The 144179-nt window shown below is 41.1% G+C and overlaps 3 protein-coding genes across 6 annotated transcripts; 1 reads left to right on the top strand and 2 right to left on the bottom strand.

The window, feature by feature from the left end:
• The first annotated feature begins 16109 nt into the window (after positions 1 to 16109).
• Positions 16110 to 48085, top strand: NUDT9 (nudix hydrolase 9). 4 transcript variants are annotated; one of them, XM_040966578.1, is made up of 8 exons: positions 16110 to 16712; positions 23367 to 23606; positions 25433 to 25528; positions 28030 to 28116; positions 36246 to 36357; positions 42181 to 42327; positions 42760 to 42844; positions 45164 to 48085. In XM_040966578.1, the coding sequence occupies exons 1-8, from the start codon at positions 16603 to 16605 to the stop codon at positions 45340 to 45342; spliced, it is 1056 nt and encodes a 351-aa protein (XP_040822512.1). In that variant the 5' UTR covers positions 16110 to 16602; the 3' UTR covers positions 45343 to 48085. The 4 variants fall into 4 exon arrangements, with proteins under 4 accessions (XP_040822512.1, XP_040822514.1, XP_040822515.1 ...); XM_040966580.1 differs by having other exon boundaries at positions 16110 to 16415; XM_040966581.1 differs by having other exon boundaries at positions 16110 to 16378.
• A 9880-nt stretch (positions 48086 to 57965) lies between these two features.
• SPARCL1 (SPARC like 1) lies at positions 57966 to 99253 on the bottom strand. The gene is made up of 11 exons (XM_040966837.1): positions 98881 to 99253; positions 77528 to 77592; positions 74527 to 74676; positions 71986 to 72969; positions 70739 to 70811; positions 68861 to 68979; positions 68300 to 68420; positions 66310 to 66446; positions 64326 to 64474; positions 63631 to 63779; positions 57966 to 58397 (listed from the first exon to the last, which is right to left on the bottom strand). Exons 2-11 carry the CDS (start codon positions 77579 to 77581, stop codon positions 58369 to 58371), a joined length of 1965 nt encoding a protein of 654 aa, XP_040822771.1. The 5' UTR covers positions 77582 to 77592; positions 98881 to 99253; the 3' UTR covers positions 57966 to 58368.
• Positions 99254 to 116235: 16982 nt separating this feature from the next.
• LOC121147405 (NADH dehydrogenase [ubiquinone] flavoprotein 2, mitochondrial-like) lies at positions 116236 to 116670 on the bottom strand. Its single transcript, XM_040967256.1, has one exon. The coding sequence runs from the start codon at positions 116668 to 116670 to the stop codon at positions 116236 to 116238; it is 435 nt and encodes a 144-aa protein (XP_040823190.1).
• Positions 116671 to 144179: the final 27509 nt, after the last annotated feature.

Genomic DNA, 144179 nt, shown 5'->3' on the forward strand with positions numbered 1-144179 from the left:
TTTACAAATGTATTCTTCCATTCTATTTGTTGAATGTCAGTAGTGACCTTTGAAACACAAGCTTGCAATTTTGACCACGTCCAATTTATAGAAATTATCTTTTGATACCATGCTTTTTTATATCACAGTTGCCTGTGTCAACATAGGCACAAAGCTACCTCTGCGTGTATGTGTTTTATAACATACTTACTTTTCTGATATTTATTCATTTGAAAGGCAGGCTAGCAATGAGTGAAACACACACACACACACACACACACACACACACACATACCCTTTCTTCCATTGGTTCACTGCCTAGATGACTGCAATAGCCACCTGGACTGGGCGAAGCCAGGCACTCGGAATTCCAGCCTGGTTGCTCATCGGTGGCAAGGCAGCAAGCACTTGGGCTTTTTTCTGTTGCTTTCCCAGGCACATTAGTAGGAAGCTAGAATGGAAGCTGAGTAGTCAGGACTTGAACTGACTACTGTCCAGTTAATATTGGACACAGCGTGGCCAACAGTGGCTTAATCCATGAGTCAGCGCCAATCCTTAGTTTTGTACTTAGTTTTAGATTTATTCCGCTGTCCTTTGGCACTAAATTAACATATCTTTTAATTCTATTTTCTGTGAACTTTTGGAAGTTCTCTCACATGTCAATATCTCTTCAGATATTTTAACTAAGCCTGTAGCTTCAGTTTCTATCTTGCTAAGAGCAAGTCACAGCTGTATTGCCCTGGTCTTGCCCTTTGGCTTGAACCTGATAATTTTTATCCAGCATTCCAATGCACATTTATTCCTTAAATTTTCTTACAAGCATAGACTGAGTATATCTAATCATTCATTTATCTCTTACCCCAAACCAGCCCTTTGGCCAAGATATCTCCGTTTCTGTTCTAGCTTTTATTACTATGTGGCTTTGGCGAGTTTCTCGACTACACAATGATTCAGCTGTTTGAACTCTGAGATGAGATAATCACTTCATAAATATCACTGATTCTCACAACAACCTCTTAAAACAGCAAGGTTTTACTAGCATTAAATAGAATTTTTAGGAGGTTATTGGTTTGGTCCAAGCTCTTGGACTAAGTTCATTGTTTCAAACCAAAAAATGCTCACAATAAAATTCCACACCATTGAGTGAGTTTAAAGTTAATTGCTTAGCTTTGTTTCTCTTTCCTACTATCAAGTCTACTTCATCGTAAAATGAAACCATCTAATACTTTTTGCTAAATTCATTTCAGGCTTCCATGCCATAAAAGGGTTTAAATCCTTGATTGCCCTAGAGCATTACAAGGCTGCCAGGACGCTTTATTTTATAATCTCTTTTTGTGCATTACAGTTTTATTTATTGTGTGTTTAACCTATGGGAGTTCACTTCTTTTTCATAAATGTTGAAGCTAAATCCCCTGACAATTGCCCAATCAATTGCTGTTGTGCAATGGTAAAAACAATTACTTGTTGGACAGTATGCAGAGACAGAAGGAGACTAGAATGGTTAATGAGTGATAGACCTGCCTTTTTCTCAGTTCATTTTATTACCTGTTCCTGATTGTATCACAACCGTGATATCCCTAGTTGGTGCACTGCGTCCTAGTCTCAATGTAGAGCCTCTCTGCTTTCACTTCCGGCCTACCAACTTGAGTGAACCTAGTGCCTTTGCTTGATTGGTGTCCTCCAATTAGCTACTAGTCACTTGACTCGGTTCCTTCTTCCTCTGCTTAGTTATTTCAGATCCCATGACTCTTCATTGCAATCATTCTTCGGATTAGCATCAGGGCTGGCACAATGACTCATTTGGCTAATCCACCCTCTGCAAGTGCAGGATCCCATATGGACACAGGTTCATCTCTCGGCTACTTCACTTTCCATCCAGCTCCCTCTTTATGGCCTGGGAAGGCAGTGGAGGATGGCCCAAGTGCTTGAGACCCTGCACCCACCTTGGAGACCCAGAAAAAACTCCTGGCTTCTGGCTTCGGATCAGCTCGGTTTCAGCTGTTGCGGCCACATGGGGAGTGAAGCAGCGGATGGAAGATCTGCCTTTCCTTCTCTCTTTAAATCTGTCTTTGCAATAACAATGAATAAATCTTAAAAAAATTAGCATCAGCTCTCTAGCTAAACTCCATTGCCTTTTACTTTGTGCCTGCAGTAAAACAGTTGAAAATCCCTGAATCAAATAACCTCAACCACACTGATAAAATTTAAATGCACACACACACACACACATATATATAAATATATTTAGCATATACATACATGCTTTTTAGATATATTTATTTTATTTGAAAGACAGAGATAGGTTGGTACAAAGTGAGGAGTCAGGAGCTTCTTTCAGGTCTCCCACTTGGATGCAAGTGCCCAATCACTTTGGCTGTTCTCTGCTGCTTTCCCAGTTCGTTAGTAGGCAACTGAATAGGAAGTGAAGCACTTGGTCTCAAACATGTATCCATATGTGATGTCAGTGCCATTGGTGGCAACTGTGCCTGCTTTGCAACAGTACCAGCCCCAGAGCTGTTAATCTTATCCATAGGACAATTCAGGTGATGTACATGTAGTGTCTGCTTCCCCTTAGCATGTGGAGCAACCTGTACAATCCTTGGTTCTTTTTTTTTTTTGATATATATATATATATCAAATATATATATATATATATCAAATATATATATATTTTTATTGGACAGTCAGATGTTACATAAGAAGGCGAGACAAAGATCTTCTATCCTTTGATTCACTCCCCAAGTGGCCACAATGGCCAGAGCTGAGCTGATTCAAAGCCAGGAGCCAGAAGCTTCTTCCAAGTCCCAAGGTACAGGGTTCCAAGGCTTTGGACTGTCTTCGCAGGTCACAGGCATGGAGCTGGAGGTGAAGGGGAGCAGCTGGAATACGAACCGGCGCTCATATGGGATCCTGGCACATGCAAGGCAAGGACTTTAGTCACTAGGCTACAATGCCAAACACAGAATCCTTTGTTCTTGAACTATACATTTTTTTAAAATCATTTACAGAAATTATGCAGTGAGACTTCTCGGCATGCAATATTTTTATGGAGCTGTGACTAATAATTTCCTTTATTTATTTTTTTTTTAAAAGATTTATTTTTATTATTTTTTCATTGGAAAGGCGGATATACAGAGAGGAGAGACAGAGAGGAAGATCTTCCGTCCGATGATTCACTCCCCAAGTGAGCGCAACGGGCCGATACTATGCCGATCCGAAGCCAGGAGCCTCTTCCGGGTCTCCCACGCGGGTGCAGGGTCCCAAAGCTTTGGGCCGTCCTCGACTGCTTTCCCAGGCCACAGGCAGGGAGCTGGAAGGGAAGCGGGGCTGCCGGGATTAGAACCGGCGCCCATATGGGATCCCGGGCGTGCTAGGCGAGGACTTAGCCACTTGCGCCACCGCGCCGGGCCCAATTTCCTTTATTTTTTAAACTTTTTTTTCTTAAAAACATGTTTTTATTTAACTAAAAAGCAGCGTGACAGGAGTGGGGCAGGGGAAAGATATAGAGAAAAATAACTCTATCCACTGATTCACTCTTCAAATGGCCTCCATGATTGGAACTGAGCCAGACTGAAGCCAGGAACCAGGAGCTTCTTCTGAGTTCCCCAGCTAGGTGACAGGGGCCCAAACACTTAGGTCATTTCTCATTGCTTTCCCAGGTGCATTAGCAGGGAGCTGGATAGGCAATGGAGCAGCCAGAGCTAGAATCAGGGCCCATATGAGAAACTGGTGTTGTAGGCAAAGGCTTAGCACATTGTGCCACAATGCTGACCCCAGTCAATTTTTTTAAGAATGTGTACTCCTGCCTGTGAGAAATCCTGCTTCCCCTGACCCCCAAGACTGCTTCTTTGGGCTAAGCCAATTTGTGCTTAGTGAGTGATGCTAAATGAAAAATCTCTCTTGTGGGAGTCGCTATCTTCAGAATACAATCTGACCACTTGAAGCACTCCCAAGACTCACTGACCTCTTGTCTCCTTGGTCCAGGTCACTTGCGTTCTGCCCCGAGTAAAGCTCACATTAGCCTTTTTACGGTACCCACATATTTCCTTCAACATTCGGTAAAGCACATGATCCTGGCTAGCCCAGGATCCGGAACTGTTAGAAATGTTTCTTTATAAATGACGCAGCTTGTGGCCTTCTGTTGTAGCAGCAGGGCAAGGAAGAAGATACAAGTGGTTCTGGCTTCCCTCCAGGAGCTGATCTTTTTGGTTGCAAAGCACCCTGGAATGAGGGTTTATGACATTGGAGTTATATGGGTAGCTTCTGCTTTTAAGCAGCTAGTAGGCAGAAAAAACATTGTTCTCAAATGCTTTCAGCTCAAAATTGCTTTTGTTCCACAATGACTATTCTGAACTTCTTCATAAAGTTATTAGACTTCCCTTTCACTGGGTTTCCCCTTGGTGCTGTAAACATGAAAACCACCTGTTATGTCTTTCCAAATTTGCTACCTTTACTATTCCTATCTTTTAGGACATGACCATACTTGGATAGAAAATACAATCATCTTTTCCTTTGATTAAATCACTCCAGACTTCTTACAATCCTTACGTTACTGAAGACAGCTGGAACAGAGATGCTTGTCTTCCCATAAGAAAATAATCTCAGACATGAGACAGAGATTGACAGTAAGCAAGCTAGCAAAGATAAATGAAAAGAATATACCTGGTAGGCCAGGCAGGCCTCTCAGGAAAGAATCAAAACCCAGATGTACAACTACACTGTGATTTTTTTTTTGCATATGGGTCCATTGCTTCTCTTCTGGAATACTGTTGGGATATTGCTACCTCTGGAATATTGCTGGGCAAAGGGATTTCCACACATAGCATTTGTAACATTTCTCTTGGGTTTTCATCAGCATGTTGTTATTGGAACCAATAGTCTGCTGCTGCACGTTTCCCCTAGGGAAAGCTGGGGCCCATCTACAGGTTTATGGGATGTGGGCAAGGTGTCAAATGTGGAAACATTGAGCTGAGGTTTTTACATTTCTTCCTTCCTCTAACTGCACTGAACTTTCCATTTTTGTTCTTTGGCCTCCCTTGCACACATACGTTCATACCAAACATTGTCCCCTCAAGAGAAGTAACTCAGTCCCAGTGGCATAGCTCATTTTTCAAATCCTCCCCTTGTAAGTGCTGGGATCCAATATGAGTGCTGGTTTGTGTCCCTGTTGCTCCACTTCCCATCCAACTCCCTGCTTGTGGCCTGGAAAAGTAGTAGAGGATGGCTCAAAGTCTTGAGACCTTGCAGTCATATGGGAGACTTGGAAGAGGCTCCTGGCTCCTGACCTCAGATTTGCTGAGCTCCAACCATTGGTGCCACTTGGGTGTGTAAATCAGCAGATGGAAGAGCTTTCTCTCTTTGTCTCTCCTTCTCTCTGTAAATTTGTCTTTGAAATGCAGATAAATAAATATTTTTTTAAAAGAGGTAACTTATGAGCCTTATGGGGATAACATTAGGTTCTTATAGCTGGTTTGATGTATTCTTTTCTGTTTGTTCTCTGGTATTTGGAGGTGGCCTGGGAAAAGATTTTGCTCCATCATCCAGAATATTGGCCATATTGTACAGTAGCGTAGAGGGGAAGCCCTATCTCCTGCTCTCCTGGAACTTAGTGTGTTGCCTTCTGTTACAGACAGATAGGACATTAAAGATACAGGACCCAAAGAGAAGCAGTAGGAGCTACAGGACTGAGAAAGAGCGACAACCAGGATTTCCATGATCAGATATTATGGTTCAAATCCTAACTATATTCAACCTGATCCTAGAATTTTCTGGCCTTAGCCAGTAAACATTAAATAGAGTTTTTTTTTTTTTTACATGCCCAATTTGACTGATCCCAAAACCAACACCCTTCATAGAAAATTACACAGACACCCCTTGGGTAACAGAATGTCAGAAGCCCGTCTGTTTTGAAGGACTGAGTGTGATAACTTTAGTATGGGGAACTTAGTCATGTAATCTTTAATGGTGTGAAGCTGTGTGTTGTTCTTTCCCAAAGGAAAGTATCCTATTCTGGCTTGTTCTTGAAGGCCTGCTATGGGGCTTCATTATTTCCTAATGTCTAGGAATTCATAACTGTAATATCCTATTAGTCTGAGAAGAACTAGAGTGGTCTTGGCTTTATGGGAGCAGAAATTTGACACATAGTCTGTGTCCTCTTTGGAGCCACTCCTTGTTCCCTGGAAGTGAAGAATAGGCCCGCAGTAGTTTACTTCCTGGTAGACCATTTGTTCTATCTCCTTTGCCACTCAATAACCTCATTCTGTTAAATGCTCCTAGGTTGAAGTCTTAGGTGGAAGAATAAATGAACAATTCATTTACATCTTAGATTATCTCTCCACTCCGCCATTAAGAGATTGGTTCTTTAGGTTCTCTGCAAGAGGCTGTCCAAATAGGTGAGGGCTGGGTCAAGGTTAGTTGTTGCTTTACACCTTACTTGCTAAATCATGTAAAGGCAACTAGGGACTGAGGAGATGGAATTGGTGCCTAATTAATCTTCCCCATTCCAATCTCAGTTTAGCCTACCACAGGATTCTTCCTGTAAGGAGTACTCTAATAGCATTTCCTCACTGGAGCTGTGCCTGTGTGAGTGTGATGAAAGAACCTGTGGTTGCCTGGCCTAGGTCCTTGAACTTGCCTGCAAGAATATGCCCTCATCAGTGAAAAAGGTGGAGCAGTGGGCACAGACCCTCATGCACATGGAGAATATGGCAGCCCATTTGGTACCATAGCAGAAGAAGGAGAACAGAGCAAATTGGGCAACTACCCCAGACAAACAATGGCAGCAAAAACCTGGATTAATGGAGACTTGAGGTTGACCATATTAGCCAAAAAACACTGGGAGAGTTGCATTATCCTTGGATCAGTGAAATTGGCAGCATCTCAGAACTATCCAAATCACTTGGTCAGAACCCTTGGAACACGCACACACCAGGACCTTTGGTGGATATCAGGTGGTGGTTCCCCATCTCTGGGTACTGGGACATTTGTGAAGTTGAGTGTGGCTTCCCCGACTATCTCTCTTCTTCTCCAGAAACAAGAAGAAATAGCAAATTTGGGAATAATGATTTCACCCATTTATCCCTAACCCTCGATCCTTTCCATCCTGATCAACTGTGTAATTACCGTGAAAAATAAAAATTAAAAGAAAAAAAAAGAACCTGTGGCTGCAATTGAGCAAGAAAGACAAAGCAGGAGAAAAGGACAGAAGTAGACTAGAGGCAGAGAATTCTGCTCGGACTTATTACCATTCTTGATCTCTTCTGGCTTCTTCACCAAAAATATATTTCTGGAGACAACCAAAACACAGGTCCCAATATTCACATATGAACCTCAGATGTGAGACAGAGGTTGGCAGTAAGAATGCCAGCCAAGATTGAGGAACAGAATATACCTGGTAACCCAGGTGATCGATAGTCTCTGCAAAGCACTGCAAGGCCAATTTCCATACAGAGGGGGTGTTTTTATTAGTGGGAGCCCACTGATTCCTTCTCCCAGTTCCCTTTGGGATAATGCTGTACAGAGGGCTCCCAGACAAAATGCATGGCATTAACTCTGACCAGCATGGCGTGAACTGGCTTGGAGAGGGAGTAACACAGCATTGAGAAAAACAAGAAATAAGACAGACACAAGTTGGAGACTATGAGAGCAAGCGGCCAAAAGGATGCCCCTTTCTTTGAGGGAGGTCGACCTGGAAGGCTGGTTGCCTTAACCTTTTATTGAACTGCTTAGGGAGTCAAATTACAGCAGTTGATGGGGCATGTTGATAGCCACCTCTCATATTGATGCTAACCAGCCAATGCCTGATGATTAGAAAGCAACAGGGTAACCCATGTACAGAAGTCAGCACATGTCATTTTTTTAATTTTATTTTTTATTTTATGATATAATTCCATAGGCTCTGGGACTTCCGGTACCACTTTCCCAAGTTCCTTCTCCACCCCCATTGATTTCCCATATATTTTTTACAATAGTATAGTCCTTCATAAACAATCATAAGTTTATCATTCTGCTGTCTAAGTGTATCTTGACATTATGGGTATGGACAATGGGAAACAATCCAGCATCCTATTGCCAAGATATATTTAACAGTTTCATTGGGAGTCCATCTTTGCTTTGGAAGTAGAAATGCATACTGCATTGTATCCTTATATCTGGATATGACAGTCTCCATTACACAGTTACTATACATCCCCTTAAATGAAAAGCCATAATACAAAAATCAACAACAGGGAGAAAAACAGAAATTTACAACATGAAGAAGTTAAAGATTAGCTACTAATCAGTAATACATTCTTCCTACTGCATTTCTATTTCTATAATTTATATATCACTTAATGGGAAAATATGTTACAAGGGGAAACATAAAAGATCCAATACAAAAGTTTCAAATATTAAATCCCCCTACAACTACAGGCTCTATAACCCCATAAGCAATCAAATAACAGTTAAAAGTGTATCTATTAATAAAAGCATCCTTAAATTCCTATAGGCCAAAAATCACGAAAGTGGCTGAAACAGATATATTTTCTATGCTTCAAAGAATTGCAAGGACAGGTTAGCCTTTAAGATCACAATAACTGTGTTTGTTGTCATAGCAGTTCAGCTCATACTCTTATCACTTTCACTAATATTTAGGATGCTTATCAAGCCCTTTCCCAGATAGCACACTACATGTCTGGACCAAATTCTGAGGCAATGGTTAGGTACACAATGAGGTGTCCAGAAATGGCATGGGCTTAATTGTGCTCTTGTGTATAACTGATAAAGACATTAACAGCAATATTAACTTCCAAGCTCACCTCGGTTACAAAACCCATCTCACAAGTGCAAACAATAATGTTTCAGTGAGTTACAGAATTGTTAATGGGGTGGTTGAGTGCCCATGCGAAATGGGTGAAGCTGCATCGAGGTGGTTAGAGAGACATCTGCCAGGCCTTGCCATACAGCTGGGAGCTCCTTGTAGCCTTGCCAACAGGGGAGCTGTTCTCTTTACACCTTTGTGTCATCCACACCCACTGCATATTACCATACATTCCCTTAAATTAATAGCCATAAAACAAAATCAACAATAGGAATAAAGTAAAAAAATTACAATGCCATGAATTTAAATAACATGTTACTGAATGACCAATGCGTCGTTGAAGAAATGAAAAACAAAATAAAAAATCTTCCTGGAGAAAACAATACTACTGTATGATTTATGAGTCACTGAAAAATTTAATAATAGACAAGAAACTATTTTGAAGAAATGAAAATAAGAACAAAAATATCAAAAAACATGAGTTGTAGCAAAAACAATAGTGAAAGGGCAGTCGATCTTGTATTTTGCATGAAGGTTGACTAATATCAGATAGAACATATGATATTTGTCCTTTTGGGATTGAATTATTTCATTGAGCGTAACAGTTCCTAGTTGGAACCATTTGGTTGTAAATGATAGAATTTCATTCTTTTTGATGGCTGAGTATTATTCCATGAAGTAGATACACCAGTTTCTTTACCCACTCCTTTTTGGATGGGTATCTGAGCTATTTCCACATCTCTGTTATTGTAGATTTTGTTACTGTGAATATAGGTTTACAGATCCCTTTCTCATATGTAAATGTCATTTCCTTTGGATATATTCCCAGCAGTGGGATGGCTGAATCATGTGGCAGGTTTCTTTTTAGTTCTCTTAGCACTTTCCATACTGATTTCCATTGTGGTTGTACTAGTAAACAGAGTAGGAAAGTACCTTTCTCTCCACATCCAACGCACCAGGGCGTTGTTAGAATTCTGAATGTAGACCAATATCAATAGAGTAAGATGGAACCTCAATGTGGTTTTCATTTGTATCTTCCTGATGGTTAGGGAGCCTGAGAATTTTTTTTTTAATATATCTATTAGCCATTTGAATTTGTTCTTCTGAAAAATGTTTGTTCTTTTGCTTCACCCATTTCTTCACAACGTTGTTTGTTTTGCTGTCACTGAGTTTCTGAAGCTCTTTGTAAATCCTGGATATTTGTCCCCTACTAGCTATGTAGTTTGCAATGATTTTCTCCCATTCCATTGGTTGCTCCTTCACTTTGTTGATCATTTCCTTTGCTGTACAAAAGCTTTTCTAGTTTGATGTAGTTCCAATGGTTTATTTTGGCTTTGACTACCTGGGCTTTTGATGTCCTTCTCAAGAAGTCTTTCCCTACTCTATATCTTGCATAGTGTTTCCTATGTTTTTCTCTAACAGTCTGATGGTTTCTGGATGCAGATTTAGATCCAGTTAGAGCTGATTTTTGTGTAACATGGCAGGTGGGGTTCTTGCTTCTTATCTCTGCATGTTGCTATCCAATTGTTTGCCAGCACATAACTTAAAGCACATACCCTTTGGCCTTGGAGCATTGCCCAACTGCAGACCCTCGCCTGCAGGCCTTGATCTTGACCTTGTGGACCATTGTCCATGGATTTGACCTTGGTTTCCAGTACCAGCATTCTGTGAACCCAAAGTTTCCAGGCACAGTCTGCCCTGCTCTTCCTTATCATGTAATTGTTGCTGCTTACAAACTACGCGTGGCAAATGCTGTCTGAATTCAATCAGCTCAGCGTTGTGGAATTAATATTCCCTCAAGTGCAGATTAGAAAGGTTCTGCTGAGATTACTCCTGAAAGGACTCAGACATTCCTGTAAGATTAGGTGGTAAGAGTAATGTACAACCATGTAAATGCTAGGCTGCTTCCAAGGTGTGTGTCTGCATTTCTTTCCTCCATCAACTGACCAAGGTGCCCATTTTTGTTCTGTGGCTCCTCTCACACAATAAAGAGAAAACATACCTTGCTACCAAGGCTCTTAGAATATGATCCAGACTCCTCATCATTTTTCACAATATTGTATCTGATGTAAATTTGAAAGCTGGTATAGTGAATAATGATTCCAAAACCTATCGGCCCCTAATCCCCAGCGCCTGTAACTATGACTGATTGTGCAACAGGCTATTTGGAAATGTAATAGGATTCTTATATGTGTGATATTATACTGAATCATCTAGGCAGGCACTAAATGGAATCGTAAGAGATGACATATGAGATGCAAGGTGGGATTTGACACAAAGGGGAAGGTAATGTATCCATAGAAGCAGAGAATGGAGTGATGTGACCACAAGCCCTGGAATGCTGGCAACCACCAGGAGCTGGAAGAGGCAAATGATGAATTGTCTTTGGAGGGAGCACAGTCCCCATACGCCTTGTTTTTGGCCTATTATAATTGATTCCAGACTTCTGGTCCTAAAACTGGGAGAAAATACCTTTCTATTGTTTTAAACAATTGGTTGTGGTAATTTGTATAGCAGCCAAAAAAGACCAACACACACAGTTCTAATAAGTCTTAGGTAATGTGTGCCACCCTGAGCAAATTATTTAAGTTTTATGAGTCTGTACTCTCCTAAGAACAGCACAAACATACTACCCTCCTAACGGCATCAGAAAATGTTGTGAAGTGTGTAATGCGCATAGCAAGTAATAGGTGCCTTATTGCAAATGATAATGTAAAGGTTGTAAAGGATAATGACTCCCATGTTGTTACATTTTACAAAAGCTACCACCTTTAATCCTAATCATCCTGTGATGTGGAGCCCCCGTCCCTCATTTTATAGATGAAGAAATAGATATGGGGAGGCTAATAGTTTGCCCAGATTACATGGTCAAGATAAAAAATATTCTGAGGACATTGCTTCTGAAAAATTGCAGATGTATGTATATGTTTTTAAATTCTGAGTTATCTTACTTCCCTAGGGAAGGAAAACCAATGAAATAATAGTTTCAGTGTTTTGTGGAGAAGGACAGATATGAATTAGAACAAAGAGGCAATTGTTAAATTGGATTTTTAAATTAATCTTGAAAGCCAGGCTTTGTTATGTGAGAAAGGATTTGAAAGATTGCCTCAGCGAGCATTAACTCATCAAGAAGCAAGAGTAGTTATGAAGGTTTCCTTGGCTGAAAGAACATAGACGACATGAAGAAAATCTTTACTATGAGGGAAGAGAGTCGGGGTGGGGAGAGCCCCCTTCAGATCCAGGTGATGACAGGGGACAAGAGGGAGGTGACGATGCTTGCGGGTGGGTATGGGTAATTAGAAACATGACTTCCGGGCAACAGCCTAGTGGCTAAAGTCCTTGCCTGGCATGCGCTGGGATCCCATATGGGTGCCAGGTTGCTGTTGTAGCTTCTTTGGGAGTGAACCACTGGATGGAAGATCTTTCTCTCTGTCTCTCCTTCCCTCTAAATCTTCTTTTTAAAACAGTCCTTTAAAAAAAAGAAAAAGAAACCTGACTTCCACTCAACTCCACTCTGAGGCTCCTCCTTATCTAGTTCCAATTTCTTTCCTTCTTTTTTTTTTTTTTAAGATTTATTTATTTTTTATTTTGAAAGGCAGATTTATATAGAGAAGGAGAGACAGAGAGTAGGTCTTCCATCTGCTTGCTCACTCCCCAAATGGCTTCAATGGTCAGAGCTGAGCCAATCCGAAGCCAGGAGCCCCCCCCGAGCTTCTGGCTCTCCCATGCAGGTGCAGGGTCTCAAGGCCTTGGGACATCTTCTACTGCTTTCCCAGACCACAAGTAGCTGGATGGGAAATGGGTAAGCCAGGACCTAAGCTCGCACCCATATGGGATTCCACCACTTGCAAGTGAGCTACTGAGCCATAGTGTCGGGCCTGAAAGAACTTTAATTGCTTTTCTTTGAAAGGAACAGAGACAAGTCTAGAAGCAGTAAGAGTGAGAGTGTGTGTCTCCCATTCTCGTCTGCTGTTCACTCCCCAAAAGTAAGTAAGTCAGAGCTGGGCCAGGAGCCAGAAACTGAGTCTCCCACATGGGTGGGTCCCATGTGAGTCATCGCCTGCTGACTCCTAGGTCAGGCATTAGCAAGATGTCGACATCGGAGAAGGACTGGGGACTGCCAGGACCTTAGACTGTGAACTCGGCACCTCCGCCACCAGTTACAGGTGTCCCAACTAGCATTTCAAAAAACCATTTATTTTCTCTTTGAAAACTGGAGTTACAGAGAGAGACAGAAAGATCTTCCATCTGCTAATTTATTCCCCACATGCCCATGCTTAGACCAGACAGAAGCTGGGAAACCAGGAGCTTCACTTTGGTCTTCCACGTATGTACAGGGGCCCAAGTAACTGGGTTTTCTTCTGCTGCTTTTTCAGATGTATTAGCATGAAACTGAACTGCAAGTGGATATGGGGTGCCTGAATCACAGGCAGAGGCTTAATGTGCTGTTGCACAATGCTATCTTCTCCTCCCCCCAGAAGAAATCACAGTGACTTAGCAAACAGCAGTTCATTTTCCTCAATGCTTCAGAAATGCTCTGTGCATGGCTAGTGCAACTCCATAAAGAGGTCAGGTTCCTTCTTGCACACTGAGTCATTCACTGTGTGGTTTTAGTCATTAATGTTCTCAAGAAAACTGTTCCTGATCCGGGAATGTGCCCTCCTTTCTAGCAGGAGTAAAGGAGGTTGGCAAAATGATCAAGGTAAATTGTGCCTATGAAATGAAATTGTCCCGTTTCATTAGAAAAAAAAATACCCTTTTTAGAAGACCCATTCTAGGTCCTGCATTGTGATGTAGCAGGTAAAGCTGCTCTCTGTTCTGGAGCACACCGCCATCCTCCCCAAGGATTGTGAAGGCTCTGGTTGACCAGCGTGCTTTGGTACACTGGCCTTTCTATTGCTTATCATGGTCGTGCTCTTTTCTGTATCAGAGATCACTATGTCTTGCAGGTCAGTTAGACTGTTGCTCCTATGTCTCTGTGCCACATGCTTGGTGTCAGAATGGAGCATCTGCACTGTCATAAAGTCGGAATTGAAAGCAGAGCAGAAACCTCAACCCAGACACTCTGATGTGTGATGGATGCGGCATCCCAACCAGACAACCCAGATGTGTGATGGATGTGGCATCCCAACCAGCCTCCTAATTTTCAGACCAAATGCCCAGCCCCCAATGGGGCTTTTTGATGGTGGCAAAGTAGGCTTTTATTTAGTGGTTATTACCTTTGCTTAGGGACTGAGGTTCCTGAAAGGACCTTCAAAACAAGATCAAACATCAAAATAAACATCTGTATCTAGTGAGGAGATAAATAAGCTCATGCATCTTAGATCAGGAACCTTGTGGACTGGCTATATCCTTCGGTCAACTTACTGAATTGATTTTATCAAGAGGCTGATTTGCAAAGAAACTTGAGGTTCCATCTTTCTTTGACCAAAGGGTTTGTAACTCACTGCCTCACTTCCCTTTTCCTTGGTGAACCAATGTGTGGGCAGACTCTGGAGGAGCTTAACTCTGCAAACAAAGCCTACCTAAGTCATTTCTGGTTTTAGAAGGATAAATGGCAGTCAAGAACATTGAGCACAAACTTTATCTGGTCAGAGGAAGCCAAGTATTTTAAAAACGCATTTTATCAGGACAACTCCCACGTCCCTATCCCAAAATATGAAACCTGAAGAACTCGAAAATATGAAACTCCGGATGTTGACATGGCCAATTATCCAAATGGAAAATTCCAGGTTTGACCTTGACAGTTGGGCTGCAAAGTGCAGGCACATTGTAACGTCATGCAGTTACCTTCAGATACACGTAGACAGTGTTACGAAACGGAAATACAACTCATGTTTAGAGCTGGGTCCCATTCTTACACTATCTCATCAGATCTTGAAAGTATTAGTAAAAATAATAATAAAACCTTAGCAACTGTGAGCATCTCTGTTCCTAAATATTTCAGACAAGGGGATTCTCAGCTGGGTTACTTCCTTACCTAAAAGAGGTATCAGAAACAAAGCCAACCCCGAAGGGAAACAGTAGATTTTGTCCAGTAATTCTACCACCATGAGCGTCCTGCCACCTCAGTGCCTTTTTGTCTGAACCAAAGGGCTGGTGTGAGCTGAGAGAAGCAGGGAAGAACGTTAGAGAAAGGGGTTTGAAGAATGCACCTAAGCGTTCTGAGGATTCATGACTACTTACTCAGGAGGGAATGGCTTCCTATGTTTCTATTCTAAAATGCAATGAGATAAGATACAGCGAAGCACCCAGCTCGGAGAGGCTGAAAGCTGCTTTACCTCCCTGAAACGACCCCATGGCAAAGAGATGGCTCCTGCGTCAGGGCAGTGTTGGCTGGGGGATACACCTCAAAGTGTAGAGAAAGCATTTTATTTATTTTCAAAGGTTTATTATTTTTATTGGGAAGATATACAGAGAAGATATAAAGAAAGGTCTTCTATCTGATGATTTACCCCCCAGTTGGGTGCAAGTGCTGGAGCTGAGCTGATCCAAAGTCAGGAGTCAGGAGCTCTTCCAGGTCTCCCACACGGGTGCAGGGTCCCAAAGGTCCTGCTTTCCCAGGCCACAGGCAGGGAGCTGGATGGGAAGTAGAGTAGCAGGGATATGAACTGGCACCCATATGGGATCCTGGGCGGATGCAAGGCAAAGACTTTAGACACGAAGGTATTGTGCCAGGCCCAAAAGCATTTTATTTACTTTTTAAAATTTAAAATTAAAGCATTTGTAATTGCGAGCTTTCTGAAGATGCTGCACTAAGAGGTTCTTCTGCCTGTCAGGGGATGGGGGTGATTGGGGGATGACGAGGACAAACAGGACATTCTGGCACTGAGCTTGTTTGGAAGCCTCCGTTTTAAAGCGCCCGTTGGAAGCCCACCAGCACACAGTCAAATCTTGCAGAATTTGGTTTTCAAAAAAACGGTCGTTCAACTTTGATTCACCTGGCACTTCAGATGATTTTATGTCGATGTCTGTGTCACACCATTAAAACAAGGTATCACGGCCTTAAAAAAATGGAATTTCCGTTCTGTTAACAGGATATTGAATATGTAAGGTGAAGGATTACAAGCTCCATTGGCCCATCTGGCTCCCCAACTTGGCTCCTGCAGCGTTACTGCTGGGAGCTGCCTGTGCTTCTGTCCAAGGCTGCACGTCCTTGTTTCATCCCTGGCGTGTTTACTCCTCCACAGGCTCCCAAGGGCCAACCCCCGCGAAACCCTCGTGCAAACTGGCAACTGCAGCGAACTGGGTTAAAAAAAGAGGAAAGAGCCCCAAAGCGACGGTTTCACTTCTCTTCTGCCTCTTCTTTCCGGGGTCCACAGTTGCAGACAGACGCAAGGCTGAGTTAGGACAGGCAGGACAGCCCCGGGCTTTGCCACCCAGGCTCCTGCACCCCACCCCCGGCAGCCCCCGGCGCCATCGCGGTTCCGGGTCCCTGGTGGTGGGAACCTCCCCTCGCCGCGGCCAGCCCGGCGTGGCGGTGGGCACCGGGAAGTCGGCGCAGCGCGGCGCTCGCTTTGCGGCGCGACCGTAAAGCGCCGTCTTTCTCCGGGGACGTCGCCGAGCCCGAGTCGCCGTCGCGGTTGTCGTCCGCCCCGGGTAGCTGCCGCCTGGTGGCTTTCCGCTTCTCCTGTGGGTCTGGATTTCGTGGTGGCCCTTGGGGAAGGCGCGGGGCTGTGACTTGGGGAGGGCCGTTGGGGAACGGCAGGGCGGCCCGATCCTTAGCGCCCTCCAGCCTCGGCGCTGTCCGGGCCTGCGCGGCGGGCGCCAGTGGCGGGTCCCCCCGCTGTCACCAGCCCGACGAGGCCGCCTGCCCGGCGCCCATGGCCGGCCGCTCGCTGGGGAAGGCCGTGGCCGCCGTGTCTGTGTCTGTGGCCCTGGCCTGGGTGGCTGTGCGCGCTGCCGCGGGCTGCCGCCGCATCCCGGCCTACAGGTGACTCCCCAGCTTCTGCCGTGAGCCCTGGGCGGGTGGGGAGGGATGGCGGGTTCCAGTTGATGACAACGTGCTTCCAGAATGTCTTAGTTTCCTTTTGCGGAAGCTAGGGCCAGGTTTAAAATGGGGTGTCAACCATCAGCCCCCCAACAGGACCACCGCAGTTTTAATAACACTTATTGAGGGCGGGAAGGGGGTGTTACCCCACGCTGCTCTTGCTGGTTAGTAACGAAAACTTTATTAAAATGCACACAGGCACGTAATTTAAAAAGAATTGAACAGCTTAAATGGTGCAGAGCAAAATAAAATAGCCCTTCTCGCTCCTGTCTACTTTCCAAGGGTAGGTGATAGGTTGTGATATGATGTTTGCCTTTCCCCCCATATTTGCTCTCACACTATTGAGGGATTATGACTCAGCTGCTCTGTACTCATCATCTCTCCACCTCAAGTGTTTATTCTTTGGGTCTGTAAACACAGCGCTGGCGGTGTTAACCTTCCGTGTGTGTGTGTGTGTGTGTGTGTGTGTAATCCTTTTGAGCATATTAAGTGATAATCAAAGCAAAACTTGTATTCTGTTTCCAGAATTATTCTGTTTGCTTTTGGTGTCTTAGGCATCTGCTCCCCCCCCCCCCATGTGATTGAATGTGATGATCTATTTCCTTATGCGTTAATTCATGTAAGGAATAAGTATTGCTTATGGAATAGTGCCTCTTAGCCTTAGCCTGTCACTAGGTTTGAGTGGAGAGTGTGTGAACAGGTACCAGATGGAGGAGCCAGGGACCTCCCTTTTGTCACCTGCATTACCAAGCAGCGAATGGAGCAGCTCTTCCCAACTTGGTTTTCCTTAGTGCGAGTTGTGACATCACTCAGCACCAACTTTCTGCTGTGTTTGCCCCAGCTGCCCTAGCCTAACTCCTGACCGCATTCTGGAGAGGTGAAGCCTGAGGTTTCTGTGGATGTTGTCTCCTGAGCCCCCTGGGAACTTCTGGTCCTCTCACTTCCAGCTTGCAGCTGCTCCGCTTCTCTTGTAGGAAGGGTGTCTCTAGTCCTGCCCTGTTGGTCAGTTAGCATGATTCCACTGACGTCCCTAAGCTGATGAGAGTCTTCTTCCACTAGCAGGGTTCTAGTCCTTTCCTTGCTATGGATTTTGTTTCCCCTTTGTCCGTGTTCTCTTTCAGTGGCGTTTGTGAGGGAAGGACTAAATGGCTCTGTTCTTTGGAAATCAGTAAACTCTTTGTTAGAAGCCATCACAGAAATGTCAAGTTGCTTGATAGTTACTCTTTATTTTTAATGCTGGAACCCTAGGTGCAGTGAATTTAGTGAGAATTGGATAGTGTGTGTACTTAGCCTGTAAGAAGAAGCCAAAAGTTAAAGCATCCGATTTGGACTGAGTCCCTGCTCTCTACCATTGCACATTTTGAGAAAGACACAAAAAACTGTATCAAGAATTTTACCTGTGTTAAAGAATTCTAATTATTTTAAATGATTAAATAATTATTAAAGTGATTATTTTTTAGTGTTTGTGATTTGACCAGAAAGTTTCAAGTGTCTGTGTTTTAGAAAAGTGGCAGCATGTGGAGTGAGTGCTTCCAAATTCCCCAGCAGCATCTCCATGGGAATTGTGGGAAATGTGTATGTTTTATTCCTGAGAATGCATATAAACGTGTATGAGCTAAAAGCAAAGTAGAGCTGTTATGAGGAAAAAGTAGAAATATCAATTTATTTGGGTGAAAAATAATCTATTAATATCTATGTGCAATTCTTTCATAATTGCCTTCCCCAAATGAGCTTGAAGATCCTTCCATAGAGCATTGTGTTTAGGGCCTGGAATTCTGAATGATTTTTGTGTGTGTGTATGACTTTGGTAACTTCACTTAGCTTCTGTTGGTTTTAAAGTTTCTAGAATAAATCAATGTGATAGTACTTAAACACAGAGTTTTGAGGATCAAATGAGTTAATACATTACAGTTTTTCGAACAATATGTTTCATGTAGCAAGAACTATGCTTTTTTTTAAAGATTTATTTATTTTTATTGGAAAGGCAGATATACAGAGAGGAGGAGAGACAGAGAGGAAGATCTTCCGTCTGATGGTTCACTCCCCAAGTGAGTGCAATGGTCGGTACTGAGGTGATCTGAAGCCAGGAGCCTCTTCTGGGTCTCCCACATGGGTGCAGGGTCCTAAAGCTTTGGGCTGTCCTCGACTGCTTTGCTAGGCCACAAGCAGGGAGCTGGATGGGAAGTGGAGCTGCTGGGATTGGAACCGGTGCCCATATGTGATCCTGAAGCGTTCAAGGCGAGGACTTTAACTGCTATGCTATCACACCGGGCCCAGAACTATGCTTTTAGACATTTTGTGGCTATTATGATTATTGTATTATACCAATATTGTATTTCTTTTAAATTTGCCAGTTTAAGGAACTTGATCAGCTACATAATTCCCATTTGTAAGGTCAGAGAGTTTCTTGTATCTATTTGAAATATAAGGAAGAAATCTAGGTTATGCAATTATGATAAGTATTCTTATTCTGAAACTTTTTCTGTGTTTCACATTAAATGACAAATATCGATAGTATTAGCACTTCTTTATGTTGTTAGATGTGTAGTCTGGCTTTTGCTAGTTTTCTTGCAAAAATGAATCTGTTTTGGGAAAATAAACCTTCAGGCATAGAATTTCTTATGTCCAGTTGGATAACAGATATACTTGTTATTGCTTGATCATTGACCAAAGAAGTTACTTAAAAGATTTTGGTGCTTGGTAAAAATAGAAAGAGATAAGATCCATGCCTGCTGTTGGACACTTACTTGTTTAATTTTATTTACTTTTTGCCTTATTTCCAAACCATGAGACATAATTCTCATTTTATAATAGTGTTGTTAGAAATTAGGATTCTGAATGAAAAGTTTTGATCGTTTAAGCACAAACCTGAAATTTGTTTACTAGTCTCTGTAGCAATAGGTTTCATGTTATTTTTTTAATTCATATTTTTCATGATATATTTGCATTGTTTACTGAATACTAGTTTAGGACCAGATCAATTTTTTAAAAGTTTTATTTGTTTATTTGAAAGAGTTACTTGTACACAAATGTAACACACACACACACACACATTCTTCCACTCACTGGTTCACTCCTTAAATGGCTATACCAGCCGGATCCTGGCCAGTCTGAAACAAGGAGCCAGAAACCTCCTTTGGGTCTCACTTGTGGGTACAGAGTATTTGGGCCATCTTCTGCTGCTTTCCTAGGTGCATTAGCAGGTAAATGGATCAGAAGAGGAACAGCCAGAGCTTGGACCAGCACCCAAATGGGATGCTAGCACTGCATTTTTGTTTTTAAAGATTTTATGTATTTTTATTGGAAAATCAGATCTACAGAGAGAAGGAGAGACAGAAAGAAAGATCTTCCGTCTGCTTGTTCACCCCTCAATTGGCCTCAATGGCTGGAGCTGAGCTGATCAGAAGCCAGAATCCAGGGGCCCCATGCCATGGCCTAGAGGTTAAAGTCTTCACCTTGATTGCGCTGGGATCCCATATGAGCACCGGTTCTTATCCCAGCAGCTCCACTTCCCATCCAGCTCCCTGCCTGTGGCCTGGAAAAGCAGTCTAGGATGGCCCAAGAACTTTGGGACCCTGCACCCATGTGGAAGACCTGGAGGAAGTTCCTGGCTCCCGGCTTCGGATCAGCACAGCACCAGCTGTTGTGGTCACTTGGGGAGTGAATCATCAGATGGAAGATCTTCCTCTCTGTCTCTCCTCCTCTCTGTATGTCTGATTTTGTAATAACAATAAATAAATCTTAAAAAAAAAAAAAGAAGCCAGAATCCAGGAGCTTCTTCCAGGTCTCTTGTGGAGGTACAGGGTCCCACAGCATTGGGCCATCTTTTACTGCTTTCCCAGGCCACAAGCAGGGAGCTGGAAGGGAAGTGGAGCAGCTGGGTCATGAATGAGTGCCATACAGGATCCTGACATATGCAAGGCGAGGATTTATCCACTTGACTGTTGTGCCAGGCCCATGCAGGTGACAGCTTTATTTACTGTCACACGACTGGCCCCAGGATCAAGTACATCATGTTTTCAGGGAGTTTGTTTGGATTTTTAAAGCTGTGGTAGCTGAGGCAAGCAACTCACAATATCAAAACAATGAACCTTACTACTTTTAATAAAGGTTAATCAAGTCAGATGTTCTACCATACATTAGTGTTTTGTCCATCTGGGGTATTAACTGCTTTCTTGGTTAGTTTCTCCCTGATTTTGAACAATACTTGGATTGTCAGTCAATGGATCTCATTTTTTAACACCAAAATAAGCTTATATTTTAACTGCATTTTTCTGTACAGATGCACAGAGCATCTTGTGAAAAGCAAAATGAAAGAGCAGTTGTTTTAGATTTTACATGTGATAAAATAGCTTGATTTGTGCATCAAAGCTGGAGGCAGAATAGGAAAGAACTAGACACACTGGAAAGCAGAGAAGCCAGTTTGATAGGTTAAATCTTTTTTTTTAAAGATTTATTTTTATTATTTTTTTATTGGAAAGGCGGATATACAGAGAGGAGAGACAGGAAGATCTTCCGTCTGATGATTCACTCCCCAAGTGAGCGCAACGGCTGACGCTATGCTGATCCGAAGCCAGGAGCCTCTTCCGGGTCTCCCACGCGGGTGCAGGGTCCCAAAGCCTTGGGCCGTTCTGGACTGCTTTCCCGGGCCACAGGCAGGGAGCTGGAAGGGAAGTGGAGCTGCCGGGACAGAACCAGCGCCCATATGGGATCCCGGGCGTGCAAGGCAAGGACCCCAACCACTTGCACCACCGCGCCGGGCCCAGGTTAAATCTTTTATGATCCAACTACCACATTCTTTTGTGTTCACCCAAATGAGTTGAAAATTTATATCCACGCAAAGACCTGCTGACAGATTTTTGGAAGCAGTTTTATGTATAATTTACAAAGCTTAGGAGCCATGATATCCTTCAATAGGTGAATGGTTGAATAACTTGGTGCATCCAATTTAGTAGACTAAGGAGTATCATGTAGTGCTAAAAAGACATGCATTACTAGGCCTTGAAAAAACAGGGAGGAAAGTTAAATGATATTACATAATTGAAAGAGGTTAGGGTTAGGATTAGGGTTTAGGGTTAGGTTTTAGGGTTAGGGTTAGGGTTAGGGCTGGGGCTAGGACTCTGAGTGAGTCCTGTGGCTTACATTAGGATTCGCTCGTTGTGTGAAATTTGTGGGTTTGTAATGGCATCTGTTTATCATTATTCTGTCAGACACCTGCCATTCATGCCTTGATGGCAGTGAAACTATTTTCTGTAATACCCAGAAGCTGGTTACATTATATGTGATGTTACATTCAGGAGAGATAGGAAGAATCTTAGGTTAATTCTTGTAAATTCCATGAAGAATTTTATTTTATTTTACTGCCAGTAAAAGTTTTTCTATGCAAATGTAATTTTTGAGTTTGAACTAAATAGATCAAAATTTTTTAAAAAAAGATTTATTTTTATTGGAATGTCAGATATATAGAGAGGAGAACAGAGAAAAATGCATCCACTGACTCACTCCCCTCCCCAGGTGACCCCCAACAGCCAGAGCTGAGCCAATCTGAAGCAGAAGGCAGGAGCTTCTTCCAGGTCTCCCACACGCGTACAGGGTCCCAAGGCTTGGGCTGTATTCTATTGCGTTGCCAGGCCGCAAACAGGGAGATGGGTGAGAAGTGGAGCATCTGGGATATGAACTGGTGCTCTTGTGGAATCCTGGCGCATGCAAGGCCAGGATTTAGCTACTAGGCTAGCACGCTGGGCCCTAAATGGATACATTTATTCATTTCATACCTCCTTTTATTTTGTGTGTTTCTCATTTTCTTCCCTTTTTTCTGGTTTTGTTTTCTCCTGCATTGTCTCTGCGAACCCTCTGCTGACCTCCTGCCTCTTTTCTCTCTGTCTCCTCGTTGTCATCGACCCCATCTATTCCCCCTCACCTGCCATTTTCTTTCCCTTTTCCTTCCTTTTTCCTCCCCTCATCTTCCACCTATCTTTTATCTTCATTCAGTTCACCTGACTGGCTAACTCATGTTAAGAATCTGCTGACAGCACCTCTGATGTTCCTGTAGTGAGCAGGGCACACATCTGTGGCAGGCGACATAAAAATGGCCCTCCAATATATCCACTTCTAATTCCTTGTCCCTGTCATTCCATTTCCTTAGACAGCAAAAATATTTTGAAGATGTGCTTGAGGTTAAGCGTTTTTTTTTTTTTAATTGTAAAGTCACATGTACAGAGAAGAGGAGAGACAGAGAGGAAGGTCTTTTGTCCGTTGATCCACTCCCCAGTGGCTGTAATGGCAAGAGCTGAGCTGAGCTGAAGCCAACAGCCAGGAACTTCTTCCGGGTCTCCCACACGGGTGCAGGGTCCCAAGGCTTTGGGCTGTCCTCTACTGGTTTTTCAGGCCACAAGCAGGGAGCTGGATGGGATGTGGGACCACCGGGACACAAACTGGTGCCCATATGGGATCCCAGCTTGTACAAGGCAAGGACTTTAGCCCCTAGGCTGTCACACTGGGCCCTCAGAAGTTTTTGAAATTCAGAAATATGCTTTTAAGTTTTACATTAATATCTTTTCAGTATTTACTTAAAACTTTTTCTCCCTCTGCCCACAGAGACTCATTTTCGTCTTGTTGGATTCATCATAATTACAACAATATGTCTAAGTCTATTAGTGCCAAAAACAATTTCCACAAGAAAGCACGGACATCTCCGTACCCAGGCTCAAAAGTGCAGCGTAGCAAGGTTCCTGATGACAAGGTGGGCTGGCTGGTGGAGTGGCAGGACTACAACCCTGTGGAGTACACGGCAGTGTCTGTCCTGGCTGGACCCGAGTGGGCGGATCCTCAGATCAGGTGAGCAGGTGAACTGGCGTTAGCCAGGTGAAGTCTCTTAGGGAAAGTAGGGGCGAATTTGACTTTGTTAAAATTTAGCTTCCTTATTTATTTGAATTCTTACCAAAGCTAAAGCTTTGCATATATTTGTTCATTTTTATTTGTTTATTCTTTTGGAGGTTTTGTGAAGGTCCTCTCAAATATGTAAAGCTGTCTAGATTTGAGATAACAGTTATTTGCTGTGAAGTAATAGCAGGTTCTACCTGCTTTCATATGTCTTATTTGGGTTTACTGATAGACTACCTTATATTTTACGCAGTTAAAATATTTTTCAGAAAATTTTCCAGATTACTCAAGCAGGTTGCTGATGAAATTAGGACATGTTAAAGCAAGACAAAGGATAGATAAAGGGGAGAGAGAGAGAGAGAGAGAGAGGAAGAATAAACAAGAGAGTGGAAAGAGAAGCTCAAGCTAGAATGCTTTGACTAAAGTCATAGAAATCCTGACTGGAATGACACGTTACATTATTACTTTTCCTTGCTTTATTGATGCATAATTAACAATAATAAAAAATCCCCTATATATTTAAGGCATTATTTTGTCTGTTTACTAAGAAAAATTGCTGATTGGATAGATACAGGGGTCATTTATTAAACTGCTGAACTTCACATTGAACTTGATTTGACCCATGATTTCCTTATTCTATCAAAATCTATGCCTATCATTTTATGATGACACTTGGATTATTAAATAATCATAATGATAACCTGTAGATAAATATTTGACTTAAAGGAGTTCTGTTTTTCACATTTAGGATGTGCATATGCATCTGTTGTATATAAACATTGTGCAAAGTTAAAATTGATGTTGATTTTAAATGGTGTAAATAGAAGACTGAACATGTTTTCCTTAGATTTATTTAAAAAATATTTAAAGATTCTTTTATTTATTTTTATTTGAAAGGCAGCTTTTTACAGAGGGAGGAGAGATAGAGAGGTCTTTTATCTGCTGGTTTATTTTCTGAGTGGCACAATGGTTATAGTTAAGCCAATCCGAGGGAGCCACGTGGGTTTCGCATGCAGGTGCAGGGGCCCAAACTCGTTCTATCCCTTATTGCCTTCTCAGGTCATAAGTAGGGAGCTGGATTGGAAGCAAAGTAGCCGGGATTTGAACTGGTGCCCATGTGGGATGCTGGCACTGCAGGCACAGAATGCGCCTGTTTTGCCGCTGTGCTGACCACTAAGTTTAATTTTTAGGAACTGGATTTCTTTCGCTGTCCAAGGCAGGTGTTATTATTAACATTGATGCATCATTTACAAAGATCTAAAACATTTCCAGTGTTTAATGTCTATTTAATCTATGCAGTCATTATGCATGTCTTGGAAAGAATCCTCTGTTTAACTTTTTAAAAACATAAGTCAGTGTATATTTGAAGAAATTCAAGTTACTTTGAGATAGTAAAAATGTCAAGATATCAGAAGGAATATATTTTTGAAACCATGAGGAAACCAATAACTGTTGTGCACACAGACAGTTCGTTGTTACTAATGATAAAGTAGACATTTTCTATAGTATGAGGGAGGAGGTCCAGCTGGGTAGCCAGTAATCTTTCTGAGAGGCACTCGTAAGGTTAATGAAACACGTCTTTGTTGTTAGGTGTTTAGGTTAAAAGGTTTCTTCTTCCCTTAGAATCTGCTTTGAAGGGATAGAATGGATTTGTAAGTGAAAACTAACAGATTTTACTATTTCAGGGATGTTATTTATTATGAACAATAGATTGAGTTGCAATATTTAAGTATTTATAGTATTTAATGATTTTTTATTTTGCATTGCTATTCTCATTACAGTGAAACTAACTTTTCCCCCAAATTTAATGAAAAGGATGGGCATGTTGAGAGAAAGAGCCAGAACGGCCTGTATGAGGTTCAAAATGGAAGACCTAGGTAAGTACTGGGAATGGAACAGCTCCGTAATGGGTCTTCAAGTAGAAAGGAAGAATTCATGTTTTCCAGCGTTTGTGAGTGTCAGACGTTGTCCAAGAGAATTTATATGTGGCTCTAATTAAGTCTACACAACAACCCTGTGGGTGGTTTTGATTCCATTTTACAAGCAATGAAAGAGAAAATAAGCAGTTTAGCTAGTGAAGTGGCTGAGGCAAGCTTTAATGGATCTTTTGGTAACTGTTTTAGAGGTAGAAATAACTGAATAAACTAACAGGGTTGAGAATTGTATGTTCCATGGGTAGTTATTAAACAGAATAATTTATTAAAATAGAATATGTACAAGTAAAAATGATCTATTATTTAACTTCAAGATTCTTCCTGTACTTAAAAAAATTATCCACTTTTCTTAGGATGGCATTATGAGAGGTAGAGAGAAATATAAAAATCAGCATGTCCCCTCCAAAAGAAAGATGACGGGTTTGTCATCTGGTTATCACCTTGTTACAAGGCTGTGATTTATAGTTTTGGTTCTCAAGGAATTATGAATGGCAGTGTTGTTCCAACTCCAGCTTGGTCCTTCAGTTTTACTAAGAACTTATTCGCATCTCTGTGTGTCTTAATTCTCCTGGCATTTGACTTATTCCCTAGGTTCCTTTCTGTGTAAAATATATACAAAGGTATACATATGCACACACACTCACACACACACAGTATTGCTTTAGTCAGCACGCTTTAACAGACACCAGCACCAACTTGCTTGAGGGAAAAGTGAAGTTTATGTTAAGGCTGTAGGATTACTGCAAAGGACTCAAATCATAAATACAGTGGAACTGGACAACTATCAGAATTTGATCTCTGCTTTTCTCGGTTTTTCTCTGTTGCCTTCATTTGTCTCTGCAAACAGCTCTGTCTCAGGTAAAGTGGTCAGCTTTTCAAGCACTACAACAAAATACCTGTGAGAAACTGATGTCATGAAGAGAAGAGGTTTATTTAGCTCACAGTGTAGGGAGTTCAAGTTGCCCCTGGTGTCTTAAGGATCTCCCATTGGGTTAAACTCTTAAACATTGTAATTGGATTTGAAAAGAATTGTCAGCTGTCCCAGGTGTCTCATTGTTCTTTGTGTACAAATCTTGTGGAAATATTTTTGTTCCGTATAAAACAATATAAAAAGTTATTTGTTTTAGTAATAGGCTGGAGGGATGAACACTATTACAAAGAGATGGCTAAGGGGATACTTCTGACCAACTTTTTATTGACTTAAATATTCTAGAATAAAAGGTACAGCATTAAATAGACAAAATCACAGACAAGATTATAATGAAAAGCTGAACATTTAAAAAAGTTTGGGTGAAAATAAAATTACTCAGATCTGGATGTTGAAGTTTGATAGACTTTTTTTTTTAAAGATTTATTTTTATTGGAAAGGTGGATATACAAAGGAGAGACAGAGAGGAAGATCTTCCGTCCGATGGTTTACTCCCCAGGCGGCCGCAATGGCTGGAGCTGAGCCATTCCGAAGCCATGGGCCGTCCTCGACTGCTTTCCCAGGGCACAGGCAGGGAGCTGGATGGGAATTGGGGCTGCCTGGATTAGAACTGGCGCCCATATGGGATCCCGGGTGTGCAAGGCGAGGACCTTAACCACTGTGCCATTGTGCCGGGCCCCTTGATAGACTTTTTAATGCTGGGTTGTGGCATAAGTTTAAGTTGATATTTTTTTTATTTTATAGTGCTCACAACCTGTGAAAGTGTTAAGTAATACTAATGCCTCATATGCTATAGCATTTATGTATTACTGATAAAAATAGACTTAAAGGAAAAGTAGAGTAGAAGAGAGTGAGGAGAAAGTAAAGTGTGGCTATTCTGAACGATGGAGAGAGATGATTAGGTACAGAGCATTCTAAGTATCCAGTAAGGTTCTAGTTGGAACTGGGGAGGATAGATGAAAATGGAAACAAATTCCTTGGTTGTGGGACCATTTGGAAATGAGATTTTTGCTTTTGAATCATGCTCGTAGCTCAGAATATTCTCAGAAGACTAGAGTAATAGTGAAATGAACTAGGAGTTTCAGTGGCAGGTGTGTGGTGGTCCACTAGATCTATGAGGACATATTATTTTCCTCTTATTGTTTGTGCTACTTTCTTTAAACTATGTTAAAGAAGATGAGCAGGGCCAATAATGCAGTGCAGTAGGTTAAGCCAGTGTCTCCGGCAGCTTATGAGCACTGAGTCCTAGCTGCTCTTCTGATTGAGCTTCCTGCAGATGTACAAGGAAAGCAGCAGCAGATGGCCCAAGTATTGTATCCCTGTGATTCAAGTGGGAGACCCCGATGAAGTTCCAGACCCCTGACTTTGACTGGTCCCATCCCTGGCTGCTGTGGCTATTTGGGAAGTGAACCAGCAGATGGAAGATCCGTCTCTTGTCTTTCCTTGTTCCTGTTACCCTGGCATTCAAATAAAATAGCAACACATGCAATTGATTTTTGAATTTATTTTTCTCTAGAAATCCTGTAGGTCGGACAGGACTGGTTGGCCGCGGGCTTTTGGGACGGTGGGGCCCAAATCATGCTGCAGATCCCATCATAACCAGGTAATGTATTTTTGCAGCAGAGTGGAGTGACTGGAAAAGCAGATTGCAGCTCTGTACTTGTGTTTATATGCTTATGTGTCTGTATTTACACATTTGTATGTATATTTATGTATATCTATAGAGATATACATACACATGTGTCCTTGGATGTATATATAGATATGTAATGTATATTTTGAAATTACTTTCTATAACATGATAATAATGTGTTGCTAGTGTAAAGCTATAGTTTTCTCTTATATGAATAGATTAAGCATGATCTAACCAATGTTCATTCACCAGATGTTTATTGGACCTGTATTGGTTAATATCAGCATTGAGTAGGCACTTTAGAGGCTATAAGTAAGTATAAGAATCCAAAGTTTTGGTTCCTTGTCCTTAAGAGCTGTGTTTTCATTTGCAAGATAAAGTATGTGAAACGTTGGAATAAGAAAATTTTTTTAGTATGATCAAGTAATAGGAGTGATGCAGAATACTAGATAAGGTTGGATGTGGGTCATAGTGATGGTGAACTGGAACATGCAAGGATGGTATTATGAAGGAGGTAGATTTGAAACCAACTTGTGTGGGTAGTGGGACTGGACGAGGCCTAAGAAAATGGCCTGTAGTATTGTCTGTCTGAATATTGAGAGGCAATGAAAGACTTCACAGCCTTGAACACACACTGCTGTAGGGAATAGGGAGTGATGATTGTGGGGAGGTTAAATGTCCAAGGAGTGGCATCCTCTTCCAGAGGCAGACCTATCTGACAATCCAGATCCCGCTCAGGAGATCTTTTGTTATGCATGAATCAGAATAAAAAAAGTACTGGAATCTAATGTTTAGATGTACCTAGGAATCTCCACAGGAATGATTTCTCCAGTGCAACTGGAGTCTTCTGTAGTATCTACTGTGCTTTTTCTTTTAATTTATTTGGAGTTAGGATTTTATCACTGACCAATTGCCTCCTTACATGAAATTGCTTTTTTGATTCTTAATTTCCATTATACAGTTTTGTAGGTGTAGGGTTTCCTCCATCCCCCCCTTTTCCTTCCTTTCCCCATTGTCTCCTGTAGTCTCAACCCCCATGTATTTGCTCTTTTTATGTATCATAATATTGTGGGTATAAGCAGTGGTAGAGAGCCTTGTATCTTGTTGTCAAGGTATATTAAGCAGTTTTATTGGAGGACTTGTTTTATTCAGGAGTATAGATGCATATTGCAGTTCTTTGTTTCTGGTACTCTAGTCTCCATTACACTGTTTGTTTATGAGATTATATAGGTGTTTACTTGTTTACTTACTTTTTTGTTGTTTTATACCTACAAGAAATTAACACTTTGTTTTCTAAATTATGCAATATCCTTCAATATTGTTATTTCTTCAGTTTTGATATTATGTAGGCCTTCCTTTCTTCAAGGAGATTTCCCCCCTTTCAGATCTGGGATATAACAAGGATTTTATACTTTAAGGCTAGGTAGAAAGCTGATTTTGTTACTTTTGAGTTTCTGGAAGAGGCACTAATACTTGTCTTTTTCTTTGAGACGTTCTCTCAGTTCCCATGTCAATAGGGATCTTTACTCCTTTACACATCCATCCTTCTCTCCTCCCTCCCTTCTTTCCTTCCTTTCTGCTTCCATCCATCCATTTACTTAACCTACCAATCTGCTTACTTAACTGCCTATCATTCTACCTATCTCTCCACCTGTAACTCCTTTTGAGCCTTTATGATTTAAATAAGATAGGAAGGATTATTTTGTGAAAGACCTTAATAAAAAAAAAAAACCTTGATAGACAGGAATGGATATTTCACCTAGTGGCTAAGGCACGTGTGTCCCACATCGTAGAGCTGGGTTTGATTCCCAGTTCAGGCTCCTGACTTCACCTTCATGCCAATACAGACCATGGGAGGCAGTGATGATGGCCCAGGTAATAGGGTTCTTGCCACTCACCCGTGATACCAGCTCTTGGCTTTGGTTTTGGTTCATTCCCTGCTCGGTTCTGGTTGTTGAGGGTGCTTGGGAGTGGATGAACAAGTGGAAACTCTATGTCTCTAACTCTGAAAGAAATACAAAAATTAAGGCAGTATCAATTTTTTCCAATTTTGGCGAGGTTGGCCAAAAATAAGGTGCTTTTAAAATTACATTTAATGGAAAAAATATGTCAGTTCAGAGGCAAGAAGCAGAAAAGGGAAGCCAGAGACTTGACATTTAGCTTATCCTTATCCATGGTGGACCAGGTAGTAGAAGGTGATGTAGAATGTATAGAAGGTGATATAGAATGTGTAGAGTTGTTTTGAAATGCTAGGTTTTGAGCCTGGCACGGTAGTTTAGTGGCTAAATCCTCGTCTTGTAAGTACTGGGATCCTATGTGGATGCTGGTTCATATTCTGGCTGCTCCACTTCCCTTCCAACTTTCTGCTTGTGGCCTAGGAAAGCAGTAAAGGATGGCCCAAAGCCTTGGGACCCTGCACCCACATGGGGGTACCTGGGTGAAGAAGCTCCAGGCTCCAGGCTTCTGATTAGTTTGGCTTCAGCTGTTGTGGCCATTTGGGGGAGTGAACCAGTGGACAAAAGTTCTTCCTCTGTGTCTCTCCTCTCTGTAAATCTGACTTTCCAGTAAATAAATAAATAAATAAATAAATAAACAAACAAATGCTAGGTTTTTTGAGTTTTGTCATACAGGTAAGAGAACTGAAGGCTTACAGAAGGTCCTAGTATATAAAAAAGCCCAGAGTGGCCTGGCTTTCAACGGTGATCTTAGGTTAGTTTTTGTTATTCGAATGATTCATATAGCAACCATGAATTCTTCTAAATAGATGATTGGCAGCAGAAATGGAGGAAAAGAATGGAAGATAAAGAAGGAAGAGTCAATAAAACTTAAAGGGACTTGTTATGGGTACTTCTGGAACTCCGCTAGGTGCTGTTAGTTTTCCTCTTGTTTTTCAAAATCAAAACAAAGCAAAAACCAAAAACCAAACCATTTCATTGTAGGAATTAATAGATCTTTTCTATAGATTTGAAAATGAAAACACACTGGGGTTAAATGACTTGGGGTTAAATCTTGTAGATCTGGAATTTGAATCATTAGTCTATCTAAATATATTTTCTTTTATGCCAATATTACATTGTTAAGCTGTTCTGAGAATCACCTTTACCCCTAAAGAGGTTCTCCTTAATTTCAAAATACTTCACGATTCAAAACAGCTTGCTTACTTTTGTTGGTAAAGTTCATTTTAACAGGTGATCAAGCCAGTCACATGTTGACCATATTCCGAGACAGAATGGGCAAGAAGGAAATGGTGGGAGTGAGATGTTTCTACTTTCACCATTTATCCACCAGAGAAGAAACAGCACCCCATTGCCTGGCTGCTTAGGAGTCAAAGGAGGGAGTGGTTACATGAAACCAGCCCAAGTTCCCAGTCAGGAGGAGTACATCCTGGGGAAGTGATCATTTGTTGACAGGTGGGCATGGGGCTGGGGTAACATGGATACCAATTTGTGAATCTAAGCTAGCTATCTGCCTGTCTCAATTTATTCCTCTCTCAGAGACTTATGACCATTATTAAGGTTTGCTGAAGGATGTGGAGTAATCTCATTTTTTAAAACATAATATTTATTATTTTCCATGATATGTTTTTGTCGGTATAAGGATTTCTCCTTTTCCCTTCCACCATTTCCTCCCCCCCCCTTTCCCTTCCACCATTTCCACCCCATATTATCATGGTAGTATAATCCTTTAGTAACAATTGCAAGTTTCACACTCTCCTACCCGTGTGCACTGTGGCATTGTAGGTGTAGACAGAGGCAAAAAATCTAACATTGTTAATGAGGCAAATTTACCTGTTTCACCGAGAGTCCTCCCTTTACTTGGGATGTGAAACGTATGCTGCAAGGTATCTGCATTTCCAGGTGTGCTAACCTCCATTACACAGATCATCTATGAATGTGTGCATGTATGTGTGTGTGTGTTCACTTGTTCACCCATATATCCATTTGTATTTTTCCTAAAGGTTACCTTATATTAGAGAGAACATGTGAATATTTGTCCTTTTGGGATTGGCGTATTTCACTGAGCCAATTTCACTGAGCTTATTTGACTAATGGTCTCTAGGTGGGACCATTTTGTTGGTAAATAGTAGAATTTCATTCTTTTTAATGGTTAGGTAATATTCCGTGGAGTAGATGTATCACAGTTTCATTATCTGTTCCTCTTTCAATGGTTATCTGGGATATTTCCATGTCTTCACTATTGTGGATTGTGCTGCTAAAAATATAGGGTTATAGGTCACTTTTTCATATGCAGGTTTAACTTCCTTTATGTTTATTCCTAGTAATGGAGATGACTCCATCATGCAGTGGATAAATTTTCACTTGTAGTGCTCTCCATATTGACTTCCATAGTTGCTGTACTAACCTACATTCCAGCAACAGTGGTATGGTTACCTTTTTTATCACATCCATGCCAACAGGTATTGTTAGTGGATTTCTGAATGTAGGCTAATCTCACTCAAGTTAGGTTGATTGTGGTTTTTATTTATATTTCCTTGATAGGTAGGAAGCCTGAACATTTTTCATGTTTATTCGCCACTTGAATCTGCTTTTTTGAAAAATGCTTGCTCATTTCCTTCACCCCTTCCTCAACAGGATTATTTTATTATTATTATTTTTTTAGCTGCTTTCTGCAGATTAGGGGCAAAAGTCATGAATGTCCCAAGTTTGGAAATCTATCCCTATCCTATCTAATGGATCCTTCTCACAAGCCAGAGAAATTCCAGCTAGTGCTAATGGTTGTGTGCCTTGCATTGCCACTGCCACTCTGAGAAGTCGTTGACCACTTTTTATCTTTTGGAGCAGCTGGTTCACAGGAACGGCCTGCCTCATCATTTGTGTGCAACTAGGCGTGCTCCTCTCCCCTGCACAAGAATCAGCCCAGGAGGCTCCACAGCCTGCTCTGTGTGCTCTGATGCCAGTGGGCACATCTCGGGGCCCTGGTCTACGACACCCGGGATCCTGTTGCATCTGAGACCAACTAGAGATGAAAGCCTGGCCTTCTTGGCATTGTCACAGGCCTTCAGTAGTCCTCACAGCTCCTCTCCCAGGACCTCAACCTCAGGCTCCTTGTCTAGCACAGTGGTGTACCACAGGTACAACTGCCTAGGGCCTGTCTGGGCCCAGGTCTGCTTCTCCCAGACCAGCCTGGTGACATATTATAGATGTGGCCTGCCTAGGACTTTGGCATCTGGCCCCAGGCCTGCTACGCCATGGCTGGTGTGGTGGTGTACCATGAATGTAATGTGCCTAGGACTCATGAGTTCCCTTACCTGCCAATGGCCTTCACTGAGACATCCCCTCAGGCCCCTGGCCAAACACTGTGGAGGCCACAGGAGCAGCCATCTAAGACCCTGGCATGGGACCCCAATCTGCTTGCTCCTAGCATAGCACTTTGCCAGGGGTGCACTGTGCCTCTGGGAGCTAGCTGACTTAGGACCGGAAGTCTGAATTTTTAAGTCTCTTCCTATAAAAGTCAGGCTCTTGCAGGTTTAATGCTAAAGAACAAGCAGCTATGCTGGCATACAGTATAGTTAACAGAGTTGGCATGAACCAGGCCCAGAATGCCAGCCAGCTATGAGCTGCTTTTCTCCCAGCAGTGTAACATTTGCATAGGTCCAAGACCATCTAGACACAGCTTATAGCCAGGGCAACACAGCTATCTGTAATGCAGCATTCCACAAAACTTTCTTATTCAATATCTCCAAGTTAAGTTTTCAGATCCTAAGACATTGCACATAGAGATTTTTTATATAGTTATCTGTTGTTCCTTTGGATGTTTTAAAGTCAAAATGACTTGAGGTGTGTTAGTATGCTATTAGGAATACGCTCAGATCAATAGATTATACTCAGAAGTGAGGAGGCAATGTAAACAGGACGTAGCAAAATCTTTGATATTCAGTAAATTTTAATGATGTTCATGAATTAAAAATGTTGCACTAGTGCTTAATAATGGGATTTTGAGTTGATAATAATGTGTTTAGCACTGTAATGAAGTTAGCAAGGATCTACTCTACTTATAAAATCTTAAATCCCTTCAGAATGAATCTAAGATTATAAACAGGGCATGCAAGCTGCTGCTCGTTTCTGGGCCTGCCTTCCTGCTCAAGCCCATCTCTGTATCTGTGTTGCTTCAGATCTTACTGCAGCCACACTTGCCTGCCTGTCCAATGAAGAGCTGAGGCTCTGTGGTAAAGCTCTGTTTACCCAGTGTCATGGGCATGAAATGCATCAGGTGCCAAGAAATGTCCATGAGTGGACAGAGTCAGTATTCACCTGCTTACCCTTTGTATTACCCCATGCGTGTAAACATTTTGTGGGTTTAAGTGGGCAGCGGTTAAAAATACAGATTTTGGGAAGTGGATCTCCTGGGTTCAGAATCTTGGTTCATATCCTTAGTATCAGCATTGCAGTCCTCGGCAGTTATCTAACTGCTCTACTTCACTTTCTATGTCTATAAAGATAATAATACAACCATGATAATAATTCCTTAGAATTTTGAGATGCTCCCTCAATCTGCCTTTCAGATAAATAAAAGTGAACATTAAGTGGATAAATGCATTAAAGAACTTAGAGCAGTGTCCAGTTGTGACAAGTGCCATATAAAGGGCTTTAACCAAAAGCTATCCCCTTTCTGTCTCACTGTCTCTGTTTTCGGTCCTCATCATCTTAGTGACAACCTTTCTGCTGATCTTGCTTTTTTATTTCTCTTTTTTCATGAAAACATCATCTGGTCTTACTATTTCTTTCTTTAATGTGTCTAGCTGCGGTGCTAGACTATGAGCTCTTTTAGCGAAGCATAATGGATTAGATAAGGTAGTCAGCTATGATGTGAAGCAGTGGGAGAGGGAGAGAGTGTGCTTTAATGGCCTTGGGATGGGGCGTCCCATGTCAGAGTGCTGCTTTGAGTCAAGGCTGCTTCCTGCTTCCAGTCCAGCTGCCTGCTGCTCTACCTGCCTGAGTGCCTGGGTCCCTGCCACCCAAGTGGAAAACCAGGAACCCAGGAGTTCCTGCCTTCTGCCTGCAGCCTGGTCTGGCCTGGACTGGTGTAGGATCAAAAGAAGGAGGACCTCTTCATCTCCTTTGTCTTTTTTTTTTTTTTTTAAGATTTATTTTATTGGAAAGGCAGATTTACAGAGAGAAGGAAAGGCAGATTACAGAGAGAGGGAAAGGCAGAAACACCTGTCTGCTGAGTCAGTCCCCAGGAGGCTACAATGGCTGGAGCTTAGCCCATACAAAGCTAGGAACCAGGGTCTGGGTCTCCCAAATGGGTGCAGGGTCCCAACATTTAGGCCATCCTTTACTACTTTCACAGGCCATAAGCGGGGAGCTGGGTGGGAAGTGGAACAACTGGGACATGAACTCGTGCTCATGTGGGATCCTGGTGCATGCAAAGGGAGGATTTTAGCCACTAGGCTACTGCACCAGGCCCATTGCAGACAGAGATTTAACTTGCTGTGCCATAACACCTGTCCCAGAAATAACATTCTGAAGTTAACAATGCCTTGTTGTTTTTTTTTTTTTTTTTACAAAAACATATGCAGCTGAAGGCAAAATATAAAATTAAGGTACAGAATGAGACTTTTTTTCCCCACTTGTTGGAAGAGAACATAAAAAGTGGGAAGCAGCAGAGATTTTGACATCAGAAACCGCCACATAATCTTTCTGATGAAAGCACAGTTACTTGCTAAAAGCAAATATCATCAGGTCTTCTTCACTTCTTTAATTAATACAATAAAACCCAAGTTAATTTACTTAATGAATAAACTACTGATAATTTTTAAAAAGGATCATTGGAACTTTCTCATTTTTAAAAACTTTTATAATATTTCCTTTAAATATTGTTCTATTTTCAAGTTTTTAATGTTATTTTAAGTAGCAAAAATTATTTTTGTTTGAATTTTCAATATGGAAAGTACAATATCCTTTATGCAAAATTAATGTTAGTCCTGATTTATAGAGTTGCTAAGTATAAGCTATTTTTGAGAAAAATCTATTTGTACTCTTACAAAGAAAAAATACATGGTGGTAACTGTCACAGGCTTGAAATAGGACCTTGGTATTTGTTCTAAATCAGTTATGATATTAATTTTACTGTTACAGGTGGAAAAAAGATAGCAGTGGAAATAAAATCACCCACCCTGTTTCTGGGAAACGCATCTTACAGTTTGTTGCAATAAAACGAAAAGACTGTGGAGAATGGGCAATCCCAGGGGTGAGCCTTCATCTTAACATTTTAAGTTCTTTTTAGTTGTGTTCTTTACTTTATTCTTGGTTACTGCACGTGGATGTTTTCTACTCCACTTACTCTCCTTTCTTTCCCACTCATGTTTCAATAATTCCTATTTAATTTATTAAATAAATGTCAGTTATAAATTGATAAATTATAATTAAGTAAATAAATTATAATTATAATAAATTCATAATTATATAAATTATATATTATATTATAATTATAATAAATGATAATTATAATTTATTAATTTATAGTAGTTGTTAACAACTATGTTATTTTAATAAGCATTAATACTTAATCATATGAATCATTTATTGTTCATTTAATAAATAAGATTTTTTCATTGCTACTAAGAAGTACCATGGTGAGCAAGTTTATACCATGGAAGGTGTTAGAATTTGAGTCTCATTTTAACATCTTCTGGAAAGACGATGGACATTGTCATTAGGCCAAGGCTTGTGTTCTTGATGTTCCACTTGGAGGTGCTTAATATTGTGTTCAGGCCATCTTTATTATAAGAAACGTTACATCTGTCTTATAGAGTTCTTAGAGATGGCATGTACGCACCTCACTTGTTTTAGGTCTCAGAATTCAGCCCTCAAAAAAACACACAAATAGAATTCAGGCCTCACTATAATGTTTTAAGCTTTTTAAAAATTGAATTTTAAAAGAATTTTATATTTTATTTTTAATATTGCTTACATGGTTGAGAGGGATATATAACCTGGATCTTGTGCTTGCCAGAGAGTACTGTGGTTCAGCCTAAAATGACTTGTATCCAGTTCCCGTACTTGCCAGTGGCTACTGAGGCCTACCCTGGCTAGCCTGCACCCATTCTGGCTCTTGTGCATGCCATCTGGTATAGCAGCATAGCTCAGCTCAGTCTGGCATGGCTTGCCCCCAGTATGGCATTCTCCAGCAGGTACTACAGCTAGGCTTAGCCCAGCCTGTCCCCAGAACAGTTCTTGCTGTCAGGTACAGCAGCCTAGCTCAGTCTGGCCCACCTGCACCTTGTCCTGGCTCTCACACGTCAGGGGGTGCTTCAGACTAGTAGGTGGTGCAACCTAACCCAGCCCAACCTGCTTCCATTCCCAGCTCTTGTGTGAATCTGTAGTGCAACCTAGTCTGTTGTAGCCTACACCCCTTCCTTGCTCTTATTTATGCCCGTGAGTGCTGCAGCCTGTTCCTGGCCTGGCTTGGCCTCACCCATCCTAGCTGTTGTGCTCCCCAGCAGGAACTACAGCTTATTAGGGGAATTCCCCAAGTTCCCCTGCTAGGCTTGCTCTCATCCCTGGATCTCTCAATTGCCAGTGGTTGCTGTGGCTCTGCTCTGAATGATCTGTCCTCAGCCCTAGCATTTATATGTGTCAGCGGGGCCTGCAGTCTGCCTCAGCTCATCCTCCTCCCAGCCTCAGCTCCTATGAGTATAGGGGAGTTTCCACGGTTCCTTCTGGCTCTACCTTCTTGGGGTGAATTCCTGCCAGCAGGCCCTGAGGCCATTGAGGAGGCAAACTGATAGGAGATATCTACCTATTGTGAAGAAATTACAAGCTTATAAAGACTAGGGAAAGGGAAGGCAGTAAGGTGTCCTGACAGTCCCCACCCAACAAAGACACTGTAATTGGCTAGAAGGCACATTTATTCCTCTGGACTTTCCAGTCATGTCACAGGTCATGTTCAAGATGCAGGGCTGGAAGCTATGCTTCAGGTCATGGGCAGGTAAGCTGTGAGCCACGCCCAGCAGGGAGCAGGTAGAGATCCTGGGGCTGGCGCTCTCCCACACTACCCTTTGCCACCCCTAGCCCTCCCACAAACTGTTAAATACTGCAGGCCCACAGGAGCAAGCCCATATATCCTCTGTAGAATCTTCCCCTAGATTGATTCTCACATTTCATGGTCTGGAGGGTACTTTGACCCAGTTCCATCTGTTGGTTGAGTCCCCGGTGTCTGCAGTAGCTGGGACTGGCCTGGGATCAGAGCCCGGGGCTGTGGATGCATTCTGGCTTTCACATATGGGCGGCAGGAGCCCAGCTGCTTGCGCCATCGTTGGTGTCTCCGAGTCTGCACTAGCAGAGCGTGGGTCAGGAGGTGGAGCCGAGTATTGAGCCAGGCACTTGGGTGTGGAGAATGAGCATCTAACCTATGTCTCAGCCACCAGTCGAAAATCCCAGAGCTTGAGGATTTTATATTTTATGTTTTTATTATCAAATAGAGATTGCTGTGAGGATGACTTGGTAAATACACTGCTGTCTGTAAGAATGCTTTTATTTTTTCCTGTGTAAGATGAAAAATGAAATTAGCTTAGGCTAACTATTATGTGCCAAGTTATCAGACTACACTTGTGCTTGATGCCATAATGAAATAATGATGTTTTATGGATTCGCATATTTTAGTTGTCCCTCTTAAGTTATTATAAATAAGAGAGCTGATCTCACTGGCATAATTTTTGGGAATCATTAATCTAGTCAACATATTTGGAGTATCTTTTTTGTCAGCTAATATGAGAGGTGCAGAGTGTGTAACAGCAGTGTAAGCAAAAAGCCTTATCTTTGGCTGTTCACATTCCAGTGAAATATGTTGTATATTTGAAAATACTGAGGAAGAAGTGTTTGAGAACTCATACTCTTTAGGTAGGATAATTAGGAGAAGGCTGGCCCGAGGAGGTGAGATTGAATATAAATCTGAAAGGAGATGAATGAACACACCATGTGGATAGCTTAGGAAAAGCGTCATTTACAGAAAGAGTAGCAGAGTTCCCCGTGTAGGAGTCGGCGTGTCTTGGGAGCATTGAAAATGTCAGTGTGGACGGAATAAAATTAACAATGCAAGAATTGGTTTACTTTATTCTTTTATTTTTTTCCCAAGATTTTAAATTTTTATTGGAAAGCTGGATATACAGGGAGGAGAAACAGAGAGGAAGACCTTCTGTCTGTTGATTTACTCCCCAGCAGCTGCAATAGCCGGAACTGTGCTGATCTGAAATCAGGAGCCCAGGGCTGCTTCTGGGTCTCCCATGTGGGTGCAGAATCTCAAGGCTTTGGGCTGTCTTTGACTGCTTTCCCAGGCCACAGGAAGGGAGCTGGATAGGAAGTGGGGTCATCAGGATCAGAACTGGTGCTCATATGGGATCCTGGCACGTGCAAAGCGAGGACTTCAGCCTCTAGGCTTTCACACTGGGCCCTACTTTATTCTTTTTTACCTCCAGGTTTGCGCACGCTCCCTCTCTCTCTCTCTCACTCTGTCTCTTTCTCTCTCTTTTAATTGAAAAGACATATTTACAGAGAAAAGGAAATACAGAGACAGATCTTCTAAAGTGGTTCACTCCCAGAGTATCCTCAATGGTTGGAGCTGAGCTGATCCAAAGTTAGGAGCCAGGAGCTTCTTCTGGGTCTCCCATGTGAGTGTAGAGTGCTAAGGTTTTGGGTCATCCTCTGTTGCTTTCCTTGGCCACATTCAGGGAGCTGGATAGGAAGAGAAGCCAGGACACAAACTGACACCCACATCTGATCCTGCTATTTAAAAGGCGAAGATTTAACCACTGAGTCATCACACCGGGCCCAGGCTCTCTCTCTCTTTTATTTTTTTTATCTTTTTTTAAACTTTATTTTTGGTGATGTTTACATAGTTGAGAAGGATGCATCCCCATGCAGACTACTGATTAGGGTGGAAAGGGTTGAGAAGTAGGGCAAAGTGGATGAGACAATTTGTTTCCAATTTTCTTTTTCTTCTTCTTGGGGGAAGGAGTGCATGGATGAGGCTACACCCAGAATCGTAACCATAAAAGTACCCAGGGATGGGGGATGGCCACCCATTGTCATTTCAGGGTCCCCGATGTGGAGCATTCTCTGAGGGTAGTAAGTTGTTTTGATAGCTCTGGAATTCTGTTGATTTCGTTGCTGCAAGGATGACGAAATTCTTCCAAGGTGCACTAGCTGACATAGTCCATCTTGGAGTCTTCATTCATACAGATATTTGCTGTCAATGCTCGGCCAGGATTGTTGTCCAATTTGTTCTGCACTCCTTGGTACTAGATGTCTTCTGCAGGCCTTAATGAACTGGTTGTGGCATGCTGTCCACTGCAATCTTCAGCAACTGAGGAGAGCTCCATACTGACACATGCATCCCATGGTCAGACTGCAGATCCTGCAATTTTTCCTGTGGTTGGAGTTCTGAGTCCAGTGGGTCAGTTGGGAAGTTCCCCAAGGAAACCTCATCTGACATGACTGTGTGTCCAGTCAGTGTGGGGTCTGGCTCAGTCTGTTAACCACATCAACTTACACACACAATGGTGGTTGCAGTTGTTGGGATAGTTCTGTCTCTAGCGCCATCTATCATGCACACCAATGGATGCTGTGCTCAAGCCTATCTCTGCCCACCATACACTTGGCCCTCAGGTATACCAGCTGGAACTACAGCCAAGTCAGAGTGACCCACAATAAACACCACCAGGCCCACTTTCAGCCCTTGTTCCTGAATATGATGTTGTGTGCAGCAATCTGGTCTGGTTCATTCCACATCCCATTCAGCTTTTATACAATTCCAATAGGTGCTGCAGCCTAGATCAGCTCAGCTGATGCCACTTTTCAGCTCACACTTATGCCAGCAGATGCCACTGCCTGTCCAGCCAGGTCCATCCCCAGCCTTGGTTCTCATGCTCACTGGTGGGAGCTGCAGCCCATCAGAGGGGTGGCCACAGTTTCCACAATAGGTCCACTCCCATTCCCAGATCTTGCACTCTCCGGGTGATTCTGAGGTCTAGTCTGACAGGACTTGCTCCCATTCCCAGCACTTGCCAGCTGATGATGCAGAGAACCCAGACAAGTCTATACGCACTCTGGCTCATGCATGCAACAGTGGATATAGTCACTTAGCCCAGTCTGGTTTTCCCTCGACCTATCTCACATGCAGGCTAGTGCGTGTTGTAGCCCTGTCCAGCCTGGTCTGCCCTGGTCCTAGATCTCACACTCACCAGCAGGAGCAGCGAGCCCAGCAGGGGGCTCCACCCCAGGCCTTACATGTGCTAGGTGTGCTATATCCCAGACGGGTATGGCCTACCTCAACTCAGCATATGCCAGTAGATGCTGCATCCTGGCTCAGCCTGGTCTGCCTCAGTCCTAGCTCATGTTTGTGGTACTGCAGCCTATCCCAGCCTGGACTGCTCCCAGTTCTATCCTGATTGTGAACAGGTTGGTATTGTGGCCTAACCCTGGCCATCTGGCACTCTGTCCTGGTTCTCACATCTGCCAGTGGGTGCTATGAACTGGCCCAGCCTGGCCCGTCCTCAGACCTGACTCACATGTGTGCTGGTAGATGCTGTAACCTCACCTGCAGAGACTGTGTCTTGACAGTTCCCTAAGCTCCTCTATCAGGACACCTCCTGTGGCAGATCATGCGTACACCAATGGGTTCTTGCCTAGCCTGTCTTGGCCTACCCCTTGTCCTGGCAGGTACAGTGGCCTTGCCTGAATGACCTACACACATTCTGACTCTTTCTATCGGGTGCTACAGCCATGCCAGGTTCTCTTTCTTAAGATTGAATTTGGAAAGTAACTGGGAAAAATGAGTTTGACTAGTTCACTTTTGTGCCTTGAACCAATCATTGTATTCAGATATATGATACATTGTTATTTGCTGCTTCTACTAGAAAAAGTGGCTTAGAGATGAACCTACCACATAGAAATAAGGATAATTATTATGGGCAGATTGAATAGCAAATGTATGCTGAAGCACTCAATAAGTATTGGCTGAACAAATGACTAAATGGATTAAAGGTTTTGACTTTTTGAAAAATCTGACTCGTAGGGCATGGTGGACCCAGGAGAGAAGATTAGTGCCGCACTGAAAAGAGAATTTGGTGAGGAAGCTCTCAACTCCTTACAGAAATCCAGTGCTGAAAAGAAAAAAATAGAGGAACAATTGCACCGACTCTTCAGCCAAGACCATCTAGTGGTAAGAAATTGTGGTTCATGGAAGGAATTGAGTCCTGTGGACAAGGAAAAGTGACTTCCCGGTTCACCAATAAGTCTGAAGCATCCTTCCCTAAATAAGGTGGAATTCTTGTATATTTGAAATTCACATTCACAAAAACAACTTCAAGTGTAGATCTCTATGTAAATAGACTTTAACGTTTCATAGTCTAACTTGAGTTCAACTTATCATTTACTTTTCTTTTAGTTCTTCTGTAGACTAGATATGAGCAAATATGACTAATTAAGATATTTCCTTATGCATGGAGTATTAGCCAACGTAAAACCATTTATGGCAGGTGGATGAGTTCAGCTCTTCATAAATAAATACTCATGTTTTAAATTATGTAATACAGAATTTCTCTGGTTGATAACCATTTAATTACAACTCTTTTTAATCTGTTTTTACCAATAGATATATAAGGGATATGTTGATGACCCTCGAAACACTGATAATGCCTGGATGGAGACGGAAGCTGTGAACTACCATGATGAAACAGGTCATTCTGTGCTTATCGTTACGGAAGTGACTGTGATTGACATTAGGGCAGGATCGCATCTGTACACTTTTAGCTTCTTAGGCCAATTAACTATTGATTGTAGGATTTTATTATGTAAATTATTGGTTGTAACAATTTACAGAGAAAAACCTCACAGATATTATCACCAGTAACTAAATTTCTTTAATTAGTTGGTAGCATCTGAATTTAAGGTTGTGTTTATAGGATAAAATTGTGTTTTAAAGTTATTTGATTAGTTTACTTTTTTTCCCAAAAAGATTGATTTATTTAATGGAAAGCTTCAAAGAGAGAGAGAGAGAGAGAGAGGCGCGCTTCCATATGCTGGTTCATTGCCCAGTAGCTGTTATGGCCAGGGCTGGAGCAGGTCAACGCCAGGCGCTTCATATGGGCCTTTCCTGTGGGTGTTAGGAACCCAAACACTTTGGCTCTCCTCTGCTGTTTTACCCAGGCCGCTCCCAGGGAGCTGACTCGGGGGCGGAGTGGTTGGGACATGACCTGGGATCCACATGGGATGTTAGTATTGCATAACTGACCCCTAAAGTTTACTTTTTACTTCTGTTTCTCCTTTGATTTTTGAATAGTTATAATGAGAATACACAAAGAGTTACCATTTTAATAGTGGCATTTAGAAACTTGTGTACTAAGATATTGGCTCTTCAAAACAATACCTTTATTATTTTATTATATAATCATAAAAGTAAAGGTAGTAGATTCTATTAGTGGTTATTCAGGAAATAGATGATATAGAGGGAGAAAATATTAAAGATATTAGTTCTATAAATACTGAAAGATAATTACTGTTAATATGTTGGTATGTTTCCTTCCAGACTTAGTATAGCTCTTTTTTTATATTTTGTTTTATTTTGGTCTGATTTAATAATAGGAGCTTAAACTGTACATTCCGCTTGGTAGCTGTTTTTACTTAGTAAACCTTGGCAGGAAGTTAAGATACCTACACCTCATGTCAGGTTATGTGGATTCAGTGCCTGCATCAGGCTTCTAGCTCTTGATTCCTGCTAATGCTTATCCTGAGAGGCAGCAGTAGTGGCTCAAGTGATTGGACTCTCCGCTCTCTCAGCCTCGACCCAGTCTGGTTGAAGGCACTGGGAGTGAGCCAGTCAATGGGCTCTCTCTCTCTGTGTCTGAGGGAAGTTGATCCATATGTACTGGCTTGGAATGATGTCTGTATATTTACATATGTATATTTGATGTATATGAATACAATCTTTATATATCTATATATGTGATTTTTTTCTTTCTGGGAGGTGGAGACAGAGTGTCCATCAAAGAGTATGTCCCTTTTTTCTTTTTATTTGTTTGAGAGTCAGAGAAAGTGAACTCTGATGTGTCGGTTCACTCTTGAAGTGTCCAGCCGTGAGGTTTAAGGTGGGGATTGGGAACTCAGGTGGCAGGGCCTGCAGCGGGAGCTGAACACCCACCGGAAGCTGTGCTATGGGCTACAGGTGTCTCCCGCCAGGTCAGACATGCCTGTCTGAAAGCACTTGATAAACATTGACAAATTGTCATATAGAAATATACACATCTTCAGTTCAATTTTATAACTAGAACTAGTTTAATACAAATATTTACATATAAATATTTTGATTTCTAAATTGAGAAGAAGAGTTCATTTACTTTTCTTTTTAAGACTTATTTATTTATTGGAAAGTCAGATATACAGAGGAGGAGAGACAGAGAGGAAGATCTTCCATCCTTTTGATTCACTCCCCAATTGAGCACAACGGCTGATGCTATGCCGATCTGAAGCCAGGTTCCAGGAACTTCTTCTGGGTATCCCCCATGGGTGCAGGGTCCCAAAGCCTTGGGCCGTCCTCGACTGCTTTCCCAGGCCACAAGCAGGGAGTTGGATGGGAAGTAGAGCAGCCGGGACTAGAACCGGCGCCCATATGGGATCCCGGCGCGTTCAAAGTGAGGACTCTAGCCGCTAGGCCATGCCGCTGTGCCCGAGTTCATTTACTTTTAAGTCTATAAGATGAGTCACCAATTATTCCTTTTTATATTTAAGTCTAATCCTTCTGGAATTTATTTTGATATAAAATTTTATATATATTCTTGTTTTAGAGGATGATAGTCTTTTTTTAAAAAGAAACTCTTATTGGTACATCTACCTAAAATTTAGGAACTTGTTAGGAATATTTTAGTTTGTGATTCACATTGTTGCTCGATACAGTGGTGATTTAAGAATTAGTAAAAATAGTTGAAGATAGAGTTATGCTGAGGAAAAGTTGAATAAAGAATTGCTTTCTCTTAGTGATGGATGTTTTCTTTGGTGATTAGGTGAGGTCATGGATAATCTCACCCTAGAAGCTGGAGATGATGCTGGCAAGGTGAAATGGGTGGACATCAGTGATCAACTTGAGCTGTATGCCAGTCACTCTCAGTTCATCAAGCTCGTGGCTGAGAAACGGAACGCGCACTGGAATGCGGAGTCGGAAGCTGACTGCCAGGGCTTGTAGCTGGTGGCCCCTCGGGAGCCAGAGGCCAGCCAGGGAGCATGTGCAAGAAACGGCCCGGTACAGCACTCAGACCGCGGAAGTGGACAAGGTAGCTGCTTGGCCTGTGCACTTTCAAAGCTTCCCAGTTAGAAGGTCTTGTATGAACTTGAAATGAATAAATACGAAACAAAACACGGAATTTTCAGCTTTCTGGTCAAAAGATACAAAAAGAATCATTCTAAAAATAGAATGGCCTGCTTTAAACTACAATTAAGTCATTTCCTTCCTTTGAAGAATGCTGGTTAGAATAAGTTCCTGATCGGCCCTGACTGCTACTTTTGTTTTCTCTCTGGGTCTCAACCACCTGCTCCTCTGAGATCTCAGAGTCCCAGCACCTCAGGCCTCTCCTGGAGCAGCATCCCTGACTGTGCTTGCTCAGCCTGGCTGTCCTTTAAGTTATTTGCTTCACATTTTGCTTTGTATGATTTTATACTCAAGTTCATTTCGAAAGCAGAAACTGATGTGTGCTTGACTATAGTCGTCCATTTTATGATCATTTCAGTTATCCTTTAGTCAGTAAAAATTAAAAATAAATAAGCATTTATACCCTCCTTTCCAGCCAATCTGAATTTTAAAAGTATGTCCAAGGAATTAGCAATATAAATATTTTTTATTTCATTCTGTTCTTAGCTGCTGTATAAGCCAATTTAAAAATAAATATTCTTAAAGGAATTAAAATCAGGGAGAGATGGAGGTCTTTGTGTGTTAAAAGTGTTTTTGTTAGGAAGAGAATGGTAAGGATGAAAATCGGCTTTTGGGACACATGTAGTCATCATAAGTTCCAGAGAAAAGAAAAGGAATCTCTTGGGAGGCAGAAAAGGAAAGCTAACCCTTCTCGTTGGACGCATGTTCTTTTGAGGGTATTCATTAGGCAGTTCTGTACACTAACTCCTTCCACCTGCAACAGGGGCCATGCAGCATCATCATTATTCCAGCTGAGTTACAGGTGGAACATCGGAAGAGTGGTAGGGAACAGATGGTGGTTCTCTTCTCATGGTTGAAGCTACGAGCTACTCTGCAGCTTAAGAACAGAAGTTGGGATAAAATAAAGTAGGATTATTTATTTTTAAATCTGACATCAAAACTTGGTGGGTGGTAAGCCTAAGCTGGACTAAAGGGGGCCTCTTCTGTCCGCAGTGTGAAGGTGAGGCTTGTGAGGGACACTGGGGTGTTTGATTCAGGGTGCTTTGAACCACTCTGGTGAGTTAGTGAGGCTTATGCACAGTTTTAATTTTTTTTTAAAGGTTTAAAATATTGAATTCTAGAGCATATAATAAGGGACTTACTTGACAGATGTCACCTGCCCAGTGGTGAGGGGCTGGATGGACTTCGCCCAGTTTGAAGGAGTCAGTTCCTGTTAACTGGCAAGAAGAACGTGCTTTTTCCTGACATTGAGTAAATTTCTCCATACTTGAATCTACTTAGAGAAGTTCTTAAAAAAAGTTCAGCAGTTCTCCAAAAAGCTGTTAAAACTATGACACGATCCCCATATAAATTGTCTTAAATTTTATTAGTTTAAAAAGCAGTGTGACAGGGAGGCAGGGAAGGAGAAGGTGAGAGAGGTTTTCCATCCACTGGTTCACTCCTCAAAAGCCACGAGAACTGTGTAAGGTCAGACTCCAGCCGGAAGCCTGGAACTCCATCTTGGTCTCCCCCAGTGGTAACTGGGATCCAGGTACTTGGGTCATTGTATGCTACCTTTGCAGGTGATGTTGCACATGGTGTCACAACACCAGCCCCTCTGAATAAATTCTTTGCTCCATTTTTGAGTTTCCATTGGAACATTTAGAAGGTATGAAAAATGATAAAACCAGTATCAACTATAAATTACACAGGGGCAGATAATCTGATAACTGAATATTCTAACAGAGAAAAAACAGATTAAAATGGTAAAAGCATTCCAAAAGGCATATCTGTTTGAATATTAGGTAATATTCTCTTCATATTTGCTTTATATTTCCAATATAAGGATATACTTTTTTAGATACATTTGGTAATATATAAAGCAATAGAAAGTTTACTGAATGATTGTTATGTAATTTAATCCTCATGACAATCCTGGGAAATTATGTGATGTTATTTTCATTTTATAAATGAAGGAATTTATAGGTTATCCAAAATTTCATTCAGTAAAATAGAGCTAAGCTTTGCCTAACGCCACATCTATTCCCAGTCTATTGCATCCCTTGCTAAGGTCATCAATCTGTGATTCATTACTGTTAAGTATGCAACTTGGAAGGCTGTGCTACATAGGAATGAAGTGGTTGTATTATCCATCCTAATGCAGTCATACTTAATGATGGGAAATTTAAGGGCCACACTGATTTGGCTAGTATTTTGAAACTGTTTACATAATTTTGGCCAAAGTTTTAATAATATCTTAACCTAAGAATAAATGGCTAAAATCAGTGTTTGTTTTGCCAGCTTAGATTCTTGAGCTTTTGGAATCATTTCAGACTCAAAAGCTTTTTGCTGTGTTTACACAAGATCATGGTTATCTAAAAAAGCTAGATATTTGTTAAAGCAGCGACGTGAACATGCTAGCAACTCTGAGAGACTACTCCCATTTACCAGGGCATGTCTCCTTATGCTTGGCACTGCTGGGGCTTGGTGTTTATAACGAATTTGAAAAGACAGCACTTGAAGAAAGCATTTCTAATTACTCTGATTGTTTACACTTTCTTTCATAATGTTACAAATTTACTGATGTTGACACAGTCTGAGATGGTAAAACTCTTGTGATACTTACAATATGTAATAATGTTTCAATGAGATTTGGAGATCTTGCTAACTATGTAACTTCCGGCATAGTAGAGTGAGAATTATTTCTGTTGAAATAGACAATGCAGGCTACAATTATTATGTAAAGATATTTTTATCAACAAAACCTTCCTCCCAGTTCCTATTTTATGATATTTCATTGCCAATTCATTCATGTTGGGTTAATTGTCAGTGTTGGGAATGGTAATTAATATGTCTGGTTGTGCGATAAACAGAATCCTCAACTGTCCTGTTAACAATGGGGAGGTTAATTTCTGTTACTCAGCCTCTGAGATGGCCTGATGTAAATATTGAAAAAGGACTAAATACTTACATCAATGAAGTAAAACTTTTTAGAAGGCAAACTTCTGGGTGAAAATCCCAATTTTCTGAATTTGGATTGAAAACATTTAATAATGCTGTATATAATTCTAATTATGTTGGTTCAGTTATTTTAAAATGGAAATACTTTTTAGTGTCTACATTTTAGTGGGGAGGAAGGACCTGCATTTTCAATTAAGAGCAAGCTCGGATGATAACCAAGGTAGAAATCTCAATGTGTTTGACATCCTGCCCATCACATTGCTGCTTTTCTGTTGAGGGGAGTACTGCCTTGAGATCAGGCAAGATCCGGTTTGCTAGTTTCACAGTAGGCTTTCCTTTTGGTTTACTTTAAATTGTCCGTAAGACCAAAAAAAAAAAAAAATGAAGATAAATTTTACTGTTTAAAAGTGCATGCAGTTCTGTCAACTTATGTTTTTTGAAATATGGGCATTTTCAAAAGAATGATATTTTAGATCTTGAGGAATGAAGATCATGGAGGGAATTAAGTTTATGACTCATGTGTTCTAATTTGGATAGATCAGTTGGCTTGATGTTTTTATAGTCCAGAAACTTTAGTCAACTTTAGTCTTACCTTTTCTGGTATTGAATATCACTTATTTTTATCAATATAATTATAAAAAGTAAGTTGTACCCCCAAATGGCTCTGAAAATAAAAAATAAAATATAATGTCAGCCCATTAAAAATTCATTGTTCATTACCACATACTAATAGATACTTACCCCAAGTTGGTTTAAAATAAAAGGGTTAACTGTAAAAGAAATCAATGATTAGAACTTGCATTTGGTTTATTTTAAAATTGAGCATAGTACAATGTAAGTTAAAACATGTTATATATGACAGTATTTGTTTTTTTTTCTTTTTTCTTTTTTTTGTTTTTTTTACTTGAGAGCCAATGATTTATAGATCATTGCCTCTAACACTTTGGAATTTAACCCTGATCTTTTTTTTTCCACTTTTTTTTATTGCTATCATTTTATGATACAGTTCCATATTCCCTTATTCCCTCCCCAGTTCCCTCTCCCCCCCAGTTCCTTTATATCATTAACATATAGTCATTCATACTCAATTATATGTCTGTCATTGTGGGCATGGACAATGGCAGAGAGTCCAGAATCCTATTGTCAAGATATAATATAAATAGTTTCACTGTAAGTCCATCTGTCTGGAAACAGAAATGCATACCACACTACATCCTCACATCTGGTTGTTAGTCTCCATTACATAACTACTGTAGTATTTGTTTTCATGTAAAAACCTCATTTTGCTGTTTATCGTTTACATAGGATTTTGAAATGAAAATGCAGTCTTGATTAAACTTCACAAAATATTTAAATATTTTTTCCCCTATAACTGTGTTCACTATATTTGAAAGGTACATTTAGTTGAGTGGTTAAGAAATCTACTGGGATCTGGTATTGTGGCATAGCAGGTAAAGCCAGTGCCTGCAGTAACAGTCCTGTGTCACAGCTGCTCAGCTCATGATGGCTCAGCCAGCTAATCCTACCCTTTCAAATGCCAGGATCCTATATGGCACTAGTTTGTGTCCCAGATGCTCTGCTTCTCATCCAGCTCCCTGCCTGTGGCCTGGGAAAGCAGTGGAGGATGACCCAAAGCCTTGGGACCCTGCACTCATGTGGGAGACCCAGAAGATCCAGGCTCCTGGTTTCGGATTAGCTCTGCTAAGGCTGTCGTGGCCACCTGAGGAGTGAACCGGCAGATAGAAGATCTTACTTTCTCTCGTCTCTGTAAATTTGCCTTTCCAATAAAAATAAATAAATCTTTTTTAAAAAATTACTTTGTTGTTTCGTAGTTTGTATGAATTCAGTGAGTGATGCAGAACTCCTATGCGTTCAGATGTTCGGCTTCTAATTTAATGGCCGTGCTTTGCTTTGTGTCCAAATGAAATGGACCAATAAAGGCAGCAGCTTTTAAAATATAGTATAGTAAATGTAATATTTTTAAAAACTTTTTAAGTTAATAGGACAGAATATATTTACTGCCATGAAGTCATTTGGTGTCAGGATCTGGAAAAAAGGAAGCAGAGATAAGGAGTTGGAATTTAGGGTTTTCTCTCTCCTGATGAAAACAGACTTTCTATGGTTTCTGGCATTTAAGAAATTGTATCAAGATTTATAGTCATGAATACTTAAAGTACCTCCTCTTCTCCCACCAGCCTGTCTCTGAAAACGTAATCTGTTTTCTTTTGTGGATTCCAGACAAGGCAAGGACCTTATGAAAATTAAATGCATGTCTGCTGGGTTGGGAAAAATACTATGTTTTGGGATCACTTTATGAAAAGAAACTTTAATAATGTTATTTCCTGTAATTGTAACAGAAGCGCCATGTAAACATTTGGAATTAACATACGCTTCACTCCCTTTCTTATGGTTTATGACCAAAACGAATCTCTTATATGTAATTATCACTAATTTGGTAAAATCTGGTTGAAAGTAAAATACTTCTTATGCCGTAACTAACCTTAAATCTAGTTCAAAGGCATGTAGAACAGATTACATTTTAATTAAAACGTATTTCTCCCCAGTTAATGGCAACTGTAAACATAAGAGAAATGAGATGGAATTTTCATCTCTTTTTCACTATCCAGTTTTCTAGAAGGGAAGGCTTAAAAAGAGTCTGAGATTACTCCAAAATGATACTAAGCAGCTCGTCTGGAACTTGCCTTTCAAATTAGCTGACTTCAGATTAGATGATTTTTCTGCTTCTCCCCAGAGTTTGCTTACATGTTCATGGGGAGCTCAGATCTTACATTGTTCTGTTTTCAACTTCTAAGTTAATCAAAGTACTTACAATAAATTTTCCTCCAAAGAAATTGTTAATCAATAATTCTTGTTTACCATTGTTAATCATTAATGGTTGGCTATCAAATTTCTCTCCAAACAAAAATATAAAGAAGTTTACGGTTTTTAGCTTATATTAATAAAAATACTTTCTTAAAGGAATTTTTAAGCATGATTACCTGATTTGGAGCATATGGAAAGGGTAGGGGAATTGGAATCTGTAAGAAGGCAGGGGAAAGTGAATTATGAGCAGAACAATCTATGAACATTTTCTTTTGTCTTTTTTTTTTTTTTTTTTACAATTTGTTCATTTATTTATCCTTTCCCTTACCCATGCACCTGTCCAACCGTTTGTCCCTCCATCCTTGCATTATATGTTGTGCAGTTCTGTTTGTTACTAGGGACGGGTAAAGATGACCCTTCTGATGGCGCTTACTTAGTTGGTGGAGACTGGAGTCAAGTGAGTTCTGTATAAATGTTTGTCTTTCAAGAAGTATGATTATTTCCTTAATCAAACCCTCAGCCTGGGAACCTGTCTTAGCTATCACTACTTGAAATTCAAGTTTCTCCATTATAAAGTTCATCCTTTGTCTGTTTTAAATACTATCCTGCCACCTGGTGGTCAAAAGCGTTTCCACTTTAAATACTAGGACCTTTTTATTTCCAGATAGATTTTACATAATTTTAGATAGAAGGTACTAAGGACGATTCCTTAATTCTAACCATGAATCAAGACTTTAGGATTTTTGCCCGAGTTTAAAATAAATTGATTTAATCGTAGCCAAGAAGTAGGAAAACTACATCTAAACATAATCAGAAGCCAAAGATGAACCATTTACTATAAATGCAAGTACTTAAGTCATGTGAAAACATTCCATCAAGGACTCTAACTAGTGGGAAATCGTCATGAGCAGTTGTAGCGATGGAGGGAATGGGACCTGAGGGAAGAACGGTGATCCTTGTGGCAAACACAAGTTAATTCTCTGTGGCGAGAGACATGATGTCAGTCATTTCACAAGGCTGCAAACTCAACAATGACAAATGCATCCTTTGAAGATCCAAGAGGCTTACAGGTTCACTGGAACCTTCTCCGGATTGTTGAAGCTTGTAAAACAATAACAGCAACAAGGTAAAACAGCCTATGACAATCTATTACACATTATAGGAAGTTTTATTCTAAGTGAGAATAGATAGTGAGGCACCATTGAGTATTATACCCCATTGGTAATGGAGTTTCACCACTGAAATAAACGCAGGTAAATATACACCACGGCAAAGCTGAATTAGCCCAGTGATTTAAAACACTGCGCTCTTCATTTTAAACTCACATTCAAAGAATATTTTCAGTTACACTTCTTAAGATTAATTATGTGTTGCATGCTTTAAGAGGTCTTTGAAATCAACATATGTTCAAGAGTGATTTTTCAGCACGTGTATGTTAAAATGAAGGACATTTGAAAGTGTCCTTTTTATTATTATTATTCCCAAAAACACATCTTGAAAGCTTCTTCACTCCTTTAGAAGATACTTTGTTAAAAATATGCAGAGGGAGGTTGGTTGCCGAGGAGTTATCCAACATTTTCAGACTATAACAAACACAGATGACACTCATGGATATTAGTATATGGAGAATTTCTGGCTGTAGTTAATTAGTGGCAGAGGTCCACAGGATGAAAAATTGGTGTTTGGGGGATTGCTGTATTCCATGTGTGCTAAGATGCCATCATTGTAAAACTATTATTTCATTTATTACCAAAAAAAAGTGATCACAGCAGAGATACTAAAATATAAAGAAGCATCTGTTAGGATCAATGTAATATGTACACTGTAGCATTTCCAGGGTTATCACAATATTAAAAGAACAAACCAGAAGAAATCGTCTGAAGTTTTAGACAATTCCAATCCTTGTTAACTTGGGTTAAAAGGACTATGGTTCTAAAGAAACTATTTTTTTTTCTTGTTACCCAGGAGCACTACCGTATGAATGCTGGCTTATAAAAGTTGAACTTTGAAAGATTTATATGTATGGAAACCTTTCAGGATATATCCGTATGTTGGATTCAAAAATAAGCTGTAGTCTTCACTATTCCTTTCTGCAAAATCCAAATATAAAATGAAGTAGAAATGTCAGCATTTCTCCAGAACAAGCTTTTTAAGAAAACCTGTGGAATTTCTTAGATTTTAAGAAATCTTAAATTTCAAACTTAATTTTAAGCAGATGAAATTCAGTTTCAACTGCCTCATGGAGACCAAGTTGCTGAAAATACTAAATCTGCATCGCCAAGTTTGTTAGGAGCTTTCTGTGGTTCAGTTAGGACTTCTAAGCACATTAGATGCATTTGTATTCTTCCATACACCTCTTCAGCTGGGCTGAGAAGAGCTGTGGGTGATTTCCTGGCTCCATGGCCTTCCTGGACTCTTCTTCCCTCTCTTATGAAAATGTAATAGGAAATACCATCTAGTACAGAAATACTGTGTTCTCAATTGGAAATTAAGTTCCCAGCTGAGAAAGGAGCACTCGCGGGGATGGGCAGCGAGGTGGCAATGCCCAGGAGGCTAGCCAAGATGAGAAGTTTCATCCTGAGAACTGAGTCTGGATGTGGAGGGTTAAGAAATGATTCCTAGTTTGGTTTTCTTCCCTGCGTCTTATTCCATCGTAAATAGATTGTAGAGTTTGGCAATGGAATGGTAGTCCGGCTACTCCCTGCTTTCAACTTCAGGATTTGCAAGTCTACAAGATAAACAATGTTGAATGTGTTTAAATAAGAAATGCGCTCTTTGGCTCATAGCATTGTCTGGTGTGAGCTTCCAGACTTTCCTTACATCCTCACAGTTCACCATATGCCTGTTGAAAGTTTACTCAGACAGGAGACTCCAATGCTGCTTAATGCTCGCTAGTAGCAGTTGATCACTCCTGGCTAACCTGAGATTTTTCTCTGATGTGCCACATCTCCTGTGGTCTGCATGCTGTCATTGGCAATTTTGATTTTTCAGGAAGGAAATAATACAGGAAAAATTTGCAAGGTAAAATGGAGTGGCAGAGAATGGAGTCAATATGAGTAAATTTAATAAAAACAAATCAGTGAGGTCTACTCTGGCCTGCTGCTTCTGCCAAGAAATCTTTTTCTGTTTTTAAAAATCATGTTTAGTTTGGGTGAACTTACCTTGTGAATGTCACACAGGATCACTTTACTCTGGAATTGGATATGGGAGAGAAAAACAACTTTATCATAATCCTAGGAAGACTTATCTCTAGAACCTGAGATAAACTATGTTTGTTTTAATTTTCAACTTTTTTTTAATAAACCCCAAACTCTAATCTAATTTATGTTGCTGTTATTTTACTTTGCCTGAATTTAGGTAGCTTATCTGCCTTCTCCATTTTTATGTCTTTTAAAAAAATTTTTATTTTTTCCCTTTCTGGATTCAAACCCTTGGTTTTCTTTGTTGATAAATGGACTGACCTACTAGAAATCATTGAGTTACTAAACATAAGAACAGCTTCCATCCTTAAGCTAGTGCAACAGAATCAAATCATAATTCAAATTGCACTGTGTATGTCTTTAATTGCTGTTGCTTCAAATGGCTCTTGCAGCAACAAATTCAAGAGTATGATCTACAGTACTTATGCTCAGCCAATATTTGAGCTGTATTTCTAAGAGCTGTGAGGTCACAGGTAACATGAGTCACAGAATTCAAAGCTAAACTACGTAATTGATTTCAGACTAGAAGTGCCAACGTCCAATCTCAGTTACAAGGAGACTGGCTTTCAGACTGATTACTGAGAAAGCAATTCATCTCCTTGGTTGGGTTAGCATGTTTATCACAAATAAACTACCATTAAAAAATGTGATCACCAAGGATCTTACCACACACCTGCTGAATATTATCCAATTATGTACCTGAGAGCACTAACTGATGAAGAAATACTAAAAAAAAAAAAAATCATTTTTATTGGAAAAGTAGATTTCCAGAGAAGGAAAGGCATAGAGAAAGATCTTCCATCTGCTGATCCACTCCCCAAGTGGCTGCAATGGCCAGAGCGGAGCTGATCCAAAGCCAGGAGCCAGGAGCCTCTTCCAGATGTCCAAGGCAGGTGCAGGATCCCAAGGCTTTGGGTCTTCCTCCACTTCCCTGCAAGGACACCAGGAGAGAGCTGGATGTGGAAGTGGAGCATCTGGGACACAGATCAACACCCATATTGGATGCTGGGACTTTGCAGGTAGAGGATTAGCCACTTGAGCCAGTCTGCCCACTTCTAGACAACTTTTGAAAGCATTTTAGAAGAATGAAAAGTAATTTTAATGATAAGAACATTAAGTGTTTACCTACATGCTTTTTTTTTGGAAAAAATTTTTATTTTAAAGTGAAAAACTCTATTCAATAATAGAAATCCAGGGGCGAACTGTTTAGCACAGTGATTAAGTTGTTGCTTTGATACCCACATTCCCTGTCAGAATGCCTAGTTTGAATCCCAGCTCCTCCAGTTGTGATCCAGCTTCCTGCTATTGCTACGTATATTCTGAGAGACAGTAGGTGGGTTCTCTGGTACTTGGGCCTGTGCCACACAGGGAGGAGACTCAATACAGCCAGGCTTCAAGCTTCAGCCTGACCCAACCCTGGCTGTCAAAGGCATATGGGAAGTAAATTAATGGATGGAAAATTTTCTTGCACTCTCTCTTCCTTTCAGGAAAATAATATTTTAAAATAATAGAACTTTTGAACTTTAAATGTCTCCCTCATGGAGCTAACGCTGTGGTATAGTGTGTTAAGCTGCCTCTTGCAATGCAGGCATCCTCTATGAACACAGGTTGGAGATCCAAGCTGCTCTGCTGTTATCCAGCTCCCTGCCAAGCCACTGGGAGTGAGTCAGCGGGTGAGAGATCTCTTTTTCTATCTCTCTCTCTCTTTCAAATACATAAATAAATAATTCTTTAAAGATAGTTCTCCAGGGCCTAGCACGATGGCTCAGATGCTAAATCCTCATTTTGCATGCTCCATGATTCCATATGGGCACTGGTTCATGTCCAGACTGTTCTATATCCCATCCAGCTTCCTGCTTGTGGCCTGGAAAAGCAATAGAGGACTGCGCAAAGCCTTGGAACCCTGCAACTATGTGGGAGACCCGGAAAAAGTTCCTGGCTCCTGGCCTCACATCAGCTCAGCTCAAGCCCTTGCAGCCACTTGGGGAGTGAACCAGTGGACAGAAAATCTTTCTCTGTGTCTCTCCTTTTCTCTGTAAATCTGCTTTTCCAACAAAAATAAAAGAATTTTTTTTAAAGAGGGTGAAGTATTCTTTGGGTCTAATTAATAGCTCCAAATATAATGTCACTACACCCAATAATTTGATTTCTAATTATTTAAATCCCTTTAAAAAAATCTATGTACAAAAATACCCTGTGGAACTGATGTTACGGTAGTGGGACAAGCCACCTGCTCATGACATCAGCGTTTCATGTGTGTGCTGGTTTGAGTCCTGGATGTGCTGCTCAACTTCCGATCCAACTCCTTACTAATTGCTTGGGACAAGCAGTGGAAGATGACCTAATTACTTGGGCCCCTGCCACTCATGAGGCCGACTTGGATGCAGCTCTTGGACTCATCCTAGTCTAGCCGAATCTTTGTGACGCTCCGAGGAATAAATAAGAGAATAGATGATCACACTCTTTTGGGCCCTCATTTTCTCTCTAACTCTTTCAAATAAATATTTTTTTGAAAAAGCCTATTAAATTTGGAATAATTTCTATAATTATTTTTCTACTTGGAAAAACTACAAATAATGGTTAGGTTTTGATGGATACAATTGAACTTAGTTAGAAAAGGACGTGCTATAGTATGGTTCTGGATAACAAGTGATGAGCTAAGCGAAAGGACAGCAGATCTAACTCTGAGTAGTTACAAGTTGTTCTGATAGAAATAAACTCTCCCTGAAGTATTCTCTGTGTATGATTCCTTGGGCACGTTCTTCCAGAGACTTCCAGAGATAAGGCTCTGAAGAACAACAGTAAACTTTTAATTCTTTGAAAAAAAAAAAAAAGACAATTTTGTGGATGTCTTCCATTTCAGGTAGGAGAGTATGCAAAAATATTCTCTTTCAATTATTGTGAAGTGTTATAACAAAGTTGGTGTTAGGTTTTCTATTAAAAGCCCTTTGAATTTTTTCCATTTAGCTTTTACTCTGTGATGGAAGAAGAGCTCCAGGGAAAGCACAAATTTTCTCTTACAACACTTGTCTTTTGCTATCTTCATTAGATGTGAAGATGTCTCATAGCTCCCCATCTGCTGACCTTGACATTACCTTTATGTTGATTAAATGAAATGTGTAGAGGTTTTTCATAGCCTGCCTGTCTCCCAACACACAAATACAATTGCAAAAAAGCTAGAAGTTGAATCAAGCAGTGCAGTTATTCACATTGTATATTACATTTTTCTCAAAAGCATTTGAGTTACATTGTTTTTCTGTTTTAACCTACATAATGACAAAGGGCATTCATGCGCAACTACTATTTACAAGTGTGTTTTTCCCACAGGAAATGTCTTACATTTTTTTTTTCTCTGACCAGTCATGCTCACAAGTTTGTTTATAACCAGAATGTCTAGAAAGCACAATTATAATTTTATATAACAAGTAATCCTTAACACTTGACTGTTTAAAAAATGGAAATAAACTTGAGTAAACATTTTTATTTTATCGACTCTTTATTAGGATATTGAGATATTGAAAGTAATGCATGTTAACTACAGAACAATATTGCATTTTTTTCTTGAAGTGCACATAATATTACAGACAACACGAACACATTATTTTTGCAAGTTTTAGAATTAGTAATTGTAAGTTGAGCAAACTGAAGTTACTCTAAGCTTCTGTTCACAAACAGCATGTAGTGTTTTACATATGTTGATTTTTTTCCAAAATTAATGTTATAGGTCAAGTGCATATATTGTTATCAAGCAATTATTTTCATTGTTTTTTCATACATGCAGACATCTTGCTAAATATATAGCTATCATGGCTACATATATTTAAGAACTAGTTAGAATAGAGAAAGATGCTGGGAAGCTTGAGTTCCTTCAAATCTTAATTCAAAACAGGAGATTTTCATCTATGTCTTCTGCAAAAAAAAAAAAAAAGACACTTTTAGAAAGAAGCAAAATCAGTAGCATAAACAAAAACACCGGAGTTGCCGGATGAAAGAAACCATCTACTAAGGCAGCACGATGGTGATGTGAACATTACCCAGAAACTTGTTGAACTCTGTCTTCCAATGCCTCACTCCTGTCCTCTGGAGGCAAAACGCCTGGGGTTTCCCTAGGCCAACCACACACAGACATGTGGAAAGCTCTGTGGGCAATTTCGATTTAGGGTTGAGCTATTCTGATAGAGATAAAACAGGTTAGAGGGAAGCCTTAAAGAGTGTCAGTTCTATCAGGGGAGTGAAACTAACAGAAATAAGTAGAAACACAATTACATTCCAATCACTTGTCAAAGAATTTATTGCCATATCTTTGTCTTCACAGCACCCTCAAGGAGGCATAAGAACACTCCTTACCAATATGACCTGCATCAACTCAGTACCTACTATACAAAATTTTAAAGTAGATGAATTACAAGCATTCTAAATCACTGCTGTGTCAAGGGCACCAGGCAATTTTCCTGCCAGATACACATTGTTATCTCGCCTAGACATGGGAGAGATCATGGACTTCGATGCTTTGCTTTGTTTTGTATTTTCTGTTGCATTCATGACACGGAGATAATAATTTCATGACTTAAAATACACTGCACACCTACTTTTTGACTTGTTGCTTTTGTTCAGGTGAAAAAAAAATCTTTCCTATTGACCTAAAGGCTAATTCCTCGGCCTGTGCTCAAGAACTGTTCTCACCGTCTTGAGGAGTCTTCTATTTCCTCCCTTCTTTCTATGGTGTTCACATTTGCTTTTTTTTTTTTTAACCTGGGTCCCTCCCAAGAATCTTGAGGGGCTGTATATCCATCTAGGGCCTGCCGGTCAGGAATATTGGTTACATTTGAATTAATGATCGAATGGAGTGCTCAAGACTATTTTATCCCCCCCAAATGCTCTCTCAACTCTGTGCAAACTCTAACTCTCTTGCTTCCGCACATTCACTCTTTATCCTTTCTCCTCTGTCATTCATTCTCAACCCATAGATTGGGACTTTCATTTTTTTCTCTTCACCAGAATTGCTCTTACCAAGGCCACTCAGGGCAGCCTTCTCTACATCCGGTGGACACACGTTCAGAGTCCTATCTGTTTGGGCATCTCAGCAAGTCTGGGACTGCTGATCTCTTTCTCCTTGAAAATCCTGCTTTGATGTGGTGCTATTTTGTGTTTTCCTTCATTTCAGGAAAGTCTCTTCCTCTTGTGTCCTCTCCATTCAACATCTTCATTGGTGTTGTTTCAGATCTTTTATCATACGACCTTTTCCATATAACTCACATACATTCTTTGGGGGATTTGATTCATTTCTCTGCTGCCAATGGCTATTGTCTGTGACTTATCCCCAGGTAAGTATTTCCAGAACTTTGTCTTGAAATGAAGACTCATATACTTAGCTACCAGCATTGCATTGGCTCCCAGCTAGTCCTTATCCAAAATGGCATTTATCCTTTTTCTTAAGTCTTCTAGCTTTGTGTGGAAGGCATTTCTAGTTTCTTTGCCTCTCCAGAGCCAATACCTTAGAGATACTATTTCTCTTTCAGTCTTTCCGCCTGTCTGTTTCCTGCCCCACACAGATTTCCTATCAAATATTGCCTTCATATTGCTACATACTATATGTGTCCATGCCAGTCTCCTACTTCAAATTCTCATCCACTCTTGCTTGGATTTACTATGACATCCTCTTAGGTCCTGTGGCCTCGGCACAGTGTAACCACAGGAATCTTAACTGCAGACCCAGAGAAACTATTTTTTTTGGTGATCCTTGGTACTTTTACTTAATGTCTATAATTGGCTTAGTAAGATCTGCATACTATGATATGTTTACCCCATTAGTTCCACCTTGAAGGCTTTCATGAAGATTAACATGACCGTATGTGAATGCTCAGCATGTCATAGACACTGAACTAACCCCTCCTCCAGCTCTCTATGGAGAACTTTCTCTTTACAGATGGAGAAAAATGAGCCTCTCTGAGGCCAGGTGGCATGCCTCAACTCACCCAGCTAGCTCATCCAGTTTAGGTCACAAGCACTTAAAATTCAGGAACACACTAACACTGATCTTTTACATTTCTTTTCTTTTTCTTTTTCTATCTGCTTCTCAAGGCAATAACTTGTTTACTCTGACTGAATTTCTAATGTCTGTTTTATTGGTATGTTATGTGATAATTCTTTCCCTTCTTCAAAATGACATAATGACGGCCAAACCACAGCTTATAAACAAGATAATCATTAGTTTCGTAAGTCATTGGACTTTAATTCCTTGCTGCTCCTCCCACACAACTGTCCCACATGCAGTCTGGGCGAGCTTACACGAAGAACTGCCTGATTTTGTAAGAAGATTTCTCTTTTCCATGAATGATCTATGCTCAAATTCGTCTTTTTTTAAGTGAGTCCTATAAAAGCATATGCTTCATAAAAGCACATGCGTAAAAATATCCCATCTTGGCTAAGTTTTCCTCTCTTGGCAGGTTGAAGGACATCAGCACTTCAGTATTATTTAATGTGTGTGTGTTTTTTTAGTTATATTTTTATTTTAATGACAGAGAGGGGAGAAAGAGCAAGTTCCTAACTGCTGTGTTATTCCCTAAACATCCACAGTGGCTAGGACTGAGTTAGGCTCAAGTGCAGAGCTAGGAACTCAATCCAGGCTTCCGTGGTGGCAGAGATCTAATACTTGAGCCATTGCTTGAGGAAATCAGAGTCCTAGGCTAGAGTTGGGCTTTGAGTCTAGGCACTTTGATATGGAACATAGTGTAGCTACTGGGCCAAATGGCCATCTTTGTTTTGATCAATTTGGGAGGTAGAAAAGACTATTCTAACAATTTTTAGTAGCGCATTTGATGTCGTAGAATATTTGTATTTGTAATCCTGGTATTGCATAAACTTGTTAGGAAATCGATGTTACTTGCACAGCTCTGATCCTTAACATCTGATTATTTTTGCATCAATGCTAAAAGTGCTTCTAGAGTATATGGTATCTATCTTTCAAGCGTGTCCCCAGTGATCCCCTAGACTTTATGCTTTCCTCCTTTGTTATAACAAGTTGTTCAGTGTGATCAACATAATATAGAAGAAACAATGGAATAGGCTTTGGTCTTGGGTCCTCTCTCATTGCTCATGCTGGAGCAAACTAAACACTAGGCTAGGAACTGCCCTGTGGCCAGGGCTGTGGGGGAGATGCTGAAGCTTCCTGCAAACAGCCAGCTCAGCTTAAGAGCAGAGTCTTTAGCTCATGTCAAGCTATTGGATAGCTGGCACTCGCTGACAGCTTGGCTGCATCTAATATGAGATTCTGAGTTGCAGCCATCCGGGGCAAACTCAACCTCAGAAACTACCAGAGACATTTTAGACTGCATTGACAACTAATAACCAGAACTAGGTGCTTACAAAAAGAGACATTGTTTTGGCCCATTATTGCTGTGCTTGTTTTACAGAAGAGTAATACAGAGAGGAACTCTTGTGAATTACCTATTTTTCAGCAAATAACAAAGTCTTCCTTCTTTCAGTTTTTCTAATACCAACCAATGTATCTATGTACATAAAGAATATTTTAAAGGGAAATTTCCGTAAATTTACATCTTTTTGAGAAACTCTGACCTTTTATTGACTTATTTTTCTTTACTGCTATATATTCATCTCACATGTTTGTCATAAGCATATCTAAAACATATCTGCTATAGAGATTTGATGATCATGGTTGTTTTACATCCAGTGAATGGTTTTGAATGCTCACCTTTGGGGTATATTGATTTTATACCTTGACTATTCAAACAAACCATGCTTGCCGGGAAAGTCAACTCTAATTTAACAAAATAAAAGCAAGTAGATCAAGAGAAAAACCCAGGGTCCAACATTGCCATACACCAGGGTATGCCACAGCTTGCAGTATTGACATTGCATATTGGAGTGTGTGTTCGAATCCTGACAACCTTACTTCCAATGCAGTTCTGCTAACACACTTGGGAAGGCAGCAAAAGATGGCCCAAGTCTTTGGACTCCTGTTACTCACGTGGGAGACCAGGATGCAGTTCCTTGCTGCTGAGTTGGGCCTGCAACAACCCTAATTGCTGCCATAATATGTGGGAGTGAATCAGTGGGAGGAAAATCTCTCTCTCCTCTGCTCCTTCTTTTCTGTTTCATCTTTTAAATAAACGAATCTTAAAAGGGGAGACATAACTCAGCAAAGCAAAAGTCTGCATTTAAGTTTCTCCAATGCATGGAGTAGGTAAAGAACCCACAGATCTTTCACTTCTTTCCATTCCCCTGCCCCTTCTCCGAGGCTGCAGCCATGGCTCAGTTGTGGATAAAGACATCTGGGCGCATAGGGTGATGTAAGATCCAGTCTTTAGCTGTCAGTAATGAATTTTAAGAACTCTTTTGACATCTCCCATTGTCAGAATCAGGCTTGTTGTGTTACTTTTCACATGTTTTTATTTATTCATTTATTTTTGAAGTTTGACCCAATATCCAGTTTCAGGATGAGGGTAATATAAACAAGGACAGAAGTCTTTCTGAGAATTAGCACAGCTCTCTGGATTCATGTTGCTCTCTTAGGTTTAGCCAGCCGCTGCGATACCAGTGTGAGTTCATCCTTGCTACTGTTTAAAACTGGTGTCATAAAAAGCAATGAGAAATGACTTTGTAATAGCAACAGGGGCACCACTTGGGATGCTACTGCCTTTATTTAAAAAAAAATTAAAGATTTATTTATATTTTCATTGAAAAGTCAGATATGCAGAGAGAGAGAGAGAGCGAGGAGGAGAGACAGAAAGGAAGGCTTTCCATCCAATATTTCACTCCCCAAGTGACCATAACAGCAGGAGCTGAGCTAATCCAAAGCCAGGAGTCTGAAGCCTCTTCCAGGTCTCCCACATGGGTGCAGTGTTCTAAGGCTTTGGGGCATCCTTGACTGCTTTCCCAGACCACAAGCAGGGAGCTGGATGGGAAGCAGGGTTGCTGGGACCAGAACCAGTGCCCTCATGGGATAACAGTATGCTCAAGGCAAGGACTCCAGCCACTAAGCCACCGCACCGGGGCCACTACTGCCTTTTTGTCTCTGGGTTTCAATTGGAACACATTGTGGGACTGTACTTGAGACCTTCAGGGTTGGGGCTTCCTTGGGAGGAACAGGGCATTATTTTTCTTTGGCTAGCCATGACTTTACCTTCTTTTATTCCAAAGCAGTGGCCCCACTCCTTGAGGGTGATGTGCTTGTCCTTGTTTGGGTCACACTCCTCAAAGAAGCGGGTTATGCAGTGTTCCATGGGCACCAGAGACGCTCTCAGAGGAGCGAGCTCTGAATGGGTCAGGACCCTGCAATGAGAGAAATTGCAGCCTATGAACTCAGTGGCTTGTGTCTGGAGGATTAATCTTTAGAGTCACCAAGAACATTTGCTTTTTTCTTCTATAGGGTTGCAAATAAATAATACATTCATATGAGTAAAGCTGGTAGCTTACAGGATGTTAATTTAGTTCTCTTTCTTTATGAGAACTGTCTTCCCTCTTCTCCAAATTTATAATGGGAATTACATTTGTACAACTGGATTCTCATCCAAGAGTTATTCCTGGTTGCTCTAGATATGACACATTTGGGCCAGTTTTGGATCAAGTTGAAACAAAAAAAAGTTGGGAGAGTCTCTCTGGAAGCCTGGACCTTACCTCATGTGTAAACCCAGGAGCAATGCTATGCCCACAATCTGTTGTTTTTAAAACTTTTTTTTTTAAATTTAGATTTCTGTCCACATTCATTTGCCATTTCAGCATTCAAGAATTGAACTGAATAACTTCCCAGCTCTGCTCAGATTGCCCATTTGCACGTTGTAGACATGGCCTCTAATTAGCACAGTAAATATTCTTTACCTGTCCATAGGATGCTGATCAAGTTCACTAAACTGCCAGTGCACAGGGTACACATACATGTGATAATTTTTCTTGAAGTCCCTCAGGAGAAGGTCAATGGGATGGTCCCCAGCCAAGAGTCTCTTTTCATCCAGATAGATTTTCTTCACCTAGGATTAGGTAGGCAGATTGTCAGAGCCAGCAGGCAAGTGTAACAGAATTGCCATTTGTTAAACTTCACTTCAAGAGTAACAATACAATGACAGCGTATAACAAGCATCATGCATGACCCAATTAAGTGTCTCCTAATCAATACTGTACACTTTTTATGTCTACATAAAATAACAGGTATTTTTAAGAAATTGGTGGTTTTTAGAAGAAAGTGGGGTATGTTCAAAAGACATGAATTAATTGTATCAAATGTTCCACCATGTTTATCACAGCATTTGTTCATGATAGCCAAGATACCAAATCAATCAAGAGGTCCATCAACAGATTGGTAAAGAAAATATAGCATATATACAATGTAATATTGCTGTCATAAAAGAATGAAATTATCTCATTTGCAAACAAAAAATAAAAATGGATAGAATAGGAGGAGGTTATGTTAAGTGAAATAAGCCAGATCCAGGCAAATACTGCATGTTCTCCATTGTAAGTGGCATACTCCATTCTTTATAATCTGCGTTAATTCTAGTGTCTGCTCAGTCTCAGGCCCACAGTGTGTACTTGCCTGGCCATCCCTACTTGAAATCCCCTTGCCCTTTGAATAATATTTTCAGAGCTCTCTGGGACAAAGGAGGGTAGAAATTGTTCTTGAGACATGCTCATTTTATGAGATGCTCGTCTTATTATATTAGCCTATTATTTACTGAATAGCTGAATAACTACTATCAATCTACAGGATTCCAAAAGGTTCTCTTAACCACACCTACCAACTTCCCACTCGAATTTCCTTTGTGCTTCACGTAAACCCAACACCTCTCAACTGACTTTGATGTCTATTTGAGAACAATGTTTGCAGTTGTGCACATTTTCTGCTTCTCACAAATGTCTATTTCTTTACTGTGTTATTTCCAGAAGCTTATAGCCACCTTTTCCCATCTCCTGTGAGTAGAAGGAATTATTGAACTGATGTTCTCTTCCAGTTACCAGTCCATCTCTCTTTTCATTGGCATCCTATTCTGTCTTTGACGTTGTCCACTCAGAATTCCCTACTAAGAGCCACCTCCCCTACCCACCCAAACAGCTCCAGTAACTATGATCACAATGTGCAAGACCAGTGGCCAACTCTTAGTCTTCACCCCACAACACAGAAAGAGCATTCAGTGATTTCTTCATAAATACAGTTCATTCCACCTGACAACGCTCATATTTATTTGCTGAATTGATTATATTTGCATGTATTTTCTACTTTTGAATGTGTTGATGCATGTTTGCATGTATACACACAGATACAGACATATGCTCACACACATTTGTTTAGTGTCTGCCTAGAAAATAAACTTGCAAAGGCAGATATTTTGTTTAGTTCATAGATCTTTACTATATGCACTCAGTAACCATCTAATGGATGAATTTTCTCTGGAAACATCTGGAAGCAACAGTTTGAACTTCTAAATATATTTTTAGTGTACTGCTAGCAAGGCAAGTAGTAGATTTCTCTTAGATCATATCTCTACATTTAGTCTGTGAGAGCAAAAATATTGTTAAGGTTTAAATAATATGTTTGGACCTGATCAGCCAAATGCTGAACATATGTTAACTTTGCTCAACTATTGGTAGCCTTATTCAGGCTTCTGCCTGTTTTGCAGGAGGAAGGCAGTTTGACAGTGTCCAAAGCCTAGTGGCATGTATGGTGACCCCTGTTATTCTGTAATTCATGTGGGCTGACCAGGTGTGAGGTGGCACTGTAGAGACACAGGGAGCCCTCCCAGCCCACCGCAGTGTTTCCGGCTCCAGCTATGTAGACAGACAGTTGGTATTCAACTTATGCATAACTTACTTTGTTTCTCTGCTTCTCATTGAGATACCCAGGGTGTTCAGGGTTAGGTTCATACAGCTGCATGAGGATATTCTTGAGCCAGTCTCGCATCCGTAGAGGAAACTGAGTCACTTCAAAATCCGTGCAAGCAGGAATGGCTGTTATCAACAGAAAACACATTGTAATCATTGGTAAGTCCTCATTACAGGAAGTTTAATACCTTCCTCACTGCCCATTACTCCAACAGTGGTCCTTAATTCTCGTAGCAGAGGAGAATTTTTTAAAGATTAATTTATCTTTATTTGAAAGGTTGAGCGACAGAGAGGGAAGGAGAGAAGGAGGCAGGGAGAGAGATCTTCTGTTTGCTGGTTCACTTCCTAAATGACTGCAACAGCCAGAGCTGGACCAAGCCCGGTCAGAAGCAAGGAGCTTCATCTGAATTTCACTCATGTGGAACAAGGGCCTAGGTATTTGAACCATGTTCTGCTCTCTTTCATCAATAGAAAGCTGGATTGGAAGTGGAGCAGCTAAGATGCTGATGTGGGATGTGGGTGTTGACACTAGCAAATTAACCTGCTGCGCCATAATGTTGACCATGCTTGGGGTATTTTAAAAACAATGCCTAGCTTCCATTCAGAGAAACATGAACATATAGGGGGAATAGAGAAATACAGATAGAGAGACGGAGGGAGAATAAGAGCAAGCACTACCACCTACTGATTTACTCCTCAAATGCCTTCAACAGTTGAGCTGGAGTTAGGAGCCAGGGACTCAACCCAGAACTCTGATGTGGGTGGCGGGGACACAATTACTTTAAACTACACCTGCTGCTTCCCACAGAATGCTTTGACAGGAAGCTGGACCTGAGATCTGCCATGGGCATCCTGTTAGGCTTATGTCCACCCTCATCACAGTGTTTTCAAAGCTTCAAGAGTAATTTTGATTTTTGTGTAGAGCCTAAGAACCAGTGCTGAAAAGTCAGAGAGCTGGAATTCAGAGATAGTGGGCACCAGAGCTATTTACTTTATGGAATGTGAGGAAAAGGGAGAGGTTAAGTCTGTCATTATTGTGACAAATAATGCTAGATCTCAGTGGCTTACAGGAATAGAAGATGGAGATCCCAACACATAGAGCTTCAGAGTTTGTGGTGACAAGAGGAGAGGGCAAGGAAAATCACACACTAGCCCTCCCATGCTTCTGTTCAGAACTCACATGAATGATTTCTGCTCACATTTCATTGGACAAAGCACATCAGATGACCACAGGGAACACCTACATAGTTAATCCTCTCATGAGCCTGGGAGGACAGAGGAACTGGAAACACATTAGCACTGCTAATGTGGAGAACCACTTAATGGTAAGGGGAGCCAAACACAATTGGAAGCATCCTGAGGAAGGAAGACAGTTTAGAAAAAACTTCCAGAAGAATGAGCTATCCTACAGTTTCTTTGCAAATGCTTAGCTTAGACTGGGAAGAGGGGAAGTAATTTAATAAAATACCAATGATTCATGTCTAAATGGGTAACGTTATCATAGTGGTTATGAGCCCTGGAAGCATTAGAATTGCCTAGGTTACTTAAAAATACAAACAGAAAACTCCAGTGCTAGTGCTCCAGTCTACGTCAATTAAATCCAAATCGGTTATGATTAACAAATGGGAATTGCTCTCCTCATTTTTAAAGTTTCTCGGTTGATTTTAGAGTGCAGTCTGGATTCAGATTTCTTGTTTGTGTATACAAAGATAACTTCAACAGATTTCTGGGACAATTGAATTGCAAGATAAGTTTACTTTTGTGCAAAATAATTTTGAAGTTCATACACAGCATTTTTCATAATACACATTTTACATTAAATTTTAAAGACCCTTTATATACATGAATTTCAATATTTGTGTTGCACCAAAATAAACAACAAACATCTCTTAATTCCATCTGTTTGGACACAATTTTGAACATATTTGGATTCATTTGAAACTCTGAAATTATGGTTATCAGGAGTGATGGGATCTTACATTTGCAGGCACCAAAGTAATCCAGCTGCAGCTGGTGCCCCTTTTTGGTCCCCTCCAGTTTGCATTTGGTGGCAAACAGGTGACAGGAGCTAGTGTAGGTTTGATTGTCAGTGCCACAAACCTAGGAAAGATAAGCAAGAGGAAAAGCTGATACAGGCAAGTGCTGATTGGAAAACACTCTACTCTTAAAATTCCAAGGCTATCTGATCACAGTGCTGTGCCAAAGATGTGATCAGATATTGAGACCATTAACATCATGATTTTCCCATTTGGCACCAAAAATATCAACAAACTTTACCAAAGCTGCTTTACTTTAGATAAGCTTGAGAGAAGGAAAGTACAGATGTGCCAAGATCAGAATGAATTGTAAAATGAGTTTTCCAGCTCAAATGCTATTACTACCTCTTAATGAAGCAATTTAAACTGATTTTGCTGGCTTCTGTTCCCGTTCAATATTACATCAACTGTTAGGTGTAACCTGTGCATCTATAATTACAAACAGCTTCACTTAACTCTGTAATCTTTGCATGCCTCTTAAACATGATTTTGTTGAATACTTACTTGGTCAAGGAGTTTTGCCGGAGGACAAGTCATTGGATCTTGGCAAACACAGTGAGGGTTTCCATGCAGGTCAGCCTTACACACATGCCCTCGTTTACACTGGAAATTCACACATGAATCTAACAGAAAAGTTTGGACAGTAAGTTTATAAAAAGTTATATTGATATTATAAACACAAAACCGTTTACTCAATGAACTTTTGTTAGTGAGGGTGAAAAATTAAAACTCTTTTCAAAAGAAAAAAAGATGTATTTGGAACACACACACACACACACACACACACACACACACACACACACACACACAGCGAGAGTGAAGCAAGTGAGAGAGTTTTTCCATCCACTGCTTCATTCTCCAAATGGATGCAATGGTCAGGTCTGGGCCAGGCCAAAGCAAGGAGTGAGGAACTATATCCGGGTCCTCCACATGGTGGCAGGGGCCCAAGTACTTGGGGGCATCTTTTGCTGTTTTCACAAGCCATTAATGGGGAGCTGGATTGGAAATGGAGCAGCTGGGACTTGAATCAGTGCTTGGACGAGGTGGACCAGCTTTACAAAGAATGGCTTAGCCTGCTGAGCCACAGTGTTGGTCACTAAATCGGAAACCATTACAACTTGAAAATTTGGATGTCAAAAAACAGTAACAAGCACTTGATGGCCACAGAACTTTCTGACATTAGAATATTTTATATGGTGATCTACATTTCTTCTGGTTGCAATTTGTATTAGAGCTGTAAAAAGAACCGAAAAGGGTTGATGTGATGGCATAACAAACTAAGCCTCCACTGCAGCCCTTTCATCCCAAACAGGTGCAGGTTCGAGTCCTGACTGCACCATTTCTGATCCAGCTTCCGGCTTATGGCCTGGAAAAGCAGTAGAGGATGGTTCAAGTCCTTGGGTCCCTGCATCTACATTTGAGATCTGGAAGAGGTTCCTGACTCCTGGCTTCGGATGGGCTCAGTTGCAGTCATTGCAGTTAACTGGAGAGTGAACTAGAAGATAAAGATCCCCCTCTCTCTGTCTCTCCTTCTCTCTGTAAATCTTTCAAATAAAAATAAATAAATCTTTAAAAAAATGAACTAGCAAGTTGTCTTGGTCTGAGATGATTACAGTTTAAAGTATCTACTGTAATGTCTTAAAAGTTGGTCAGAAGTTAAATAAGCCATGCTGAAGCTCATAATATTTATGATTGGTATAGCAATTGCCTTAAAAATGGTATCTCAGTTAAGTAGTGAATTAAAGTTAAAGAATAAATGTGGTAAATTCTTTTGAGAAGCAGAAGGATTTAAGGAAAAATTCTACTTTTATAAGGACATCTCAGCAAGTCTTCTAATATGTTGACATACTTAAACATAGTTGAATTATCAAATATGTGACAGAAAACACTATCAATGTAAAAGACCATTTCTTGGGATCAATGCAATGGCTCAACTTGGCTAACATTCTGCTTTCAAGTGTCAGCATCTCATATGAGTGTTGGCTTATGTCTGGATGCTCCATTCCCCATCTAGTTCCCTCCTTTCCTGGGAAAGCAGTAGAGGATGTCCCAAAGCCTTGGGATCCAGCGCCTGTGTGGGAGACCAAGAAGAATTTCCTGACTCCTGGCTTTGGATCAATTCCACTCCAGCTGTTGCAGCCATTTGGGGAATAAACCAGTGGGTGGAAGATCTTTTGCTCTGTCTTTTTTTCTCTCTCTAAATCTGCCTTTCCAATAAAAATAAACAAATCTTTCTTTTTTTTCGCTTTTTTTTAAAAGGGAGTATTTCCTTGGGGATGTTTGAGGATGGGGAATAGATCTGTACCATAGTCACAAAGGAAGGGAGGAGTGAAACCCTGGGTGGAGATTCGTTTGTTCTTTGATGTGGTCAAGGAAGCTCACCAATGCTGTGCACTCTCACGTTGCCTTCACTTGAAGCTTCATCTTCATTTGATGAGCTTTCTGCTTTCTTGGCCTTAAAAACAACAACATCAGAAATTAAACTCAGCGAAGAAAATGTCATTAGTTGGTTCATTTCCTTTTCTGTATATCTTCACAGAGGTTTATATGCCCCAATCATTTCAGATCTCTAAAAGGGAAAACCAGGTGCAAAGGCAGACACAGACAGTAATCCCTGAACAAGAGCTGTTTCTGCCCTGCTGGAAGCAGATCTTTAGCTCAGGGGATTTCTCACTAAGAGCTGGAGTCTCCCTAGAGGATTTGGAAAAAAACACTAGCTAAACAGCATTAGCTTTCCATTCTGTAGTTCAGTTGAAGTTACACCAGCAATCTCCATTAAGTTGTTAATGTTTTCTAAGTGTAAGAAAACTTCTACTTTAGAATGCTGAGAATTTTCAGTAATACAGGTTATTTATACAACCTTCCTCACCCCAAACTGTACTAAGTCCTACTTGTCAGCTTTGCATGAAAGCTCCAAATGGTCATACAACTAAATTGCACTGTTCTTCCTCCCTGCAGCCAGGCCTACTGGTATCCAGATTCTCCCCATGGTCTGTTTGCATGATGAATTAGATGAACTAGTTTCTTAATCATAACAACTGATTCAACAGATGTTGCTGAATTCCTTGTTATAGGAGAGATATTTTGTTGCATTTTAGTGATTCAACTTGAATACATCATAGCATCTGCTTTCAAGGTACTAGAAGAGCAGTCGTCAGGGTCACCCATCTATCACATCTCTCAGAATTGATTGATCCAGTTAGCTCCAGGAACACTTAACAGGCAGTATGTGTGTTAGGAGTCTGGAAAACATTGGAAATCTAGTGTGTTCAAAGGACACAGTGGAAGTGCTGGGGAATGACTACCCTCCCCTAGCAATTTCTGGCTAAACTAAAGGTCGTAACTATGCCTGCCCACTGCCCAGATGGAATAATTCTGAAAACTTTTTTATAAAGACATCCCTGTATCATGTCTCCACTGTTATCTATGCTTGCACTTATCAAATAAATGACATTCAAATCCTGGATCTACTTTAAGGAGAAAATAGTCAGAGGATAGAAAAAAAAAAGAGTAATTGTTATGTATTTTAGTGATGCACTGAGACAACTAAGCACATACAGTTAGAAAAGCACAGAGAAAGTTGTTAATGCTAATTTTGACTGGACAAGCTTCTTTGTAAGTAATCTTACCCCGTGGTGGTCTCCGGGTTCACTAGTATCTACACTCTCATTCTCAAGTGCTCTTTCTCTTTGCTCGTCATTTTTGGGATGATGGTAATTGGACTGAGCTCTTTCATTCTCCACGAAGGCCTGGCTTGGGATGAGGTAGTCATCAGTTGCACCGTGCTTGGATCCGTCACTGTTCCCATCACCTTCAGCCCCATGGTTTCTGGGCACAATGTTAGCATCATCATTTGGTTCCAAGAACGAAGCCTCCGAAAGAATCATTTTGCCCATTCCCTTCTGATTTCTAATAGCTTCCAGACCAGTTTTTCCTTCTTGGGTCTGCCATTCATTATCTTGGACGTGTTTATTGTTGTCTGATGCATTTTCCTCTTCCATTTCTGCATCAGAGTGAACTTCTTCCTGTTCTTGGTTTCCCTGCTCAGATTCATCTTTCTGCATCTCACTTACTTGAGTTGGTTGACTGGTCTCTTCCATAATGTCATCAGGTTGGGCATCGTCTTCGTCCTGCTCACTGTCAGAATGCTCCAGGGAAAGTTCTCCCTCCTTCTCTTGGTTATCATTTGGACTACTAACTTTGGCTGGTTCTTTTTCTTCCTCTTCTCCATTTGGAATGTTTGGATCATCTTCTTGGTTTCCTTGATCACTTAGGTCTGGGGTGTGTGTACTGCTTCTGTTCAGCTGATGATGAGCCTCACTTATAGGTTGTTCTTGGTTTTCTTCTCCCTTTGGGATGCTTTCCTCTTGGTTCGAGTTCTCCAAGGAACTAACATCAGAGACAGGGGAATCAGTGTTCTCTGGGAAGTTTTGCTCCTGAGGCTCACTCATATCTTCTTTAGAGTCCAATGTGCCTACAGTTGGTGTAGATGCTGAAGTCACATCTGAGTCACTAGGACTCTCCTCCTGGTCCTTCAATCCAAGCTCTTCACTATAGCTCTTGTCCTGTTCTGCCAACTGCTCATGGTTTTGTAACATTGAAGATTGTTCATCCTTGAAAAAAAAGGTTATTCTTGAAACAAATGATAATACCATATTTATAATTCTTAAGTGAACACTCACCATTCATAATTATTTTTGTTTGCACAGTATCATGTGAATGTATTTACCATATCTTTTCTGCTCTACAGCCACAGGTTTCATTTGATTAGAACTTATAAAAATGCAATTATTACATAGCACCCTAGCTCAAGCAGTAAAACTCTCTTGTTGAGCCCAGCTCGTAGTCTAGCAGCTAAGGTCCTCTGCACCAGAGTTCAAAATGGGTGCCAGTTCAATTTCTGGCAGCTCTGCTTCCCTTCCAGCTCCCTGCTTGTGGTCTGGGAAAGCAGTCAACGACAGTCCAAAACCTTGGGACCCTGCACCTATGTGGGAGACCAGAAAGAGGCTCGTGGATCCTGCCTTCAGATCGGTGCAGCTGTGGCTGTTGCAGCCACTTGAGGAATGTATCAATGGGTAGAAGATCTTCTTCTCTGTCTTTCCTCCTCTCTGTATATCTGAATTTCCAATAATAAAAAAATAAGTAAATAATTAAACAAACAAATCTTAGAAAAATTTGTTCTCACAATTCTAGTTTCTAGATGCAGTTGATGGGACCACCATATTTATAGAAACTAATGGGCTCTCGGCCTTCTAGAGGGCTGAGCTCTGGGCCTTGCACCCCTCTCCTTCCCTTCAGTACCCTTCCCGTCTGGCTGCGGATATGCAGGTTCCTGGCGGGGCTGGAGTGCATTGACTCTTGTCTTGGGTGGCCATGGCAGGAAATAGGTTGGGGATGTCACCCTATTCTTCTTGGAGGTACAAAGGGAAATATGCAAGGTGGAAGTGACTTCAAGGTGAAGCCATATCTGTCTCCCCCATCCCCCATGCCTTTCTCAGGCCTCAAGGCTAGGGAGCTGGAATGCTTTCCTTTCCCTAGCCCTGTGGAGCCAGAGTGCTTTGGCTGCAGTACTCTGAACTCACAGGCTGTCATCAACCCCACATTGTTTCTGTGACAAGCACAGGGTTAGGGATGGAGATGAGGCTAGAGCAGGGCAGCATTGACCACTGCCTGCCGCCTGGCATGTGGTAGGCCTGAGCAGGTGCCTATACCCATCTGGTGTCCATTCCCCAATGCTACTTGGGCCTCCCTGCTTGTGCTTCTGGTCAAGGGAACTTCCTGCTTCCTGTGCTCAGGCCACTTGGAACAGTGAGGAGGGTAACTTGTAGGGTCATGGATATGACTAGGATATCAACCAGGCTGAACCCAGACTGGGATTGGGGCAAGGAAAATGCCTCAGTATCCCCTGCCCTGAGGTGCCTTGCCACTGCCTTCCCTGTAACTCAGTGTCAGGAGCAGGCTGCTGGGTAGGGGCCCATGGATGTATTAGGACTTCTCCATTAAGTACTTGATCCTGAATAGAGTACACGAAGGGACACAACTAGAGAGATAATAAAGTCTTATGTTTAGAAGTTAAAAAAAAAAGAAACTAAAATTAAACATAATCTCTTTGAGCATGTTTTAAACTGAGACCTTTGAAATATTTTTTAAAAATGTATTGTTACTATTACCTTATTATTGGGTTGGTTTTCTATGGGTTCCACCATTTCCTTTTCATTTTCTTCATCTTCAGTCCTTAAAAAGGGAGTTTCCGTATTCTCATGCGTTTCCAGTGTTCCAACAGTTGGTTGAGAAAGAGCAGATAAAAACCTTGCATTTGTCTGAAAATTTCCAAAATCAGTTTTTATTATCCACACTTAGATGCTCATTTTAAAAATCATGAATTATTCTTATCACTATTGTTTACCAACAATGTTCTTCGAAAAAGCAATACCAATATACTTCTTTCATAACACTGATTAGAAGATATTCTCTAGAATTTTTGAGGACATAAGCAAATTCCCAGAGTATAATGTTAAGTGAAAGCAGAATGCTAGTTTTGTTTAAGGTAAGTTATAATTGCAGGGACTAGTTAAAAAATCAATCAAATGAAAATGACTTCAATAATGGCAATTTGGCTGTTTTGAAATTCTTTTCTATGTTTTAAAAACTTCTAAAAGTTATTCATATATAGTGATTTTGAAAAGTGTTCTTCGCAGGAAGTTGAAGTCAAATAAAATTAACCATAGGATATAATGTTGTATATTAATTTAACATGTAATTGTACATTGATAATCAGCAGAAAAGGTTACAAAACTTTATTCAACATTTCTTTGCTTTTTTAACACTCTAGCATCTACCAGGAAATGGATGAAAAACCAAATTGGTCAGGAATTGAATCAAAGATTGTGTGAGGCAGGATAAACCTAGTACAGAATGACAGTTACGGATGATTTCAACCAGCGGCATGATTCCATATTTAGCAAGGCTAAAGCATCAATGAAGAACTGAGCAGTGATGCATGATGGGGAAGTGGAACATCTGGAGTTGGAAGTCAAACAGCTAGACTTGGAAGCACAGCTAGATGGCTGTGTCTGTTTCCAGCAAAACTGGAGACCTCCGTGAATAAGCCAGTGATCCATGCTGTGGAGGCAAACAAATGGATTTGGAGGTCAGAGGACTCCCTCTCAAATCTTTTGACTCCACACAAATCTTGACTCTGCTATTTACTTTTTGTTTGCAGTTTGAAAAGTTGTTTGATTTCTGCTTCAGTATGAGTGAGCAGAAATAACAACTTAGAAACTTAATTATGTAAATGTTAAGGAGTTGTCCAAATTAAAAATACTACAGTATTCTTAGTTGTAACATCATATAGTAGGAACAGTTAGAACCATTCAATAAGAGAGTCAGGTGTCTACTGTGGGCATTTAGTCCAGAGGTGCTGTGGACACTCAACTGGCTTGGCTCATTTTTAACTCCATCAATAATCCTCGGAGTGCTGATTATCTAATATACAGAAAGCCATGGAATACAGGGTTGATTTCTGAGTTGCTTTGCACTTTTTCTTCTTAATCTCTTTTTCCAGCGTGAGGCATAGTAATATTCAGAAGAATTTCAGAAATTGTAAAGGAAATGGAGAAAAAAAATGACACAACTTGGGTCAGTTGCCACAGTGGCTCCATAGGACCATTTCAGACTTACTGGACAGAAGCTCTCCTTCTAATCTACTCTCTCTGCTCCACTTCAAACAGGAAGAAATGCACAAAAACATGGCAACTTATTTGTTCCAGAAGAATTTCAAAATCAAAATTCAGTTTTATCATTGTGCCCACATCTAAGTTTATTTAACGTGCCTTCTGGAAATATGTTTGGAATCTCCCACCCACACAGATTCTGCTTCATGAGAATCCAGGGAAGCATGAAAAGCAATGCAAGATTTTTAATATGTCAATCTTATGAGAAGATATATAACTTTTTAGCTTTGGCTGTGTCTGTGTGTTACACACTTCTCTAGAAACAACACACCTGGAATGTGTCTGTACGTAGACATGCCATTCAAAGTCAGTTCAAAGTCAGTTTTGATGCCTATTTACACAGCAATAACCCCTGGAAATGTGAAACACATTGTTGGGAGAAAACAATTGTTTCATGGAAGCTTCTTTTTGTACTGGAAGAGAATTTGTCCGATTTTTTATAATTTCAAAGTACAATGTATAATTTCAGCTGGAGCCATTCCACATTGCTTAAGCATTATTCTAAACTAATGCTCGTAAGCTCTGTTTTGTAAGAACTGCTGGGTCTGGGTGCTATGGTGCTTGCTTTTGTTGATACATCTGTCAATCAGAGAAGCCTCTAGTTATCCAATCGCAAGAACAGAAGCACAGACCCAGAGTGAAGTGGGGACAGGGCATAGCAAAAAAATTGCCTTGTCTATGTAGGGTGGCAAAGTCTTTCATTTGGTGAATAAGAAAAAGTGGCCCAAATCTTTGGCTTTAACTGAAGATAATAGGGGTCATTTGTGGAAAGTTCTCAATGATCATTCAAGCCATGACACTCTTTCTTTTTTTAAAAAACTTTCTGGTAGTGTTGGAGCTGCTGATATGATCTCCGATCATGTGAGTTGTGCATGACTGCCTTACTGTTTTGTAAATCCTAGGAACATTGTGTATTTGACCATGAAGAAGAGAATGTCTTAGCCCTGTTTTCAGCATGCTGCGTTATGATCTCTGTATCATTTCCTGCTCCTAAACTGACGGCACCTCATTTCAGTGACAAATTCTCTGTATTTCTCAGCCAGTGTGTGTTTGATGTTGAAGAAAATGCTGGAGAATATGGATATGCATCCCAATTAAAATTCTTATATTTCTCATCTCAATGTGTTTAGCACCCATAGAAGGATTTATTTTTCTTGTCCCTTTGATATTTTGATATATTCTATAGATAATAAACTTAGGGCCAAAACTTTCAATTCATATTTATTGCAACTTGCAATACCTGATAGTTGTGAAAAAAAAAATTTAAGTATCTTGACTTTTCCAGTCATCTGTTCACTGCCTGGGGAATTAAAAAATCACAACTGATATGAAAAAAGAGAACTTCAAGTCATTATATAAGAATCATCTCTTTTAAATGGAGGATTTATAAACTAAATGTCAGTAGCGAGGATGTTGCAAGACAAGAGAGGAGAGTTACCGGGATCGCAGCTGCAGTTCCCAAGAAGTACAGGAGCGAAAGCACAGTCCTCATGCTTTCCAGACCTGTGAATCAAGAAGTATCAATGATAATAACTAAAAGACAATCTTGGCAAATATTGAGATCCAACAGAGACGCATCTTTTACATTTAAAAGCAATTGCTGTTTTTAAAGCAGATAATTTGTTGCTTTGTAAAGACATATATTGTTTGTAAACACAGACAAATGACAGTTCTGCCCCAGTTGTGCCCTTGTGAAAACTGCTGCTCGATTTCTCGGCAATAGACAAGTCACTTGTTCTTTTTTAAACATGGTTCGTCTTAAGCGACGAACCATGAAAAGTTCTTATAAAGAACCCGGTGGTCCTCCAGCCCTAATATTCTATGAATCTAAAACTGGAAAAATAATTCTATGAATCATAAACTACAAATTGTAGCTGTAGTTTTTCTTTTTATACACACAAAGACACTGTGATTTTACTATATCAAAAATAAAATGGCTTACATACAGTAGTAAAAGCTCAGTGTAAATGTGTCAAATCTATTTGCTCTCCAGCCTTGGTAACAATTTAAAATATTTTATTGTTGTAGTGAATGCTAGTACAGTCTATCTAATTTTTCTATATTCCGAGACTTAACACATATGTACTTATTTATTTCATAAATCTTTATTAAGTTTATAGAACTACACTCTCTTCCACTTTAGATTGGTATACTATTGCTACTTTTTGGAAACTATGGAAATGCAAAGTAGTATGATGAGCTTTTCAAGTATCTGAATTTCTAAAAATTCAGTTGTCACTTTTATGAAGATTTATTTATTTGAAAGGCAAAAAATGAGAGGGGGCACACACAAACACATACATTCAAACACACTGTCACACAGGTATGCATGCTCTCTTACACACACACACACACACACACACACACACACACACACACACACACACACAGATCTGTCTTCCCTTCCCAAACGGCTACAACTGCCAGGTCTCTGTCAGTCCAATGCCAGAAGTCAGGAGCTCCATCTGGGTCTCCCATGTGGAGGCAGGGACCCAAGCACTTGTGCCATCCTCTGCTGTTCTCCCAGACAAGTGAACAGGGGGCTAATTCTAAAGTGGAACAGCTGGTGGATATTGGCATTGCCAGTGGCATTATCTTGTGTCACAACGCTGGCCCGTCAGCTGTGATTTTTGAATAAATAACTTCGAATCACAGGAAATGATATCATTTAAACTTCAAGGTGAAATCATCATAGTTTTCCAGTGGAACATGTAAAATCCATTTTAGCCTCACATTGACCAAAGCTTCCATTACCTCTGGGAGCTTTCCCTGCATTTGTCGCACGTAACAGTGGAATTAGGCTAAGAGAATTACATCATATTTTCTTACAAATGGAAAGCAAGAATCATGAGAAGAGGCAGTAAAAGCCATCAAAAATTTGTGAATCATGAGACTGATTTCATTTTGATTTTGTAGTAATATTAAATCTGAGAAAACATTTCCTGTTTGGTTTGACCACAGGATCTCATCAGTTCTTTCACTTTCCCAGATCCGGGTGGAGCTGAATGAGTGAAGAAGCACGCCTAGTCGGCCAGGGCATGCCTCATTTATTCACTCTTTTATTCATTTATTGAATTCTATACCCCGCCTAAACACATAAAGAGTTACAGAGGAGGAAGCCACATGAAAAATGGCTTTAATATAATATGGCAACTGGGTCCATAAGTTCTAAATAGCTTCTGAGAGGGCTTCGCACACTCTCTATAACATGCCCTACCATCCTGGGAAGCAAGCTTTGTATTGTCAGCATTTCATTGGTCAGGAGTCTCAGGTCGAGCAGCCAAGTGACCTGTTGCAACCTTTCTGTTTGGTTACAGGTCTATGTTCTTCACTTTCATGCTACATGGTTCTTGGGTGTAGACAATTTCCGGAGAAGGCAATTCTCCATCTGAGATTTGAAGACTAATAAATACTTATTTAATGTATAAGATGGGAGATGTAATCCAGAGTGGCTTCTGTGAAGGCCCAGAGACATTTCAGTGTATGTTTGAACTGTGAGGGTGTTGACACACAAGTGGAAGAGGCAAGGCTCAAAAAACAAGGCAGCTGTCCAGGTTATCAAACCCCAGTGCATTGAACTAGGTACATTTAAATTCTGGCTGAAAAGTTATGGGAACCCAACGAAGTTTTAAAGTCACAGAATTGCAAAGTAAACAAGGGCAGGAAATTATCCATGACCTTTGGAAACACAGAGGTTATTAGAAAGTGTGGGGAGGGCAGTTTTGCTGTAGCAGTGTTAGTGGAAGCCAGTCTGCAGTGATTGGAGAATGGGTAGGAAGAGGTGACATGAAGACAATGAATACAGAGCACTCTTTAAAGGTAATTGGCTCTGAAAGGAAAATCACTGATATGATAGCTAAAGGGAAAAGTTCAGGCTGGGAGACTTATTTGTATCTAAACATGATCATCTAAATGTTTTCTTTTTTCTTAAAATGATTGATTCAGGGCCTGGTATACAGCCTAGTGACTAACGTTATCCTCTTGCATCTGCTGGAGTTCCTTATGGACGCTAATTTGTATCCTGGCTGTTTCAGTTCCCTTCCAGCTCCTGCCTGTGGCCTGGGAAAGCAGTCAAGGATGGTCCAAAGCCTTGGGACCCCGCACCTGTGTGGGAGACCTGGAAGAGGCTTCTGGCTCCTGGCCTCACATCAGCTCAACTCCAGCCGTTGTGGCCACTTAAGGAGTGAACCAGCGGGTGGAAGATCTTTCTCTCTGTTTCTCCTTCTCTCTGTAAATCTGACTTTCCCTCTCCAAAAAAACCTTGGAAAAAAAAAGATTGATTCAAAAGCCAGTTTCTCTCTCTGTCTTGCCCCTCATTCTCTTCTCTCTCTGTTTTTTTTCTCTTTCTCTTTCACACACACACCCTGCGATATTATGCCAACTTGTTTATTTCCCAAATATCTACTGCAGCTGGGCCATACCAGGCTGAATTCAGCAGGTAGGAAGCCCATCCAGGTCTCCTATACCGGTGGCAGGGGCTTGAGTATTTGTACCATCATCTGCTGCCTTCCTAGGACATGAGAAAGAAGTTGGATTGGAAGCAGAACAGACAGAACTGAAACTAGTGCTTGGAACTAGGATATTGTATCACAGGTGAAAGCTTAACCCACTGCACAGCACTGACCCTATCGCAGTGTTTCTGTAAGCATAAGTGAAGAACGAGAAACTGAAGATAGAGGAAAAGAAAGGGAAGGTGGAGGCATTAATGTCCCCCTGCTGAATCTTGACTCCTGAGCATCCTGTCCCTGTGATTTTGGCCTTGACTCGATGACTCGATGACTTTCTTGGACCAGCATGGCATTGGCCAATATGATGCCTACCGAGGCTTGCAAGCACTTTCACATTGGGGTTCGTAGTCTGTGGAAGTCATCTGCCAGTTTCTTTGAAGGCTTAAAATAGGCTGCTGAGTGGTAAGAAGCTGTGTAGAAAGCAGCTTAATGGTTCATCGCGTATTTTTTAAAATTTATTTTTATTGGAACGTCAGATATACAGAGAGGAAAATCTTCCGTTCATGGATTCACTTCCCAAGTGGCCGCAATGGCCAGAGATGCACTGATCCAAAGCCAGGAGCTAGGAGACTCTTCCGGGTCACCCATGTAGGTTCAGGGTCCCAAGGCTTTGAGCCATCTTCCACTGCTTTCCCAGGCCACAAACAGAGAGCTGGATGGGAAGTGGGGCCCCCGGGATTAAAACTGGCACTCATATGGGATCCTGGTGCATGCAAGGAGAGAACTTTAACCACTAGGCTACCTCGGTGGGCCCTCATCTCCTATTTTGCTATTAGGTCGCTGGAGTCATAAGAGTGATTTTAGACAGTCAGTGGAACAACCACACAGCTGAACCCAGTGTAGATTGACGAATCATGATCGAATCAGGCCATGTGATTTTAAGATGAATTGTTATACCACGATAGATAACTGAAGACAATTTTGCTTGAGTAGCAGTTTCACTTTAATAGTTATGAATCAACTAGCTTTGAAGCAGGACTTTGGGGGCTCTAATACTTAATTAACACCACCTTGGACAAGCTGTTTAGCTTTAGGAGCCTCAGTTCTTAATATGGAAAATGATGTAATGATTGAATGAGCTGTTATACAGTCTCACTAAGTCCTAAGTATGTGCTGGTGTAATATTAAAGCATAGTGGGTAGGTTTAATTTTAAAGAGAAGGAGGAATTCCTTGTTCTTTAAGACAAAAGAGAGGAAAGTTTAACTGTAAGAACATGTTGACAGGGACCCCAGAAGTACCAGTTGGTTAAGAGGGAGTTAGTTGTATGCTTGCCTTGCCATTCTATAACATTTGAGTTGATAAAGTGTTTTTCTCTTTACTGCCTCAGGAATGCAATTATTTGCCCAAATACACAAGACGTGAGAAGAAAACAAACATTCCAAAGTTGAGTCTTAGGTTTGGAATCCAGTGCTCTCCCCAACAGTCTAAAGAGACAGGCTTCAGGCTGGAGAGCCAAACTTCTGGCTTTGGGCCTTGGTTCTGCCAAGTACTAGATGATGCCTTGAGTAGCTCACTCAGTCCCTGCAAAGCTCACTTGTGGAATGGAGCTAACAATTTCTTCCTGGTGTCAAGGGATGCAAACTCCAAAGCACCAGCCCGATGTGGCCATTTCCCCTGCTGTGCTGCCGGCTGCCCCTTGTCAACACTTGCACGGTAGGCTTTCATGTTTTGTGTTGCAAGTGACATTAGCAAAAATAACTTGATTCTTTTGTGCTCCCATCTACCATATCTTCCTGCCTTCAGTGATTTCAAATTGTCCAGGAGCCCTACTTTTAGAACGTGTTCATAATCAGTTCTCTTATTTAAAAGACACACATTCCTACCTTTAAATCTCAGGGTGTTTTAATGACATTTTAGAAACTCTTTGTTTATTTGTTTACTTACTTGCTTAATCATTTTGTTTATTTGTTTGACTGACAGAGACAGGGACAGAGACATCTTTCATCCACCAGTTCATTCCCCAAATGCCTAAGACAGTTAGGACTGAGCCAGGTCAAAGCCTGGAACAGGGAGCTCAATTTGAGTCTTCTAGGTAATGGCAGGTACCCAGCTGTTTGAGCTCTATCACCTGCGGCCTTCCACTGTCTGCACGAGCAGGGAGTTGGAGTTAGCAGCTGAACCTGAGACTTGAACTCAGGTACCCTGATGTGAGACTGGAGTGTCTTAACCGTAGTGCCAGACTTCCATCTCTAAATTCCAGCTGTTTTATGTGTATTGAAACCATAATTAGGAGAAAAGAGTACTTCTGGATTAGCGTCTGCCTCTTGTCCATATTTTCACATTGGTCTTCACCCAAGGAAGCTACTAGATTGGCACGAGTATTGATTCAACTGAAGAGAGGCCCTTGAAGCCCAGAACAGCTGGGAAGTCTGCTATTGAACCTCGAGTGGCCAGCTGTGCAGATGTGTGAGATCCCACACATCCTGCAAGGGCCTGGATTATTTACCGTGTCTCTGGATGAAACTGCTGTTTTGGAGTGTTGTGCTGATTTTCATTGTGATATTGAAAACAAAATTTTTAGAGAGACAGCACGGCCATGGCTACTAGGATGACCCAAGCAGGACACCACCTCCAGTTTCAGTTGCACGGTGGATGCTTATGTTGTATTGCTGCAAGGAAGGACCTTGAGAGACAATCAATCCTTGTATTCTATCATGTTCCGTTTTGTCCTTCAGACCAGTATCTGAGCACTTTTGTCTTACTGAGCTAATTGTGTTTGTCACTCATTGATCAAAGTAATTTCACAGTCGTTAGTTCTTATTTCAAGCTGGGCAAATGTGCTGATTCTTGTAAGTTAGGACACAGTGCAACACTTTCCTGGGAAATGAGAGATATTTTGCAAACAACGGTGGCACTGAAGACTCAGGGAGCTTAATTAGCTGATGCTTGCAAAGTACATTGAAAATGAAAACCATGATGTCCTTGCTCAGTGCCATGAATGCCACTTATTCTTGGATAAGTAAAAAAATCACTTATTTTGAGACTTTCAAATCTGGTGTGCACTCCACAAAATGCAGATTGTGATTTTTGCAGACAAAATAAAACTCTAAATGAAAAGTGCAGAACTGAGAAAATTTTTGAACAGACAGAATCCCTATTCTTGAAGACTTACATAAGGCAGCACAGATGTGAAATAAGATAAATATTATTTTCCCAAATGCATGAACTTATCCCAAGACAACAGCATAGTTGGAAAAACACTTAGTAGGCAATTGATAGACACAAATTACAAACCTGAACTATCTTTTATTAAGCAAGATACTTCAGTCAAGTCACTGGGTTCTTTATCTACAGAGCAAGAAAAAGAGTGGTGCCTGAAATACTTCTTGTGTTGTCTTGAGACTCTGAGATCATGCTGTCATTTGGTAATTTCACCAATTGTAAAGGTGAAATTAAGAAGAGGTTATCATTTAATGCAGCAGATAATGTCACGCTTAGAACACCCATATCCTTGAGTGAGGTGCCTGTGTTTGAGCCTTGGTTTGGCCAAGGTACATCCTGGGACATAGCCAGTAGCTGAGCTCCTGCCACCCATGGTAGAGTTTCTGATTCCTGATTTTGGTGAATCTCAAACCCTGGCTGTTGTAGGCATTGGGGAGCTAATCAGTGAATGGAAGTGGATGGAACACATCTCTCCATCTCTCTCCATCATCTCCGCCTGTCAAATATTGTAAAAAAAATATTGTAAAAAATAGAAATAAAAAAGCAAAAAATACTTTGAAGATGTTTTCATTCTTTGAAACAACAGGATAGAATATGGCTTAATAACTCTTAACAATTAATCATTCAAAAAGACTTAAATGTACCCTGCTACTTGGAATCCTTTGTTTCTTTCATATCACTGTTTGTTGTCATGAATCCAGAAAGATTTAAGATGAGGGTGCTAGGAACTTCTAGGGCCTTTGTCTTCTGTTGGGAATAGGGTGCCTCATTGCCACCCTGTTAGAACTTAAAGCTACAGTCTTTTCCCAGGTATGGCTCTTGTAGAAGAGGTTAGGAAGCCAGCTTATGCAAAATATCTAGAGTTCTTCTATTGCCTGGCCCCTGTATACTGAGGCTGACACCCTTTTGACACATTGGGCATGGCAGTAATGGGCCCTGGGAAATCAAATCCTCACAATTGTCAACTCTATTTTGGCTCACCTGGGTAGATGTTTTGAGGCACGCTCTTACATGTTTCTCATTTAATTTTTTAATAGGTAAAGATGGCTGTATTTTTTTTTTTTGCCAGTTCTTTCATTAGAAGGTAGAGTTTAATTTTTCTCCTGTTGAAACTGAATTGTCCTTAGTGGCATATCTAACCAACTGAGGCAGTCTTTTGAGGCTGAGTTATAAAAAGCCTTGGAGGATATGCTTTCATCTCTTGGAACTTGTTCTGGAAGCCCAAAGCCACTGTGTAAGATACCTTCATGCTTCAGAAGTCACTGTGGCAAGTCCCTGCCAATCCCACCTTGCCACCTGGCTTTGCAAAGGCATAGGATGTCCAGTGGAACCATCTGGACACTACAGACCCACTCACTAGCCAGCTGAGTACTCCCAAGTGACCTGCTTGAGTTACTGACTTTCAATATCTTGAGATGCTATGAAATAGCTGTCATTTTAAGTCAGTGCATTGGAAATACAAAGATATTAGAAAAAAATGAAATATTTTATATGGGATAGCCCTTAGGGATAATCATTAAAAGTAGAATACCTTGGGTTCATCAATATACTATTTTAATGAAAAAGTAAGTTTTTTGTCTTATTATTAAATAGTAGTAAATATAAATGGCTTATATCTTTGAGATGTTATTTTAGGCCAGGCACAATGATGATAAGTGCTTAACCAAAGTGCTATGCATAATTCCCCTAACTGTGACCTCATCTCTAACTCACAGAAGTATCTCATCTAATGGGAACTTCCTGTATATCTTGAGTTACCTTTGAACACACTTTTGCACTGTTCCCGTTCTAGTCATGGCAACCCTCATTTCCTCTTTGCCAGAAAGAAAGAGTATATCCTCCCTCTTCCCTAATGTGAAAATCAGAGATTACTTCAATTCCATTTGGAAGCTTATGGCTACAAGATTATCCCAGGAAAGACTGTGTAATACCTACCTTCCCACACCTCTCCATCATTTCTTTCAGAATTCCTCATCTTATTAAACCACTCACTAAGCCCACTGTGTCTCATTCCAGATCTCCATAAGCCATGAACGTGCAGCAGTGGGTCATGGGTTTTTTCCCCCAGATATTTACTTTCAGGAAGTCTCCGTCATTTGCCTCGTGGTATACTGATAGCAACTATCTTGGCTATTTGCATTTTTCTTTGCTCAAACCCCATAACAAGTCCTTCTATTTCACCTTTCACTGGGAATGGGGTTTTCTTAAATTTACATTTATTTATCCATACCAAACTATATTTTTCATGTTCTTTGGGATGCATGATTGAGTATGGCCAGATGGATACATATCAAAAATTAAGAAACAATAGTTTTCAGGGATCCTTTCTTGCTCAGGCTCCATACAAATTCTTAAGCATAATTTTGACATTTGAGTTTTTAAAAAGAAGCTTTTACACATTTGTTTAAACTCCTGGCTTCACAAACCTTGAATTCATTCCTAAGGATGGCTCACATGAAGGCCTATGGCATTTGTGACACTGTCAGACTCAAAAGTGACCGAACATTTGCTTGCTGTTGTGAATTACTTACTGGTTCAACTTTTGAAGTCTTGCTTCTGAAATATGCAGGTAGATTCACCTCCCCTCCCCCCCTTAGCACTTCTCTCGACTCCTTAATATATATATTTTTTAACCTCTCTGGAATTCCTCCTGCCTATGGTTTTTGGCTTTCTCTTCTGATTGCTCTTACTTGAATATCCTTTGTTAGGGAAACTCCTCTGGGATAATAGAAAACTTGGATTCTTTGGAAATGGTCTCCCTTCTGTTAACAGGGTAAGTCAGTTTAATTCTGCTAGTTGGGAGAGAAATCTCAAGTGCTTTCAGTTTTGTGAATGGATCAAGAATTATTCATTGGAGGTAGTTTTCCTCCAGAACTAAGAAAAACAGCAAATAATACCCAAGAACAGTTCCAAGTAGCCTCATTCTCATGGTGTTGGGACCCTCTGGGAATAGTGGAGTGCTTTGATGAGTATTTAGTTCTTGTGTGAACCACTGTGAGAACAGTCACTCCAAGCAGAAGTCCCCTTAGGATTCAAGGCATGGGGAAGGCTTCTCATGTACCTTGCTGAGGGCTTGCATTTATAATGGGGAAAACAATTGTTTTTGCTTTGCTTCAGTGGTGTAACATTACTCAGTACCTGCCCTCTCCAGAAGAAACCGATGCAATAAATCCTAGTGGATTTTACCACTTGGAAGTTGAGGAACTCTTTGAAAATAGAGTGGAAAAGCAGAGCTTGTTTACGCTAGCAGAACAAAGCTCTGGTAAGTGATGCGAGCATGCAGCTGGCCCACAGCTGGCTTGTGGCTTGTTCATGGTTATTCCACAGCTGTCTGTTCCTTCCCTCTACCCTGGGAAGAGACTGTCTCTGTCTATCTAGCTGTCTTCCATTTGTTGCTTCACATGCACTCCACCTGTTTCCACCCTGAGCTGTCCAGGGCCTGTGTGAATGGCCCCACCAGGTGTGATACCCAGTGGTTTCTGCTGTGTTCAGCCAATGGGAAGCCCTGCTAGTAGGGGTTGAGAGTGGGAGAGTGCTGGGAAGATATCTATCTCAGGTCCCTGCCTGCATGTGTGTCCCTCTCCTGAGGGTCACAGCCTTTCTCAGTGACTCCCATAGCACTTGCCATCTGCGGGCAGACAATAATCCCTCTTCTTGTACATAAAAGCTTCGCTCTGCCTCGCTTCTTCCAGCACTCGTTTGTGGCTTCTCTGCCCTTTGCCCTTACCTTGGTGAAGAACCCCTTCAATTATATGTACCTCCAACTCCCCAGTTCAAGTTTCCTGCTTACATCCATATTTTTTTTTTTCTGGATCCTTGACTGGTACAATCCACAATTCAACGTTTCATAGGTTTATTTATTTTCACATTGCCTGCCAATAAAACTGCCTCCTACTGTCAGGGCTCTGTTGTTCTAAGCCTTTTAGGTACTCCTTTATCTGGGACATACTTTTATTTTTTTTTAATGGAACATAGCAATCCTCATCTTTGGAGAGAGTCAGAAGCTACAAGATATTCAAATATGAGCAGCACTCAACAAAATGATTTTACAGATATAATCATGTGATTTGAAGATACTTTAAAATTGAAGAGCTTTAGAGGAAAATGTGAGAAGCTATGCCTGAAAGAATTTGTGTAGGACAATGCAATTTTTTACTGCAATGTATGTTGCCTTTTCTGTCTTTACTTATCTCTAGAAGGTTAGGATACTTTAATTAGACCTAACTCATTTGCTCTGTCTGACCAGACATTTAAAAAATTATTTTTTTTTTGAGAGAGAGAGAGAGAGAGAGAGAGAGAGAGAGAGAGAGAGAGAGAAGTAGACAATGAGAATGAGAATGAAAGAGAGAGATGGAGAGAGAGAGATCCATTGATTCTGTCCCCACGTACACTTCCATCACAGCCGGAACTGGCCAGGCTAAAGAGCTGGGAGCCAAGAATACAGACCAGGTGTCCAGGTGGATAGTAGAGACCAAATACATGAATTGTCAGCTACTTCCTCCCAGGGGTTGCATTACCAGGAGCCGGAATTGAGCAGAGGCAGGATTTGAACCTAGGTCTTCCAGTGTGAGATGAAGACATCTCAACTGACATCTATTTTCACTGCTGTGTGGAATGACTGGTTTGTCAAACAATTTAAACAAGATTTTAAAAACATTGTTTTTGGGTGCTTAGTCCCAGAATACGTGGAATTTTATCTGGCCAAGAAGAATCTCATTAGCTGAATTGAAACAAAGTTGAATTTTAGATGAATCATACCATACAAGGAACTCTGTTAAATGTTTTAGTGGGATAGTGATTAATTTTGGCTGTATGACACTGAAATGCACACATCACATTTAACATGTGGCTCTGGATCCCTAGAGATATGAGGACTCTTCAAAAAGTTCATGGGAAATGCATATTATTGGAAGATCATATATGTAATGCAAACTTTTTCAGTGACAACTTTTAAAATTGTATTTCCCACACGTTCTTGGGGTATCCTTACATTAGCCCTGTTGTCAACAGGCTAAGAAACAATGGGATGAGCCATCCACCACCAACCACAGCTACAGCCTCAGCACAAGGGGCTTGGACAAAATGAACAAATAATCCAATAGAGAGTAAACGTGGGCTGCTTTTTGTATATCACCTGGGGCAAAGAGAAGTTAATAATAAAAGTTTTCGTGCTACAGTAACCTTTCTTATCAGTATATTTTTCAAATTGTAGGAAATCATTTGCCCTTGACCTCACTCACTTTAAATTGTTCTTATAGCACAAGAGCCAGTGAGCTGAAGTGGATGCCTCTCAACAGGTCTTCTATATCTGTCTCCAAAAGCTACTACAACTTACGATCACAAAAACTTCTAGAACTTTCTTTCCTCACATTTTAGGGAATTATTAATTCTGGAAGGATACTAACTTGCCCCCTATTGTGAAGGCCTCAAAGCCTACTTCTATGCTACTGGAGTGATCAAGGAAGGCAGAAAGAAAAGACAACATATTGGGTTTCAGCTTGTACTTTATGTTTTTCTGAATTCCACCAGAAATACTGCATGAATTTTGAGGGAATTAGAGCTGAGTGGTCTCCAGTGAAAAGTTGGAGGAATTCACTGCACTGATAACTTGAGATTCTAGGATGCTGGGAGAGCCTGAACATCTGACAAAATATGGCATCTTCTAATCAGGTGTGGGTTTTTATTGACTTCAGATAAACTCTTTAGGTTATTGTAGATCTGAAGTTACCTTCTCACCAAGGCCTTATCACATTATATAAGCGAATGAGAAACTCAAGTTGAACAGATTTAATAAAAACACTTTACTTTTAGACCTATTTAGAAGTTACTTTGAATTTTCCTCTTCTGTTGTTATTACTGTGTTTGAGAGTCCGGTAGAGAGGAAATAAAAAGAGAGGAAGGGCAAAAGGGAGGGTGAACGTGAGAGTGAGGATGACAACAAGAACAAGGAGGTCAGGGAAGAATGAAAGAGAACCATCCATCACTCTTACTCCAATGTTAACATCCAAGGCTGGACCAGAACTGAGACCAAGAATTTAATACAAGTTCCCCACATGGACAGCAGAAACCAGATGATCCGTCGTTCCTGCTTTCCAGGCTTTTCATCTGCAGGAGGCTGGAATCAGAAGCCCTTGAAACCCAGGCAAGACACACAATATAGGATGCTGCTGTCTCAACTAGTATCTTAATGTCTGCCCCTTGAGGTTTACTTTGAATGGTGCCTACTTAGCTTTGTTTACTTTTGTTACCTCTGGGCTCATAGATAGCACTTGTATTTGAATCTAGAGTAAATATTAATCTATTTTAAAAAAATAACAAGTTCCCACTTCCCACTCAACTCATTTTCAGATAAAAATCTTTTTATTGGTCATGTGCTCCTTCTGATTTTTTCCTTAATAAACTGCACATAGTATGCATTTCAGTTGAATGCAAAGATTAAGTAGTAGTGATGGAGATTACAATATGATTCGTGATTTTACTATTTCTGCAATTATTGATTTGGGTTAGGTAATTATAAGATATGCATTCCATGTACTGTTGTCTTGAGAGCTGTCATTTGTGGCAGTGTTTAGGAATTTACAGTGTGACCCTTTGCTAACCAGCACTGCAGTTTCTTGTTGTATTCAAGTGAATAGGTTTGTTGGGAAGATGACACACAGCACTAAAGTTATTGGGGGAAAATTATGGGCCTTAACAACTAATTCATTTCTTGTTTGTTTAAAATGGTATTTAAGTCGTCATACTGAAAAAAAATTATGTGTGTTGGCTCAAATTTTGCTTTGTATAACTAAGGGATATTTGAGAAAAATGTGACATTAGATATGTAAATATTTTCCCTTTTCATGGAAATGTGGGATGGTGATAGGTTTTATGACCATTGTTCCTAAACAAGACAAGCCAAAGTTACCACAAACTTTGTGCATAGTTGCATAAGAGAGAAGGCAGAGCACAGGGAGATCCACTGCTTCCTTTTGTGTTGAAGTTTGGTTTTCATCATAGGAGAGATTGTAATTGAGTTTCGTCATGAAAGGAAGTTGTAATTAGATTTTTTTCTCTCCCAGGAAAAGCAAGGAAAGAGGCCTGAATATCCTTTATTTCAACTGTAAATCTTACTCAGCCAAGCCCACAGAGATAGATCTATAAGGCATGATTAAAATGGGCCATGAAGGGGCAGAAGACAGAACTGATCCAGCAATTGCAACTACCAGTGTGTATGTAGGCTGATGTGGGTGATGGTCTTTTTTTTTTTCATTTTTAATTATATTTTTGACAATCTTTACATAGTTAATTACGGTAAAAAGGTTCAAGGGCTATAGGAAAGTGGGTAAGACTATTATTTCCATATTGTTTCCTTCATGTATCTGAGGTAAAGGGGGATATTGAGGGAGAAGCCCCACCCAGTTTCCAGATGTGGAGCATGCTCTAAGATATTTGCTCAAGTGGTTTTGATAGTGGGTTATGGTCTTAGACAGATCTTTTACTGGCAAACACACACTACAGTCAGTTCTGGGATCACCTCAGACGAGGTCTCTTTGGGGATCCCCACAACTGAGCTGCTGGACTCAGATTCCAACCATGGGGAGAATTGCAAAATCAGTGGACTGAGCGTGGAGTGCATGTGTCAGAACTGGGCTTCCTCTGTGGCCTGACAGAGCAGTGGACAGCATGCCCAGAGGCACATGGAGCAACAAGAGGGCATCTGATACCATAGCAGAGAAAGGAGGGTACAACAAATTGGACAACAATCCCAGCCAAGTGTTGACAGCAAATATCTGGGTGAACGGAGACTCTAAGGTGAACTATGGATCTTGGAAGGCTTTCCTTATCCTTGGATTGGTGAGATTGACAGCATTTTAGAATTATCAAAACCAGTTACACACAACTCTTGGAGTATCCTCCACATTGGGGACCCTGGGACGATATTGGGTGGCTGTTCCCCATCCCTGGGTACTGGGGTACCTGGGTATCCTAACCCTAACCCTGGGTACTGAGGCAGGTGGTAGCCTGGGTGCAGTTTCTTCCTTTATCTCCCTTTTTCCCTAGATATAGGAGGAAGAAAAAGAAGGTTTGGAAACAGTGGCCTCACCCACTTTCCCTTAACAATTGATCCTCTCCAAATTGATCAACTATGTAAACATCATCAAAATGAAATAAAAAGAACGTGGGCCTTGCGTTTGGCCAACCATCTTCTAGTTTGATAGAGTGGTGCTAGCTCTGGCCTGTAAGATTCAGTGCATGATGATTTTGGTCAAGGGTGGAAAGCTGTGTGTGTGAGTCAATCACTGGTAAGACACTGAATTTGGTAGGGAACACATGGCATCCCACTGAATGAAACCACGTGACTCTTCTCTATCTCTCTGTCTTGAAGCTTCTGTCTCTAAAATTTGGCACATCCTGAAACATCACTCTCCATTTGGTTCTAATAATGAATTTACACAGTCATGGTTCCCAAGATATATTTACATAGTTAATTTTGCATTATTTTTTCTACAATTGTTTCCATCTTGGTTTCTACAGCATCTTCTAGAAATTTAAAGTAAGGTTGGAGTAGGTTTTTTGTTTTTGTTTTTTGTTTCTTTTCAGTGCCTATAAGTTTTTGGAATACCAATTAATTTAGAACATTGAAGTTTCTGCATATGACCTTGTCACTTCTACGAACTTAGCTTAACCGATGTCTTCCCTGGCTTTCCCTTGCCTCACTATATGCCTTTCTTCTGATCCTGCTTTTCTTTTCCTTTGCTCCTAAGCATTCATTAGCAAGCTGAAGATGAACTTAGAGTACATCTATTCCTTGGGAGAGGGAATGGAATTTCTCCCTTGTATCAGCTGTGTCATGACTTCTTTTAAGTCAACATGCTGGTAATTATACTTCAGGACTTTCTGATTGAAGTTTTCTATGTTGTTTTGAGATGCCCCAGGTAACCCCTGCCTCTACCTGCCCATCTCCATCATTGGCTCCTGAGCCAGTAACCTCTGCACAGCTTATGAGTCCTTCTCTTTCCCTGCAGATCAAGGGAACTTGCTTAACGTCTTTGATTTTCAAGTCAGATGATGACTGCTTGATAGTTGTTAACGATCTGTATCTCATCTAAAGTCACTTGAACTGAAAAAGACATCCCATGTCCTCTAGAAGGAGAGATTTCATTGGCTGCTTTCCCTCTTCTTTTCTTTTTCTTATTAATGCTGATTTATACTTTCCTGCAGTGTTGGCATCCATGTCTCCAAATAAGGCCAGGTATCTTCTGTTGAATTAGTTTAGATCAGAGCAAGCCTGTAGGCTGCTATTTTTAGTGGGTATTTTAACCATGGAAAAGTTCCTTTCTGGGAAATGTAGTAAACAAAATGATTATAGCTACTTCATGATTAGGCTCTGACAGAATGTTCTCCTTCACCTTGTCTTCACATAATAGACAAAGCTTTGTTAGCAGAGAGCAAATCCCTTTGCTGTGTTTTGGCTGAGGCATATGTGCAGCTACCTGATCTGCAGTTAACTCTGGTGCTTTAAGGCTTTCAAAGTATTAATGAGTCTCTAGGGAGAGCTCTATGGCTTGGCATTGAAGCCCTCTCAAGGATGTAAAAGATGCTTTTCTATTTTGAGCTCTCTGCTGAGTCACCATCTAACATTGAGCTGTCCCAGCCTGGGGAGTATATATGATAAACCCAGACCTAACGATACAGACTTTTATTAACTCCTCACCTGTATCTGCCACCATCTTTCCTAATTGAACCTGCTACCATATGGGTCCCAGTGAGGCGTAGATGTGGCTCGTCCCCTTCAGGGCTTTGGGTTTACCGAGAGTTCCATGATTAACGCTTTAAATCTGAATCAAGCAAAGAGTGCAAGTATAAAGTGCTCAGAGCAGGGTGTTTCATGGCAAGGTGCATAGGGATTGCAGCTCCCACTGGCCTGCTCTTGCTCCCAGGCGAGCTGGCCTTCTTTTTCCTGAATAGCACAGAGGTCTTGCCTGCCTCTGGGTTTTTGAGCAAGCTGTTTCCACTTCTCTTGCCAGCACCCATTCTTGCCATTCACTATCACTCAACACACACACACACACACACCGCATACATACACGGAGAAAACCAACCAACCTCCATTCAGTCTTCACATCAGAGAAAGCCTTTACTAACCTTGACTCAGCATCATGCTACTTATGCACTTTTTGAGAACAAAGGTCCAGTTATCCCATTGGCCTCATTTCATCATTCAATTATATACCATATGTTTTTAACCAGAATGTGAATGTCTTACCCCTCACCCAAATTATACTGAAAAAAAGGAGTTTGCCTTGTGTGCCTAGTGTTCTTGATGTCTCTTACATCATAAAGCAATAATAATTCCCTTACTTTAAGACAAATAACAAGCTACAATTTGGGAAAATAATCTGAAATGATTTCAAGTAATATTTGTTTTTAAGCAAATCATCTTGGTAGAATAGATGAAAATGGAGACAAAGAAATTCAGAGCAGATCTGGTTATTATTCTTGAGGTATAACTTCACTATTACAAGAATTAGAATTTCATGATTTTAGAAAACCATCCCCACAGATATGTGGGTTTAATGTAAGCTCTTGAAAGAGCATTAGAAAAAAAAGTGATATAGTAAGCAGGTCCGTCAACCAGGGATTTGGGCATGAGGATTAGCTTTGCAACATCAGCAGATTCCTGCAGGTGTGTTGGGAGCAACATGCTGAAAGGTGGGTGATATGCTCTGCATTTGGTCATTACAGAGTGGATCCACTGAACACAGACACATGTTACAGATGCTTCTGAGGAGTTTTAACACAATCATCTCAGGTACTGTGAGAATCAAAAAGATCATTTTTGTAGAGTGAGGTAGATTTTAAACATGTATATGTAACAACAGAGGAAATGTCCTAAGTCCACATTGTACTACTTTGTACTTTGTACTTTGTACATTGTACTGCTTTGTACATTAAGGCTGGCCAAAACCTTTGATGCAGGATCTTTTCATTAGAAAAATCAAAGTTGGCTTCCTGGTCAAGGTCACCTTATGTTCAATGTATGTGGTTTTTGTTGATAAGATAGTTACTAGCGACTGACTCCCAGAGCACAAGTTAAACTCCATGAGAGCACAGCCCCTCTCTCTCATGGCTTCCTGTTGCCTCTGGGATTTTGCCTGATATACGACAAGAAATACTTAGTTATTTGAGCAATAAGATAAAAATATTACTTACTTATATAATCGTATGGCCCAGAAAATTACTGGAGAAAGTAAAATAGAAACATTAATCAGAAGCATTTTGATGAAAAATGTTTTCATACTTTTTGCCTTTGTGTTAACATGAGAAAAACAAGATACAAATGTATACATATTTAGAAATCCAAGGTTCATTCTTTATGCTGTGATAATTCTGAGGCCACTATTGATTATAGTTTATTGCCTGGGAGACTTCAAGTTCAAAAAGGCCATTCCTATATAAGGTAGATGTGGCCATGGAAAGAATGACACTAATTGCTACTTCTTGAGAATTTACATCAACCATTTCAGTTACTCCTACAATGATCTTATTAAGTAGCGCTTCTTGTGTTTGATAATGAAAGAAATTCAGGCTTTGGGTCCAGCAGCCAACGTTTGCCATGGACCAGGTAATAAGAAGGCAGAGACACAGAGCAGATGAGACATATGATCTCAAGAGTATGAGCACCAGGCTTCAAGTTCAGATAGTGGGCTCCAGAACCGCTCTGGTTAACTGCTACATAACCATGATAAAGACAGGAGGAACCTGGAAATTGGGTTTATTCTAGGATCTGCCGTGTATGCTATCAAATGAAGCCAGGTCTAGTTCCCTTCTTTTGCCCTCTCTCTTGTTTCTCCACTGCATCCCATAGTCAACTGGCCACTGTTTTAACAGCTTTCTTGTTCATTTTCTTAAGACCTATTCACTGATTCTTTAAAGGAAACATTTAGCTCCTATAATGGCGTACATAAGTTAGTTGCATAATCGGAGGGAAGCAGGCCAGGCCTGGAGCCTGCATTTCTAAAGAAGGATTTTTAAAGCAGACTGAGAGATGTTTCACAGAGTCCTGAGTCTCCATTCCTTTTCATTGCTATGACGACAGGGTGCTCCTGCTACACGCAGCCAGAATAAGCAGCTGACATTTCAATGCTAGGAACATCGGGGAGAGGCTCACCAAAACAAAACACAAAGAAAAAAAACTAAACAAAAACTCCCTTTCATTTGAATTTCAGTGAAAGAGGAAAAAAGGACCCCCTAGAACAAGTCAAAAATCCCTATTCTTGCCTTCAGAAAAGATGCGAAAGGAAAAACGCTGGAGGCCCTCTGCCCTGTCCAAGTAGGCCAATAAACAGAATTGACTGAACCGCAGTCTTTATTCTCTTTTCTGTGCACTGGCAAGACCAAACAGCAAAGTCTCCTCGCTTTCCTTTGACTTGGCCATGGAGAAGCTGCTAATTGAAGGAGTGGTAGGGACTCATGGTAACAAATGGCCTCATGTGGAGGCTCCCCAGGGAAATGCAGTAGTGTCACATTTCTTTGGGTTCAAAACAAAAGACCATTCAAAAATTATTTCCTTTTTGATCCCCAATTTTGCAACCAGTTACATTAATTCCAAGTGCTACCAGATACCTCCTTGACACGAGACCTCTTAACAGGCAACCAAGAAAATTTCCAATGCTATTTCCCAATGCTATATCTGGCATTAGATAAGCATTTGGTTTGGTTCTTACCACAACCCCACCTGTGGCTATTACCACCATTTTGTTTCAGGGATGGGTCTACTAAGTCCTGAAGGGTTGAAAGGACGGCCCAATTTCATACTTATCAGAGGCAGAATCACAAACCTAGCCCAGGTGTATCACACATTCTCAAGCTATGCTCTGTCCACCTTGCTGAGCTGACTCATAGCCATCATCCTGGCTTTGATGTTTTATTACAGAGCAAAATGTTCATGGGCACAGGAAGAGACTCCAAATTAAACCCTAGAGTCAACTCTTTCCATGGGTTTTGCTAGGACCTTTAGGTAGACCAGTAGTTTTTCAGAAGCTAGGCTTGATTTACTGCTTTTATTTCTTCAGGTATCATAGTGGCTTTCTGCACTCACTTCTTAATAACAAATCTACAAGGAAGCTCTTTACTTCAAGATCTCCTTTCTACAAATGAGAGGACAGAAGCACAAAGGGACTAAGCCATTGGGCCAAGGTCACAGTCATGTTTAGTACTGAAGCCTGGACATAAACTAGATCTATGGTGACTTCTATAAACTAGGTTTATGCAATCAGATATAGAGCAGAGTCACGGTCTCATTCCCTTTGTTGGACCTGCTACCTACATTGGGAGAAATCAATTAAGTTTATGCTCTGTGATGCCCCAAACACAAGCCATGCTAGCTGGGAAGGCTTGCCATACCAAGTTAAGCTTTGCTTGCAGCAGATGATGCCCTGTAGGCCCTGTAAGAACCGGACAACCAGACCCCCACCTGGCAGGGTATCTCTCAGCAGTCAGGTCCATAAGGAGATTGTAGGATCCCCCTTCTTCACCACAAAAGATCATTCTGAGGACTTAAGGACACCTCAGCTCTTCTAGCAAGTTGTCTGTGCTGTTCTGGGTAGAACAAATAACAGGTTCTCAATGTGTTTCTGATATTGTGCTAAGTGTCAACTAAGCTAGCAATGTCTGTGTCCTGTTACAAGTCAGCTTAGTAACATTAGACTAGAGAAATTGAAATGAATGATGTTTTGGACTTATCCAGATATGTATCACCAGTCATCTCATCTCTGTCATCACTGTTTATTATGTTTACTTAGATGATAAAGTGAAGCTATGGCATGAGAGGCTAGTGGGGATTAAGTCCAAAAGGACCTGGAAAGGAATCTCTGGCAGCATAATTCTGAGTACTGAAATTCTCTGAAAGTTTATGAGTAACTCATCCATATTCTTTTCCCCAATGTGGAAAACCATTTGTTAATTGGATATAAGTAGGTGAAATAGACTGTGCTGCTTTGCTAGGCTCTGCTCTCTGATCAGAAACACATATTTAGAAATCCTCCCTTTTGTTTAACGTTAATGGCTTTTGTTTAATAGCCATAGTTTATAATAGCTGTAACCATGAAATGAAAAAGCTGGTATCCATGAGAGAGAGGGGCGTTTTTGAAGAAAGTGTTCTGCTGAAGTGGACCTGGTGAGCATTTCTGCTCAGTGTGCTTTGGCCCTGGGCCAGAGGCAAGCTCAGATAGTCTGCCAAGGTGACATATTTAACCTCTTTCCAGATGAAAGGCGGTGCAGAGGAGATGTTCTCCCTGGATCCCTCTGGGTGTAGCGTTTCAGCACTATTGATCTGCAGATGAAAGCAGGGATTTCTCCTGCAGAATGACCTTGAGGGGCTGCAGGAGTGAGTAAGCAAGACTGGCCTCATTGCTGTTAGGACAGCATCTTACAATGTTACAGCCGCCACCATCTCTCTAGCGCTTTAATGCGACTCTCCCCTGCTTTGGCGTTTCTAAACGAAACATGGAGAATTAGAGAAATTTTGTCTCAGTGCATATATTATCCTATCAAAAACTAGTAGGAGGCAAGAGAAAGTTACAAAGCAGCAAGAGTTAATTAGGAAAGCGATGATAGTCACAATAACGTGAATATAATTAAATTAGGGCATATTAATATAGGTTTTTTCTTTTGGTTTGGAAAATCAAAATATCTCATTTCCACATGGAGGTACAGATTAGGGCTACAATGATGATTAAATAACTAGACAATTTAAACACCAAAATACATAAAAATTATGATTTGAAAGTTAAAAAATGACTTTCCTTTTAGTTTCTTTTACTTTGGTAAAGTATTTCAGACTCAATAAATATAAAATGCAACCCAGACTAGCAACAGTTTTGAATTTCTATGCTTGGTCTGTACTAAAGCCATTGCCGTTTATTACTGCTTATGGTTTAATGTTGAAGGAAGAAAAGAAATATGAAGACAAATGATAGAATTCTCTGTTAGTAGCTTTTTTCTCTAAATTTTGCAAAAGAATATTTAGTCAACAAACGACTTTTATCATTTTAGGCAAAGCATCAGTTTTACCAGGTCATGCAAATCAGCTAAAGAAATAGAATCAGATGAGACTATGCATTTATTAAAATTTACCTTCAGGTAGCTGACTGGGGCAAGCCGAGTCCTGGTTGAAGATGAAGTTGAATCCCCTCTGTGTACAGCCAGGGAATCAAAGTTGGACAAATACCCAGGAGAAACTCCTTGAATCTCTTCCCTTATTAGCTCTGCTTCTTTGCCCAGAAACACATTCAAGGCTATTGGAGTTGAAATGCTGCTGTTCTGCCAACCAGGCAGAGTCTGAAGTGACAGAGGAGAATCTGGAGGTCGGCACCAGCGCGTACTTCAGGCTGTCAGCATTTTGGTTGCAGATCTCTGGGTTTCTCTGGCAGGGCGCGAGCTGTGGTCCAGAAAGTGCAAACCCAAAGAGAAACAGCAAATTTTGCTGGCGTGGATGGAGTTAACGGCCCTTCCCTGGAAGCTCTTGTTCTGACTCTCCTAACTTGGCTAGAATATAAGCACTTGGCTCTGCATGCATTTTTTTTTTCAAACAACTCTGTAAGGTTTTGTAAGCAAGATCCCTTTGGAGGGGACGTTATTTTAAGACTTTGAAAAAAGCTCCATGCTGTTGTTTCTTCCTAAAGGAAACTGGGGGTAGGGGTTTAATGGGAGGGGGAGGAGGATGGGGGAGGCGTTGTACTTTTGCAGTGCTATTCTCACCGGGTGTCTGGACTTTAACAGCAGACACAGTAAACACTTCATCCTTTCTTTGAACGAGCTTCAGAAATGTGTGTGCATGTGCGCCCTTGCTCGTTACAGCGCAGAGGACTTGTACGTCTTTACAGAGATGTTGCAGTTCACAGATTTTTCTACTCCTGCTGCAGCTCCCTGCTGTGACCCCACGTTGAGTGGTTGGTCTATAAGAAATTTCCCATGTAATGTGACAAAAGGTGGGGGCTTTTTCTCACTTATTATTTATATACACATCCTTTTTCTTCTGCTGCTACTTCCACACTTACTGCTCATGAATTAGGTGCCAGACACCATGCTAACAGCTTTTTATGCACCATAAGCCTTGTTCCTCACAAGTGTATCCCATTTGCCGTGTTCCCATTTGAGGGCTAGCGTAGTGTGGTGCTAAGTCTGCAAGTATGGTGGTTAAGTAGCTGGGCCTTGCATCCTGGTCCTTTTACTCCCTGAACTGCTTGACTCCGGGCAAGTCACATACCTCTTGCAGCTTGAGGGCTCTTATCTGTAAGATGCAGAAGCAAATATGAAAATGATAATACTATCTATATCAGACAGTTCTTCTGAGTTTTAAGTAAGTGAAAATAAGTCAGCCACGTAGAATGTGCTCTGCTATCCTAACGGGCACTCATGTATAGTAGCTGTATTGATTTGCATAAAAGGAAACAAAAGTTGAGGGAGGCTGAGTAGTAACGAGATCAATTACCTTGACCAAGGACTAAACTTGGGCTAGTCTACCGTAACCCCCGAGCTACAGTAAGTGTATCACACCTTTTCCTGAGCACGTGGCTTACTCCTTGAAGGTAGAGGAAGTGACTGCTTTCTGTTCTCCAGGTGCCTAACACAGAGCTTTGCATGTTGCAAATATGACATTAACATTACTTGAGTGGTTGCAATTAAAATAAGTTTTTCTAAATCTAGGCCAAAGGTTGACCAAAAGTTAAACAATGCGATTCAAAACAAAATAGAAATATGCCCTATCCCACCCCAACCCAATACCACCTGCAATTCTGGACAAACACAACCTCAGCCAACTTTTTCAGAGCACTTTAGAGACATTTGCACCCTTTGTTATCTGAACACCAACCACAGCAAGCAAAGGGTAACAAGAATTATCTCTAGTTTGCAGTTGGGGGAATTCAACAGAGGAAACTGGGCAGTTTGCCTAGGAACCAAAAGTGAGTCGCTGTGCAGCTGGGAGCCATCTCACGCGCTAGGATCAGGATGAGTTGCTCCCAACGGCTTGTCCAGGGAAGGGAGGAAAGGACGTGACGTCCTTCTTTCTTTACCCTAGACAATGTGGTGTTTTTCCTCAGGCACAGTCTGGCGTGGGAGCCACCTCCTCAAAGGAAGCATGAAGGGCTGGGCTGTGTCTGTGCACATCTGGTGACAGGGGTGTGGGAGACACAGGCCCCGCTTCCCCAGCTGTCTCTTACAGGGCCCTGGAGTAGCAAAGGCTATTGCAGGGTATGTGGGAGAAGCTGGTCTGAGGATTATGTCCCAAAGGTTAAAGAGAATTATCTTCGGGATCAGACATTCTCACTTTTTGTCCTAACTAGCATTTAGGCCATGAAAGCTTTATCTGCGATGATTCCAGGTAGTTATGCCAATTTAATGAGGCTGCATAGAGGAAGTTTTAGCTAGAAGGATATGGGAAAAAGATTTGACCAACACAAACTTTTGTCCCAATACCAAAGTGGATATTTTCGGTGTCTATGAAATAATGAAAATAAAATTTCTTATATGAGCCGTCAATGTAGAATTTGACAGAAGCAAACTGGGTTCATCTCTGAAATATAAAAGTTCATTTGTGGCAAAGTTTTATTTTCACAGGCTTTCTTATTAACCTACAGCAGGATTTAAAAGATCCACAGCTTCTTGAAACTACATGAAAGCGAATTAAAAAATAGATGAAAGGCCCTTGAACTCACAATGTCTTTTAAGCATGACTTTATTTTGGGAATATTCATTGGCAGATATCCAGGCTCTTATTGTTTCTGAAACTGCCATTTCCAAAACAGTTTACAGCTCATGGAGCTGAAGACAATAAACCCACAATACCACCCACCTACCAGATGGAGCTGTCGATCAGATTCACAAAATATGTGCAGTCTCCAAATGTGACGGAAGAATTTGGACAAAAAACTTGTAACAGTATTGGACCATATCACGTCAGTGTGGGTCAGAGGCAATGACAAATGCTAGCATCTAATTTGGATTTTTTTTTTAACTCTTCAGTGTTAATATTTGCTTTGGGAAGTAGATGAAAGCCCCAGTTGGCTCACAAAGCCTCTCAGGAACTCCTTTCTTCATCTCCTGCTCTACCCAGGATTTCTATGAGGTGAAAAAAAAAGCCCTAATTCAAGTAAAACCAGATAATTCTGTTCAGTTGGTCCAGTGTACATGGTTCTGCATAGGGAGATCCAATCAACCACAAATGCACAATCTAAGCCAAAACGAAAACCCTCATCTGTATTGGATGTATACAGACTTATGTGCTTGTCAACTATTCTCTAAGCTATATTACAGTATACAATGATTTTCAGAGCAATTGCATTATATCGGAGTATAAATAAGCAGGAGATGATCTCAAGTATAAAGAAGGATGCAGTAGATTTGGTGCAAAGATCACACCATTGAGCATTTGCCCTCTGTGGAGGGGTCAGGGGTGTTCTGGACCAGACCCCTATGGATGTTGAGGGATGAATGCATTCAACCCCAAGACATAATGAGCTGCTTTGTGACTCATGGCACAAGTCTTGAGTTGAGTCATTAGAGGAATATCACAGTTTCTGCCTGTGAGGCAACTGGGAGAGAACACATACACCCAGTGTCAGAGGTCACGTGATCTCAGTGGACTAGTGAGAACCCTGGGTAGGAAGGGTGAAGGGAATTTGCAATGACAAATGTCTCTAGCAATCTTGGCCAGGATTTGGCCTGTAAGGCCCTGTTGTTCCCTGCTAACCGACTGTGCCAGTTTCTGAAAGCTACTACCACAGAATACTACAGCCTGGGTGGCTTACCCATTGGAGGTTTATTCACTCACACCATTCTGGAGGCTGTTAGTCCACGTGCCGGCTGGTTTGACCTTTCCCATGGGCTTGCTGGTGGCTGCCTTCTACCAGATCCACACATGTCTCCTCCCTTTTGCATGTAAGCATCTGTGCCTTTTTCTCTGCCAAGGAGGCATCCTGTTGGACTATGTCCTCAACCTAGTACATCATTGAACCTTAATATCTCTTTTCAGGGCTCTGTCTTTAAATGCAACTAGTTTGGGGGGGTTAGTACTTCAATATACTGGGGCAGCACCTCAGTGCATAGCACTTCATCATGTCTTTTTTGACCTTAATCATGAGCTCTCTGTAGGTCTGATTCTGAATCCTGCACTTGGGTCTCAATTCTGACTCAGTTGCTGTGCGATCTTCCCTGAGCCTCAGAATGACCATCAGATCCTTACACTGCACTCTAGCACGTTGCTCAACTCTATCTTAGTCATGCACTCACAGCCGTAGTTTTTTACTACAGGGTCTTGCAGAGGTAGTGATAGCCATCTCTGTCAGCCCCTTTCCTTGTTCTTTCGTGGTTTTTTTTGTGTGTGATTTCATTTGTTTGTTTGAAAGACAGAGTCACAGGAGAGACAGAGAGATCTTCAATCTGTTGGCATCTCCCACACGAAAGATAGGGGCCCAAGCAGTTGGACCGACCAGCCTCTCCTTCCCTCCCAGGCACATTAACCGGGAGCTGGATCTGAAATAGAATAGCCAAGACTTGAACCAGCATTCTATATGAAGTGCTGGTGTTGTAGTCAGGGATCTAACCCACTAGCCGCAATGCTGGCTCTCCCTACCAGTCCTTCTATAGGCTTAGCCACACCTCCCATCAGATGTTCAGCACAGGCTTGGCACACACGGAACAAGTCAACAAGAGTAATAGCATGAACACAAGGATCTGCTAAGTATTCCATGGCTGCTGTAATTCACTATCATTTTTGTAGTAATAATTTGAAGCAGAAAAAAACACCTGCAATGGGAGAAATAAAGGGTAGGGCTGGGTTAATTTTAGAAACCAGCCTAAGCAGTTTGGCTTTCATCAGTGGGCGAAAGGGGTGGCATTGCCATTGAAGGTTAGGATGAGTATGGAGAGCATCTGCCAGGGTAGGTTTTACCGTAGCCTCCAAGTGTTAGGATTTTGTTTGTTTCCTCTTTAGACCCCATGGTTTTTGAAGATGTGCTGCAGTTCAGTTCTGTCTCTTCACTCTGGAATAGGATGGTGGAGCTGTTTTCTTGGTGGAAGCAAAAGACAGGTGCAAACTGTCTGCTTGTTACAACTGCCCGGTTGTGATAAACTTCACTTTTGTCTGTGTTTCATGACCACAGCAAGTCGTGTGACCAAGTCTGAGGTAGGAGGTGTGTGTTTCCCACCCAGAGGAAGGATCAGGGGCAAGAAAATTAGAAAGCTGACTTTTTTTTTTTAAAGATTTATTTTTATTATGTTTTTATTGGAAAGGCAGATATACAGAGAGGAGAGACAGAGAGGAAGATCTTCCGTCCGATGATTCACTCCCCAAGTGAGCGCAACGGGCCGATACTATGCCTATCCGAAGCCAGGAGCCTCTTCCGGGTCTCCCACGCGGGTGCAGGTTCCCAAGGCTTTGGACCGTCCTCGGCTGCTTTCCCAGGCCACAGGCAGGGAGCTGGAAGGGAAGCGGGGCTGCCGGGATTAGAACCGGCGCCCATATGGGACCCCGGGCGTGCAAGGCGAGGACCTTTAACCACTTGCGCCACCGCGCCGGGCCCTAGAAAGCTGACTTTTAATGGCCATTTTATTCTGTTTCATTTGTTTATCTGAAAGGCAGAATGATAGAGCAAGAGGGCCACACACACACACACACACACACACATCTTCTGCATGTTGGCACATTCTCCAAATGGCCACATGGAGCCTGAAATTCCATCTGAGCTTCCCATGAAGATGGTGGGGACCTAAGTACTTGAGCCATCACCTGCTACTTCCCAGATGAATTAGCATACAGCTGGACTGAGAGTGTGGAGTAGCTGAAAGTTGAAAGGACACAATGGCACTTTAACTCATTGTGCCACAGTATTCTTCCTTCCCCTCAGAAAGTAGATTTTAATTAGGGATGGAAGATTAGCAGATTCTGTTGGAAAAAGTTTTAGGGAAAAGGTGGAAAAATATATTTTTAATGCTAGGTGTTAAGAAAGGAGGAAGGGAGAAGAAATAAAGAGCAGGATAGAAAGGAAAATCAGATAAAAATAAGAGGTAGCTGCTTGAAAGTCACAAACAAATGACAGAACTGAGCCAACAGAATGGAGCAGCAATCCCCATGCCAATCCCATGCTTGTGTTGTGAGAGTTGGGCCCTGGGCTCCTAGGACTGTCTTAATAAATCAGCACAAACTTCAGAAGCTTGTTTTCTTGGTGAACTTGAGGGTAAAAGTGTGAAACAAAAATGTCAGCCGGCAGTGCTGCTTCTGAATGCTGCGTGGAAGAATGCTTCTTCTCTCTGCCCGGCTCCTGGTGACTCCCAGAAATGCAGGGTGTGTTACTTGGCACAGGTGTAACACACCACTCTCTGCTCCGTCTTTGCAGAGTTCTCTCTCCCGTGTGTGTGTCTTCCAAATCCGTACATTCTCTTCTCTTCTAAGAGTGCCAGTCATCAAGTTGCAGTTCATTGCCATCCATTATAACCTCATCATAATTTATTACACCTGGAAAGACCTATTTTCAAATAGGATCACCTTTCCATACAAAAGGGATTGAGGCGTGATCATGATTTTTTTTTTCTGGGGGGGGGGGGTCGCAATTCATCCCATACTAGTCTACTCCCCGCCTTCTAATATTTACATCTTTCCCATGTGTAAACTACATTTATCCCACCCCAACATTCCTAATCCATTCCAGCATAAAGCCCCCAAGTCTCATCTCAGTACCACCTACTCAGAAAATCTCAGATTTTCATTATTTAAATTGGGCATGTGTGAAACCTTAGGCATGATTCATCCTAGGACAAAATTCTCTGCCAATGAAACAAGCAAACAATGGCACAAGATAGACTTTTTGGGAAAGGCTTAGTTCTAATGAACAGGAAGCTAGGCAGACAAGAATAGCTTAGCAATGTAGTTTTTGGAGGAATAGAAAATATTCAGCAGATCTGACTCCAGTCCAGCTCTCAATAGATCCAATTGCAACCTGGAAAGGGGAAAACTCTAGAATTAGATGGAATGAGCCATTTCAAAAGAATCTCAAAGAAATACAAGACACAGACATCCCTGCTTTTATACCCATGTCATTCTGTGTAGCACAGAGCACAGCAGGTGTTGGTATGTGAGTACACAGAGTGGCTGCGGCATCTCAGTCTTTGGCATGTTCCAGACATGTGCAACAGCCCACAGTGGGCACCCTCAGGGTGGCTATGGTAGTGGGGTTCAGTGGCAGAGGAAGAACTCAGCAGAGTCACAGTACATGGTGATGTGGGTGGCAGCCAGCATCCTCACATGCCCAATGGAGCTGGTGATCACGAGCAAACTAGTGGGGCTTAGCAGGAAGGGAAAGGCCTGGTGACATGTGGTGTGATTGTATGCTTCAGGCCAGAGCTGACATCATGTGGATTTTCACAAGGAGGATATCCCCAAGGGAGAAACAGCAGGACAATGTGCAGTGGGAGACAACAGCTGGAGATGTATAAGGACCCTTGAGAAGACCCAGACAAGAATGCCTAAATGTAGGGTCGAGGGGAGAGCTGTTTCAAAGAAACAGAGCTGAAAGCCAAAGAAGAAAAGTTTCAGTGGCCTCAGGACAGAAATTGATGACTTTAATAAACACTAGTAAATACTGTTCTCTTCTGAAAATACTGAAAAACCCAATGTCAATTTAATCTGATCCCAGTACGTGATAATATTTTGCACCTGTGGATGAGTAGATGATCATTAAGATTCTGCCACCTTACATATATCCCTAAAGTCTTTCTTCATAATAGCAAGAAATTTTGTGTTTTTTTCCTCTAAAAAGCTTTAATCAATGTTAAAGGTGTCTAGTTTGATGATACTTCACCATGAACAGAGACCATCAAATCCATTGCCAAAGTACAAGACATATGATGCTGGATTCCAGCCCAAAGAGTTCATTGTTTTTCCTGAAAGAAGCATAGCAAGATAATCCTCCACCTCAAGTGCCAGCATCCCATTTGGGCATTATTTCATTTCCCAGGTGCTCCAGTTCCCATCCAGCTCCCTGACTATTGGCCTGGGAAAGTGGTAGAGGATGGCCCAAACACTTGGACCCAGGCACACATATGGAAGGCCCAGAGGAAGCTCCTGACTCCTGGATTTAGAACAGCTCATCTCTGGCCATTGTGGCCATTTGGAGAATAACCAGTGAATAAAAGATCGCTAACTGTGTCTCTCCTTTTCTCTTTGTAAAATCTGCCTTTCAAATAAGAGTAAACAAATCTTTACTTTTTAAAAAAGTATTATTATCATTTTTTTTCCACACTAATATTATCATTTTTTCCCCCTGCATCTGGGGTCAGGGGAGAAACAAAGGGAGAAGCCCCACCCAGCCTCCCACCCAGCCTCCCACCCAGCCTCCCACCCAGCCTCCCACCCATCTGAGGTGCCCTAATGTGAGACATGCTCCAAGGGTCCTGCTCAAGCAGTTTTGGTAGTTCAACAGTTCAGAATTGCTGTTAATCTCACTGTTCCAAGCACAATGAAATCTATTCAGAATCCACTGGCTGACATAGTCTCTTCATGATTGGGCTTCTAAGATCAGCAGTTCAGTTGGAGGCATCTCCAAAGAAACTTCATCTGAGGTGATCCCAGACCTGATTCTTGTGTGTGCTTGCCGGTACAGGGACCAGCACAGTCCGTCGCCCCAATCAGCTTATGTACATGCTGATGGTCGCAATTGCTGGGTCAGTTCTGTTTCCAGCCCTGTCCTCCATGCAAACCAATGGGTGTTAGAGTCCAGCCTGATCCTGCCCACTTCATACTCGGCCCTCACACAAACCAGTGGGACCTATAGCCTAGTCGGGGTGACTCCGCATAACCCCCATCAGGCCTGCCCCTACCGTGGTCCCCATGCATGCCAGTATGTACCACAGGCTTGTTCAGTCTGTTGCACATCCCATTTAGCTCTCATACATGTCAATGGGCATTGAAGCTAGTTCAACCCAACCAACCCTACTATCCAGCCCACAAACATACAGGTGGCCACTCCTGCCCCTGTCCTGGTTTTTGTGCTCTCCAGTGAGAGTGGTAACCCAAGAGGGAGTTGCTCACTATCTCCCTACTAAGCCACTCCCATTCCTGGATTATGCACTTTCCAGGTTCTTCTGGAGTTTAACTTGACAGATTTAGCCTCCAGTGCCAGACTCTGCCATTTGATGATGTGGCAAAGCCCAGCCAACCCTCACCCACTCTAATTTTTGCTTGCACCAGTTGGAACAGTAAGCCCAACCTGGCTTTTCCCTGATCTAGCTCACATGAGGCTCACAGGTATTGTAGCTCTGTCTGGTCTGCTCTGCCTCATCCAAACTCACGCTTTCCAGTGGGAGTAGTTGTCTAGCAGGGGAGCCCACGTTCCCCCTGCTGGCTTTGCCCCCTTCCTCCCTGGTTCTCACGTGTGCTGTTTGGGCGCTGTGGTAACATCTGGTATGGCTCACCTCACCTTGGCATTCTGTAATGTGCACTGGTTTGTGTTGCAACCGAACCTGACCCAACCCACACTCTGTTCTGGTGATCAGATTTGCCAGTGGGTGATAGGAACTGGGAAATAATTAGTAAATGAAAGATCTCTGTCTGTGTCTCTCGTTTTCTCTTTATAAAATCTGCCTTTCAAATAAAAATAAATAAATCTTTTAAAAGTAAGAATAAAAAGTAGAGAATTGCTGTGTCAAAAAGACCTGAATTCAAATCCCAGTAATATTGCTCTGAGTTGTGTGACCTTGGAAAAGTTATTTTACCAGTGTGTATGTGTTTGTTAAATTAATTAAATTTCATTTAATGACACAGTTTCATAGGCTCTGGGATTCCCCCAACCCTTCCCTATACCCGCCCCCCATGGTGGATTCCTCCACCTTGTTGCAATAATACAGTTTAAATTCAGTCATGATTCCTTCATTGCAAGCATGTACCATGCATAGAGTCCAGCATCTTATTGCCCAGATAAACTCATCAGTTTCTTGGGGAGACCATCTCTGGCCTGAAAGCAGAGTTGGCAGAATATCATCCTGTCCAATGAAAAGCCACAACATAACATCAACAACAATTTACAACATTATGGAGTTAATTGACATGGTATTGAGTGACCAATATGTTAGAAAATGCAAGTTCTTAACCACATCCTGCGACTACTTCATTGACATTTCAATTTTAGTTTATACACAACCAGCTGCTATATACCTTAAAATGGCTATCGGGTACTATTCAGCTGTCTCATGTCTATTTTCATTTTAGTATTTAGCAGTTTGTAGTGTTGAAGCATAATTTTTACTGAACTTGGCAGATTTTAGGATAGTCTAACCTGTCTTATAACTCTAACAAGGCGTATGTCAACAGTTGAGGTGCAGAATACTTTCAGGAGGGGTGTGCAGAGAAATCTTCAGTACCTTGTGTGTGTGTGTTTTTAAGATCTTCTGTCTGGTGATTCACTCCCCAAGTAGCCACAATGGCCATAGCTGTGTCAATCTGAAGCCAGGAGCTTCTACACACAGGAGTCTGGGTCCCAAGGCTTTAGGCCTTCCTTGACTACTTTCCTAGGCCACAGGCAGGGAGCTGAATTGGAACTGGCGCCCATAAGGCAAGGACTTTAGCCACTAGGCTACTGCTCTGGGCCTGGCTCTATGTGTTTTTAGTGTCCTTATCAATCTAATGATAATGATGGTATTGACCTCATGGAGGAAATGCATTGAAAAGAACTGATGCTTATATAGTGCTTTGCCTGGTACATGATTGGACTGGAGCTCAATAAGTGATGATGATGATGAAGGTGAAGGTCAGGAGGAAAGAAGTTGTCATGGAACCTTCTGCAATAGCATAGACACTGCCTCCTCCTCTTTCCACACGAACTACTAGCAGTCTAGGAGGAATGCTGCTTTTTAAGCAGCAGGGCAGGCATGGACTTTTAAGCAAGCTGCTTAAAGCAGAGCAGCTGCTCACATCCATCGCCAGGATTCTGTGTAGTTCTATTCTCAGATGAAAGAGCTTGCCTACAGTTTGGGAGGATTGGACTCAACTGTGTAGCGGCAACATGAGCTACATAACGCTTTTTTGTTCAGACCTCACCCTAGGAGAGATGGAATCTAATTTGTCTGGTGTCTTACTTATCTGATGTTCCCATTCCTTGTTCAAGTGTGGTACAAATGAGCTTCTTTAGATTTCAGTGCATTGGAACTATCTTGCTCACCATGACAGGAGATTGCTCTTGGGACTTGTCATGGGTGAGGTCACTTTGTTTTATAGCCAAAGGTTTTCCTAATACAAAGCTGTCTGATGTTTCTCTGGCTCTAGTGTTAGGATCCCAGAGCAAGATGTTTTTAGACTAAGAAGTACTGCTTGGCTGATGGAGCAATCCTATTCCGGAAATCTGTTGCAGTGCCTGTGCTTCTTTCTTGGTTTTCTGAGCAGGGATATTTACATTTGTGTTGACACTGCAGATACAAAAGAGCAATGGGTTTGGTGTGGATGCCGTGAGGACTGGGTATATTCTAAGGGCCACAGTTAGAGTTTGTCTGCAGCAGAATTGCAGAGCCAGGCTAGGACTCCTTACAGGCTATAGCGGCATTCACTAAGTTGGAACTTGAAAGGAGACGATGAGAATGCTTTGCACAGTGTCTGTTTCTGCTAGTCTACTTTTTCTCAAAAGTTTATTCTTCTTTTCACTGAGCATTTCTTTTAAAGATTCGTTTGTTTGAAAGACAAAGTAACACACACAAAGAGAAGGGGAGAGACAGAATGACAGAGAGATCTTAATTTCTGCTGGTTCATTCCCCAAATGGTTGCAAGAGCCAAGGTGACCAGGCCAGAGCCAAGATCCTGGAGCTGCATCCAGGTCTCCCATATGACTGGCAAGGGCTCAGGTACTTGGGGTATCATCTATTGCTTTCCCAGGAGTTTTATCAGGAAGTTGGATTGGAAGCATAGCAGTGAGATTGGAAACAGCACTCTGATGTGCATCTAGCACTGAGCCAGAAGGCCAATCCCTCACTTAGATTTTTACATTTTTTACCCCATGTCCCTTCCCTGTGAAATTGTAACCCCATCAGTAGCCTTTGGGTCTATCTGTGTTCTATAGTTATGTCTGTGTTTTATATAAGTGTGAAATGAATATAATTCCAGCCATCTCCTAATCAATTCTTCCCCCATGACTAATGAACCTCATCAATTGATTGAAACAGGTATTATACTTAAATTTACAGTTCCTGTGATGTGGCTAACTGATCATTCTAATTTATTGTTGGAGAAACTCACACACATTTGTGTGGAACTCCATATATTGTTTAAAATAGTATTCATTACTCCACAAATTTTTATAAAGAACCAAGACAGAATTCTTTTTAAATGTATTATTTACAAGTCAGAGAAATGCACACACAGAGCTTTCATTCACTGTTTCATTTCTTGCCCTGGAATGAGTGTGTGGGCTCAGAGGCTCATCTCCGTCTCCTTCATTTCCTCTCTCTGGTTTCGTCTTCTATCACAGGGAAATAGGATAATGATTGGCTTATTTTTTCTTTTGGCTTTTTTGAACTCATCAAGTAATATCATTATTTTTATTCAGATCTCTTTTCCTCACTAAGCAAAATCTGCAAGCACGGAACATTTTTAAATATAATCTTGATTCTCTATACTGACAAGTACTTGATAAATATCAGCAAATTAACGTCTGGACCTCTTTGGATTGCTTTAATCACTTGAGAGATCACCACTTCCCATACTCCCTGAACACTCCAGGTCTACTGATGTGTTAGCTGAAGATAATCTAATTGAGAGAAAGCAAACGTGATTAAGGGTTGTGGACATAAATGGTCAAGTGCTCTTATGTGTTTTCATCAATTCTTCCACCTGCTCTGGCTGGAATGTTAAGACATTTAAACATTCTAAAACATTCATCAATGGAAATCTGATACTTAATCTATTGGCTCATATCTTAACGTGCTGTTAGACACCTGCACTTTAAAAAAATTGGCTTGTTGCTGTAAAAAGACAAAAAAAAAACTGACTTAATAAAGAAATTGGATTTCTTCTCTGCCTTTCTGTGTTCCTGGGTGCGGGACAACGTACTTAGAAATGGCCACAAGAGGGGAGTATGAACCAGTCATCTCTCACAAGTGAATGGGATTAATGAGTCATTCTTTTTCTCTAGCTGAATGGTGAAAGCTAGATCCTGAGCAGCCAGTTGAATAATCACACTCTCTCCAGCTGATCGGAAAGAGTGAATGGGCTCTATCCTTTATGTAAGGCACCGAGCATGTTCAACCATCAGTGCCCACACACACCACCATCCTTCCTGGAGGGAATCAGGAGGCTTGAAGGATAGAGGATGAGCCATCTGAGTCCCTCAGCGTCTCTTCTGTGGTTTCACCTTTGTGTTAGACCAGGACACTGAGTGCACAGGGCTCCCAGATCTCCTTGTTTCAGCTCATTTATATTAGATTGTGAGTTGGCATCCCTCAGGCCTATATTGTAGGATGCTGGAAAACACAGCTGTTTAAAATACAATATTTGCATCACATAAAGATATTTCCTAGAAATTTGCACATGTTCTTTTTTTTTTAATTAATTTATTTATTTATTTTATTACAAAGTCAGATATACAGAGAGGAGAAGAGACAGAGAGGAAGATCTTCCATCCGATGATTCACTCCCCAAGTGAGCCGCAACTGCTGGTGCTGCGCAATCCGAAGCCGGGAACCAGGAACCTCTTCCGGGTCTCCCATGTGGGTGCAGGGTCTCAAAGCTCTGGGCCGTCCTCAATGGCTTTCCCAGGCCACAGGCAGGGAGCTGGATGGGAAGTGGAGCTGCCGGGATAGAACCAGCGCCCATATGGGATCCTGGTGCGTTCAAGGCGAGGACTTTAGCCACTAGGCCACACCACCAGGCCCTGCACATGTTCTTGATTTAAGAACCATGGGAGAAACTCCACTTGAAACTCAGAATGTAAGAAAAAGCTGTACTTGTCTAGGAAAACCTGTTTGTTTTATTTATTGACTTTGTAAAAATCTGAACTTATCCTGCTTCTTTCTTGCACTGGACTGTCAGAGGCTTTGTTTATTGCATCCACAGGCACAGTGCCCATGTGTGGGGCCTCCAGAAAATTCATAGATGCTTCACATTATACAAAACTTATGCGTGGATTTCAAAATATCTTTGGCACTAAAATGGATTTACATTACCAATTCTATTTCCATTAACTTAAAAAAAAAGATTTATTTATTTTTATTGGAAAAGCAGATTTATAGAAAAAGGAGAAACAGAGAGAAAGATCTTCCTTCCATTAGTTCACTCTCCAATTGGCTGCAATAGCTGGAGCTGAGCTGAGCTGAATCCAGGAGCCAGGAGCTTCTTCCGGGTCTCCCACGCAGGTGCATGGAGTCTGTACTGCTTTCTCAGGCCACAGGCAGGGAGCTGAATAAATTCCCATGAGCCTTTTCCAATGCTCTCCTCCTAGACGTCAGGCCGCTGTAGATATGATGGAGAAAGTGATGAGAAGAGTGATTTCCATTCTCATGAAGCTTGCAAGTCCATGGAAGACACAAGTGCTATTCAGATGAATGTGTGAACTACAAACTAGAAAGTACCAAGAAGGAAAGCAGCCTGGCTGTGAGGACAACAGGACTGGGCTTTCTTCAAGAACCTTTGAACCCAAAGATATTCAGGGATACCTGGGAAAAAGTGGGTAGAGTCTGGTACCCACAAGCTGCTTGAGGGAACCCTCAGAGGGAGAGAGTTCCATGCATTGTGCACTTGCAAAAACACCAAGGGGTGGAAGACACTCTAAGGGTGTGGGGAAAGAATGGTCAGGGCTTGAGGGAGGAGTATGGTTTGGATGCCCATTTCTGCTTTTTAACCGTATCCAAGGTGTTGTTTTAAGCCATATCCCTTTTCCATGTCATCCTTTCATTAAAAAACAAAGCAAAACAAAAACCCCCTAAACAAGCAAACAAACAAAACCCCATTTATTTGTGGAATAAGGAAGGGTGTAAGTGAAAAGTTATTCCTGATTGCATTGTAAACAGAATCTGCAATTAAGTGAAAATCAGTTTCACCCCCTGCCAGGCTACCCCTTATATATCTGCCCCTTGTATATCTGCAATACCCCTTGTATATCTGCAACAAGATTTGAGGGACAACATGATCCACAAAGGCTGACTCCACTAGCTGGATCTTTAGAGAAAAGTTGGAGAGCTACCCTGCTCAACTTGTTCTGTTTATAGCTTTCAATAATGTGTGTATATATATCTGTGTACATTATGTGTGTATATGTCTATATCTGTAGATATATATACACACATACACACGCCGACACACACACACCTATGTCTTATTTTTAAAATCTTTATCAGGGCAGAATTTGTTGTTGTTGTTGTTTATGCTCACCAATGTATTCCAAGAGTCAAAACTACATGACAGATCTTTAATAACTATTTATCAACCAAGAGAATGAAGGTTAAGTTTTATACAAGTATTAGGTAGGTAGTTGTGATCATTACAATTTTTTCAGTTTGACCACAGCTTTTCTAAAGGACATAACACAACATCTAGTCTCCACCTGCCATGTGAAAAGTAATCAATATCACCAGACTTTGAGGGGAAGCGCACCCTTACAGACTTCTCCCAGAGCCTCGTGTACCTGCTTACCACAGCCAGAATGCTCTCACTCTCCCCAAATAAACACCAGAGAAAAATACTAAAGTAAACATCTTTTGGTCTCAGAAGCTTTCAGCTTTTGTTAGGAAGTGCTATTTTCATGTTCAGACGGGGGAATGCCTATTTTTACACTATATCCAGACAAGACTTAACTATTGAGCTAAATAGGCAGGTGCATTTCCCAACTATGTCTTTATTTCTCTTGCAAGAAATGAAGCCAGAAACTCATCCTTGGCCAAAGAAATAAAATGTTTTGCTTTCCACTTCTTTTTAGCAATCGATAAAATTTTTATACCTGTTACAGGCAAACATGAGTTCTTATCAGATGGGGGCTTGTCGGTGTGGATTAGCCACACATTTCCTGCCAAAGCATGAAGATTGAATAGTTTCTAACTGGAATGCTGGATTTGATTTTTCACTTCTGTGAAATTTTGGGTTGCTACTCCGGTTGTAGTTTTCAAAAACTACAGGCTGGTTTTTGGATAGTTTTTAAGAGTGAACATGAACTAAGTGTTTTGGAGCACTGCAAAACAACTGCTGTGAACTATGAATGACTTTTCATTGAGCAAAGTCTGGAAACATTGTTGATTGTCATAGCTAGGAAGGTGCTGTTGGCATCTGACTAGATAGTGGCCAGGAGAACTGTTAACTATTCTAGAATGACTGGAGTGGGTTCCCCAATTGCCAACCCTCTCTGTTTTCCCAAGAAAAGATTTTTCTGTCCAGTAAGACACTCAGGCCAAGATTAAGAAAACCTTTTTCCTGGGTTATAGTTAACACACTCCCCTCTCCTTTCTAAGTCATTTGTTTTCTTGTTGCCTTGGAGATGTCATCACAGACAACCTGGGTTAGTAATGGGTGCCCATGGTATCCTTCCCTTGAGGGACATAATGACCTTTGAGCAGTGTGAGCCATCATGTACTAAAAATACTCACAGAAGAAGGGAATTGTGTGTCTCCAGATTCCATGGATGTGTTTCCTAGGGATGCTTTTCTGAAATTAAAGTCATTTAAGAAAAAACTTTAACCTACATGTTGTCTGTGTTTTTGCAGTATCTAGAGAGTCATAGTACAAACCACTTTCAAAACCTACAGCTAGCATGTTCATGGTCTTCCCTTGGCCATCCTTTTCTGGAGTGTCCGCTTTCCCTTTCTCCAGCTTTGTTTGCTGGGTTTCCCTGGATCTTTTTTCTTCTGAAGAATGTTTCTGTCCCAATCTTGAATTTCCTTCCCCCTGCATGACTAAATTCAGCATTTAGTCAACCATCCTTTGTTCCTCAAGCCTTCCCTGGAAGTCTCACACTTCTACCAAGTCACGTTTTCTGTACAAACACAATGCCATTAGAAGGTGGATTTGAGGAATAAAATATTCCTCATATTATCGTAAATATTTTCCTTAGAATGTTTAATAATTTTATTCCACCTAGACTTTCTCAGGTAAGTGATAAGTTAGTGTAAAGAATGATAACCAAAGAGAAGAATTACGTCACTGAAATATTAATTAGGATTGAATGAACATTGTGATCTTAGACATTTAAGCCCACAATTTTTTTTGCTGGAATTTGCTGTGTTTGCTTTTAATCTTATAGAAGTCTTGCATTCTTGAGACCATAGAGCTGGTGTAGGGACTATGGCCCACAGAGAAGGGCTCCAACCAGCAAGTCTGAGGGGTTGAACTCCGCACTATTAATGTGCACAGCATCCTCTTGCAAAAAATGATGTGGAACTAAGGAACATACTTGTGTCTTTTTATGTACATAGAAGGTTCATATTTATTTGTTCAGTGACATTATCTACAGCTGAGTATAAATTAAACCCCTATGTGTACACCAAAGCCAGGTTCTTTGAATGGTTCAAAGAGGTGAGACCTCCAGCTGACTCACAAGAGAAGTGTCCGCTACTTGGCCCAGGTTTTGGCATTGCTTTCAGCTCATCAGTAATGTCTTCAATATCCTTAGGTGTCAAGCTCTCGTAGTAGTTGTCACTAATTTGAACCATAGATGCATTTACACAGGCCCCTCGAAATTCCACCAGAGTGAGAAGTTTGTCAGGTGTAGTTTTCCCAACCTTGATCCCAAGCTTTTTCTGAATGGCTTCCAGTATGCTGTCAGAGGTTTGGAGCATGCAAGAAGTAGTAGTGCAGACTTGAATATGATATTTTCCAACTAATGTTTGATTACACATTGTATAAAAAGTTGCTGATTTGTATACTCTCATTGGAGGTACATCTAGGACTTCCATAACCTTGTTCATTGCAGAGATAGGTAGTCACCCATTCTGCCTCTGTTCTAAATCCAGGCCTGGGAGCATAGCTGCTGCTTGATGCCCTTCTGGATAGTTTTTTGAAATTACCTCTATCGTCTTGGTTTTCTGACATGAAATAAAATGCAATATCTAGGTTATTCTCAGGAATGCCTCTGTGCACATATAAGGCTCCTCTAGCGGGCGAAACGGTTCCATCCTTGTGTCTTAAGATCTGTATTGTATCTGGTATTCTTCAAGGAGATGCTAGTGATTAAGATGTAGTGCTAGGTCTTAAGGGAATTTTTCAGAAGAGGATTTTCCACTTAGAAAGTTGGAAATAGTCTTGCTGAAGATTTAGTTAGCTAGGTGTTCTCCATTAGGTTACATCTCTTCTCTCTTCTCTTCTCTTCTCTTCTCTTCTCTTCTCTTCTCTTCTCTTCTCTTCTCTTCTCTTCTCTTCTCTTCTCTTCTCTTCTCTTCTCTTCTTGTCCCGTCTCTCCTCTCCTCTTCTCTCCTCCCCTCTCTTCTCTTCTCCTCATCCTCCCTTCCCCACCTCTCCTCCACTCTCTTTCCCTCTTCCTCTCCTTCTCTCCTCTCCCCTTATTTTCTTGTTTTTTTTTTTCTTTTAAGATTTATTGATTCATAGTTAAAAAGCAGTTACCAGAAAAGGAGAGAGAGAGAGAGAGAGAGAGAGAGAGAGAGAGAGAGAATCTGTCCATCAGTTCACTCCCCAAATGGCTGTAACACCCAAGTTGGACTGTTCTGAAACCAGAAGCCTGGAGCTTCTTTTGGGTATCCCATGTGGATACAGAGACCCAAGCACTTTGGCCACTACTGCTGCTTTCCTAGGCCATTACAGGTAGCTGGAGCAGCCGGGGTTAGAACCGGCATCCATATGGGATGCTGGCCTTTGGCAGGCAGAGGCTTAATGTGGTATGCTGAAACACCAGCCCCCCATGTGTTTTCTTCAAGAGAACAGGTGCTTACCTTCTGCTTTTGCTCACTTTCACTCAGAGTAATATCTAAAATCCTACCAGTAGAGGCTGTACCCCAGTGACACTGCTGACTTAATCTCCTTCTCTATGCTCCTCCTCCAAATGTTCATGAACCCTCTCTGACTATACTACTTAATGTCAGAAACCACATCCTCCTCTTCTCTCCTTTGGAATTGTTCTCCCTGGCTCCTATCCTCACACATATATATACACACACATACACATATACATACATACACACACACATATATATACATATATATGCGTGTGTGTATGTATATATAATATTATTAATGATCTCTTAAAATTACCCCACAATTTGATATTTACAGTGCATTGTGCCTATTTTCTGCCTGTCTCTGCTATTAGAATTGTAAACCTCTGAACAGAAGAGATATTTTCTATTCTGTTCACTAATGGCTCTCAAGAACTTAAAATGTGCCTGCCTCTTAACAGCCATTCCCTACCTGATTGTGAACTTATTAAAGGATTGGTTAAACAGAGGCAGGGTTAGGGCAGAGATCATTCTAGGGAATGTGAGGCTGTCAGGGATAACTTGAAGACACCACAAATCTAGACAGCAGGAAAATGAAGTAGAGCTGGGGGAATCATATATTCAATTTGTAGCTTTTTCTGGGGCTTACCTTCTTGCGTTTGCCTGAGGTATTTCAAAATGGCTGGGTCTATGTAATTATAAAGGTGTGTGTGTGTGTGTGTGTGTGTGTGTGTGTGTGTGTGTGTGTGTGTGAAAGACACACACACAAGAGAAACAGAGAGAAGAAGGGAGGAAGAATGGAGAGGAGGAAGAGGAGGAAGAAGAGGAAACATTTCAAGAAATCCTTCACTTGGTCTCTTTTATCTCCTGTCTCCATACACTCTTGTCTTCATGCTTGTATATGCAGCATACCGTCCAGCTTTATTTTTATAGTCAGGCCAAGATGACAAACTCAAGATGTCACTGGTTGTAGCCTTAAATACCTCTCAGGACCACAAAGAGACAAAACAGCTTTGCTTCTACCAGACACAAGACAAAAATGACTCATCAGACAAAACAAATCTCGTTTTTCAAGCCCACCTGTTCACCGCGTGGAGCTGTGGTCACTCCGTATTTCAGTATGTTCCTGCTGATTTTATGTTACTAGAAGACCAGAAAGACAACATTACTTAATGTTCTTCCTCCCGCCCTTTGCTGGTTTGCAGGCGTTGGCAAGAAGCACTTTTGTGTGTGTGCAGTTCTGAGCTTTCTATTAGTTTGGGAATTGCAAACAAGACTGCCTGGTTCTAATTTGTTTTTTGTTGTAATTATGTTTCTTTATTTGAAAAGCAGCGAGAGAGACAGAGATCTTCCATCTGTGCTCATGCTTCAATACCCACTGCGACTGGGGCCAGGCCAGGATGCAACCGGGAGCTAAGGATTCCATTCCGGTCCTCCATAGGAGTACCTGAATCACAGTCTGCTGCTCCCAGGGTACATAATGGCAGGGAGCTGAAATCAGAAGTGGAACTCAATTCCTGCCCCCTGTCTAGCTTTCAATCTTTTTGCTTCAGTACTTACTAGGATGTATGACTCAGGGTAGGCTATTTATTGTTTTTAATTTGGATTCCTGTATTTAAATGTATGCTGATTATTCTAAGTTTAAAATGAACCAATACACATGTGCATGCAGCATGGTGTCTTAATAAAGGGCAGTTGGCAGGCTGTACAACACAAGCAGTTAGCTCACCAAGATCAATGGTATGGTTTGCTTGCTTGCTATGCAGCTTGGGGCAAGAAACTTCTCTGCCTTAGTTTTCTTAAGAGGCAAATTACCTGCCACACATGGTTAGTATGTGGATTTGTTGAAACTGCTTAGGCAAATAACTTAGCAAAGTCCCTGATGCATAGAAAGCTTACAATAAAAGGGAAATTTTATTTTTTTTAATAAATGTTTATTTTGAATTTTGAATTGTGTGGTACAATTTTGTGTAGGCTGGGATTCTCCCCCCAAACACCCACCCCCCATCAGATTTTTAAAAGGGAACTTTTATATCCTTTTCCCCCCAATATGTTACTGTGCAACATAAAATTTATCGTGTTAACCATTTTTAAGTGCACAGTTCAGCGGTACAATAATATTGCGCAATTATCACTGGTACCCGTCTGCAAAACTCTGTCCAAGCTGTAAAACTGGAACTCTACACACATGGAACAGCATCTCATCCCCCTCCTTCGTACCATTCCATGACAAACACTTTCTGACTCCGTGAGTTCAGCTACTCTAAGTACCGCATGTGTAAGCAGTCATGCTGTTTTTGTGCATTAAGTACACTTAATGCGCCATTTAGTGCTTACCACACTTAATTTGCTATAGAGTCACTCAAGTGGTAGTTTGAACCTATTTAAGACTGAATGATATTCTATTATGTAAATGTACTGCACTTTGTCAACCCATTTATCTGCTGATGGGAATTTTCTTCTTTGTTGAACCATTGGAAATGCAGCCGTACTTCCTAAGACTCTACTTTCAGTTGTTTGGAGGTATAATCAGAAGTAAAATTGTTTGATCATATATTATTTTTATCTTTTCTTTGTTGAAAAACCATCATACTATTTTCCACAGAGGAGGAATCATTTTACACTTTCATCAATGGCGCACAAGAGCTTCAGTTACTCCACGGCTTTGCCGACATTTGTTATTTTTCGTTATTGATACAGTCACCTCTTAGTGAACCTGAGGTGATGACTCTCATTATTTTTACAAATGTGACTACATTAACTACTCTTATTACAATCACTACTAATATAACCACTGCTTCTTCAGCTAAATTCACTAGGTAGCATGAGAAATTTGAAAAATTTTTAAAAAACCCACCTTATTCCAAATGAGACTTTAATTGTTGATGCTTTCATTAAATTTACTTACTTGAAAAGCTTAGTAAAAGAGAGGAAGTGAGAGTGGTTCCATTTACTGATTTAACTCTCAAATGGCTGCTGCACCCAGGATGGTCCAGGCTCAAACCAGAAGCCAAGACCTCCACTTGACTCTCTCACATGGGTGCTAAGGACCCAAGCACATGGGTTGCTATTAGCTGTTTTCTAGGTGCTTTAGCTGGGAGGTGAATCTGAAGTGGAGTGATCAAGAATCAATCCATATTGATTTGGGATATTGATGTCCCAAAGAGTGGCTTCACTTGCTGAGCCACAATGCCCATCCCTTATAATTTGTAAAAGCAATGTTCCTTACCTTCTTATCCATGTCTCTTTACTGGTGAATACTCTGAAGGTACTGGAGTAAGGGGAAGCAGAAGCAGTGATGGAGTTCCTTGAACAGCAATCCTCACATGCAAAAGTGTCTGTCTTTCAGTCCATTCAGTTGTACTAGGACGTGGTGATGGACTGATGGTAACACAAGGGGAGACCTGGCTATAAATAGAAGAAGCTGATCAGTGAGGCCTCAGGCTGCTCATCAATATATCTATATTGTCCTTCTTTACTTGTCTGAGTAATAACAGATAGAGTTGCTCTATCTGCCCAGACATCTGTATCTGGACTTAACATGTGAGACAACAATAAACATCTACTTGGCTTTTGATAACTTTGATTTACAACAGGTACAGCCAGATTAGCTCAGTAAAAGTGGAATTTAACTACAATAACAAAGTCAATTTCCAATAGTTTGAATATAGTGAAGACATTTTCAGAAAGAAAGTGCATTCCGCTATGGGGCAGATGAGTGACAGTTCAAAAGACAATGCAAGATTCTGACTTTTCATCTGTTTTCTAAATCTTTCTTTCATGGTGCAGACTCAGCTCCAGTGACCAGAAATAACCCCAATAACTCACAATTTTTTGTGTGCAGTGTTGTCAGTTACTAGAGCTCTTAGGGGTTTGTGTGGATCATTTTTCTGCAGCATGGTCGTGGGAAAAGGATGATCTAATTTTATAGACTGCGACTGTGATTCATCAGAGAAAATTCGAAGCAAATGGAGCCTCTCTAAGGCTGGCACCACTTCTTAACTGTGCCTTTGAGAACACGCCACGTCCTTTGCTTTCCTCCTGTAAACATTTTCTCTGAGGTCTGGACTTTTGAGTGGAGCATCAAACCACAGGAAATCAGTGTCCTTTCTCTGTGCCAGATCTGTCTTATGTGCTATATGTGCTAGGTTCATGCATGGAGAAGTCTCTTGGGAACTGGCTTGGCATGGCTTGATACTGATACAGGCTTTTAATTCTGGGCCAATACACTAAGTGAAGTTTTTGGATCTGTAAAGCTGGGACCAGATCATGGACCTCAGTGTAAAGCGTCCATTGAGAGTTGATCTGAAATATCTCACAGAGCTCATATGATCACATGTACTTTATGCAACTTTTATGTTTAGGAAGCACTGTTTTTGCATAATTCTCAGGTTTTAACTGTACATGCAAAGGTAATTTAAAAAGCTGTGGAGAAAGAATTTATAAGATAATATTTTGCTGCAAGAATTCTGGAAATGTACTCATGAAATTTTCACAATATGCATTTTTTTTCATGAATCATTTGAAGACTCCTCTAGCAAAAAATGGAAAGGTAATGATGGTAAAAATAAATGATACCTCATGGACATATTAGTATGGATGCAACACTAGTATTACTAAATGTTGAAAGAATTTAGAGAAACTTAGAATGCAAAATGAGTCAGCTACTCTGAGAAGCAGTTTGGCATTTCTTATAAAATTAAACACACACTTAGCATATTGCATAGCAACTGCAATCTTGGTTATATCTCCTAGAGAAATGAAGCTTATATTTATGGAGAAATCTGTTCCAGATATTCTTAAAGCTTTATTTGCAATTTAGAAACAAGCCAAATGAGTCTAGGGGAGATAGATGAAGGAACTCTAGCAAATCTATATCATGGAACAAGAGTCTGAGATATAAAGGGGTAAAGGGCAAATGAAAAAATGAAAAACAGTCTCAATTGGTACAGTCTGTTGAGTTCACGTGTATCATGTCCTTGAAATTCTGGAGACAAACCCGTGGTTATCAGTGATAGGGGATGGGGAAGGAGGATGCTGGTGCTGTGAGAGGGTTTTCATTATAGTGATGAATTCCAGACATGCGACAACATTGCACGGAACTCCATGAAACAACAGGTGCGTGTGAACCTAGTGTCACTGAGTGAGGTCCATAGTCCCCAAAAAAGTCTTCCTGTTTTGATCGTGTCCTCTGGTTAAGCAAGATGTTGGAGGAAGCTGCCGAAAGGCTCAAAGGATCATACTGCATTCTTTTTGCAAATTTCTTGTGAGCTGGTATTTGTTAAAAAAAATAAGTTACAAACAATGGTTATGGTAACTCACCAACCAGGCAGGTTTGCATTGTTTCTTTAATGAGGGCAATGTGTGAGGCAGGGATGATGCCGGGGTGCTCATCAGTACAGTTCTGCTTCTGCTTGTTGATTCCTGTCCAAACATTTCTCAAGGAGGAAGAAATTCCCGGGATAAAGTTTGAAAAGGACCTTCTACAAGACTGTAGAGATTTTGTGAGACAATCAAAAATCAAATAAAGCAGAATCATTTAGCTTTTAATTAGGAAACAGAGTTGTATTTTAGAAGTTGATTTGATACATCATTTATGGTAACAAAGGGTTACAAACAGGCACACATTTTAGACCTGGTCTCCAAATTGGTTTGTTATGAAATTATCAGTGCTAATGTGACCATTGTTAACATACTGTTGCCTCACTGCAGGGAAAGGAAATGGTCAGTGGATTCTTCCTAAAAGGCATTTAACGCTAACAGTTATGCAGGAGAACAGCAATCTTCCAATTGGGGATCCGTATAGACAAGCAAAACAGCCACAAAATGATTTAGCTTAGCCAACCAAGGACTGCTTGCCAATATAAACTGCATCTTTAAACCTTCCAGAAATCTCTAGTTACTTCCATGAAGTGTTGCCCCCGTTCTGGGAGTTTGACCTGCAGAGCAGCGGTCAGTCTCATTGCCGGGACATGTCCTGTGGCATCTGTGGAGGCTGAACTCTCCTGACAAGCTCTGTACACACGTGGTGGGGACCCTTCCCGCCACAGGTCCAGCACATCTCCCTGGAGCCCCAGGCCATCGCTTCCGGTGACTGAGCCCTAATTACTGCTGTGATACCTAGGCCTGGCCTCTGAGTAATTATACAGTTCAGCCCTGTGGTTGTCTTCAAGGAAATGGCAAGTATCACTTGCCTTGGTGTGTCTCGGCTGACTTCACTCAGGAGACAACAGGAAGCACATGCCATAAAAGGGCATCCGGCAGCAGCTGTGGCTGGTGTGTGGACCACTGGGAAGTAGACGTGTCCTCTTTCTTTATTTAATTTGACAGGCAGAAAGATAGAGCAACAGAGAGACAGACAGATGGTTGGCAGAGCTTGGATTTTCTGCTTTATCCTTCAATGCCTGGACCAAAGCCAGGAGCCAGGAACACAAGCTAGGTCACCCATGCAGATGGCAAGAACTTGGCCATCTGAGCCATGGTGGCTGCTTCCCAGGTCTGCATCAGCAGGAAGTAGGAATCAGAAGTTGTATCCAGAAATCCACCATGGACCCTGTGATACAGGATGTCCGTGTTCTTACTATTAGGTCAGCTGCCCATCCCAAAGCATGCTTTCTTGTCTTTCTTGGTGTTTTTTTTATTAGCTTTTGTCTTGGAAATCTGCTGGATGCAGACCATTAAGAAAAATGTGCAGGCCTGGAGCAATAGCCTAGTGGCTAAAGTCCTTGCCTCACACGCCCTGGGATCCCATATGGGTGCTGATTCATGTCCTGGCAGCCACAGTTCCCATCCTGCTCCTGCATGTGGCCTGAAAAAGCAGCCCCAAAACCTTGGGACCCTGCAGCTGTGTAGGAGACCTGGAAGAGGCTCCAGACTCCCGGCCTCACATCAGTTCAGCTCCGCCATTGTGGCTACTTGGGGAGTGATTCAGAGGACGAAATATCTTCCTCTCTGTCTCTCTTTCTCTCTGTATATCTGACTATCCAATAAAAATAAATCTAAAAAATAGTGTGCATTTATGGGGGTCCTCAAAAATCTCAGTGAACTCTCATCACATGGAAATTTGGGGTACTTGCTTTTGACCAACTTGAAGTGACTCAGAATGCTTTTGTAGCTCTTCAACAATGTTATCTCACCACCAGGTCTCTTGGAAAAGATAAAAGAGAATTAAAGCCTTATTAACTCGTGGCCAGAAATGGATTTTAAAAATAGATCTCAGTTCTCAGAATTAAAGTTGTCCATTGCCGAAATTCAACCCTTCCCTGGACTGTTAAATTTTGATGTGTGCTGTGAAATGAGAGTGAGAGGAGAGGAAGGATGTTGTTTGTGGGGACATGAGTCTGACAGGATCTTCTCAGGTGTCCTCATGGCCCTGTTGCTCTGTTGTGATTTCATAGGCTCTTGTAATGCAAATGGAGGAGGCCACGGTGGAGTAAGACCTTGGAAAGCCATATAACATTATGTGGCCATTACAAATGATGAATGAGAACTCGTCCAGTCGATATGCAGGGATCTCTGCAAATTCTTGTTGAGGGAGGAAAGCAAAAGGAAGAGATGTGAGATGTTGTGTGGGGGGGCGTGTCTCCTAATTGATCTCTCCTGTCTGCAGGTTGCCCATGTGGCAGGGATAGCAGCAAACTCGGCCATGGTAAACAGGAACCTAGCTAGGCCACAACGTTAACAAAGGGGTTGTGACGTCAGCTGGATGAGTCCTTTTATCTTTTTGACTGCGTGATGGTTGTCGAGGTTCTTCCATGTTGGTGGTCTTTGGTGAGTACTAACACGTGTAATGTATCTATCTATATATCCTTCAGGCTTGTTCCATATGGTCCAACAATATTTTATCTCCAACAAGTACTTTCTTTTGATCTTCCAAATTTTTTCCTTTTAGGCCCCTGGATTGAACTGAACCATAGCATAAGGGGTCACATCATTCTATGTTTTTAAAGTCACTATGTTGAATGTACACTATATGAGTGCAACATTCTTCAGTCCACCATATGTGTATAATGCCATTCAATGTTCATGGTGTTCATGGTGTTTCTATGAATCATGTTACTAAGGTGCCCAGCTACAAGTGGGAAAACTAACGGGCAGGTTCTCACAGCCAACAAATACAGTGCTAGGCTGTCTCCTAGGCAGTCTGGTTGCTAAGCATATGGCTTTTATTTCATTTGCAATTCGATCTTCCATCAATAGAGCAATGTCCTACCGTCATCTAATAGCAATGCAACTGGAACAGCGTTATAGGAAACTGTAGAAGTTCTTGACAACCATCATGTAAAATTTCTTGTTAAAATAAGTTGAAAAATTTGCTACCTTGACTTGACTTTTTCAAGGTCTTCCAAGTTCATGATTATCAGCTCTTGGATGCTGGAAGAAAAGATGACTCATGTGGCTCAAATGAGGCTGCAGCGAGGTTGTAGGGAGAGCAGTTCAGGGTTAGCTGATGACTGAATCTAAATGCCACATAGAATATATTGTTTTATTTTTAGGAACTCCAGGAAGCTGAGATATTCAGGTACAAACTCTCCAGTGGGCTTCACCAGACAGCATAACCGAAGTACTTATTTTGAGTGGAAAAAACTTGGCCTTCTCTCCCCCTAGAAATGGTTACACAGTATGCTTTCATACCATGTTCTTTGCGGTCATTACTTCCTCCTAAAACACACAGATAGTAACTGTCGCCTATGCGAAGGCAGCTTTTCCAAACTCTCGCTTCCTTTCCTCACCACACTCATAGTAAAGCAATATATATTTTTAAAAGTCTCAAGTTACATTTTCCATTTCTGGAAGTATTTTAGTATTTCCAGGATTTGAAAACACACACCACGAACATTGTCTCTTTATAAAGTTGTGAACTCCCAATTCTCTGTTCTAACATTTTCTCTTCAAGTCTTCTAATCATAGCTAGTATCAGTTAGATGTTTATAATGAAGCATCAGATTATTTTTTTAAAGCTTAAAACAGTTTCAGGGCATCTAGTATCCTTGACATGCTGTGAGACTAATTAACGCAGGATTCACTTTTGGATGCTCGCTAATTTATCTCATATTTTTACAGCTGTGCTGCTTTTGGAACCCTGCTAGACTGATTTCACAGCTCCCAAAGAGCGGTGGCTCAACTTCAGGAATAAGTGTCCCGAGTGTGGTGTCCCTGACTTTACAAGGTGGTGGCCATTGACCTTTGTGGACTAACAGATCAGCTTGTGGAACTTCTTGGCAATGATAATGGTGCCCAGGCCTGAACAGTCAGTGTGTTATGAGAGAGATCTCAAATCTTTTCACCTGAAAGAGTTGGGAATGCAGATAGATTGGGGGTGTGACAAGAAAAGCAGGTTCAGTTTTCACTTAATGCCACAAAAGCACTGTAGGGCTGTTTCCAGTTTTTGTGGGACCTAAGTCCTACATAATTTTATTCTTTTGAACCAAAATAATATGATTACATAAAAATATCTTTCTGGATTGATAAAGTAGATCATGTCAAATTACTAATGCTGAAAGTGACAAATCTCATAAGATAAAACATCCCACAAAAGTGATGTTCTTAAAAAGCATTCTTGGGGCCAGCATTGTAGTACAGAAGGTTATGTTGCTGCTTGTGAAGGAAGCTGACATCCCAAATGAGTGCTGGGTAAGTTCAACTGTTTCACTTCGGATCCAGTTTCCTGCTAATGTGCATGAGAAAATGGCAGAAGATGGTCCAAGTACTTAGAATTCTGATATTCATGTGGGTGACCAACATGGAGCTACTGGCTTTAGTTTGGTCCAGTCCTGCCTGTTAGAGTCATTTGGGGTATGAAATAGGGACTGGAAGATCTCTCTCTATCTCTTCCTCTTCCTCATCCCAGCTTTCTTCCTCTAGTTCTGCCTCTCGAATAAACAAATTTTTTAAAAAAGTTTGTGTTAATTAACTTCTTGCACAGCTCTTTAACACTCTCCATTTTAGACTTACTAATATTTTAAAATTTTCTATTTAGAAAAAATATAACTACTTGGTTTTTCTTTTTGTGCAGTTTGTTGAAGTTTAGTTTTAATTGGCAATAATGGAGGCATTTCTTCCAGCTTGATTACCTTATCAATGGAAGGGCCATGTTTTGGATGGTAGTCTACTGATCTGCTATGGCTGTCATGATGAAATACCACAGACCAGATATTTTCTCAAAATTCTGGAATTTAGAACCTTAATCTCAGGGAGTTGGCTTGGTTCCCTTCTTTCCCCTATCCTTGGTGGTCTCTCCTTATCCTTTGAGTCATCGCTCTGTTTAATTTTCATTCTCGTCTCTTCTTGAAAGGCCACTGGTCACGCTGGGTTAGGAACCACCTTAATTACGCTATTATAGCTTAATTGCTTCTTTTAAAGTCTTGTCTCCAAATGCAGTCACATTCTGAGGTCCCGAGAGTTAGAACTTCATCTGAATTTTGCAGGGAAACAATTCAAGCCCTAACATTGCCCAAATTAGAAAAGTGGCTCCCAGGGCCAAGCGTGGTAGCCTAGTGGTTAAAGTCCTCCCCTTGCACACATTGGGATCCCATAAGCGTGCTGGTTCTAATCCTAGCTGCTCCACTTCCCATCCAACTCCTGCTATGACCTGGGAAAGCAGTCGAGGATGGCCCAAAGCCTTGGAACACTGCATCCTTGTGGGAGACCCAGAAGAAGCTCTGGCTCCTGGTTTTGGGTTGCTCAGGTCTGGCTATTTGCAACCACTTGGGGAGTGAAGTGGCCAAAGCAAGCACAGTTCCTCCACTTCTGACCTAGCTTCCTACTAATGCACCAAGGAGATAGTAGATAATGACCAGGTATTTGGGTTCCTGCTCCCCATGTGGGAGACCAGAGCAGATTCTCGTATCTAGCTCTGGCTTGGCCAGCACTGGCTGTTGTGGACATTTGAGAAGTAAAGCAATGGAGAGAAGATCTGTCTCCCTCTCTGTTTCTCTGTCTTTTAAATAAATAAATATTTCAAAACATGATTCTCCAAACTGTGATTGATCTTAAGGTCTCAGAATTGTTAGTATTTTTGTTTACTTTGTGTCCTCACACTATCGATTAACTGTGAAATCTTTATAGATACTAAGTCAGAAAAAGGAAAACTATTTCCAAGAATTCATTTTTATCATTCTGTAATGTTCCAGTAGACCACACAGGTACTGGTTACTTCTATCTGAGATTCGGCAGCTTCTCTTAATGAATTATTGCTTTTGGTGTGACCTGAGAAAGATTTCACAGCTCCTGTTTCATTATTAGATTATTTTCAATATTTATTTTACTTCTTAGTCAATTAATTTTAACTTTCCTATTATTCAAGAAACAAATTTAAAGGACAAAGAAAGTTATGCTTTATTTAAGATCAAATCGTTAGTTTCTATTTCTATTTTTAGAAAGCATTTCTAAACTTGCCAAAGAGTAGTTGAGTTTTATGGAATATGTTGCTTTCATGAGAAAAGAAATGAGAGAAGAAAGTGATATATGAGGTACCCTTACAGTTGTCTGTACTACAACATTGAGTAAAATGAGATGAATTCAAAAAGTTTGTGGGGATTTGAATTCAAATTTAATTTTGGTGCAAATCTTTGTGTTTTAGTAATATGCTATCTCCATTCACTTTTTGAAGATCCTTGAAGAATCCCTACAAGAGGGATCTTCATACTTAATGAGTACAGGTGAGAACTGAATCATGTACCACCACTTTTGCATGGCTGATGTTGAAAGCAGTTTTACACATTACCTTCTGTTTCCATATATTTCAGGCCTTGTTTTTCATCAGTGACTGGCATACATCTGGTATTCATGACCATACAAGAGGCTGACTTCTTGATCTGGATGTCCCTGTGATTCCACGGTGCTGGTTGAGTTGGCACAGGTGGTACGGCTGTTACTGGAAGCTGTTACTGGGACGGTTGGCAACATTTCCACTAAAACACATGAATAAATACACACATCCCACACAACTCAAGCTGAATATGTCCCCATTTCACCTTTAATGTTTACTAGATTCCAAAAGGTGCCTGTGCCTATTCCACATCAGAAGTCAGAGTGGAAAGAGACAAAAGTTCTAACTTATTTGGCTAAAATAGCTTATTTTTACAGCATTCACAAGATCATGAGCATCTTTCTTTCAAAAATTTTTAAAATTTTCTTTTTGATATTGTTTCATAGCTGAGACGGATGCAAATTTATGTGGGCCTCTGATTAAGGTGGGGAGGTTCAGGTACCCAGGAAGGTAGGTGGGATAAATGTGTCAGTTTTTTGTTTTTGTTTTTCTTCTGTAAACATGACTATCTTTCTAGGGCCCCTCCCAGAGCTTTGGTAAGGGCTGTGCTAGCAGGGGATGTTGAATCTTTATTTATTTTTCTTTTTTTAAAAAAAGATTTATTTATTTTTATTGCAAAGTCAGATATACAGAGAGGAGGAGAGACAGAGAGGAAGATTTGCCCTCTGCTGATCAACTCCCCAAGTGGCTGCAATTGCCAGAGCTGAGCCAATTCAAAGTCAGGAGCCAGGACCACAACCATGAAGAGGCTATGTCAGCCAGTGGATTCTGAACAGATTTTATCGTGCTGGGGAATGGCAAGATTGGCAGCAATTCACAGCTGTTGAACAATCAAAACCACTTAAGCAAGACCCTCGGAGGAGCATGCCCCACATCAGGGACCTGGGATGGGTGGGAGACTGGTTGGGGCCTCTCCCTTTATCTCTCCCTTCACCCCAGATACAGAAAAAAAAATGTGGAAATAATAGTCTTACCCACTTTCCTGTAGCCCTTGAATCTTTGTGCCCTAATTAACTATGTAAAGATTGCAAAAAAAAAAAAAATAAGGAATAAATTTGAATTATAAAACTTAAAAAAAAAACCCCAAAAAACAGTAGTGAGCTAAATATTCAGTTAACAACTTTCCTGGTTCCTCCACTTTCTGATTCTGCCTTGCTAAATTCTTTTCAGCATATGTTTCTCCTGGAGACCTAAGTTGCATAAGGAAGTACCTCAGACTGTATGCCTTGCAAGCAGCAGAAATTTGTCACCACTGTGTAAGTCACAAGTCTGAAATCAAAGTGTCATTCTGGGGAAGGCCCTCTTCCTGGCTTGCAAGTACTGCCTTCTTGTTACATACTCACCTGGTAGAAAGAGTGAGAGACACCTTGTGTAAGAGCATGAATCCAACTCATGAGGGCTCTACCTTCATAACCTCATCACCTCTCAAAAGCCCAGTCTCCTAGTGCAGTGATTGGGAGTTAGAAAGGTACTTGGGGGAGGGACAGAAACGTTCAGCTTATAAACTGAAGGAGAGATCAGAAAATGGAAGATAGTATGGGGAAATTTCTGGCTAGGCCTAAAAATGTCTGTCTCTTTTGCTCACATGTCTGAGCATACTCAGTCATGTGTTTCTACACAAGAGGTACAAATAGCTGGGACGTGTGAGCCAGGAACAGAATGCATCGATGAACTGTGGCATTCTCTCTCATACACTAACTTCTTGTGGATTCTGAAAGGTTCATGTGGTAGGAGTTGGATACAGTCATGTTTTGAGACCTCTAGTGAAATTATTTCATTACCTTTTACCACACAGGATGACAATGTCAACACCTAAATCGTTACTTTCTACTTTTAGGTAGCAAATGATCCCACACTCAGTGACTTAAAACAACACTCAGTTATCATCTCATAGTTTTGCGGGCCAATATCTGGCATGGCATGCTTGTATTCTCTGCTGAGAAGCTAACAAGCCAACATCAAGGTTCCTGCAGGTATTTGTGCCTTTCCAAGTTTATTCCACTTGTTGGCAGACTTCAGTTTATTGCAGTACAACCCAGACCAAAGGCCCCCAATTCTTTGTCTTGAGGCTCTCTACTTGGAAGCCAGAGATGGTGCGTGTTGATTTTTTTTTTTTTTTTTTTTTTTTTGCTTCTCGAACTCCCTTTATCTTTTGCCTATAAAACCTAAGTGGTTACTTAAGGTACATGCAAGTACACCAGGACCATCCTGTTAAGGTAAAATGATTCATAACTCTATTTGCATTTTCAAAGTCTCTTTTGACATATAAGGTAACATATTTATGGCTATAACATCAAGTGGCAAATATCACTGGGGCCTAAAAATCTGCCTGCTAAACTAGGAGTATTCCCCATGGGGATAGCTCTCTGTTTAGCCTGTTATTCTACTAATGTAACAGAATACTCTTGAGACTCAGTGCTTCATTAAAAAACAGGTTTGTTTTGGCTCCCAGTATTGGAGGCAAAGAAGTCCATGATCGGGTGGCTGCATCTGGTGAGGACTTCTTGCTGCCACGATATATGGTGGAAAGCCAAAAGACAAGCAGTCCCATTTGGAAGCCAAACACTCGAGGGATGAATTTGCTTCATAGCTAGTTGCAGTATCTGTTGGCAAGTGTTGGGATTGGGTGCAAGTCATGTCAGATTGGACCACAGTATGCTTTGGAAAGTACAAGATCTGGGGCTTGGAGGGGGCCTAGTAGGGAAATAGCGGACACTCCTCTGCTGGGCTGCAGCTTCCATTGGTGAGCATGAGAGCCAGGACTGGGGGTGGACAAGGTGGCAGCACCCACTGGCATATGTGCAGGCTGGGTCATCAGGTGGGGAAGGCCTTGCCAAGCCATAGTACCCATAGGTATATCTGAGAGCTAGAAGGGATGCAGTTTGCATCAGAATTGTTTGCTGCACATGTTGATACATGCAGGAACTGGGACTGGGGCAGGCCTGGTGGAGATTAATGGGAGTCACCCCAACTACGCTTCAGTTCCTGCTGCTGTTCATAAGGGCCAGGATTGTGGAAGGTTCTATTGGGCTGGACTGCAGCACCTGTCAGTTTATGTAGGACATGGGTCTGTGGGCAGAACTGACCAGGTAACTGAAATCACCAGTGAGTACTTGGACAGTTATAGGTGATGGACAGAACAAAGTGATGGATTGAACCAGACCCCACACTGGCTGGCACACACAAAAATCAGGCCTGGGGTCACCCCTTGTGAAGTTTCTTGGAGGACTCCCCAACTGGATCACTGGGCTTAAAACTCCAGCCACAGGGAAAATCATAGACTTTGTGGTCCAACATTGGGAATCATGTATTGGGACTGGGCCTACTCAATTGTTGAAGCTTGTGCAGTGAAAGGCATGCCAGATTCACATGGGGGACACCATGGCCAGCTCATTTCAGCCTGCAAAGGATGTCTGGTGCCATACCAGTGGAGGGAAAGTGCAATAGGTTGTACGACTTTCCTGGTCAAACTTTGGCAGTGAGTGTCTGGGCAAGTAGATGCACTAAGGTGAAATATGTCAGCCAATAGACCTTTGAACATTTTCTCAAGCTTGGAGCAATAAAATAAGACTGTCTCAGAACTATCAAAACCATTCAAGAACTATCAAAACCTTCAGAACATTCTTCTCCACATAAAGGAGTGGCCGTTCACTCTCCCCAGGCACTGAAGTAGTTTGGCAGCTAGGAGCAGTCTCCTCCTCTTCCTTCACCTATCCTTTCCTCACCCCACACAGGAGAGAGGAAAAAATAAACAAAGCTGGAAGTATTTGTTCCACCCACCTTCCTCCATGCCTCGATTCTCCCCACCCTAATCAGTGGTTCTCATGGGCAAATGTCCTCAACATCAAAAATAAAATAAATGAGAGAAACCTGTTCTCATAACTGATGTAGTCCTGTGATATCAATGGCTCAATCATTTGAGAAAAACATGGATCCATTTATAAGGACTCTGCGTCTGTGACCTGGTACCTCCACTAGACCTGACTTTCCAATGTTGCGGCAGTTTTGATCAAATTTCAGCATGAGCTTTGAAGGGGAAGCCGCAGTCAAATTACTGCAGTCATTTTTCAAATGATCTTAGGAAAACTTAACACCTTGCAAATCTTGCAGGCAGAGGTATCAAATGCCATCAGTTTTCTCTCTTGTCCAATTATAAGCGTGTGCACTGGGTGGGCTGGTCTGGTATGTGTGGTGTGTAATGCATATGGGGGAGGATCAGATTGGAAAGTTGGAAAGCTGGAGAGAACTCTGGCACCAAAGATGGTGGCAGGGAAACATTACTGTGGACAAATGTACTTTTTTTTTTTTTAAAAAAATAACATCTGTTACATTATGGTGCTGATGTACTGTCTTTTCTTTGTGACTTACTTCTTTTTATTTAAGAGGCATATTTTACAGATGGAAGGGAGAGAGAGGGAGGGAGAGAGAGAGAGACAGACAGACAGAAAGAAAGAGAAAGATTCCCACCTATTGGTTCATTTCCCTCAATTGACCACAATGGTCAGGAGTGGCCCAGGGCAAAACCAAGAACCTAGAGCTCCATCCAGGTCTCCCAAAAGAGTGCTATGGTCCCAAACACTTGGGTCATCAACCACTGCATTCTCATTATCATTAACAGGAACCCAGATTGGAATTGGAGCAATTGGTACTTGAATTGGTTCTCTGATGTGGGAAGCCGGTGTGATGAGCAATGGCTTCCTTTGCTCACCACAGTGTTTTCTCTAGGAATTCCTTTTTTTTAAAAGCCTATTTTCCATGTACATCAGGTATCAACAAATCTTAAATTACTTGCAAACTTCACAGTCCACTGTCTTGGTTTTATTGGTTTTTCCTCTTGTCCAAGTACAGGTATATGAGACAGCGCCCTGTGTAGAGGTTTGGCATATTGCAGGTGTACTGATGAAGGATTTACGGTCTTCCTGGGCAAGACCAAAGTATAACAACAGATTCCAAAGTAATTACAAACTGTGGGGAGGCAAAACTCCAACTCCATTTTCTCAGTGTCTTACCTGTGTGTAAGAAACAAATGGACATAAACAACATCATCAGAAATAACATGTAAATTTACTTAAATAAATTCTCTGTGGCATGGGATTCCTCATAAAGAAATGAGAGTCCAGGGGCACAAAGTAAAATACTTTTTATTGAGTCAAACAGTGGTAAATTCTGAAAATGGGCTAAGTGATGGGATTGGATGTAACAAGCTTTGTTGGTTGGTTCACATCTCAGGCGTACATTCTCTATCTTTGTTGGTAAGAATGTTGGTTTTTTTAAAAAATTTTATGGAATATGCTTCGTAAGGCGTTTCTTGTCTTGTTTCTAAATCACAATAACATAAAGATCAGAATGATCTTTTTCCTGCTGTATTGTAAGTGTCTCTCATTTGAGTAGTCAATATGCCAGAGCAGTCTCATTCAGGGTGATATGTTTTTTTTTTTAGAACATATTAGTGGTTTTTTTCTAGATTCTTGTAAATTGAAAAAGTTAGCAAATGATTGAATGAATAAAACTTTAATAAATCTTATGTAGTCCAACCATGGCAGCATTATAAGCACACAGAAGAGACCATCTGTGGAGGACAATGTATAAAAGGGAAGTTGTCAGCACCAAGAGAAACATCAGGTTCCCATACGTATTTTGACAGTAGTGGCATGTCACACTACCTGGCTGCAAAAAGAACTTTCATTCTGTGCTACTTGTGTATGTGTTTGAGTATTAAGTCTGATAAACCATTTTGTTAGAATTCAGTCAAAAAACAGTGTGTTCTTAGAACAAAAGGGCTTTCAGGCATAGATCACTTTTTGTATCATTTTAAAAAATGGACACACTTTTTGATTTTAACTTAAACTCAAAGAGATGTATGTCAGGAGAGAAGCAAAGACAATGAAACCTAACCTGCTGTTCTGTTTGCACAGGAGTCTGGTTCCTTCAGTAGAAAAGGGGTTGTTAAAACAGTGTTGGGCGGTAATGCCACTGTCTGTGGTTTTTGCTTTCCATCAAACTGCTCTAAGATTCAAACAATGCAATTAACACACTTGTGTTTTGACTTTCAATTAATTTATGTTGAATGTTTACAAACATATAGAACAGTTTCCAGACACAACTCAAGGGTTGTTATTTTCTTTTTCTCTAGGTTCCTCAAATGTTCCAATTCCACACTGCAGACTTAGACCACAGTAAAAGGCCAATCATCTCATTAAATAAGAACCTTAACACTGTGATTCCAATCAAAACACCTAGACTTTCTTCTCAGGGCCAAGAAAAAATGATGCTAAAACTTGTGAGGAAACACAAGAGACACCAAAATAGCTAAACCAATCCTAAACAGCAAAAGCAAAACTGGAGACATCACAGTATTAGGCTTCAAGATATACTACAGGGAATTCGTAATTAAAACAGCTTGGTACTGGTCCCAAAATAGACATGCAGATCATTGGAGCAGAATAGAAAATCCAAAAATATACCCACACAACTATAGCTAACAATTGACAATCTAATGGAAATCAATCCAGAGAAAAAGAATTACAAAATTCTAGGTGAGGACATATGTTTTCCATAACCTAAATCAATGTCTTCAATTTGAAACAGTTTCATCTGTCTTGCAAGTGCTTTGCAGTTTCAAGGCTTAATAATTTGTAGGGCAGACTTCAACTTCATTCCCTTAGAGGCATTCTCTGACCAGACTCTAGCCCCAGCTTGCTGAGATGGATACCATCTAAAGGATATCAAGCTCTTCTCCGGGCATCACATCAAGAGGCAACAACATTAATGTGTCCTATTGCCTGTGCTGTTGCCTTCACCACTTACTCTTTCACTCTCTGTTAAACACCACTGACCAACTCATATGTGTGAGGGGATACGCTGAAACTTTGCCAACTTGCTGACCTCATCCAAATCTTGGCTTGACATCCATTGACTGTTTTTGTCTCAATCAGCTTCTTCTATAACAACTGCAGAATGTTTTCTGTGCTTACTAGCTAACCTTTCGCAAGGCAATCTTTTCTCTTAAGCCCACTAATCTACAATTCTTTTATTATTCACATGAATATGGATTTATGGATTTCTATCTAATCATGGGCTGTACTTGGTTTCTACCATTATTTATTTTGATCCTCAGATTTAGCAAGAGTCGCTTTAAGCTATTTCAAGTGCTTCCTTGATAGGTCCCTTGATTATTTGATTGTTTACATTCTTCCTTTAAAAATATTCTGAGATCTTTTTGAATTCTATTTGCCTTGGCGTTAGAATCAATCATTTCTGCAAGGGCCTTGGATTCTTTTCAGAGAACAATATTTGGAAACCAAGATCTAGGTGACTGGTATGCTCATTACTATGGGGATATTATTGCTTCTAGGCTCATTTAACAAACAAATTATGATGCATGTGTATGCACATGGATACACAGATATATATCTCTAAGGATTTATGTTTCTGTACACAAATTTCACAACTGTGAACTTATTCTCTTACTTTTGAGTTCAATCTAGTAGCTTAAGCATTCTTCTCAGTCTTATCCCAAGATTTCTTCCAGGATTTGGAGTCAAGCTATTTCCTATAGTTGGTAAAAGGCATATCCTCTACTTAGCAAGGAGAAGGGGGTAAAGAGTAGAAAATATTCTTAAGAGAATCAAGAATTGGAAAGCTTTCTTGTCTGCGTCAGTAGACATCGAAGAAAATCACTTCCCTCAAAAAAGAACCTACAGATTTGCACAAATGCCAAGACAAAACTTTATAGACCTCAGAGTCCCACCTCCCAAAGGGACAGAGCCACATGAGAGAGACTGAGCAAGGATTTTGTCCATTGTCCCCTTATCTGTGAAAGACAACAGTTCCTACCCTGAGAAGAATATCTGGATGAAGGCTAGCTAGAGTGTTTGTAAATTGTACCCTAAAAAGTTGAGTGAACTAACCTATTGGATAGGGTCCTGTGGCATCATTGATGCTTGCCATCAACATGCTGTCTTAACATTTTCTTCTTGACAGTGACTGCTCAATGAATCTGGTCATATCCTAAGACTGTTCCCATTTCATTGTAGTAAAGAGCAGAGATTTTTGAAAAAGAAAATTATTTATTTGAGAGACAGAGAGAGAGAACCTTCCACGCACTCACCGAGCTCAGCTAGGGCTGGCACAAGCTGAAACCAGCAGGCAGAAACTCCATCCAAGTCTAAGTGAGGGGCAGTCTCCAATATTTTAGCCGCTGTCTGCTGCCTTACCAGGTGCATTAAAGGAATCTGGATTATTAGCAGAGGAAGTAGGACTTGAACCAGCTCTCAGGTATGGGAGGTTGGCAGCCAGAGTAGAGGCTTAACTTGTTGCACCACAGTGTTTATCCCTTCTGTTTTGTTTAATGATTTATTTACTTACTTGAAAATCAGAGTAACAGAGAGGGAGAGAGATTGATTTTACATCTGCTGGTTTGCTCCATGGTGGCTGCAATGACCAACACTGGTCTAGGTTGCAGCCAGGAGCCAAAAGTCTCAACCAGATCTTTCATGTGATTGAAATGGTCTACAATACTTCATCATCTTATCTTGTTTTTTTTTCAGGCCATTAGCAGGGATCAGGATGGAAGTGTAGCCCTTGGGACACAAACCTGTGTCCCTGTGGGATGCTGGCATTGCAGGCAGAGGCTTCACGCACTGTGCTGCATTACTGCTTCCTCCACCCGCCTTATGCCTCCACTTTCCCAACTCTCCTCCTGCCCCAGTTTTGTTGTTTTGTTAATGCAGCAATTTCTCGTCATTAACATGTAATTGCAGCATAACATTTTAAACTTATTTGTAAGAACATTCCTTTGCAGTGATATTTTTGTGTGTCTGTTTAAAATTGTCCTTCATGAATTTGACAGTGTCAGTGCAAATCAGGATTATTTTTAAAATGTGATTTTATGTTGTTCTGGTTAAGGAAAGTCTGTGTCCTTTTACTATTTTCATCCTCATGTATGGTTTTGGGTAATGGTGAAAGGCAGCCCTGCTGAAGACAACATCAACAATTCTGAATAATGAGTCAGTCTGTTCCTGATTAGGATCTTAGCATATTGGTGACATTAACCTTCAAAATTCACAGATGCTTGTGGTATTGCTAAGTTTCAAACACACAAAGTTCTTCCGTTATTGAGTGCAGCTAATTCCTGCAGCCAAGTCCTCTTTTCACGATTAGTTTGCCCCAAGCCGAAATCCCAGATGCAGTAAGGTGCTTAGCAGGTCTTTTATTCCAGCAGGGTAGGAACAGGGAGCAGGGATACAAGGGGAGAAAACTGGAAGGGACACATCTCCTGCCATGATTGCAGGATGGGGGCTGCCAGGGCAGGGGAGGGGACAAGATGGAGGAGGCATGGAAGAGCTAGGTAAGAGGGGAAGGAAAGATAGAGGGAAGGACCAGGGAGGGGCTGTGTGGGCTGTGTGCTGGCCCCAGGGACTGGTGGCTGAGATAATCTCAGCCACAGGTAGGTGGGTGGAGACTAAGGGGAAGAGCCAGAGAGATTGGGAAGTGGGATTCTCAGGTAAGGTACCAGGTTACATCTGATGGTGGATAACCAGAATGGCAAGGGTTTCAGGACTTGTGGGGAAGGGAAGCAGGAAATGGCACAGGGTCCAAGATGCTATGTTAGAATCACTCCTCACAGTTATAGAATCCTGCCCCCTCTAATATAGCAGCCATCAATTAATAGGAACATATTTGTGCCCACACAAGCCAGATAGGATGGTAAGTTTCCCTTTTGACTGAATGCTTTGGCAGTCCTCAAATGGAACCCCTGGTCTCCTGATACCAGCCAGTTTGCTATTGTAGCAGTTGGTCCTGGTCTCAGTGCATTCCTCCCGTAGAAAATGCATCCATTGACATTGCAGAGGGTACTCGGTGGAAAACACAAGTTCAAGAAGCAGGTTCAGTTGTGTGAAATAATTTCTTCCTTGATGGCAGGCATCACCAAGATATGACTTATGCTTTCTGGCTTTGAGAATTTGATTTTAGATAGAAACAGTTTACTTCACAGGGTATGTTGCTGTTGTTGCCTGGCCTACAGATGGGATGCCACAAACCTTTCTCTGCCAGGCTGCTGCTGTCACCTCCCTGATACCAGAACGGAGTGGAGGAATGACTCTAGGTCCCAAGAGAACTGTGAAATTGACTGATGCTCTGGGAGTGATAGCCTAGAACTCCATCTGGGTCTCCCATACAGATGGCAAAAGCCCAAGCACTTGTGCCATCGTCTGTTGTTTTCTCTGGCATCTTAACCAGAAGTTGGTTTGGAAGTGGAGCATCCAGGACTTGATCCAGTGCTCATGTGGCATGCTAGTGGTGACTTAACCCACTGTGATACATCGCTAGATTCCTGAAGCTGTATTTGTCTAGAACAGAAAGTTTACTTTTAAAAAATCAATTTATCACTTGGAATTTGCAATTCATTTTAAGAGCAATCTTTGTGTTGCATTGAAGAATTAATTAATTCAGAGCCAACACAGCACTAAATTAGTTCAATGTTCTATTTCAAGCAAGGCTGAGGGAAATTCAGTGATTTTTGTTGTCGTGTTGTATCTGCCCATGTGCACCGACCTTCCACTTGATGGAGAAGAAAATGAAAATTCAGCAGGTGATTGTTCAGTGGCACACATCACGCACACGACAGAAGCTTATGGACAGGAGCTCCTTGTATTGCACAGGAATTCTGGTGGGTATTATTCTCCGCTTTATATTTGAAGAAATTGGTGCTTATTGACACACATAAAAAAATTGTCAACTCTTAGAGCTTGGATTTGAACTCTCTGCTGTACTAGTTTTCAAACTGCCCCCATTTTGACAGTGATTACTGCATTGTGACTGAAATCTAAGCAAATCTTTGAACCATGGTTAAAAATATTCCCCATTGTATTTCGTTATTTTCCTTAGTTTTGTATCTTAGTTCTGTTCTAGTTCTGTTCTAATTGTATTCTTAAAAATAAACAAGTCTGAGTTTATAATCCATGAAGGGGTTGTGACCCATAGCTTGAAAAACATGTACTCTGTCCCTTTTAGGGATCCTCTTCCATTAATATTTTTGGAAGGGTCTTTCTTTTCCATGTCACCCAATAGCCATGTTTTTAGCTTGGCTCTGAACTTGCACACCAAGATGAAAGTGGTTGCTGTCTTGGTTAAGCTTTGCTAATTTCCGCTCATAAGGGTGCATGCCAAATAATTTAGTTCAGCTCTTCCTGTGGCCCCATGAAATTTTGATCCCCTCCCTGCTTCCTTCTTTTTCTCTCTCTTCCAAACCACATCTGTGTGGGAGCAGAGAGACCCCTTAAAACTGACCCTTGTCATTTTCTGAATTAAGGGCAACTTGTTCTTTGAGGAGACCCCAAAGTCATGCCTACAAAGAGACAAATATAGGCAAGTTACCCACTGATTTACATTTGTTTTAAAACCTTCTTGAAGTGGGTGTGTTGAGTGGCAGCAGTGGTGGGGTTGAGCTGTGTATCATTTACTCTGGCATTATGCCAGGGGACAGAGTGAGTTTGAGCGATCCAGTATTCCACAGCTCATTTCCTGTCGTGTGTCATGATATGCCCATGGGAAACACCCGTGGCATCCATGCAGTCTCCCTGGCACAGCAGTAAGTATCACAGCTTTCAATTTCCTGGTCCATCATGACTGACTGTTAGAGCAGGAAGTACTGAGAGTCTGTCTGTACTCATATCTACTTTCTGATGACTGTGGGCACTAATTTAGCTTTCTAGAAGTCAGGAATCGAATGAGACACTTCACAGGAATTATGTTCTCTGGTTCCTCAAGGCAGCAGTCCAGTATGAATGCCGAACTTATAGATGGCTTGGTTTATCCCATCTTCCATATAGGTGATGTCAAGCGGACCTTTAACCCAGCCAGTAACCCAAGATAAACAGAGCCTGGGTCCCCAAGTCACCACCTGGAAGACAACTTCTGGCTTGAGCTGAATTGTGACATGAGCACCAAGAACCTTCTATTAGACTAAACTACTGAAATTCAGGCCGTATCTATTTTGTCAGCATAGTCTGTTCTCTCCCGGCTCATACATTGCTATGTTGTTGATGACTAGTCAATAATCCTTAACTGTTGCAGAATAGATTGATTACAATGGATTCCATATTTGGGCCAATCACCTGTCAGAACAAAGCCTGATTAATCCTGCCATTGTGTCTTTAAACCAACAGCTCACAGAAAGTCATTTCAAACACATACTGCTGAAAGTACAGAAAGTCAATCAGAGTGTGCAAATCTGATTTAGCATGCTTATACCAGAATGTGAAATCATTGACTCTCCTCAGATACCTAACTATCTTCCCGGCAAAGAAAAATCTCAATGACGCCATGAAAAATCACCTCCTATTGCTAACAATTCAACTCCAAGTCATTAGGTTTCGCTGGTAAAAATACATACAGATTGCTTAGTTGAATTTGTATAATTTCTGATTGCCTATGCTTATGTACACTGAAATAAAAGAGGAACATTTCATGGGATATACTTATGCCAAAGTATTTGTTTATCTGAAATAAACTACAGATATATTCATATATAATCCTTTTAGCTGTTTGATCCTATTGGCTGATCCTCCCTACACTTATTTATTTATCTATTTTCAGTCACATTCTGTGTTTTCATTTTTCTCTGATGTCAAGAAATCCACAGATGCAATTCTGACGATCCACATAAGGCATCTTCGTGGTGCAACACCACATGCAGCCTCGGCCTCGGGCACCCACACCATCGCAGCTCCGGCTTCCACAGACACGGAACTGGCCTGATGCTGCCCACAACGGCCTGCACAAGGAAGCATTTTTTTCTTTTCAATTTTCCAGGATTGTTTGTGTAGGATTGGCATACCTTCTTTAAATGTGTAATGCAATTTGCAGTGAAGCAATTTGGAACTCTGTACACAAGTGGTGGGCCCGGAAGAAGTTGCTGGTTCCTGGCTTGGGATTGGCTTAGCTCTGGCCATTGAGACCACTTGGGGAGTGAACCAGCAGATGGAAGATCTTCCTCTATGACTCTGCTCCTCTCTGTATATCTGACTTTTCAATAAAAATAGATAAATCATTTTTTAAAAAAGAAAATGAAATCCTATGGCTTGCAATCAGATAAATGGAACTAGAGGACATTATATTAAATGACATAATTCCAACAAATGCTAACATGCTTTCAGTCATTTGTAAAAGCTAAAAATAATTGTTGATTTGAACAGAATAATAATTACTAGAGCCTGAGAATAAATAGAGATTGGATAATGATTTCCAAATCATTTTAGAGGGTAACAGTTACTAATCTTACCCAATGCAATGAGGTGACAATAGCCATCTGAGCTTGGATATTTTCTGGAAAAATGGAAGAGAGAAACACGAAAACTTCAATCATAAAATCATGACAGACAAAAGAAATATTAGTCTTCCTGATTTAATCAGTGCATTAAAAAATTAGTTTATTTTTATTATAAAGTCAGATACACAGAGAGGAGGAGAGACAGAAAGAAAGATCTTTTGTCCAATGATTCATTCCCCAAGTGAGCGCAACGGCCAGTGCTGTGCCGATCTGAAGCCAGGAGTCAGGAATCTCCTCCAGGTCTCCCATGTGGGTGCAGGGTCCCAAGGCATTGGGCCATCCTTGACTGCTTTCCCAGGCAACAAGCAGGGAACTGGATGGGAAATGGAGCTGCTGGGATTAGGAAGTTAAATGGGATCCTGGCGCTTTCATGGCTAGAACTTGAGCTGCTAGGCCACAGCACTGGGCCCTAATCAATGCATTTGTTTTCATGCATTGAGATCTCACATTGTGGCCCACAAATGTGCAGAATTATTGCTAAAAAGTTTTTAAAATTTAGAACATGCGTTAATTAAAAATACTTGAAAATAAAAAAAAATAAACACACAATTTCACTTGCATATTATTCCTATATGTAAAGTCTGGAGATTATACGGTTGGGCAGTAACATAGTACTGGTTGCTTTAGATGCTTCATATATTTGAAATTTTAACATAAAAATATTATTATATTCCTGAAAAATCTAAACAAATACAAGAAGACTTGGAGATTGTGAAGTTTTAAACTCAAGAACTGGTGATGGCTTAGGAATTACCTATCAGTACGCTCATTCAAAGGATGTTAAGTTGTGGTACCAAAGTTTTGTTAGAAATGGTTATCCAGTGTACACTCCCCAGTTGCCATAGCTTGCCAAGTGCTAATTGAGAGCTAAATTTGTAGTTTATACACACACTTTTGCACTTCTATATATCTTACAATAAATTTTGGTGCTCTGGATATGAATTTGAAAAATTTAACTTGAATACTAAGCTACTATTGTTATCATTTCATATCACTGTGGTTTCATGGTCATGACTATTTATAGACCGTTAAACCTCCCTCAGGTAATATCAAGGCTGTTCCGTGTGGCCAGTGTCTTGAATTATAGCACAGAAACTTTAATATCTACTTCAGGAATGATAGGGATCTTAAATAGGCAGTCATATTTACTAAAGAAACCTAGAGTTTTCTTAGATTGCCAACCTTAGCAAGACGAGAAATGTCAGGGTGACAGAGTTAAGTGGCTCTTTTCAGATAAGTTACACTGAGTCTCTATATTTAAGATGCAAAACAGCCTTTCCAGGAGCTATTTAATTAAGTGAAAGTAAGAGTAGTCCCTTTGGAACCAAATGATCCAGTGAGCAAATACGTATCAGCAAGAGAAGGAAGTGGGAATTATTATGGGCTTCATAGGTACAGTGACACTTTATAACCCCATATCAGGGA

This window comes from Ochotona curzoniae, unplaced genomic scaffold, assembly GCF_017591425.1.
Source record: "Ochotona curzoniae isolate NIBS_2020 unplaced genomic scaffold, NIBS_Ocur_1.0 scaffold_4506, whole genome shotgun sequence".
Taxonomy (NCBI): Eukaryota; Metazoa; Chordata; class Mammalia; order Lagomorpha; family Ochotonidae; genus Ochotona; species Ochotona curzoniae.

Bases quoted from the DNA above. Each gene is read 5' to 3' on its own strand.
- NUDT9 (XM_040966578.1), top strand. From the start codon at position 16,603: ATGGCCGGCCGCTCGCTGGGGAAGGCCGTGGCCGCCGTGTCTGTGTCT. The intron at 28,117-36,245 runs GTAATGTATTTT...TTACTGTTACAG, and splicing joins GCAGATCCCATCATAACCAG to GTGGAAAAAAGATAGCAGTG. The intron at 42,845-45,163 runs GTCATTCTGTGC...TTTGGTGATTAG, and splicing joins GAACTACCATGATGAAACAG to GTGAGGTCATGGATAATCTC.
- SPARCL1 (XM_040966837.1), bottom strand. From the start codon at position 77,581: ATGAGGACTGTGCTTTCGCTCCTGTACTTCTTGGGAACTGCAGCTGCG. The intron at 74,677-77,527 runs GTAACTCTCCTC...GGAAATTTTCAG, and splicing joins GAACTGCAGCTGCGATCCCG to ACAAATGCAAGGTTTTTATC. The intron at 64,475-66,309 runs GTAAGTTATGCA...ACCTAATCCTAG, and splicing joins ATGAGAAGCAGAGAAACAAA to GTGAAGAAAATCTATCTGGA.
- LOC121147405 (XM_040967256.1), bottom strand. From the start codon at position 116,670: ATGAACAAGGTTATGGAAGTCCTAGATGTACCTCCAATGAGAGTATAC.